This window comes from Microtus pennsylvanicus, chromosome 19 (genome assembly GCF_037038515.1).
Source record: "Microtus pennsylvanicus isolate mMicPen1 chromosome 19, mMicPen1.hap1, whole genome shotgun sequence".
NCBI lineage: Eukaryota > Metazoa > Chordata > Mammalia > Rodentia > Cricetidae > Microtus > Microtus pennsylvanicus.
In genome coordinates this window covers 35,449,488-35,593,666 of record NC_134597.1, presented here as the reverse complement: position 1 = coordinate 35,593,666, position 144,179 = coordinate 35,449,488, and the positions used below count along the sequence as shown (strand labels likewise).

Sequence of the window (144,179 nt, the reverse complement as noted above, 5' to 3'; positions counted from 1 at the left end):
AATTGAAGAAAACATCAGTTAGTGGAAAGATCTCCCATGATCTTGGGTATGTAGAATTAACATAGTAAAAATGGCAATCTTACCAAAAGCAATCTACAGATTCAGTGCAATGCCCATAAAAATCCCAGAAAAATTCTTCACAGACCTCGAAAAAATGGTCTTCAACTTCATATGGAAAAACAAAAAACCTAGGATAGCCAAAACAATTCTGTATAGTAAAGGAACTTCTGGAGGCATCACAATTCCTGACTTCAAACTCTACTACAGAGCTATAGTATTGAAAACAGCCTGGTATTGGCATAATAACAGACAGGAGGACAAATGGAACTGAATTGAATACCCCGATATTAATCTACATACTTATGAAGACCTGATTTTTGACAAAGAAGCAAAATATATAAAATGGAAAAAAAGAAAGCATATTTAACAAATGATGCTGACTTAACTGGATATCAACATGTCGAAGAATGAAAACAGACACATATCTATGCACAAAACTCAAGTCCAAATGGATCAAAGACCTCAACATAAAGCCAGCCACACTGAACCTCAAAGAAGAGAAAGTGGGAAGTACATTTGAACACATTGGTACAGGAGACCACTTCCTAAATATAACCCCAGCAGCACAGACACTGAGAGAAACAATTAATAGATGGGACCTCCTGAAACGGAAAAGTTTCTGCAAAGTGTCTGTAAAGCAAAGACACGGTCAACAAGACAAAATGGCAGCCTACAGAGTGGGAAAAGATCTTCACCAACCCCACATCAGACATAGGTCTGATCTCTAAAATAAACAAAGAACTCAAGAAATTGGTCATCAAAAGAACAAATAATCCAATAAAATAAATGGAGTACAGACCTAAACAGAGAATTCTCAACAGAGGAATCTAAAATGGCTGAAAAACACTTAAGGAAATTATCAATATCCTTAGTCATTAGAAAAATGCAAATTAAAACAACTCTGAGATCCATCTTATGCCTGTAAGAATGGTCAAGGTCAAAAACACTGATGACAACTTATTCGGGAGAGGATGTGGGGTAAAGGGAACATTCCTCCATTGCTGTGGGAGTGCAAATTGGCATAGTCCCTTTGGATGTCAGAGTGGTGATTTCTCAGAAAATTAAGAAACAACCTACCTCAAGACTCAGCAATGCCACTGTTGGGTATATATCCAAAGGATGCTCAATCATACCATAAGGACGTGTGTTCTACTATGTTCATAGCAGCATTGTTTGTCATAGCCAGAACTGAAAAGAATATGGTAATTTACACAATGGAGTACTACACAGCAGAGAAAAATAATGACATCTTAAAATTTGCAGGCAAATGGATGGAGCTAGAAAACATCATATTGAGTGAGGTAACCCAGACCCACAAAGACAATTATCATATGGACTTACTCGTAAGTGGTCTTTAGACATAAGGCAAAGAAAACCAGCCTACAATTCACAATTCCAGAGAACCTAGAGAACAATGAAGGCCCTAAGAGTGGCATACATGGATCTAATCTACATGGGAAGTAGAAAAAGACAACCATTGGAGAGGGTAGAAGGGGAGGGCTGAGGAAGGGAGGGGAACAGAGAAAAATGTATAGCTCAAAAAAAAATCTATGAAAAAAAATAACATGCATCCTCATCTCAGAGTTCATCAGGACAAACTAAGGTGATAGCATTGAGAACAGCAAGTATGGCAGGCCTTTGTAAAATACTTATTCACGTGGACAAAGGCAAAACAAAGAACGAATTGTATTAGGAATAAAGCACAATTTTGTTAATTTCTTAGGCTTTTTTAAACATTAGGCCCATGTAATCACTTCCTCATTCCTCTTCCTTTCCTATTTTCTTTAATTCTACCTTTTTCTCCCCTCTTTATTTTTTGTTAAACAGCTTTATTGCATTATAACTGAGATACAGTAAGCTGCACATTTTTAAATCATGTAATTTCTAAGTTTTGGCATGTGTATACATTTATGAAATTCTTACTGCCATGAAGACATTGACCATTTTTACCTTTCCCCAAAGTTCTCTTATAATCCTTTGTGATCATGCCCTTCACCCCTTCCTGCTCCCCATCCCCACATCAATCTGTTTTTATTTATTTGTGATAGTTTACTCTGCAGGCAAATTTCTTTTTTCTCTTTCTTTTTATTTATTCTAGGTGTCTTTTACATCATGTATCTTGATCCCATTCATTTCCTACCCCTTTGCATATGTCTTCTGCCTACACACATCTCCCCTAGAAAAATCCAAAATTTAAGACAAAAGGGGAAAAATGGCAAAAAAATCGAAAGTCTCATCATGGAAGCTGCAGTGTGACACAGTGAGTCGTGCAGTAAACTTTTGTCCATGTGTCTTTATTTGCAGATTTTCATTGCAAAGCGTCATTGATCTGGTTCTAGACCTCTGGTTTCTATTCCACTGTTGATATTCTGCCCTCACTAGGCCTCTTCTTGGGTATCCTGCGATTGCTCTGTGTTGTGGGAGATCCTGCAGCATTGAGTCCGTGGATCAAGTTCCTTTACATGCTTTAGCAGATCATAGATGGGATGAATGTTGTGGAAGGTCAAGTCATAACCCTGGTTCTGGGCCTGGGCGGCCACAGGGCAAAATTAGTCAGCTCTCCACTGCTGCCTGGTCCTCTCCGTTAGGGTGAGCTCTCCAACATTGCCTCAGCTAATTCACACTCTGCAGGAATGAGTGGAGCTGGTTCTCCTTCTTTCACGCCCTCAGGGTCTGCTTTCCCACACCTGCACTATTGGAGCCAGTTATCAGAGTCCGTTTATGTGTTACACCTGAGAGGCACAGCGGCCACTCTCTGAAGTGCTACAGCTGATGAGGGCCAGGGAAAGCTCTCCATCTCTTGTGACCCCATGCCAGCTCTTCCACGGGTCTCAGGCATTGATGGGCAAAGGCTGGGGGAGCATCTCTCTCTCTCTGCCCATGCTACCCCATGTCAGATAAGTAACGGGGACAGCTCTCCTTTGCTCACAACCTCAGTCCTGAGTCACCCTTACCTCTAACTGCCTGTCCAGCTCTGCTGTGCTTGTCTAGGCAAGGAATAGGACCCACTTTCTTGAGTCCTGCAACTGGTAAGAAGGGATCAGCTTTCTTGTCTGTTGCAGACTGTAAAAGGGCTAAGGGTAAGGGGATATCTCACCCCAATTCATACCACCCACCACATAGCAGACAAATAGTTGGGGGGCATACTTACAACTTTGGGGCTGGCTCACCCACACCCTTGCCAACAGGGTTGACTCTAGTATGTTCCCCAGGTGAGGTACAGGGCCTGCTCTCCCAAGTGCTGCAGCTGGTGTGGGGCAGGGCCTGATCTCCTACTCTTGTGACCTCAGGACTATTTCTCCCACCTGCTTCAGACATTAGTGAAAAGGATGGCAACTCTCCCCCCCCCCCCATGCTGCCACAGGACAGATTGGTGGTGGGGGACAGCTCCTCCTTGCTCTTTATTTTGGGACTGGCTCGCCCACACTACGGCCAGGTGGAGGACCTGTTCTCCTGAGTGTCTATGCAGGTAATTTCTATGCATTAAAATATCCATGATTCCAAATAACTTTTAGAAGCCAGAATCATTGTTTCATGCTGTCACAGCCAAGTGATAGAGTCTTGGAGGTTGAAGTGGGGTTGATTTTATGATCATGGTCTGTGAACGGAAATGGAAGTGATGAGAAGGTAAAGGAAGGGAGGAGAATAAAAAACAAGTGAGGGAACAGAAGGTGAAGAAGGGAGAAAGGAGGACAGGGGAAGAATCCAGTTGAGCAGAGGTTGAGCATGAAACTTCTATCACTGAGGTACATCCGAAGGTCTATCTGATATCTGACCAAAGGCCCCAGACAATCCTGCAATGAATTTGGGATGGCTGGCTCTTTTGACTTCTCTGGAATCTGGATGCATCTTCTGGGCTTTCACAGCTCTTGGTGAATGAGACCCATGGTATAATCTGTCTTATTAGGTGATATGACGTTGTTTGAGTCAGTGTTTTAGCTGAATGTTGAAAGGTAAGGGCTGGCAGCATCCTGCTGGTTCCAACTTATGTTTGGAAGGAACTTGTGCAGAATCTCTCAGTGTCCCCCACTTTCTGATCCCATTCACACTGTCCCAGCGAGTTCTTCGAACGTAATACTGAAGAAACAAACTGCTGCTATCCAATCTGGAACTTAAGTCTCCAGAACCAGAAGCTAAATACATCTTTTTTTCCCCTAGAACTCAATTGGTACAAGGACAATCATTGAGGTGATGGAGCTGCTGAACATTCCTAGGTGGTGTTAAAAACACTCGGGTGGAATATACTGTGTTGGAGTCATTGAGTCCTTTCTACCTCACGTACTGTTCTCAGTGATTGGGATGTCAGCACTCAGCTAATCTTTTAGTGGCAATCAAAAGGCAAAGTTAGTTGGTTACTTTAATGTGTGTAGTGTGTGTGTGTGTGTGTGTGTGTGTACTCTGGGCATGCTGAAGACAATGAACAAAAACAAAACAAAACAAAAACCAGAAAAACCTACTTTGTGGAAGTGACCTTAAGTCAAGACTTGAAGGACTGTTAGGAAACAAACCATGCACACTTTCTTAAGCAATGGTGCTATTACAGGGTAGCAAAGACTGCATTGTTTATAAACAATGAAAGATTTCTTTTAATGATTTTAGAAGTTCACATATCTAAGTTTGAGGTACCAGTGAATTCGGTGTCTGGTGAAGATGCACTTCCTGGTTCTCAGGCAGCCATCTCCTTGTGTCCTTGAGAATGTAAGATGCCTTTTACCAGGGGCACTCACCCTCTCCATAAGGTTTTCCCTTAGGACCTGTTCACCGCTAAAAGTCTCATCTCCTAAGAGTATCTCCTAAGGGATTAGGCTTTCAATGCGTTTTTGCTGTAGGCAAACATCAAGTCTAAGGCACAGAAAGGATGAAGGGAATATTATATAATAAGCCAGCAGCTTGCACAGCCTCATTGTCTGGAACCACAAAGAACTGGGAGAAGTTAGTTCTCTTTAGCCAAAGGGTTTGGAATTGGGAGCCGGAACAGGCAGACACATGTCATGTGATGAGATTTATGTCCCTGCTCAACTGACCTCAAGCTCACTGTGATTTTATAAACATTTTATTGAAGAGAGAAAATTGCATGAAGTTCTTAGAAGCACTTTCCGTGATATAGAACACATATAAGAATGGTTAGTAATTTACTCCTGTGATTAACTGTACAGCTGCAACTGTGTTTTACTATTTAGGAAGCACACATTGAGCTTGTTATGTTCCACACTATTCTTACTGCTTTCTAAGTATTAACTAGTTTAAAAACCCAGAGCTATCTGTCCGGTGCTCCAATGTGGGTCTCTGTCTCTGTCTCCTTTCATCTCCTGATGAATGTTAATATTCAGGAGGATGCCTATATGTTTTTCTTTGGGTTCTCCTTCTTATTTAGCTTCTCTAGGATCACTAATTATAGGCTCAATGTCCTTTATTTATGGCTAGAAACCAAATATGAGTGAGTACATCCCATGTTCCTCTTTTTAGGTCTGGCTTACCTCACTGAGGATAGTGTTTTCTATTTCCATCCATTTGCACGCAAAATTCAAGAAGTCCTAGCACGAGCAAGGAACTCAGGTCCGCGAGGGGTGCACCCACACACTGAGACAATTGGGATGTTCTATCGGGAACTCACCAAGGCCAGCTGGCCTGGGTCTGAAAAAGCCTGGGATAAAACCGGACTCACTGAACATAGCGGACAATGAGGACTACTGAGAACTCAAGAACAATAGCAATGGGTTTTTGATCCTACTGCACATACTGGCTTTGTGGGAGCCTAGGCTGTTTGGATGCTCCCCTTACTAGATCTGGATGGAGGTGGGTGGTCCTTGGACTTCCCACACGTCAGGGAACCCTGATTGCTCTTTGGGCTGATGAGGGAGGGGGACTTGATTGGGGGAGGGGGAGGGAAATGGGAGGCCGTGGCGGGGAAGTGACAGAAATCTTTAATAAATAAATAAAATAAAAAAAATAAAAACCCAGAGTTAGGCATATATATTTTCATAGTTTTATTTGCCATAAAAGGCACTCAGTGCATATGTCATTCAAAGGTTTTAGGAAGATAAACACAATTAGGCAGTTTACAGCCATTACCCTGATCCAATTCTAGAGCACTACTACAATTTCCCGAACTTACTCTGTGCTGGTTTGTATTCAGGCCCACTCCAGCCCAGCCTCAGCAAGCTGCTCTCAGCTTTCTGTCAGCATAGATTTTTTTCTTCTGCCACTTTGCATTCAGATGTTGACATCATCTATAGTCTTTTACATTTGACTTCTTTTGCTTATCCGGCATGCTCTTGAGGTACGGTCACATTGTAGCCTGTATCAGTGGTGTTTTACTCTCTATTGTCAAAAATGTCGTATGGATGTATCGATTTTTCTTATTATTAGTGCTTGGGCTGTTTCTAGATATGGGCCATTAGGACCAATGCTGCTGTAAATATTAGCCTCCAGCCTTCACGGGGACATACATTTGTATTTCTTCTGAATAGGTATCTAAAAATGGGATCACTAAGTCAAATGATAAGTGTGTTTAACTTTTTAAGAAACCAACAGACTTCTAAAACAATCATTCAGGTAATGTGGTGGTTTGAATGAGAATGGTTCCCATAAGCTTGTGTGTTTACCTGGTTCCCAGTTACCCGAACTATCTGGGAAGGAGAAGAGGTGTGGTCTATTGAAGGAGGTACATTAATGGGGCTTCAAAAGCCTCCCATCAAACCCACTGTGCTCGCTGTGCTTCCTGTTTGTGGTTCAAGGTGTGCGCTCGCTGCTGCTACAGCACCATGCCTACCTGCTTGCTGCCACGCTCCCGGCTATGATGTGTCTCTTTGCTCTGAAAAGCCTTCCTGTGGACCACAAGCCCCAGTAAATCCTTCCTTTTAGGGGTTGCTTCGGTCATGGTGTTTTATCATAGCAAAACAAAAACCCCCAAAACCAAACAAACAAGCACACCCCCCCCCACACGAATAAAACCAGTAGAGTCCGGTCACCCTATCATCTCTACTGTATTAGTGGAGAAGTTTGCACCTGAGCATATATCCTGTAGGTGTTAGAAATGGCAATTGCAGCTTTGCCATCCTGAACCTATGTCTGCAGACTCTGCACAGAACATTGGTGATGACTGTCTGCCTCTGAAGCTATTTGCAGTTTTCAAGAATAAACCTTGCCTATACCCTCTGTCTGAACTTAGTCTCAGGAATGTTAGAGAACATGTTGTTCAGTTCTGTCCGTGGGGAATGGACAGAATCCCTGTGATGTTATTTTTCATCTTTGCTTGCCAGGTGAATCCATAAGCAAATTACAGGATGCTGAAGCATTTTCATTTTTGTGCTCCTTCCGTGAGGAATGTGAAAAAGCCTTGCTAGTGTTTTCAGCTGCGATGTGTGAGCCCTCTAGTGAACAAATCCCTGTTCTTGGCCCAAGATCCATCTTCTTAGGATGAAATAGCATCCAAGCGTCTGGGTTAGCCTATGTGCCTGCTGGATTTCTTCCTAACACAGCAGCCGGTAGCTTGCAGTCAACATGCCAAGGATGATACGTAGGATGCCGAGGAGCTCAGGAGACCGATGTTCCCAGGACCCTTTGCCCCTGGCTGTTAACTCCTTCCTTCTGATTTTAAAGCTTGCTGTCATTGTCTGTGTCTGCTGCTGTCAAGACTTGATATGACCACCGTGCTCTGCGTTTTCACTTTGCGGGTTATAAAAGAACTCAGAGAGTCCCCTTCTCCTCATTCCGAGCTGAGCAGGAAGAAGTGTCATCAGGACTCTAGGTGAACACACACATGATGGGCGTGGCTTCTCTTAGGACTTAGAGAAGGCTGACCAGAGCAGAGGCTGTGAGGCTTTACAGCATTCTTGGAATTCTAGTACTGTATCCACAGGACCTGGTTGTCTTCTAGGTGATGCTGCTCTGGAAATAGAATTTGCTGAAAATTCTATGTCTGTAAGACATAGCTGTGATCCTGGCTTGTGTCCCAAATCGTAGGCCTCGATTCATGCCAGTCCGAAAATCCTTGTTTTCCAGACTGCTGTGAACCTCCAGCCTAGGCTCGATGTTCTTTTGTGATGTTGTGTTACCTGTGTATTCTCTTTTTATAGGCCTTACTATATTATAATGTGAGACTGGCTTCTCTCACACTATGTAGCCGAGCTTGGCTCCATCAAATTAGTAATTTGCTGCTGCTGCCTGAGTGATGGGATTCCATAGGTACTATCATGTCTGGCCCCCCCTTTTGGTTTTTTTAACAAGTACCTTATTGTTTTTCTTTTTTATTCTCAATCCTCTGTTTATATTATTATTGTAATAAAACTTGGCACTTTATAGCCAAGCACTTTAAAAAATTAGTTCTTTGGGAGTTTAGTACCTTCTGCTTGGATCAATTCATCCATCTCTCTCTAACTTTTCTCAGATCCACCCCCCTTTCTTCTCCACTTCACTCTGTGTCCTTAAGAAAGAGAAACAAATTTGCATTGCCTAAATATTCTCAGCTGTGTGGTCTTTCTTCCATTCATGGTCAATTTGCCGGGGGCTGTAATACACCCTTAGAGAAAACCACCTCACCTTCTCCCAGCACCTAAGAGTTGCCAGTAGCTTCACAGCAGGCAGACACTTTTTGATTACTTTATAGGAACTCAATTGTACCTTATGACAGTTCCGTTGAATGGTGTGTTGATAGCAGCTCTCATTTTCAAGTTAAAGAAACAGATTTAGGCCAAAGTTAAATATTTTTTTTCCCAAGGTGACAGAGCAAGGTGGGGGGAGTCAGGGCTTGAACTCAGGGGTGCTCTAGAAGTAAAGCCTTTAACTTCTGTGTTATCCTATCCTGGGTGCCAGTGTGTGTCTCCTTGATTCACAGACTGCTGTGCTCGATGCTAACCTTGGGCCTGAATATTACTGTCTTTAATGCATGGAGTCACTTTGCACAGGATGTGTTTTTCATGACCATAAATGGCATTACTGTACTCCAGGTCTCGGTTTTCCTCTCACGCCCTTCACTCAGTGCTGTCTGCACTGCTATCAACACACCAAGTTAATTGCTTCTGACTCCTATACACTTTACCCTAGCTATCCACCACGCCCCGTTGACCCATTCTCCCCATTGGGGAGGCTTCGACTCATTACATCAATGACATAAGATCTTATCTGCGTCCCTTACTCCAATGGTGCCAGCACTTCTTCAGGAAACTTCCCCAGGGGTGTATCTCTGGGTCAAAGAGCACGTGAGTACTTTATTCCCCAGATGTGTAAGGTCTACCCAGAATGACAGTGCAGTCTGGCGCCCCAGCCAGCAGCAGGAAGAGTCTGTCCCTTTCACATTCTCTTCTGAGTTTGGTAATTTTTTGGTGTTTTGAGGAATGTTGAATATTGTGTTAGTCTTCCAACCCCTTATTCATCGAGGATATTTTTGAAACCCCTAGTGGATCTTGGCAGCTAAAATTGGTACTGAACTTTATACATGCTGTTTTTCTTATGGAAAAGTGTATTTAAATATTTAATATTTAAACGTGGTCCAGTAAGACGTTAACAGCCATTAATGATGAAGTAAGAAGAGTTGTAACTGTGCTGTTATAAAAGTGACATGACTGTGGTTAGTCTCTCTGTCTCTCTCTCTCTCTCTCTCTCTCTCTCTCTCTCTCTCTCTCTCTCTCATCTTATGGTACAGCACTCACCTTCCTTCTGGTTGACTGTGGGTAACTGAAGCTGTAGAAGTTGAAGTTCTGGAGGCAGCTATGTACATAGAGGCAGCTAAATCTTATTTTTTTTTTTAAGACAGAGTTCCTCTGTGTACCAGTCAGTCTTGGTTGTTCTGGAACTCACTTTGTAGACCAGGCTGGCCTTGAACTCACAGAGATATGCCTGTCTCTGCCTCCCAAGTGCTTGGATTAAAGGCATGTGTCACCACTGCCTGGCTTATTATTGTTTTAATAGATACATTTTTGGCCATTAGTAAGCATGGATGCCCTTTCCATATACTCTTCCATTAGCTTCTCACTGCCTGCTGGTAGTGTGTGTGTGAGTGAGTACACACATGTGCATGTGCATTCCCTTGTACAGTCTAGCTGATTGTTGTGTGTGAGTACACACATGTGCATGTGCATTCCCTTGTACAGTCTAGCTGATTGTTGTGTGTGAGTGAGTACACACATGTGCATGTGCATTCCCTTGTACAGTCTAGCTGATTGTTGTGTGTGAGTGAGTATACACATGTGCATGTGCATTCCCTTGTACAGTCTAGCTGATTGTTGTGTGTGAGTGAGTACACACATGTGCATTCCCTTGTACAGTCTAGCTGATTGTTGTGTGTGAGTGAGTACACACATGTGCATGTGCATTCCCTTGTACAGTCTAGCTGATTGTCTCTTGCTTTATAGCCAGCGAACCTGGCTGTCACTCATGTCAAACTGAATGGAAATCCAGCTGCCTTGTGATTATTATGTTTAAAATTTTCTTTCATAAACTGCCCTAGGTCTTTGGCCATAAGGTTACTGTTATTATTTATTTGTTTTATAATTTTATTATTATTTTTATTTTTTTTTTGAGACAGAGTCATTTGTAACCATTCCTGGCTTCAAACTCACTATTCAGCTAAAGATGATCCTCCTGTCTCTGCTTCCCAAGTGCTGGTCTTACAGGTATGTGCCTCCAAGCCTGGTTTTACGCGGTGCTGGGGAGTGAGTCTGGTACCTTCTCCATGCTAACAAGCACTCTACCGACTGCGCTCTACCCTCAGGTTTGTTTTATAGCTTTAAATGCTTTCTCTAGGTTTCTTTATCCATTTGAACTTGCCGTTGAATGCAAAAAAAGCACGGGAGCCTGGTTTGTCTCTGCAAGCTGCCGCTTCTATGTGGAGTACCTTTAATAACCTACCACTTAAACAGCATTCTTTTTTTAATATTTATTTATTATGTATACAATATTCTGTCTGTGTGTATGCCTGCAGGCCAGAAGAGGGCACCAGACCTCATTACAGATGGTTGTGAGCCACCATGTGGTTGCTGGGATTTGAATTCAGGACCTCTAGAAGAGCAGACAATGCTCTTAACCTCTGAGCCATCTCTCCAGCCCCTTAGACAGCATTCTTATTTGTCGTGTTTCCACGGGAATGAATCTGCTTCTACTGTAAGTTTTTATGCTTACTCTGTACCCCAGTTTGCCTCAGTGTCTGGTAGAGTTATTTTGTCCTTCCTACCTTTACTTTTTATTTTAATTGAAATTTTTTTACCCTATATTCTGATCAGTTTCCCCTCCCCCAACTCTTTCCAGCTCCTCCCTACTTCCCCACTCCCCCAACCTCGTTCTCTTTCTTTCCCTTTAGAGAACAAACAAGTCCCAATTTAAAAAAGAAAAGAAGAGAAAAAACCCCAAGAAACATGCATCCACACAAAGAAAAACAATAATCCAAAAAACCATAAAATCTGGAACCATAATATATAAGCAAAAGGCCACCAAGACAAAAAGATACCTCAACAGAGAAATATGAAACCAAAAATATGTTCACAAAGACATTGCGTTCATTTCCTATTGGCCATCTATTGATGGGTATGAGGCCTTTAGTGTGGTTTGTATACCTGGTGAGACTCCGTTGGAAAAACCTCATTTTTTTCTTTGTTAGTGATCGTCATTTGGACATAACTTCTTGGTGAAGAAAGAACACTCACATACATTTTGCCGCTCAGCACAGGAGGAGGATTTGTTTATTTAATTTTCTTGTTTCTCTGTGATATTTGATTGCTTTTACCTCCTATGTCTGTGGGATGCCTGGCTTGTGTCTGGTACTATATCTGGTTCACACTATTGCTTGGTCAGTATCCATGAAAGTATTTGAATTGATTAAATTGATTAGTGATCTCTTTTCATTGATTAGGTGGGAAATGTGATAATGGAGGTCAGAATTGAAGACACCTTGTCTGAGAGAGAGAGAGAGAGAGAGAGAGAGAGAGAGAGAGAGAGAGAGAGAGAGAGAGAGAGAGAGAGAGAGCCTTGAAGTTGATCCCTTAAGGGATAGCTGTGGCTCTGGTTAGATCTTTTCTCACTAGTCATTCCCAATGGAGACTAGCTTTTCCGTGGCGCTTGAGAGATGGCCGCACACAAGGGCCAGTATCTCTGGTTTCTAGGAGAATTTCAAAAGAAAACACAAAAATTTTCATTAAAAAAAAAAGTTTATAGAGAGAAAAATAAACTCCGTCAATTTAGTGCATATATTTGAAATGCCGTTTGTTGAATGCTCACTTGGAAACATTTACAGGCAAGGTTTATGCTAAACAAATGACTTGGTCGCCATCTAGTGGCCCCACATCTAAAAGTCACCTTGTTAGGCGCTGTGCGAAAACTTCCTTAAAAGGAGTTATTGTCACCCTAAAGATAAGGAGACCACGTCTAAGTGAAGCTGAGTACCTTGTTAATACCACAAATATAAGGCTGTACTCAATAAATGTGCATCTCCAGAGTTTCTTTCTATTACTATGTTGCAAGGAAACTCCTCTTCCAAAGCCACCCTGCTGGAAGTTTGAATCTTGCCACGCTTGGCTCATTTCAATCTACACATCAAAGACTAATTTTGGATCCTAGCTCATTTTCATAGGAAGTAGAAAGTTACGTGAAGTCAGAGAACCTATAAAATTCTTTAGCTTTAGAAAACCAGGAAATATTTGAGAAGTTTAGTAACCTCCCTCAAAAACCTTTACAGGTCACTTCTGGCAAAATGTTTGATGGGAGCGGTAACAAAATGCCCAAGACTGACAGTTAAGGGAGAAGAGAATTATTTTTGGTGTATAATTTCAGCAACTTCTGTTGATGGTCACTTGATGCCGTCAGTGTGGGCCTGTGGTGTGGCAGAATGTTGGGGTTGAGAGGGACTGGAGAAGAGCTCCTCACTACATTGTGGTTACAAGGAGGGAGAATTAAGAGGGTGGAAGAGGAGTGTGGGAATGACCAGGATCCCCCATACCCTTCAGGAATGTAACTCCCTTTCCTAGGGACATACTGCTTCCAGCAAGGGTCCTCTGATCTGTTCAGCTGTGAATGCAGCAGTGCATTAATCCATCGATTGAGACCTCACGATCCAATAATCTCTCAATTCTGCCACGATCCAGGAATAAAGCTGCTAATACCTAAGCATTTTGGGGGGCACAGCAGACTCCAAACAACCTTTGTCAAGGCTGACTAGTGACTGTATATGGATGATGTGGTATCTCGTCTACTTTTTTGCACGACTTAAAATTTCCAAAATAAAAATTTTAAAGAGAGCCAACCCATCAAGCTGTTTAAGCGATTCTATTTGGTAGGGTGCCAAAGAAAGCATCCAGAGCCGTCAAGAAAAGACTGACCCAAGATGCAGCAAGAGGCTTTTTGTCCTAATGCCAATGGACACATCTATGGCCATCAGAACTCTCTGGAGGGTTTTAAGTAGGTGGGGGGAGTGTGTGGAAGCACGTGTGTGCATGTGCACATGAGTATGCATGGCTTCTGCTCACGAGTAAAGGCACTGGAATGAACAACACAGCAACACCGTTCTAGTTCCAAGGTCATTGTTGAAGGCTGTACTGCAGTGGTTTGGGTGGTGTCAGGGTGACCAGCTCTCTTGGTCAAGAGTTTTCTGATGAAGTCCCCTTGGTGTGGCTGCACTGTGCTAAGACTGAGGCCCTGGGTTAAGGCTGGGAGAATGAAAGATGACCTAGTCTGCCAAGGAGAAAGCGAATAATTGGCTTTGTTCAGAGGCTGCATGAGGTGGTGCAGAGGACAGTTCTTGATCATATAATCTCCTGTGCTTTCCGCTTGGACTTCGGGAGCTAATTCATTAATGTGTGGCTACTGATTTTCTACACTCTAGAGGGTTGCCCTGTTTTCTTACAAACACTTCAGAGACATGAAAAGTCATCTAAGACTTATTTCTTGTGACTAAACACTTTATAGTCTGTGCTTACCTTGGACTCATCTATTACTTGTTGATTTCCAAGGTGTTTTTCTGGGTCTTTGAATGCAATGACACACACTTTTTTTTTCACTGCCTATGCACGTATGGGATGTGTGGTGATACTCCCCTATGGAGCACGATAAGGAAGGAAGGGGCTTGTGTAGTTCTTGGTCTTTTCCAAGAGTCATATTGCCGCTCTTTTCCTTATGAACATTTCTGTTACACATAATCCCAGCTGCAATCGGGACCGCAATGTATCATCTACTAAATCATTTGAATAAACCAAAGCTTCATTTGCAGCCTTTGAGCTCTAAGCAGGGGATGCAAATAGCAGCTTTCCCTAGGGAGGATAGGGTGTAATACGACCCTTTTCTGATTTGCAGCATCATCTCTAATTTGAGTCTCTGAAGATGTTCAGCAGAAAATTCCCATTCCTTTCCGCCTCGATCTCTTCTAGCTGATTTACTGAGATCAAGAGATTTTCTCCATGCTCTCCCTTTCCCCTGGCAAAAGAGCAAAAGGGAGGAAGGCAAGCATTTAGAACACATTTACATATTTTGTAGGGTAGAAGTTTTAATTGTGGTCATTTGAGGCTTTATTTACATTCCTAATGCCACCCATGGTATACAGACTCACAGACTCTCCCCACCCCTCCTGCACAAATATATTTCCCAAATATAATCAGGTCAGCCTTCCCATCTCCATCAATTCACTCTTTTTTTTTTTTTTATTTTCAAGACAGGGTTTTTCCGTAACTTTTGGTTCCTGTCCTGGAACTAGCTCTTGTAGACCAGGCTGGCCTCGAACTCACAGAGATTCACCTGCCTCTGCTTCCCGAGTGCTGGGATTAAAGGCGTGTGCCACCACCGCCCGGCCATCAATTCACTCTTGTAGGAAGAAATTTTTGTTATCTTAATCTTTGAATTGCTGAATATATATACATATATATATATATATATATATATATATATATACACATACATATATATGTATATATTTATTTGAATGAATACATGTATCGGTCTTCATATGGCACTTTGTTGTGGGAATGCTATCTAGTATATTACACAGTTATCGTTACCTTTGAGTCTCACAGCAACCCTGGAAGTGGATATTATGATTATCTTTGTTTTCCAGATACAGAAACAGGCTCAGAGTGCTATCCATGGTCGCCAGAGCAGAAATCCAAATCTAGGCCTTGGCATCAGAGAGCATGCTTTCCTCACAGACCACAAGGTTTCTGGACCTTGCACATCATCATGTAATAAGCCAGCCTGTTACTTACACATGGAAAGAACACAAACAAAAGCTTTGCCGTGCAGGGTCAGACACAGGAATAGAAATGGACTGGCCGGAGATTCATCACAGTAGAGCTAGATGGCAGGGACGTGGCTATTTGAAAGTTGCACATAATGCCTTCAAATACTTCGAAAGAGACCGAAGCTGTTCTTATTTATTACTATCGAGTGAGTGGCATCAGAGTATCTTTCAAAGCACTAGGCCCTGGGTTGGCCCTTAACACCCTTCTCAGGGAAAACTGCAAAACTAGATGTTTTATTTTTACAAGGAACTGAAGGGTTATGCTTTTTAAAAGACAGTCTTACGTATTCTCTCCACGCTTTATATTTGCTATGTAGCTGAGGATGACCTAGAACTTCCGATTCTCCAGCTGGTTTGTCTTAAGTGATGGGGTCACAAGCATGGGCCACATGCCTGGCTTAAGTACTCTAGAGAGCTTGGGATGACTTTCTGGAGTTGGTTCTCTCCTCCCTCCATGTGGACCCCAGGAATTGATGAGACATCTAGCCAGTCTTTATTTCATTCCCCCCTCCCCTTTTCCCTCCCTTCTTCCATTCCACCCACCCTCCTTCCCTCCCTCCCTCCCTTCCTTCCTTGTTTTGTGGGGTATATGTGTTTCAACATAAGTATGTCACTGGGCATGTATGGAGGTCAGAGGACAGCTTGTGGGAGTTGGTTCTTTCTGTAGGACTTGAAAAGTTTAAAAAGGAATGGAAAACATCTTGGGAAATAGCAAGCAATAAAGTATTGGAAGAACTGGATGCCAGCGGTTGTTTCTTGTGCATTGATGATGTATAGTGGAATCTACCTGCCACACAGGGTCTACCACCGTGGCTTATGCGAAATACAAACTTTCTCTTCTCCTTCTCCTCATCTTTGTAAAGGCCAGGCACCAAGAATAGTTTTCATATTCTTGTATCTTCACCCTAAGACAGTGGGTCTCTCAGTAGCTTTGGTTGTCCTGGAATAGACCAGGCTAGTCTTAAATTCAGAAATCCACCTATCTGTGCCTCCCCAGTGCTGGGTTTAAAGGTACTACCATTCTTGGCAATTTTTTTTCATTCTTAATGGATAAACAAATTCAAGAGCAAGATAGTATTTCAATTTCACAACATTTGAAAAGAATCTGAAATTCAAATTTTAGTGTCCATAAATAAAATTGTTTTGGAGCATGGCCACACCCATTCTTTTAAACACTGTCTCCGACAGTGTTTTTTTTTTCTCCCACACAAAAGTCAAGTCCCTATGACAGAGACTTTTTGTGCCTCCCAAAAGTTAAAGCATCTACTCTCTGACTTTTGGCAGAAAAGCTTGATGACCTTGTTCTGATTAACACCAATCAGTTCCCATGCAGTTAAAGCAGGAACACTTGCTGCCTGGCAACCATTTCTCTTCTTGCCCAATGGAGATACAGGGGCTGAAAGCTTCAGGGCATCTGCTTTCCAGTTTTCACTTGCCACTCAAGTAGAGCAAACTACTACTGACCTTGGGGTCACATGCTGCCCCAAGTCTAAGTAGTGTCTGGGACCAGTGCTCTGTGTATCCACTGGGTCTGAGTGGGCTCTGGACATGGTGAGTCTAGAGGCAGATGTTATGATTTGTGAAGGCTAAAGATGCAGTCATGAGCCAATGCCTCACACAATGAAGAGCAAAGCCAGGACTTGGATAAGGATTCCTGCCAGTAGGGACTACATGAAACGGAGGTGCCACTGTCTATGAGGTCGCAGAAGCTGCCCTATCAACTTTCTAATTTGGGGGTCTTCTCTGCATCCTGGCTTACTGCTGAGTCACACCCAAATCCCGGGAACCACACATTCTTTTCTCTTTATATCAACTTTTAGAAAAAAGATTTATTACTTTTCTGTGTAAGAATGTTTGCCTGTGTAGATGTATGTGTACTGTGGGTGTGCCTGATGTTCAGAGAGACCAGAAGAGGGTTTCCCACCCCTGGGACTAGCGTTATAAAGGGTTGTGAGCCACCATGTGGTTTCTGAGAACTGAGCCTGGGTCCTCTGCAAAAGCAGTAATTGCTCTAGCTATTGAACCATCTCTCTCCAGTTCTTTGTATCACGTAAAAAACCCATTTTTTCTTTTTTTTCCTGATGCTCCTTGAGAGAGTGAGTATTCATAAAACATTATGCATATATGCATAAATAACATATGCATACATCACACATAAACATAAACAAAATATACATAAAATGTCTTTTACATATAAATGAAAGACTAACCAGAACATGATTTTCTCAAAGGAGGCTGTTGGTAGGTGAACGTACCTATGTAGAGCACTTTTGCTGTACCCACCTTTATCCATGAATTATCTTACTCAGAAACATTGCTTCAGGATGCTGTTGGAAGACCCTGGTTTTTGTGAAGTACTGAACCAGAGCTGTTGAAAGGAGCGTCCCTCAAACTGAGGCTGGCAGAGATTGACTTCAGCTCTTAGCAGCCTCTCCTTCTCTTCCACAGTCTTTCCTCTCCAAGTTCCTCTTCCCACATCATCCCTGCCCAGACCTGTTTGCTCTCATCCACAGGCTCCTGAACATGCCCATTTTCTTTTTATCAGTAGAAGCTTCTGCTACCTCTTCCCAGAGGACACAGGACATGAGCATTTCCCTGAATCTGTTTCCTCTCCTGCAGCCAGCAGCTCCTGGCCTAATTAGAAGAGGAGGCAGAGAGCCTTTTATCCAAGGACCCTAAACAAAGCACATGAAGGGAGTGAAGAATGAAGTTACCTGCAAATTCAAAGTCACAGGGAAGCCACAATGGAGCTTCTCAGTTTCCTTCCTGCTTCTTTAGGTGCCTGAAAACAAGGGGGTACCATTTCTTCAGAACATGCCCAGAGAGGGATTATTCATGTTAGCATCTTGTCAGGATTCATGGTGACGTACTATCAATTCCAAGTCAACTTCCTGATTCTTTTTTGATGTGTTAGTACATATATAGTAGATGTGCAACTTGTTGTGAGCATCTTCTACTTGGAAAAGGTTTTCCCCCTTTATTCCATAGAAATTGGAATGAAATCTAATTTATCTTTACTATAATAACAAATAAGAAGGCAACAGTCATGTAAATAAAAAGGTACTACTGAAGAAAAAAAAATCAAACAGTGAGTTTTTACAATTACCAGGTAACATATTTGGATAAGTGGAGATGTGTGTGTATGTGATTTGCTTTTCTCATTTGCTATTTCTAGGTGTAATGTACTCTGTCACATGAATCTGAGAAGCAAGGAGCGCAGAATTATTTGTCTTTGTTTTTGCTGTCAATCTCAGGTTTTATCTGGGAGCTCCCCAAGCTTCCTATGAACAGCAGTATTTTCTTTGTTTACCTCAGTAATTTTTATTTACAAAGTATGCAACAGAAGAGCTATTCAAGTTCTCACTTTGTAAACAATCCTTTGAAACAATGCTGCCAATGCCATCAGAAGAGTGGCAAGGAAGAGGAACACTTTCTTTCGCCACAGCCACTCCCATGTAACCCACCCTTTCCCCATTACTTTCTCCAAGGTAGCCTGGACTACATAAAACCTGGGGGTGGTCCCCCCCATTGCCAGTGAATTGGTTAATAAGCATAATAGACATTTTATCTGGCCTTTCAGCTCACTTGACACTTGCCCCTCCATTTTCTGTTTTCCTCTCTTCTTTCTTCATCCCCTCACATTTGGAAACATAAATCATCCAATTGACTGTATATGTTTTCATCTTCCACCTTCTACTTCACCTTTGAATCCAGAGAAACTCCTTGTGTTACTGCTCTTTACATACTCTCACTTTTCCATCTCCCTCTCTGGAAACTTCTGGAAGTTGGAGGCCACTCTATCACTCCACTAGTAAGAAGCATGGCCTCCACTGTGTCAAACCCAAAGCCTCCTTCTTCATGTTTCACTCCTTTAGGAAAACCTAACATCTTACATTTTATTAGCTGTGGTCAGCTGTTCTTTCCTATATTCCTTTCTCTGCCAGAATTCTGGTTTCCCCTCTCCCTTTGGGCCTGGATGCTATGCCTGATAGCAGTCCTCTTTGTACTCTGTGGGGTTATCAGGGCGTCAAATGTAGACTGGCTGACCAGATCCTTTTCCATCTAGACCAAGATATCTTCAAGGACCAAAGGGTGTTCAATAAATAATAGACAGCAAGCAATCAGAGCTTCTCCTGGCTAAACTGAGATCTTCCAAGGCTTAAGAATTTGTGGAGAGCAGAGAAGAGTTTGGGGCCAGAGATGAATAAATCTGTGTCAAGAAACTTTTTCTTTTAAATCAATCTTCATGTTGTTTAGTTACTTCTTAGATTCTCAGGTTAACCCAACTTCAAACTCAAGTAAGAATCCAGTTACCCTAAGAGTAGTTAGTGACAGAGCAGGTTTTGTGTGTGGGAAGAGTGAATGAGGAGGTCTGAGAGAGCAGGGCAGAACCGGTTGAGCCAGTTATAACACTCCCTGGGTTCCATTCACCACATCTACTTTTTCAAATAAAGGTGGACATGAAGTTGAAACCTTCTCCAGGCTCTTCTCAGTCCTGGATTTTTCAGGATCAGATGCACCGAATGACCAGCTGGGTAGGCAGTCATGATAAAGTTGCACAAACTATTCCAGAAGCTGTAGGCATCAATGATGTTTGACATGGAAACAAATAGAGCCAGTGCATTGATAATGTAGAGGATGAGAGCGTAGGTAGTTGACTTGATGGCACCCAAGTGAGCCTCCATGCTGGAGTCTCTGGATCCTGTGGTGCTGTTTTCCATGTGCAGGGTATGCCTCTTGAGTGAGGCAATCAGCAGAGTGGCTGCCAAGATGAACATGGTCAAAGGAATGAAGATCCCCACATAATATAAAAAAGCCAGGTTGACCACATTGGTCTCAGAGTAGTATTTCTTCTTCGTGGAGTTGGAGGAAGGAATGGGAACAGAATTGTTCACATACACATTGAAGACGTCTTTAGAGAAGAAGGAGCTCAAGCAAATGGAAACCAATACTGACAGACTCATGAGCTGAGGCATCAGCCCTATGATCTTCCGCTTCATCATGAGGAACAAAGGGTTAGTGAAGTTTGCAATTTTAAGGCAATAGAAGACATTGAGCCAGGCAGCAAACCAGAGGTTACAATAGCTCAGAAACACAGTGCTAGCTTTGAAGAATTTATACACGACATTTTGGTTATAAATGCTCCTGAAGAATAGACTAAAAGTTAGCCCTACCATTAGCCAAATCTGTAGCAAGAGCCTGGAAAAACTCAGCATCAACATAAGGTGGTCACCGGTGGGGAATCTTTTGCTCCTGACCCATTCGGTCCCATAGATGATGGTGATAAAGCCATTGCCAATGATACCAATGCTAGAGAATATTGTAGAGATCAAAAAAGTGAAATAGACTTTATACCTGGAAGAATTATTGTCAGTAGAATCTATGATTACTCTCGCCATTCTGTCTGACTCTGACCTTTAGATTCCTCACCGAGAAGTGATATCTGCTGCGTAATCCTTCCACAAGTCAGTGTTACGGCGATACTCCCTCTCTCAGCCGATAGTCATTTCCTATTTTTCTTCATTTGCTTGCCACATGACCACAGGTAAGAGGCTTGAAATGCAAATTATGAAAGGATTTGGTTACTGACTCTGATCCATTTCATAAATGCCCATTTGTTTGGAGGTTTCAGAAGCTTATTAAACAGAACGTACAATGAATGTCTAGCACAGCATCTCCACATCTTTCTTTCTTTCTTATTTATTTATTTATTTATATATTCAACAGAATCCCAACTTAGGAATCTCAGTGTCCCAGCTTTTTTTTTTAACCTATCTCACATGACTTGTGCTACTTGTTTATTATTTGTAAAAACATCCTGCTGTCTCATGTTGCCTTTCCTTGCTGCCCAGGCTAGCTTATGATTTTGTTGCTACTGCTGCCTAAACAGCAGGGATTATAGGCATGCACTGCTGTGCTCAGTCTTCTTGCTTTCTCTCCTATTGCCCATAATTTGCAAGAAATTTTAGTTTTGCAGTTATCATGTAAGCAAAGAACAAACTCATTTTAACCTATACATGAATATCTCTCACTTAGAATGACACGTCTTTTGTAAAGGCCTCAGACAGTACGCAGAAAAGGCAAAACAGGACGATGACACAGTCCTCCTCTGAGAGGATGGCTTTGTCTTCCTCTGGTCACTGTTCAGATGTAAGAGCATGAAAGAATTGTCCTGTGAGGACCAGCAGACTGCTTGGTGTGGCTCCATGTTCCTGGTCACCTGGTTCCCCAAGCAGCACCAGCACTCTTCATGCATCCAGAACAATTTTGTTTTTTTAGTTTGCATGGTTTCTTGATTGACTCTGATCAATGATTTTGTGCACCGAGTTTTATGTTAATCGGTTACAGCTGGAGTCATCAGAGAGGAGGGACCCTCAGTTGAGAAAATGCCTCCATAAGATCGGGTTGTAGGCAGCCCTGGAGAGATGGCTCAACCATGAAAGGCTAAGCTCATAACCAAAACTATAAGGTCAGGTTGTAGGTGAACCTATAGAGCATTTTCTTAATTAGAGATTGTGGGTGGTGCCATCTCTGGGCTGGTGGTCCTGGGTTCTACAAGAAAGCAGGCTGAGCAAGTCATATAGAACAAGGCAATAAGCAGCATTACCTCATGGCCTCTGCATCAGCTCCTGCCTTTAGTTTCTTGCCCTGCTTAAGTTCCTGACCTACTACTTTTGAAGATGGACGGTTATATGGAACTGTGAATGAAATGAAACCTGTCCTCTTCAACTTGCTTTTGGTCATGGTACTTCATCCTAGCAATAGTAACTTTAACTAAGACAGGTTGCTTGTTTTTAACAAGGACTATGCTTTTCAGTTGAACAGTAGATAGCCTACTTCTTATCCAGATTTGGTATCAGCTACCATTTGCTTATGAGCTTGTCCTATTATATGAAAAAAATGGTAAATCATCAATTTTCACAACCTCAAAATAATTTGATTTAAAATAAAGAAGTTAAAAGCTTATTACTATAAAACCGAGTTTTATTGCTGAACATGGTGGGATTTGCTTGTTATTTCAGCATTCAAGGTGCTGAAGCAAGAGGATAACAAGTTTGAGGATACATCGAGTTTCATACAGCAAGATTGTGTCTCAAACAGACAAAACAAAAATTAAACCTAGCCAAATTATATTGTGGTACTTGATTTTGTTTGTATAAAAATACTACTAGACAAAGATGACTAGACAAAATGGCTAAAGTATTCTTTAGAGAAAAAGAACTCCTAATTTCAACATAGAGACTTACACAGGAAAGCTCATAGCTGCTTTAGCCATCACAGGCAGGAATAGGAAATAGTATTCATTGACCAGTTTGACATTTTCTGTAAGAGACTCACTGGTTTTAGTTATTTCTCCCAGGAGAGGAGTGTAGTGAGTGTCAGCAGCTCTTACCTACATCTTTTTGTTTATTTTATCTGAACATACATAAGTTGGCGGTAAATAATACAATGTACAAACTTCTCACACGTAACTGTTGATTTCCATCTTTCTGGTACCATTTCTGTTGGTTTTCATTCACGCCTTTTTTTTACTCTTAAGATGTGAGAGCAGAAGGGCATGCTAGGCAGGATCTTCCTGCAACCACAGACTTGAGCAAGACGACAGTAGTTAGTGGTTCTGGGGATGGGTGCTCAGAATCTACACAGGCTGCAAGCCTAAGGTTGCCAAGGCCAAGTCACTCATCATTTTCTATTTGTAGTGGCGCCAACCCATTTTTTTTTAAATTGGAGAGCTAGATTAAAAGTGTAATGGCTTGAATGTAGTTTCTAAAGTTCATGTGTTGGAAACCTGATGCCCAAATGCAACACTGTTGAGAGATGGGATTTTTTTTAAAAAAATATCTTTTTATTCATTTTTAGAGGATGTCATGAATCTGTATGATGTAATTTGATCATGTCCATCCTGTTGAACTCATCCCAGTTGTCCCCAACACATTTCCCACTCAATTTCAATTTTTAATGACTTACTGAGTCCAACTAGTGCTATGTGAAAATATGGACATGAGTATAATCTCATCCTTTAGAGTGTGGACAACCTATCAAGGGCCACACAACCAAAGAAAGCTGACTTTCTATTCCCCAGCATCAACATTTCTTCAGCTGAGGCTGGGGCATTGTGGGCTCCCCTCTCATATATGCTGGAATTTCCAGTGACTTAAAATTGCGTATCTATCACAGTTGTTGTGAGAGTCTGGGTGCCAACCTTGGTGCTAGCTTGACTAGAAGACATTGTTTCCCAGCATTCCTACCCAACCTCCAACTCTTACAATCTTCCTACCCCCTCTTCCAAGATGTTGGAGGGTGGGTCTTGGAGAGGGGGTGTGATATACTTGTTTCTTCTAAGTCTGAACACTTGAGAGGGGATTATACAAGGTGATTAAATCATGGAGTTCTGTCCTCATGAGTAGATAGGTATTATTTCAAGCAATATGTTTATTATAGAATTGAGTCCATCCACTTCCTGCTTACTTTTTTCCCCGCCTTCTTCCATGGAAGGATGCAGCAAAAAGGTCTTTTCCAGATGAAGAATACCTGGACTTGCAATTCTCAGATTCTAAAACTTTAAGAAATAATTTTCTAGCTTGGCAGTGGGGGTGTACACCTTTAGTACCAGGATTTGGGAGGTAGAGGCAGATGGATCTCTAGGTTTGAGGCTAACCTAGTCTACAGAGAGAGTTCCAGGACAGCCAGGGTGACACAGAGAAACCTATCTCAAAAACCAAGCAAACAACAACAACAACAAATATTCTAATCTTAATAAACTACCCTACTTGTGGCATTCTATTATGATAGTATATAGTAGACCAAGCTAGGAGGCATCTGTACTTCAGAAAAGATTCCACAGTGAACTATGACTTTTAGGTTGAAATGTTTTTGTCAGATTTGGAAGAATATTTAATTAGGGGAAATATTTTTCTTTCCACCAACACACACACATATATATATAATGTCTTATTTTGTGTGTGGAAACTATTAGTATTTAATTAACTTCCCTGGGTGACTTCAAGCCACCAGGACACAGGTACCTCCAACGCTCTTTATCTTCAACTTGTCTGCTAAAAAATTTGACTTTCATGATGACAGGCTGCTTAGGAAATTTTCCTTCGTAGAACTTTGTAGTAGCCTGATGGCACAGCATCAATGATAGGAACAACTCCAGTAGTATTCTTTGCAGCCTTGACCCATGTCTGCTCACTGACCATTGTCTACAATTTACCCAGGTTGACAGTCAGGCAGAAGCTCTGGTTCCTCTTAAGTAGCAATGCCCCATACTAACTTTCCCAAGGTACCCTGGATGATATTTGTTGAAGTTGATCCTGTATTGATGCATGCCTTCAGTATTCCTAAGGCCTTCTGGGTGCTTTCCGTGTTTACCAATATGACCATGGCCATGGCTCATGTGGTTCCAGAGTTTCCAAGTCTTCCTGGATTGGAGAGGAAAGAACAAGAGGAGGAGGAAGAGGATGGAGGAGCTCCATGATAGAGACCTGTGCCCTGATCACCTCCTTAAGACTTCATGGGAGTGTCAAAGGCAGACAGGGCTGCAAAAACATTCCTTAGGAAAACTGCTAAACCCTCATAACACCCACAGAAAGAGTTGGAAATCCGTTGAAGAAACGGACGAATCCCAAAGGGATCAAGTGGTCATACCGGGAAGACTTAAAAAGTGATTTTGACAAAATGTCAACCACTCAGTTAAAGACAGTGGAAGGCTGTGAGATAGACTCCATCCCCTCTACTCTGCCACATGAATCGGACATCTAAGAAGTCTGGATTTCATCTCAGTGAGAGCAGGAAGGATAAGTGCTGAGAAAGTCCAGTAAGGACATGTATAATAAGGCTGGTATAACAAAACACTAAAATATAATTACCCCATGGGTCATGTCAACTCACATAAGGGGATTAACTCAACATGGACTCAGCTGAGTGCTGTTGATTTCCCCTTTGTAATCCCACAATGATATATTGATCACTTTTTATATTTTCTAATGAAAATCTTAACAGTTCAGTTTATTTTCATATTTGGTTGAAATCTTATCTTCCCCCTTTCTCTTACTTAGTCGTCGCGAAGACTCTGCCTGAGAGCAGCATGTGCTCTAACCACTAACATCTCCATAATCCTACCTCACATTCACCTTCCAATGCTGTCATAGTGGAAATCACATATTACCGTGAGGCTTGTAAGGGGCATTTAAACAAAGTAGTCTTTTATGCCCAGGATGTGACATAGACATTACTGCATGTCGAATTCCACTTCCTTCATCTGCTTATTCTCAGTCTTCCAAAAAACTGTCAGCTCAAAGGCTCATGCTCAGGAAACCTGTTACTGGTACATTGTCACTTCCCAGATTGGATGAGGACTCTAAGTCACTGTAATAGAGTGAAAAAGAAAAAGGACCCTCTAATGATATCTTAATCCCCCCAGCCTGTAGGTATTAAATTATATGGCAAAGGCTTTGCAGATGAGATTAAATTAATGTTTTTAAGATGAGAAGATTATCCTGGCTTATCCAGATGGTCTCTGTATGTAGTTGAATGTATCCCTCCTCTCTCTCCCCAAAACAGAGGGAACTGTGGTACTCCTCCACAGAGGAGAAGGCCAGGTGAAGAGAGAGAGAGAGAGCAGTCTTGGAGGTTCTGTTCTTAAAAATGGAGAGATATGAATACAAACCAATGCAGGCCAGCAGCTCCCAGACATCATAAGAGTCAAAAAAAAAAAAAAAGAAAAGAAAAGAAAAAAAAGGGGGCATATCCCAGTGCTGGTGATGTGAGACTTGTAGAAGCTAGAACTAAAAAAGAATAAATTTCTTCTTAAACCATCAAAACAAACAAACAAACAAACAAAACCAAGACAAAACTCTGTCTGCCTGTATTGGCTGGCATGGGATGGGCTCTCAAGACAGTCATCTTTCCCTCTTCAAGTCCCAGCTAGTATGGGAGGCAAGAGAGAGTGTCTCTTTATTTCATTGGCTGCTCTTATCTGCATGCTTTTCCGGGGTTGTTGCTTCCTTGGCCAACACCATCTAACTATGTAACCTTTCCGAATGTCAGGTGTGCATGTGTTGTGTGGCAACATGTGTTGAGTTCTTCAGGTGGCTTTGCTGTAAACTCTAGTCTGCTGCTGCTAACCCTTCTTTTTATGTAAATAGATTTACTCTTCTTTTCTTTTTTTTTTTTTTGTAAATAGATTTGGGAAGAAGCTTGCATTGGAATCAGGGCTGGTTGCAGAAGAGCTGGTGCTGAAGTCTTTTAATGAGCCCTCTAACTAGCATTTAGCTTTAGTCATTGGCTGCTTTCTTTTGACCTATCGTCTATCTTCCTCAGGTCTATCTAGTGGCACTGTCTGAATTTCCCAAAGAACTTGTGAGAAACATCCACGTCCCCATGCCACCTTAATGGATTTTGAATCTTTCTTCTGGAGAATAACAAGACACTGCAAGGCACTGGAGTTGGTGTCGAGCATGTTAAGACCCAACGCCCTTTAAGGAGACTTACCTTCATTTTTCATGTGGGTTTTAGAGTCAATTCTGAGATAACAGAAGCAATGACACTCTGTATGCTCTCTTTGTGGAAATAGCTCAGTGATTTTTGGGGTAAGACTAAAGAAGATGTATTCTTCTATCAGGTATAAGGAAATACGATTGAGGGGCTAAGGTATAGGAAATCATTGTACTATTTTACAATACAAAGATTTTTGATTTGTAGAGTCATATTCAAAATATAGTGTTAGCATAATTCTTAGATACATATTTCTATAAAAAGAAGGGAAAGAAAGCTAGACCCTAGAGGGGCATATGTTCCACTTTGTCCATTAGTATTTTATGTATGTGTTTGGCAAAGAATGTGATGGCAGAAAACAGTCTGGAAGCCATTATGATAAACCAAGAGACCGTAGGAACAAAGACCAGCAACATGGAAAAAATAGTGTGCTATTCAAATTTAATGAAGCGAAAAGACAATCGAAATGTCAGCAAGATTTTATCTCAGTTATTTATAAAACAAACAGTTATGTATCTAAGTGAAATATCTACCCATAGTATGAAATTCATCACAGATAACAAGTTGTGGAAGCGTCTGTTGCATGTAGTGGAAATCCTACAAAGGTATTAACATGCATAAATACACATGTGACCAGAAAAACTGTTGCTAACATGCTAAATGGCATTGCTATAGCCACACTACTTAAATATGGCTAAGAAATCAAAAGATAAATTATGTAAAATGTTTTGCTTTTATATATTATCCACATGAATATTTAAAATATGTTAATGCAATAATTAACTTTATTTCTTCATTATGGGTTGCGAATTTTTATGACTGGAAACATTTTTGAAGTAACTGGATACCGGGAAGCAGTTCAGAAATTAGATTTTTTGAAAAGAGGAAGCTTTCAAACAATTGAATATAGATTTGCGTGACTGTGTGACGCTGTTTCTGGGATGTATGGAGTTAATACTGGACTTGCAATGAAACTTGAGTTTTGTGTGGCAAGTTATGTAAGGACACAGGCTTTGCATATGCTCATTTGCATTATTCAACAGACATTGCTTTTTGCTAAAAGTTAAAAATGGAAGATGCCACAGACATTGCTCACCACTTGTACTAAGTCTCCTGGCCAAGCTGGAGACACAGACTTGACAATCAGTTACATAGCACAGAGTCCACTCACTGCACGTAGGGCAGGAGGCTCGGTCACAGCAGAACAAAAGGACTGCTGTTGATCCGTTGAAAGAAATAAACTTACGTCATCTGACTGGAAAATGTGCTTATGCTGGGCAGAGGAGATTGTTATCATACAATTGGTCTGTTGAGTAGACAAACCCTGTGAATGTTTCCCTCAAAGGCAACCACAGTGGTTATAAGGCACTATGTGGAGATGCAAGTGGCATTTACTTTCCTATTTCTTTTTTTAAAAGTGTGTGTGTGTGTGTGGTGTAGTTCTTAAGAATGTTATCAAGGGCATGAAGAAACCTGGTTTATTCTCTTCAAATGCTCATTGAGTTCAGATTTGCGGAGGCGTTCTCCTGGGGTTCGGTGAGCCACAAAATCATTGTACCTGTGCAGTGAAGCTAACTCCTGGCGTCACAGATGATGCAAGATTTAGTGCGGTGACATTTGAAGGCTGAGCACTTACAATCTGCTAAGGCTAACCGGCAACTTGACAAGATCCAGAACTTCCTAGGAGCCAAATCTGAGCATGTCTGTAAGAGAGTTTCTAGATTGGATTGACTGAGGCAGGAAAACCCTCTTAACTGTGGGAAGCTCTGTTCCATGGGTGGAGAAAGGTCCCTGAGTCCCAACCTTTGCTCTCTCTGCTCCCTGACTGTGGACCTAATGTGACCGGTGACCCCTGTCCACACTGCCTGGCCTTTCTTGCTTCAGTGCTCTGTCTTTCCCTTATGCCAAAGCTTAACGAAACTTGCCTTTCTTTACTTCTTCTTCTTCGTTTTTTTGGGATAAGGTTTCTCTGTAACTTTGGAGCCTGTCCTGGAACTAGTTCTTGTAGTCCAGGCTGGCCTCGAACTCACAGAGATCTGCCTGCCTCTGCCTCCCAAGTACTGGGATTAAAGGCGTGCGCCACCACCGCCTGGCTTGAAAACATGCCTTTTTAAGTTGGCTTGTCAGATACTTTATCACAATGGTAAGAAAAATAATTACTATGAAAATACTTTTTAAAAAATTATTTTTTAAATAATATTTTTATTTATTCTTTGAAACTTTTGTACATATCTTGATTGCATCACCTTCCATTCGCCGACTTGTTTTCCTCCTAATTTCAGATTTATTCATTTACTTTCCTTTGAGTTCTGTTATTGCTGCCCATATGTGCATGGGTGTGAGAGCCATCCACTGGCATATCGACAATAGCCAGAATCTAAAAGAAAAGTGACTCTCCTTCTTCTAGCAGCCATCAACTGTCAATAACTACTCAGCTAAGAATGAGACCAGGTAGCCCCTCCCAACATGTGCTTAAAATTAAGGCCCAGTAAATAGCTTCGGGAACAGTTCTTTTCCATTGTTAGACTACAAAGCACTAAATATGTAAAACTCTGCATTTGCCATTGTGAGTGGTTTCTAACAAGGCTGAATTCTGTGCTTGTATTGCAAGGTGACATATTTAACATGTAGTTTGGGCATCAAAGGAAAGTAAAAACTTTCTGGCTTTAAAACAAAAGGTAATGCATTGTGACAGAACTGTTAAAAATAAAATATATTTAGCTTTCTCTAAGTAATGGCCTTATAACAGCCATCATATGCACACACTTAAACAGGGTTTGGCAAGCTGAAGCGGTTATTCTCCAAGCATTAGTTTAGATTTTCTTATGCTAGCCATAGATCTTTATGTCTTTGGTTTCTGTAGATTCAGAAGTCTTCAGTGACCCCGTCAATGCGAGTCTGGCACCTTCAAGGAGTTATGTAAGACTTAGCACTTTTCACCACGAGATGGAGCTGATGAATGAAGTTTTCTCTAAGGGAGCAATTCCTTAGTTCATCCACTGGTGAGCAATCATGTTCTGTCTTTCTTAGTGGGAGCCTGGAGGAAATCCTTCTTCATTTTAGGCCATTGGCTAAGAGTTTTACCAATCCAATGTTTATAGGGAGATTTCTTATTTTTTGTTATCATGGTCAGGATTATATATTTTTTCAAGTATTATCTTTTTAAACTAAATGGCTATACTTATTTTTGAAAAGTAAATTGCAAGCGAAAATTCTGGCATTTGAAGTGAATTTCAGGCAACTGCAGAGTGTATTTCTAAATAAAGTAAGAATCAGAATAATAGAATAACGGCTTGTGAGAGCAGGTGTAACCCTGGAGTCCTCCATTTAGGGTGAATAAACCAAGCAACGAGTCGCCTAAGGCCATACACCCATTGAGCTCATGTTTGGAATATCAAGGAATGAGTTTTGACTGGTGTTTTCATATTAATATTTGATTTCTATTCAAATTCTCTGCTGCTTCTTTACTAATGGGTAGGTACTTGCCATACTCAGTTCCTTTTATTAATTCAGGAATTAGCTGTACAATTCACTTAGATAGATATCTGTACTTAGGTATACATGTACAAAATGACTTTGATTTCTCAGCAGAAATCAAGTCTTCTTCTTAACGTGAATATGGAATATTAAGTGAGATGTAACTGTCTTCATGAAAAGAAACATTAACTTTGTATGGGAATGGACACAGGGTAGGAGGGAGGAGAATGAGGGAATTTGGAAAAGACACATGCTAGGTAAAAAATGATATAATTTCAGTTGGCGACTCATATCTTTCAAAGTATTGATTTTCTATAAGAGTGTGACAGCTATGCCATGGGAAAAAGAATAGTGTTCATATTGGTGGAACAACCAAATACCAATGCCAAGTATTCTCTTTCATGCAAAATTAACAGAAATGGATTGAAGACTTAAACATGAGAAGGCTTACATATAAATTGTCTTAACTTTGGTTTATGGCGATGACAATGGTTTCTTAGAGACAAGACCTAAAGCACAAATAATCTAAGCAAAAATAAGTTAAATTTATTAAAAAACATGCCTTCTTTGCTTCAAAGGGCAATAAAAATGCACACGAAAATAAAAGAGTAGTCTGCAGAATGAAAGAAAATGTTTGCAAACTGTACAAGAGGCTTTTATATAAAGCTGTTATATAAAAACTTTTACTAATGAAAAATAAGAAAAACTCAACTGAAAACAAGCAAAGGATTTGGATTTTTCCCCCCAAAACAGAGAAATAGTAAAAGTGTTATCTGGAAAAAGAATGCCAGGTCTCCCTACCAATTGAGAAATGTACATAAACAAGAACCATACAACTCACATGGCTGTGTGTTGGTGACACACAGCACTTGGGAGGTAGAGGCATATAAATCTCTGAATGCACTACAGAGCCAGCATGCACTACAGAGCAATTTTCAGGACAGCTGGGGAGACACAGAGAAACCCCTTTCACAAAACAAAACAAATAAACAACCCCAAAGAGGTAAAGAAATAAAAACCAAACCAAACCAACCAACCAAACAACAACAAAATAAGGAGCTGTTATCCCACATTGTTATTATCCCATACCACTTAGGCTGGTAAAATGAAAAGTTAATACAAAGTGTTCGCAGCGATGTTATGAAACTGCTCGTGGGAGTGGCTACTTTGTGAAAGAATTTAACAGTTTCTGAAAAAGAAAAAAATAAGGAAGAAAAACAGGGTGAAGAATTAAAGGAAGAAAGTAGATACAGAGTTCTTTCTCTAGACTATATGGCCACTTCATAATGGTTTCTGGTGGTGGCATTATTTAAAAACTTGTGGTGAAGAAACGTTTTAGCAAGAAGGCAACACTTGGTACTTATTGAAGAAAGATTGAATAAAGCACCGGAGTCTGGATCTACTTCCTCCTCTCTCCTCTTCTGTGTATGTCCTTCCTCTGGTATATGCATCAGCGTGTGTATTTCCTACTCCAGTTCTGCACATTTCTGTGGAAGATACACTGAATGCAAACCTTGGCTCTCAACGTTTTCCTGAAAGTCGACAGGGAAAGCTCCAGTGTCCATCAGGGAAGGTATGCAACAGTTGCTAATCAGGAGCCTTGAGCTTCAACAGAGCTCCGAGTGGAATCCATGATGACGGGCAGACACATAACTAAAGATACAATCCTTACGGTTGTCTCTCACCTCCAATTGAGAAGACTCTTTGAAGGGATTCTGCGATAAGATGCTAACCAGTGGGTCTTTACAAGCCCCCCCCCTTTTTTTATTGAGAAAAGGAGAAAAAAAAACAAAAAAAAAACAAGTTTCCACCTCCTCCCAGCCTCCCATTTCTCTCCCCCTCCCCCCACTCCTTTTAACACATCCTTGGTTTTGGTTAGGTCATCCGCTCCTGTCTCCTCCCCATCCCACTGCTCCCATGCCTGGGTGAGCTCTTACCTTCAGTACCTCTCTCTCTCTCTTATCATTACATGTGTTCTACTGCCCCTCCGCTTAATTTTTCTTTTTAAGTTGGGTCCTGAGATAATAGGCTCCCAAAGGGCTTTTTATGTCCTCTTCCTTTAAGTGGAACCCTAAGTTTTAAGTGCTAGGACCCACTATCTTTCTCCTGTGTCTGGCCAGTTTCTGCAATATTTCTGTTACTTGTTGTTACTATTTTTTAAGTAAGCGCACAGGGTAAAGAATTTCGTTATGGCAGCTACAGACACACATGTTGTCTCGCTATGTTCTAATTTGTCCCCCTTTCCCAGATGGCCTCTCCTCTGGGCTGCTATTGCTGGTTCTATTCCTTCAGTCAAATAATCGCTCTCCCCATTCTGCTTTTCTATCCCATGTATTGCCTTTCCCTTTCTTCTTAAGACCTCTTCCTCCTCTCTCATAACCTGATTTCTGATTTCAGTACCTTCACACAGAGAAACACAGGCACAACAACATACACATCATTTCACTGTCTATGATATTTTAAAGGTATTCTTTGAAAACGTCTCTGATGTAACCAATGTATCTTGATCATATCCACCCCCCTGAGCTATCTGACAATTTCACGCCACTGTTTAAATTTTTCTTTAGTCATCCCTTGGGTCCAGTTGGTGCTGTCATGTGCACATGCATGTAAGACTGCCCACTGGGGCCTTGGTACCAAAGCAGTGATCAGACCCTGAAAGGAAAGTGACACACTCTCCCTCAGCTGCCATCAACTTCCAGTACTATCTCAGGTAGGGGTGGTAGAACTATGGGGAGCCCTCTCCATCCATGGTTGGATTTTCTATCTCCCTCTCTCATCTCTCTCCAGCTCCCCCTGAAAGCCTTTGTCTTCCAAACTAGCTCCTTCTTACTTACATGTCTTTAAATCTTTAAGGAGTTGAATTTTTAAACTAATCCGTTGAGGATGTCATGCAGTGTGTTTTGATCACCCTCACCTCCAACCCTTCCCTTTAACTCCTTCCAGATCTACCCATCACCTCCCTACCAACTCAACTTTATGTCCTCTTTTTTTTTTCTTAAAATCTAATATCCTATTGCCTTCCAGTTTGTGCTTTCTACTTCTGGTTGGGCCATCCACTGGAGCCCCACCCTTAAGAAAACTGACTCTCTTTCCCCGAAGTTGTCAACTTTCCATACCTCCTCAGTTAGGAGTGAGGGTTTCTGAGCCACTTCCCACTCCATACTGGACTGTTGACTGCCTTGATCTTGTGAAGTTCTTGTGCAAGCAGGCACAGCTGCTTGCTGTGGGTTTATGAGTGCGGCCATCCTGTCATGTAGGGAAGACACTGCTTTGTTCTGATCCTCCCTGGCTCTTATACTTCTGCCCCCTCTTCCACAGTGGTCCCTAGTCCACGGTGTGTGTGTGTGTGTGTGTGTGTGTGTGTGTGTGTGTGTGTGTGTTGACACAGACACAGATTCACATTTGTGGCTGAGCACTCCACAGTTAGTTACACTCTATACGCTGACCAATTGTGAATCTTTGCATTAGTCATTGCTCACAGCAAAGAGAACCTTCTTTAATCAAGGCAGAGAGCAGTACAAGCCTATGAGCGTAAACATATTTAGAAGGCGTTTGACAGCATGGCACCACATATGTAACGTTTGTCTTTCGTACTCTGATTTAGTTAGCTCAAAGTGATTTCCAGATCCATCGATTTTTCTACAAATGCCATGATTTCTTTACCTTTACAGCTGAAAAAATTTCCCTGTGTATGTGTACCACATTTTTCTATATCCACCCTACCTGCTGATGAACATGTACGCTGTGTCCTTTTCCCACTTATAGTAAATACTGAAACAATAAACATGGACGTGTAAGAATCTCTGTGAAGGACTGACTTAAGAGTCTTTTGATATATGTTGGTATAATGGTTGGCTAATAGGGTAGAGCCTGCCTTTTGATTCTGGAGAAATTCTGTACTAATTTCTGTAGCGACTGGAGAGTTTATGTCCCCATCAACAGTTTAAATGGTTCTTTATTCTTCACATACCCACCAGTATTTGTTATCATTTTTTTCTTATTGATAGGCATTCTGAATTGTGTGAGCATCAATATCAAAGCAACACTAATTTACATTTCTTTCATAAAAAAGTTGAACACTTTCTAAAATAGTTATTGACCATTTTTATTTCTTTATGTGAGAATTGTCTGTTCATTTTATCAGCTCATTTATAAGCTGCATGATTGTTGGTGATTTGCTTTCACAGTTTTTTACCCTATATTCTAGATACAATTCCCTATTTTATAATTAGTTGGCAAAGATTTTCTCCCTTCTTGTAGCTTTGTCTTTACGTTAATGATTGTTTCCTTTGCTAAGCCTTTTAATTTCATTTGGCAATTTTTGAAATTGTTTCTTGAGCTACTAGAGTTCTTTTTAGAAAGTCATCATTCAGGGCTGGAGAGATGGCTCAGCAGTTAAGAGCATTGCCTGCTCTTCCAAAGGTCCTGAGTTCAATTCCCAGCAACCACATGATGGCTCACAACCATCTGTAATGGGATCTGGTGCCCTTTTCTGGCCTGTAGGCATACACACAGACAGAATATTGTATACATAATAAATAAGTAAATAAATAAATATTTTTTTTTAAAAAAAGAAAAGAAAGTCACCATTCAGGCCTAAGTTGTGTCTTGAAATAATTTCTATGTCTTTTCCTAGAGAAGTTTCAAAACTCCAAGTCTTCCATTAAGGTCATTTCAAATTGATTTGAAACTGGGGGAGAGATACAGATTTAGATTATTTACTTTCTGGGATTGAAATAAAACACACCCTTTCATTTTTCTTGGCTTTTGGGGTTACTGATGAGAATTCTATGGTTATTCCTTGTGTCTGTCTGCCTTTGCAAGTGAGGTGTCATTTTCTCCTGACATTATACTCTTCTTTGTTTTCTATCTCTTTCTTTCCTTTTTATTATATATATTTATATTATTATATTTTCTTTTATTTATTATTATGTGTATATGAGGCATCCTGATTACTTTCTCTCCCACCCTTTTTTATCTGTTACCAGTCCTAATATTTCTCTCTTTCTCCCTACCTGTCCCTTTTCCAGAATCATAACTTCTGGTTTTGTTTTGTGATCCATCTGTGTGAACATGGAATAGTGACCATCCACTGGCTCTGGTAGGGCACTGTGGTGGCCATTCTAGGTTGTCCATTTGACTACAGCTGGACATTTGAACTGTGAAGATCCACTTTTAATCCTGATCTTTTGAGGTGGGAAGTCCACCTACAATCCGGACCACACCTTCTGCTGGCAGTCTAAGTAAAGCACATGGAAGAAGGAAGCATTTGCTCTTTGCATGCTTGTCCTCTCTCTAGCTGGCAAGTTCATTCGTCAACTGTATACTTCTTTGGTATTCCAGGATATACCAAAGACCAATTGAGGCATCCAGCCCATGGACTGAACAACTACTGGATTCTTGGGCTTTCTTGTGGTAGACAGTCATTGTTGGACTAATTGAGGCATCCAGCCCATGGACTGAACAACTACTGCATTCTTGGGCTTTCTTGTGGTAGACAGACATTGTTGGACTAATTGGACCACAGCCTGTAAGCAATTATAATATCCACCCCACCCCCAGATCCATTCTGTAAGTTCTGTTCCTCTAGAGAATTTTGCTTAACACTACATGCTTCTCTTCCCCATTTCTTGGAGAAAGAAATTCTTCTCTGTTTATGCTTTTTTGGGATTCTTGACACCTACTGCGTTGGGGTGTCTTTTCTTTCCGCAGAATTGGAAAGTTTTCTTGTATAATTTCATTGAAGAGGTTCCCTTTCCCATTATCATTTGCTTTGACCATATCCCAGAGCTCTTCTGCTTTTTTGTTTTCTTTCTTGATGTGTGAATATAATGTTTAACCACCCTGCCTTCCATCCCTATGCTCTCGCAAGTCTACTTGTGAGTATTTTCAGTTTGCTTTTTGGTTCGCTGAGTTTTTCATTTTCAATCTTTTTTTCCCCAAATCCTAACTTCCTTGTAGCTGTTTTCCTTCCATTTTGCTGACATTTTCATGGTTATTGTTGATTTTCTCATCCATTTTGATGAGATTTCCCACTATATTTTCCAGTTCTGGATCCTGAATTGAATTCAGTTTATAACGGGCCCCCAGGCCTGAGCTCAACTGATGCCATGTTGGAGGCACCATTCTGACCTTAAAATCCATTACAAAGGTCCCAACATTTGCCAAAACGGAAACAGAGACCTAATCAACCAAAGACTCAGTCCATAGTTTCAGGAAAGTCGCTAAATTTACTAACCTTGCTTTTTGGCTTCTGTAGTTCTGCTTCTTGATAATTGAAGTATGACAACTAGGATGTGGTTTCTGTGCATAAAAGACAAAGGGATATAAGGCTTGAGGTTACATGATTTGGGCAAGTTCCCCTTGCATCCTCTAGCTGGCAATACTTTCTTCTTGGCTTTAAGAGTCTCAGTTTAGTGTTTTCTGGTAGACTCACCTTAGAATAAACATCCTGTTTAAGGTCATCCATTGTTTTAAACAGGAAATTCTGAACCATTCATGTAGTAATTTACTTATTTCAACATGCCTGAGTTCAGCAGTTCCGCAGCTATTAGTCAGAGCAGTCATGCAGTCTTGCTTTTCCGTGTTCCTAGAGTTTCTGTGTTGTGACTGGGTTTCCTACTGCTTTGGGTCTTGTTTCCATTTATTGTGACTCTTCTTACTGAGGAAGCAACTCCTGAGGACTTAATCCCAGGACAACTCAGGGAGGAGAAAAAGGAACTACTGTGATAGCCCCACATCAAATTGTATAGGGATAAACTTAAGATGGCTTAAAGTCCCCTAACATCACTAATTACAAAAATAGAAAATATAAACACTGCTGTAGAGTGTGCTACAGAGTTATAAATTATTTATGAATGAGATGAAGGAAGGAAGAAAGGAGGAGAGAAATCGAGAACAAAGTTCAGGAAAAATAGCAAATGTTGAAAGGAGTGGAGATTAATTACTATGATGGAGGGAGGAAAAAAAAAACCGAGACGCCAGAAAGGAGTTCCAATAATGAACAAGTTCAAAAGCAGTTTTAGAAAGTTACATCAAAAGAAATAAAAATATTATAAAAGTGTATTTTAAAAAGATACATAGAGAAACTAAAAGGAGATGATGAAGCAATAAGAAAACCAGCAGGAAAAGAGCGGTGCAATGAAGATATACACAGTATCAGAGCACTGTATAGTGGATAAGGGAGTGGGGCATAGCATTTCCCAAAGCCAATACAATGAAAATGATGCTGAAGTTCAGGAAAAAGGAGAAAAGGAAGCATAGAAGACAAAAAGCAAATGATGGCACGTCCGAGTGTTTTCTTCCTGGATCTTCAGAAAATGGACAGCATCAATTATACATGTGGACTGATGAACTGAGCTCATGGATTCCTCATGGCTGAGGCTGGCAGCACTTGGGAGGTAGAGATAGGAGAAGCAGGAGTTTAAGGTCATCCTTGGCTCCATAATAAATTTAAGGCTACCCTGGGCTATGTAAGTAAGATACTCAAGAGAGAGAGGGTATCCTGCTGTCAAGAAATGAACTACCGTGGGGCCTTAAAACAAAGGACAAACACACATCAGGGCTCCTCAATTTAGCCTGCTACAGCTCCCAAATAAGCGAAGGTCCATGAAGGCCACTCTGGAGAGTAGAAGGACAAGGGGCTAATGAGTCAAACTGCAGATGGCGGGAAGCTTGTCTCAGGCAAAGAACTGTATAGAGACAGATAGGCCCATAGTCTGTGTCTAGGAGTAGCTCTCATTATCTGAGAATAGCTTGGAGTTTGATAGCTGTTAGCCTGAGAAGAGAAAATGAAGCCATGCCTAAAGCCACATCCATGTGTCATTCACAGCTACAGACCCTGAGAACTCTGATATCATAGCTGTGTACTGGATACTCAGGGCTGCATCTACGTGTAACATGATTAATACCCAGGGTGTCTTGAGAAGCGTAGATGGGTCCTCTGCCTGTAAAGATCTCATTTCACACAAGGAAAACACACTTGGGAGGTAGTCCAGGATGGAATGTTAGGAGGCTTGGAAGAGGAGAGAACCTGCCCAGACCACAGACTGCCGCTCCAAGTGCCGCCAACAGAGGCTTCTGTGTGTAGAATGCTACTTCTAGCCAACAATAGGTTCTCTCTTAAGATGGGGCCTGGTTGCTGCCCTTGGGATCATAAAGATGACTCGTCTGATTCTTAGTCACCTCTAGCCCATGTCCTGGAGGAATGCTCTCTCCTCAAACCCCAACACTGGACTTGAGGCTTGTGAGAGCTTGTCCTGAAGGAAGGTCTTCCCACTTCTCATGTGCTTTCTGAATGCAGTTTCTGGTCTGCCCTCCACTCCAACCAAGGAGCCTCATGCCTACAGTTCTGTTTGGCTCACTTCTTATTAGTACATCACCCATTCTTTTTCCTCCACACTTTAATGCTATTTTTTTCGATAGCTTCATGACTTTCTGAACCTCTTCTTTTTCTCTTATGGGAATAGAATCTATTTCTTTTTTAAATTTTGACTTTCTCCTTTACCATATCTTATGGAGAGAACTTCTCTTGTGCAAATTATAAAAAGTCAAAATGTTTTCAGACACTGCCAAATATCCACCGGGGAACCAAGTGCCCTGCTTGAGGAGCACTGCCTTGTTTTTGAGGGTGATATCCATATAGAAGTTGATGCTTTACTCGTCTGGTGAATCCTGAAGGAAGAGGTCCTCAGATGCCTGGGCAGCATAGGGGGCAGAATGAGTGTGACACCTTGACACGTGCGCGTGGCACTGTGCCGATCAGCTGGTATCATCTCCAGCAGCACACTAATTATTGCTTGTGATGAGCAGTACTTTCTAAATTGCAGGTATTTCATACCATAGCATGTCCTCAAAGTACAGTAACACAATGATATCTAGAAGTCCAAATTCTGAACTAGAGAATCATAGTCTTAAGAAATACTTATTTTATGCTTGCGTGTGTGTGTGTGTGTGTGTGTGTGTGTGTGTGTGTGTGTGTGCATGCTAGTGCCTATGGAAGATAGAAGAGGGTTGGAGTTACAGGCAATTGGGAGCCATCTAATGACATGGGTATTGGGAACAGCACTTTGGTCCTCTGTAAGCGCAACAAGTGTTTTTAAACACAGGACCATTTTTTCATCCCCCAAAAGAACCTAATTTTCATATAACCCTCCAGAAAAAAGAGAGAGGGAGGGATGGAGGAGAAAGAGGGAGGCAGGGAGGAGAGAGAGGGAGGGAGGGAGAAAGAGAGGAGAGAGACAGAGAGAGGGAGAGAGAGAGAGAGAGAGAGAGAGAGAGAGAGAGAGAGAGAGAGAGAGAGAGAAAGAAGGTTTTCTGAACGTGGACTGTTCTGGAATGTGTAGGTAATGCTTTATTCTCCAAATACCCACTGTAGAAGTTAATGAGGTTTAGCTCATTTTGAATTTCTGATCTCATGATGTCTCTATGTTCTAAATTCTGGTATGACACATGTGTTCGTCCATGCCCAGTTTTACATGGAGACTGAATCGAGGGCTTCTCCGTTCATACCAGCCAAACACTCTACCAACTGAGCTAAATCTTAAACTAGGTTCAGGTTGTTTTTTGACAGACTCGAATGGAGCTTCATGCTGAAGAGGATGGAGATTTACAAGAGCTCAAAGAGGTTTATTTCTTGCTTTAGTAAAGGTTTTTCAACCTTGGCAGCCCTAGAGTCTTGGTCCAGACAGTTCTTTGCTCTGGGGCTTCCCGTGTATTGCAGGGTGGTCAGCAGTAGCTTGGTGTGCACCCACTTGATGCTTCAAGCATTTCCCAAGTCCTGATTTCCTTGGACGTCCTCCTACATTAGAAATGCTCCATTAGGGGTGTCAAGCAGTGCTCATGCTCGAGGAATTCTGCTTTGGAGAAAGCTGCTCAATCAAAAGTGTTGCTGGGGGTCTGGAAAATCCATCAAGTATCACACAAGGGAGTAAGTGCATTAGTCTGCCTTGGCAGTTATAATAAAGTAACAGTGAGATTGGCAGAATAAAGCATTGCTAATTTATTATATCAGATCGTTTTGGACGTCAGGTTGCTGGCAGGGCTGTGTTCTCTTGGAGATCTCTCCAGAGAATCCCTTTGAGGCCCTTCCTGGCTTCCCAAGGCTGCCTGCACTCCTTAGTTTGGCTCTCAGCCAGCAGGGGCACCATCTGATCTTTGTATTGTCACATCTCCTATTGGATGCTGATCTTTCTGCCTCTCTCTACTTAAAAAACATTTTGGGTAATCTTAGGATACCTCCATGATCCAGGGCCGTTTTCTCATTGCACAGTTCTCTGTTTGATCACATCTGCAAACCCCTTCACCGGGTATGTGGACATAGTCACATGTGGCACAAATTAGCAGGTTGTCATCTTTGGGGACATTCTTTCCTCGACTGCAGTCAGTATTAAATAACCATGCTGTAGTTATGTATGTCCATGAGGATCTTCTTTTCTTCTCTACCCCACATCCTCAGAGGGACTGGTGTACTGGAGCAAGGAGAATAGGGAGAAGCAAACGCCACTCTAGTCTTTATTATTGCTGGAAGCAGAATGGAGTTCTATGGGTCTGGTCTAGCAGCAGAGAACGTTGGTAATGGTAAGGGTCATTAAAACAAAACAGGACTAAACTTTTCTAACCTGAAAATCATGCTGTCTAAATTCCTGACCTGTCTGAGAGCTATAGGCTCATGGCTGGAGAGAGGCATTCTTGAATAGAGAATCCTAGGCAATGGTGTAGAGAAAGTTACTCTTCGTAATACCCCATAGAATCTGGGTACTCCAATAAACCTGGAATGTGCTATTTTGGAGACAAAGGGGATTTCAAAGTTCTAACTGAACTGAACGTTTCTTCTTACAGAGTTGCAGGTTGTTGGGAGCTTGAAAGCTCCTGCCTTTCTCTATTTCCCCAGAAATACTGGGTATGTTTCTGTTATTTAGTTTTTTGAGAAAAGAGGTAAGTGGAAGGAAGAGGGAGTGGCAGAAGAATGAGAAGCCTGGACTAATGACTACCAGCCCGCTCAGGAAGGAAGAACAAGGAGACAGTATTTAAATCTATGCTGGCAGGAAATGCTGGGGCATATGGCTACTGAGGGGAAGGCGAACAGCCTGAATCTCTGTAGCTCAGAACCGAGCCTCCAAATGCTTCTCAGTGCATAAAGAGATGGCTTGCTTAGACTCTCAAGCTATAAACAGAAAATTTTTGTGGGTTTCTTGAGGACACCAACAGGATACAAGCCCAATATTGTCCCCTTATAGGAAAATCCTTTCTCCCCAACCTCATCCTGTCCTACTGAGACAGAGGGATACAATAGGGGAAGTTACCAACAGAAGCTAAAATAATGTATGGCAATCATTAGACTAAAACCAACTTGCCTGTGGTTTTTATTATATGTGATATATCCGTGTGTGAGCTTAAGTGTTTCAAAATGACCTTATTAACGGTTACTATTACTATTAACACCATTCTATGAACAGTTCTTACATGAAAAGTGAAGTGAGATGAGGTTCTTAGGGGGAGCAAAGAGAGTTAAGTAGGACTAACCTGAATCTAGTTCAGAAATAGCAACGGACCTTAAAGTGCCAGAGCAGGTGCACCACGGCTGTTGGATGAAGGCAGTGCTTCTGTTCTTACCTCTGGGGCACAGATTATCCGGCCAAGAAAGGGCATGGGTAGAAATAGCTTGTTCAGGTGTCCTGAAAGTCCCTAACTAAAGCTTGTGTCTGCCTTGCTCAGTGCACTCTTTCATTACTGTCTGCTTTGGAATATTAAACATTAGTTAAGCTCATTCCCCCAACTGTGTGTGAGATGTGTGCTTCCATGTGCCATAGTGTGCACAGGTGAGAAGACAACTTGATCTGTTCCCGCCGTGAGGTTTCTAATGATAGATCTCAGAACCTTTGCCCACTGAAGCCATCTTGCTGTCCCCTACTTTTACTATAAAAATCATCTTATTTTAAAAATTAGGATGTATCTACTGATGCTTCATGGAATAAATGGAGGAGGGGAAGAAGGAGGGGAAAATGTCAGGAAGGAAGAACGGAAGTTAAAAAGGAAAGGAGAGATGAAGGGAAGAGGGATGTTAGGAGGATAAGAGGTGGGGGAAGCAGGAGGGGACAGGACAGTTGAGACTGCGGGAAGACTGTCTGGTTTGTGACTAAGAAGGCAGGGAAGCTACTCTGGCCCTAGGTACCTTTCAGGGTTGTGGTGCAGGAACCCTGCCATTACTCCACCAGGGAGGGTAACCAGCCCTGTTGGCCACCATTTAGCTCAGGACCCTTGTAGTGTAGACTCTCTCTACCCCCAAATCTACCAATTAGTTTTCCTTGGGTATTGCAATTTTTATTTCTTTCCTGTCCTATGGCCTCTGTTCCCATCTCTCTTTGAGGGTGTGAGGTCTTCTTCTCAGCTCATGTTTGGTATCTTTAACTCTTTTTGCTCCATGGTTGCATGTTTGGCGGGAATGATGTGCTTTCTGTGTAGTGTGGTTCTCAAAATTGACCATCTTGCTCTCTCTTCATAAATGACTTGCATGGTGCTGTAAATGTGTCCATCATGAATGGGGTACTTTTGGACAGCTGTCATGGATATTAAAATGCAAAGTCTATCTATCATCTATCTATCTATCTATCTATCTATCTATCTATCTAGTGATAATCATCAACTAGCTACCATTTGTGTATATTCAGGTAGGTCTTGATAAATAATTATGAAAATAAAAAGGCCTAAAAATATTTGAAGGATTTGTTTTTCTTTTTAAAAAGAAATGCGAAAATTGGTGGAATCACTTGTGTCAACCTTAAAAGAAGTAGTAAATAAAAGTTGCAAAGGGAAAATTTTTGCTTTTATTTTATTTTTCAAAAGATTTATTTGGGTATGGCAGTACATGCCCTTAATCCAAGCACTTGGGAGGCAGAAGTAAGTAGATCTCCGTGAGTGCAAAGCCCACTTGGTCTACATCACAAGTTTCAGGTCGGCAAGGGCTGCACAGTGAGACCACATTTAAGAAAAGGGAAGGAAGGTATTTTAGTTTTAATTATGTATATGTATTTGGCTCTTTGTGGGTATGTACACAGGAGTGCAGGTGCCCATGGAGTCCAGAAGAAGGCCTCAGATGCTCTAGAGCAGGAGTTACAGCTAGTTTTGGGCAGGCTGATGTGGATGTTGGCTAATGAACTCAGATCCTTTGCAAGAGAAGCAAACGCTCTTAGTAGTAGAGCCGTTTCCTCAAGAAAGTGGTTCTAAAGGAAGCTGAAGCTATAGCTATCATGAAAGACCCTGATAGACTACAACTTAATTAATTTGTTACAGCAGCCTTATCACAAACACACTTTTTCACGGACATTTCCAGTACACTTGCCCAGCCATTTAGCTTTGGACCGATACCACTCTAACTACTAATCCACATGGTCAAGGATTATTATTACAAAAATGCCTAATAGCAGTCTCCTAACATCATTTTTGCTTTGAAAACTACCCTACCTCAATACCTTTGTCTATGTCTCTCTTTCTCTATGATGTACATGTTCCCAGTGCAGAACCCTGCTATTTCCAAAAGAGAACCAATTTGTGAAGCCTCTCCTCCCTCTTCCTCCTTTCCCCTCTCTGTCATTTGTTTGTGTTCTCAACACTGTTGATTTCTTCTCTATTGGTTTACTGTGACTTTTCGACCGCTGCAAACTTTATATTTCAGAATTGGATGGTGGTGGTGGTATAAGTTGGATGATCTTCAAAGGAGGCAATGCTATCTGCTAGATGTGACTTCCAGCCCAGGGGAGTGGTAGAGCTGGGCAGCTGATGAGAAGAAATAGAACAACGCAAGCACACGTCTTTCCTTTCTACCCATTTGATGGAAAGAGTTTGTAGTTTAGCAGAAAGGAAAACTTGAGGAGATATTACTCAGAAGTAGGATTATCCCACAAACCAGGTTTGTAGTTCTTTGAATTTCTCACTTTTGACTAAAATAAAGGAGTTGCCATTGATAAAATTAGAGACCAGCATGGGGTTAGGTTTGTGCGAACACTTTGCCCACCTTTCTGTTTGAATGGTGATGTAGCTTCATCCACCCCAACTTTCAGAGCACTGTCTTCTCTGTCACAGTTTGCAAGTCTTCCTCCACTCTAGCTCCTTACTGGTGCCTGGCGTCTGGTTTCAAGGAGACACTGATCTATTTGCAGCTCCTGGGGATCCAAAGTGCAGATGCAAATGGCATTTTCCTCAGGCGTGTTGGTAGCAATAGGATCAGTGTCTGATTTGCATCCTTAAAGCCTGTAGGTCCTTAGGAAAATACAATTTATTGGCAGTTTAATGGGGTTATTTTTCATCTCAGCCACAGAAGCCAACTTATAATAGTTCTTAGAACTCAAAGAGTCTTCAATTTCTAGGCAGAGAATAGTTAGAGGAGTGATTAATTTAGCAATTATTTTGGTCCCAATAAAAGAGCTCATGATAAGAGGCTTTCAGGGAGGTAAAGAGTAATTAAAGGTCAGGAGATAGGTATGACAGACACGAATTTGGAAGACACTGGATTGAGGGCACATGAGCACTTAGAGTGGAAAAGACTCCTCAGAGAGAGAGAGAGAGATGTCAGAGAGACAGGAAAAGGGTCTGGACCTACATGAGGCATTTTAACCACCCTGCAGTTCTCTGTTTAGTTTTAAACTTTCTTTTTATTTATTCTTAATGCCTTTCACATTATGTCTCCTGGTCCCACCCATCTCCCTCCTCCATCCCCAAGAATAAAGCAAAATGATATTTAAGAGAAAAAAAAGGAAAAAGAACAAAAAGGGGAGAAAAGGAAAATCTCATCCTGGAAGCTGCAGTGTGACACAGTGAGTCACGCAGTAAACCCCTTTATCCATACATTAACAAACTGTCTCATTTTAGCTTATCCTCAAATCTGGTATCAGTGGCAAGGTGTATCTCATCTTTTCTTATTGCTTCTCTGGCCCTTTTTGCTTCTCTTTATTCTCTAGCCCTTCATTTCACATGGTTTTATTCCAAATTCTAGTCCACTCGTCAAATGGATCCCTGTGCAGATGGATACACTAGGAAGGTTATCTGGATATCTAATGACTTCACGCATAATATTTTGAACCATGAGAACCTTCCATTTTTAGCCCAACAATGAGCTCCCACCAACTTGAGCTCTTAGGAAATTTTCTGTGAAGTTAAATTTTGCCAACAAGGATGAGAAATTGAGAACTGTCGCTTAATAACCACTTTGAAAAGTTGATAAATAATAGCAAAACAGAACATCATGGAACTAGCAGGTTTCCTAACAGGTGAGAAGGTCCATAAAATGAAAACAAAATAGCTTGTCATCCATAGGGTTTATATTGTAGTTCACAGATTCCCTTAAGTATGCCAGCATAGATGACCCAAAATCAAGATTTATGAAATATAAGATTACCCATGATAAAGCATTTTAACTAACAGAGAGAAAGAATCTGAAATAAAACAATAAGGTCTTACTTAATAGAAATCTGTAATGTTTTCTTTCCCTTTTCACTGAGATTCCATTGGAGACAAAAATATTCTGTGATCATGAAAAGAACAGACTGGAAAGTGAGCATTGGTAGAGGTGAAAGGTCTCTCTAGTGGCTAGCCTCTCTGGTTCTTTGATCTTCACCATTAACCCCTATATCTGACTCTGAGCCTTTTTTTTTTGTTTGTTTTTTTGAGACAGGGTTTCTTTGTAGCTTTATTGTTAAGACCAACTAGAATTTGAGCTACAAACCACCACTGCACACAGAACATCAGTGAACCATATCAAACACCACTGTCCACAGAACACCTGTGATACCATATCAAACACCACTGTCTACAGAAAATCAGTGATATTGATGTGGGATTCTCCTCTGTAGGCTATGAATATGTTTTATTGCCATTGGTTAATAAAGAAGCTGCTTTCTGCCAATGGCTTAACAGAATAGAGTCAGGCTAGAAAAGATATATTTATAGAGAGAGTAGGCAGAGTCAGAGAGATGCCATATAGTCCCTGGAGGAGAAAGGACAGCTGGAACTTTGGCGGTAAACCGTGAGCCTCGTGGTAAAATATAAACTAATAGAAATGGGTTAATTTAAGATGTAAGGGCTAGCTAGAAATATGCTTAAGCTTTTAACCAAACAGTATTGCAAAGAATATAGTTTCTGTGTGATTATTTTGGGTCTGGGTGGCAGGGAACAAATGAATAGCCTTTGCCTACATAATACTATATCAAACATCACTGTGTACAGAACATCAGTGGTACCGTATCAAGCACCATTGCACACAGAACACATTGGTGATACCATATCAACCACTACTGCACACAGTATACTGGTGGTATCATATCAGACACCACTGTATAAAGAACATCAGTGAAACCATATCAACCCCCAATGTGCACACAGAACATTGGTAGTACAATATCAACCATTCTTCTCTAGATAATTGAATGTATTTCTGATGAGGAACTGTTTGTTTGTTTGTGTGTGTGTGTGTGTGTGTGTGTGTGTATGTAAGTGTGCTGTGGGAAGTTCTTCTGTCTATGTGCTGCTTTTATTGGTTAATGAATAAAGAAGCTGTTTTTGGTCAATGGCTTAGCAGAATAGAGCTAGGTAGGAAAACTAAACTGAATGCTGGGAGAAAGAAGGTGGAGTCACAAGAAGCCATGTAGCTCCGCCAGAGACAGAAACGTTGGAACTTTACCTGGTAGGTTACAGTCACATGGTGATACACAGATTAATAGAAATGGGTTAGTTTAGGATATAAGAGCTAGCTAGCAATATGCTTAAACTATTGGCCAAACAGTATTGCAAATAATATAGTTTCTCTGTGATTATTTCGTGTCTGAGCAGCTGGGAACAAACTAACAGCCTTCTCCCTACACAAGTGCAGACATATGAGTCAAAGCTCTCTTTAGTATACTTTAGATTTCACACCCATATATCTAAAATATGAGCCAGTCACAGGAATGATTAGAGGTGACACTGAGCTCCCAATCAGCCTTCGTATTGAGGAGAGTGAACCACTGGGGAAATTACACCTCCTTACACAGGATGGCCTTTTGCTTTTCTTTAGTAATTAGCAATAAACAACCATCAGAAATAGAACAAATTAGACAGGTGAAAGAGAAAAAAATCAAGATAAATGTTAAAAATATGTGCTCCAGAAGAAATAAAGATCGAAGAGAAATACTTAGAACATACACTTATATCCTCAGAGAAAGCCGACAAGGTATTATTTAAAACATTATTTGAACTTATTAGTAAAATTCTTAAATATTTTAAGCAAACTTATTTAAAATAAAGAAGAAACAAATAGATTTTAAAGCAAGATTCAAAATTAATATGTGCTGATAATAAATATACAAGGAATTTGGGATGATTTCCTTTTACATAAAGCAAAATTAATGATGAAAAGGGTAAGAGAAAAGATGAAAGACACACTCTTTAATCCAGAAAGCCGTCAATCAGAGAAAAGCAGTTCAAGTGGTTACACTGGATGAAGAGGAGAAAGAGGAATTACTTTGTGAAAGTAGAAGAAAAACTTCAGATCTGAGAAAAATCATCGTCTGATTGATAGGTGCTAAACCACTCTCATGAATTTTAGATTGGGATATTCACGGCTAGTGGGCCGTGACTTGCTATTCTTTCTCTCGACTTAAAATCCTGTGAACTTTTTTTTTTTTAAACAACAATGTCCATGTGACCCAGTTTTTCCTGAAATGCCAATATGTATGAGGAGGGTTAGACACAGGACAAGAAGCCAGAAGGTTCATTAGTCTTAAAAGACTTCCTGGGGGACTCTCTACAGTTTTTTTAACTGAACATTTTATTAAAGTATTAGCAAGACATGCTATCTCAAAGGTAGGTAAAAAATATAACCCAGACATCCAGTGCAAGAACTTTCAGCAATGACAAATATGAATGAGGGTTATGTCTCATGTGTTGACACAGGAATGGGAAATGATGGCATGGAGGAAGTTCCTGGATGCTAGTAATGAGTAAATGGTGAGAGTGTGAGAGAATAATTGGATTTGACATTTACGTATTGAAATACCATTGACTTGAAAGTGTACACATCTAATGTATAAATCTTGATGAATTTAAAGATAAATATAATCTGTAAAATAATTAACATATACTTTGCCACAATTAGAACCATCTTCTCTGTAAACTTCTCAGTTCCCTCTGTTCTGGTGATTACACATATTTAATACTCACCCCTTTAACAAACTTTTGAACATACATCTAAGTAACATGTACCATTACACTGAAATAAACCACTTGATTTATTTTTCTAGAGTTGAGTCCTTCTGCCTTTTGACTGGTAGCCTTCAAATCTCTCTACTTAGCCTCTCAATGTTTCCATCTTGGCTTCCATCAGTTTGACCATTTTGCAATTTGTGATAGAAGTGGACTCATGTAATACTTATTTTTCTTTGTTTTTTAATTGAAAATAGATTTTTTTCTCACATATATATATATATATATATATATATATATATATATATATATATATCCCGATTACGCTTTTCTTGCCCTCTACTCCTCCCAGTTCCTCCGCATCTGCACTTTATGCTGGATGACCCTTTTTTTGTCCCTCATTAAAAAACAAGCACACTTATAAGGGATAATAATTAAATAACCGTATAATAAGATAAAACAAAGACTAACACATCAGACTTGGACAAAACAAGCAGAAAGAAGAGTCCAAGAGAAAGGCACAAGAAACAGAGACTCATTTGTTTGTAAACTCAGGAATCCCCAGAAACCACTAAGCTGAAGTTATAATATGCATACAAAGGAAGTACAGATTTTAAAAAAAGAAGAAAAATATTTAAATAAAATAAAAATAAACCAAAATATTAAAAAATGATAAGATAAAATGAGAGGTAAAGAACAGCCCTGATACAGCACTGCAAGACAAAGAATCTCCCAAGATTCCATGGAATTCATTTTCTGTTGGCCATCTGCCGCTAGGCATGTAGCCTACCCTTAACAGTAGTTTGTTTCTGAGTGAGACTCTCTTGGGAGGAATTAAATTTTTGTTTGCAAGTGATTATCAATTAGAGATGGCTTCTGGGTTAGTATTGTGTCTATTTCTCCTTTCAACTATAGGACCCCAGCCGGTGCAAACTTGAGCAGGCCCTGTGTGTGCCACCTCAGTCACTGTGAGTTCTTTATGTGCACTGATCATGTTGACATAGCAGGCCTTGTTTTCTGGTGTCCTTCACCACATCTGTCTCCTTACACTTTTTCTGACTCCTCTTCTGTGGGTTTCCCTGAGCCGTGATGTGAAGGGTTTGATGGAGATATCACATTTAGGCTTGAGTGTTCCAGTGTCTCCCTTACTCTCTGCATAATGTCTGGTTGAAGGTGTCTGTATTTGTCTCATCTGCTGCAGGGAAGCTTCTTTGATAATGGCTGAGTTAGGTGCTGATCTATGAAGACAGAAGAATGTCATTAAAAGTCCCCCCCCCCCTTTTTGGAATAGCAATGTCTACTTTTACCTTAGGTCCCCGGGCTATCTAATCTCAAGTTCTTAGTCACTCAAACATTGTTGGGTATGGGTTCCATTCTGTGGAGTGAGCCTTAAGTCAAATCAGATATTGCCTGTTGCCACCATCACATTGTCTTGCAGGCAGAACACCACTGTGGATGATAGAGTTTATGACTGGCTTGTTGCTTATGTTTCACTTGGATAGATCCTGGTGGATAATCATTTTGATATGTTCTTGGATTTGGTTTACAAGTATATTATTGAGAATTTTGCATCTCTGTTCATAAGGGGAATTGGTCTGTAATTCTCTTTTTTTGATGGGTCTTTATATGGTTTGGCCATCAGGGTGACTGTCCTCATCTAATGTTCCTTCTGTTCTGTTTTGTGCAATAACTTGCAGAGAACCGGCTTTAACTCTTTTTTGAAAGTTGATAGAATTCAGTGTTAAAACTATCTGGCCCTGGGCTTTTCTGGTTGAAAGACTTTTAATTATACTATTTCACTTGGGGTTATAGGTCTCTTTAAATTTCTTATCTGGTCTTCATTTAACTTTGGTAAGTGGTACCTGCAAATAAAATTATTCATTTATTTTAGATTTTCCAACTTGATGGAGTACAGGTTTTCAAAGTATATTTTTATGGTATTCTGGGTTTTCTAGTTTTATTAATCTGAATATTAATCAGTGTGTGAGAGTCAGCAAGTGATTTAAGCTGCAGTAGTGTTTCTTTTACAAACTTGGGTGCCCTTGCATTTGGTACATATAAGTTGAGAATGGAAATGTGTTCCTAGTGGATTTCCCTTTGATGAGTATGGGCTGTCTTTCCTCATCTCTTCTGATTTGCTTTGGTTTAAAGTCAATTTTGTCAGAAATTAAAATGGCTATACCAGCTGGCTTCTTAGGTCCGTTTGCTAGAAATATCTTTTACTCCATGTGATGGCTATTCCTGATGTTAAGGTGTGTTCATGGATGCAGCAGATGGATGGATTTTGTTTTCAAAGACATTCTGTTGGACTGTGTCTTTTTTTTTTATGAAAGAAGTTTTCTTTCATATGTTTTTTTCCTTTCTCTATTCCTGATCTTTTTTTGACATTTAAATGTTTTTTATTGCTTTTATTGAACTATATATTTCTCTCTGCTTCCCTCCCTTCTGCCCTCTCCCATGATCCTCATGCTCCCAATTTACTCAGGAGATCCTGTATTTTTCTACTTCCCATGTAGATTAAATCTTTAAATGTCTCTCTTAGGGTCCTCATTGTTGTCTAGGTTCTCTGAGATTGTGAATTGTCAGCTGGTTTTTCTTTGCTTTATGTCTAAAGAGTCATTTATGAGTGAGTATATATTATATTTGTCTTTCTGGGTCTGGGTTACCTCACTCAATATGATGTTTTCTAGAGCCATCCATTTGCCTACAAATTTCAAGATGCCATTATTTTTTCCACTGTGTAGTACTCCACTGTGTAAATGTACCACCTCTTCTTTATCCATTTTCAATCGAGGAACATTTAGGTTGTTTCTAGATTCTAGCTAGGACAAATAATGCTGCTATGAACATAGTTGAGCACTTGTCCTTGTGGTATGATTGAACACCCTTTGAGTATATACCCAAAAGTGGTATTGCTGGGTCTTAAGGTAGGTTGTTTCCTAATTTTCTGAGAAAGCGCCATACTGATTTCCAAAGCAGTAGTACTAGTTTGTGTTCCCATAAGCAATGGAGGAGTGTTCTCTTTACCTGACATCCTCCCCAGCATAAGCTGTGATCAGTGTTTTTGATCTTGGCCATTCTTACAGGTATAAGATGGAATCTCAGTGTTGTTTTGATTTGCATTTCTCTGATTGCTAAGAATGTTGAACATTTCCTTAAATGTCTTTCAGCCATTTTAGATTCATCTGTTGAGAGTTCTTTGTTTAGGTCTGTAACCCATTTTCTAATTGGATTATTTCTTCTTTTGATGATCAATTTCTTGAGTTCTTTGTATATTTTGTAGATAACCCTCAGTCTGATGTGTGATCAGTGAAAATCTTTTCCTATTCTTTAGACTGCTATTTTGTCTTGTTGACTATGTTGTTTGCTTTCAGAAGCTTCTCAGGTTCAGGAGGTCCCCTTTATGATTTGTTGCTCTCATTGTCTGTGCTGCTGGGGTTATATAGTTAGGAAGTGGTTTTCTATGTCAATGTGTTCAAGTGTACTTCCCACTTACTCTTCTATGAGGTTCAGTGTGATTGGTTTTAAATTGAGGTCTTTGATTCATTTGGACCAAGTTTTGTGCATGGCAATAGATATGCAACTATTTTCATTCTTCTACATGTTGATCCCGAGTTATGCTAGTATCATTTCTTGAATATACTTTTTTTTCCATTTGATATTTTTTGCTTCTTTGTCAAAAATAAGTTGTTCGTAGGTGTGTGGATTAATATCCGGGTCTTCAATTTGGTTCCATTGGACCTCCTGTCTGTTTTTATGTCAATACCAGGTTTTTTTCAGTACTGTAGCTCTATAATAGAGTTTGAAGCCAGGGATTGTGATGCCTTAAGAAGTTCCTTTATTATACAGGATTGTTTTGGCTATCCTGGATTCTTTGCTTTTCCATATGAAATTGAGTACTGTTCTGTAGTAGGAGGCTGCTTGTTTATTTCCCGGCCTCCCAGACTCCCAAAATAACCACACAGAAACTGTATTAATTAAATCACTGCTTGGTCTGTTAACTCTAACTTTTTATTGGATAGCTTTTACATCTTAATTTAACCCATTCCATTATTTTATATTTTACCATGAGTTTTGTGGCTGAACAGCAAGGTTCCAAGATGTCTGTTTCCATGGCTTCTCCCTGACTCTGCCTCCTTTCTTCCAGTATTCAGTTTAGTTTTCCCTGCCTAGCTCTACTCTACCCTATTTAGGGCTCAGGACAGTTTCTTTATTAACCAACAGCATTCACAGCTTACAGGGGGAATCCCACATCACTGTTCTTTCGAGGTTTGTGAAAATTTTGCTGGGACTTTGAAGGGCATTACATTGAATCTGTAGATTGCTTTTAGTAAGATTGCTATTTTTACTATGTTAATTCTACCTTCCTAGGAGCGTGAAAGATCTTTCCATTTTCTGGTGTATTCATCAATTTCTTTCTTCAAAGTTATTGTCATACAGGTCTTCCACTTGTTTGGTTTGAGTTTCTCCAAGATATTTTATGTTATTTGTGGCTATTGAGAAGGTTGATGTTTCTCTGATTTCTTTCTCAGCTCATTTATCATCTGTACAAAGGAGGGCTGATTTTTTCAAGTTATTCTTGTATCTTTCTACATTACTGAAGGTGTTTATGAGTTGTAGAAGTTTCTTGGTAGATCTTTTTGGGTCATTTATGTAAAACTATCATACCATCACCAAATAGTGAGAGTTTGACTTCTTCTTTCCTGATTTATATCCCCTTGATCTCTTTTTTTCTCTTATTGCTCTAGTTAGAACTTCAAGTACTGTATTGAATAAATATGGAGAGAGTGGAGAATCTTGTCTTGTTCCTGATTTCAGTGGGATTGCTTTAATTTTCACTCCATTTAGTTTGGTGTTGGCTATTGGCTTGCTGTATATTGTCTTTATTATGCTTAGGTATGTTCCTTATATCCTTGCTTTCTCCAAAACCTTTATCATGAAGGGATGTTGTGTTTTGTTGAATGCCTTTTCAGCATCTATGAGATGATCGTGTTTTTTTCCCAGTTTGTTTATTTGGTGGCTTATATTGACAGAGTTTTGTATGTTAGACTATGTCTTTTTATTGAGAAATTGAGGCCATTGATGTTGAGAGGTATCAATGACCAGTGTTTGTTTGCTTCCTGTTACTTTGTTTTTGTTGTTTTGATGGTGGCAATAGTGGTATATATTTGTGATTTTTTTGACCTTGGATTATTTACTGCTTGTGTTTTCTTGGCTGTGGTTAACCAGTTTATATTGGAGCTTTCCTTCTAGCACATTTTTAGGGCTGGATTTATAGATAGATAAGGCTTTTTCAAGGAAAGTATAATTCTCTCCATTTATTGTGATTGGAAATTTTGCTGGATATAGTAGTTTGGGCTGGGAATCTCTGGTCCCTTAGAGTTGTAGAACATCTTTCCAGACCTGCCTGGATTTTAGAGTTTTCATTGAGAAATTAGTTAGCTGGGGTCCTCTGAATATATCTGATTGTTATGTAGCTTAATGCTCTTGTGGTACTCCTAACAATGAGAATCTGCGCTCAGTCTTATTGTATCTTATTATCCCATGTTCTGTGGATATCCACGGAGGCTTTTTTTTAAAATAGGGAATCAACACAATGGAGCAGGTGTTGAATAGGGGTAGGGCAGAAGGGGGAGACACTGGGAGGTGTGGAGGGAGGGGAAGCTGTGGTCAGGATGTATGTATGAGAGAACGACAAAAGTTTGAGAGAAAGAGAGTGAATGAGAGAGAAATACAAAAGGTAGCTCTTACTCAATTGTCACTGACTCAAAACCTAATTTTCTATCACTTTCAATCATACCTTAAAATTATTTTTTATTTTAACTTTGTAATTATAAAATAATTTTCTCTTTATGTGATTATATAAGTGTTTGTGTATATGGGTAGACACTTACACAAATTAGTACAAATATGTCCTGTTCTAAATATGATTTAAAATTATTAATGAACATAACATACAATAAAACAATGTACCTAATTGTTAAAAAAAAGAGAAGTCAGGTGCTATTCTAAGAGGTCTGTTTTGATATGATTCTTGATCCTTTACCCTTGAAGCTCTTAATATTCTTTCTTTGCTCTGTACTTTCAGTGCTTTATCATGTGCTGAGAGTGCTTTTTTCTGGTTCAGTCTATTGGTGTTCTGTAGTCTTCTTGTACTTCTTCCTTAGGCTAGTGAGATTTTCTTCTATGATTTTATTGAAAATATTTTCTGTGCCTTTGACTTGGCTTTGTTCTCTTTTCTCTGTTCCCATTATTCTTAGATTTTGTCTTTTCATAGTGTCTCAAATGCTTTGTTCCAGAATTTTATTTTTTAGATTTAATATTTTGACTTAAGTATCCATTTCTTCTATGTCTTCAGTGCTGAGACTTTTTTCTTTCATTTCTTATATTCTGTTGATAGGCTTGCCTCTGAGGTTCCTGTTTAAATTCTTAAATTTTTATTTCCAGATTTCCCTTAGTTTATTTTTTTATTGATTATACTTCTACATTATAGTCTTTTCTCACCATTCCTTGTTTATGTTTTCATAGATTTCTTTAAAGGGTTTATTAATTTCCTCTTTAAGGACCTCTATCATATTTATAAAAGTCATTTTCATGTCTTTTTTTTAGGCTTCAATTATTTTCAATTCTCAGGGCCTACTGTGACAGGGTTGCTGGGAACTTGTGTACACATTTTGTCCTGGCTGTTATTGATTGTGGTTTTTTTTTTTTGGCTGGAGTCTGGGCATCTGGGAGAGACTGTAATGTTAGGTGCTGATACCTGGTTTTGTCTTTGTTTTGTTTGTTAATTTTTGTTACCCTCTCTGGTTGTTAGAAGAGTGTGGTTTCTGTGTGTTTCCCCATAGGAAATTATTCTGGAACCCTCATATGTAAGGACTCAGATGAAATGTGTGGCTAGGTATTGGGGACTAATACTTGGGAATAAAGAAGGACTGAGAGGTGCCTAAGGGAATTCACAGAAGGGAGGAAACAGGGTATCCCACCAGAATCTACCAGAATGGGGACAGAGAATGAGGAGAGTCTCTAGCAAGCGGTTTGCTACAGAGCTGGGGCTGGGAATGGGGGATTGGCCTTGGAAGAACTGAGGGAGAGCTGAATATCTGGAGTCAGTGTACATGCCTCCCTGACCAGAGTGTCCCGTGGGTTCCCAGGGAGTACCTGCTTGTGTTGGTGGTAGAAGAAAGCAGTGGATGTGAGCAGGACAGTTTGGAGGTGAAGATCTGTGTAATCCACTGGAGATGGGGTTAGAGAGGAAGGGGAGACTGCAGCAGATGTTCTGCTCCAGAGCTGGTGATGAGATTGCATCATTAGATTTGAGGCCTGGGTAGAAAGCTGAATATCTACTGTTTGCCTACCTGCTGACCTGGATAGAACAGGCGAAGGTTCCCAGGGAGTGCCTGCTGGAGATTGGGGTCTGGGATAAAGCAATGAGTCAGGTGAAGAAAGTTTGGAGGGGAAGATCTATACAATCCATTTGGGATGGGATGGGATGGGCAGTAAGTACAATGGCAGTTTCATCTACTGCAAAGCAGGAAATGAAACTCGGGGATTGAATTTGGGGGAGCAGAGGGAGAGGTGAAGATCTTCAGATGGCCTTCCTGCTTTGTTATATATAAATATTCAATTTTCTATTAGAACAGTATCTTGTAGGTTCATTTCATGTTGTCATAGATGGCAGGATTCCCTTTTATTAAGTTTTTGAGCAACCATTCTGCTATTTACATTTTTACCAGAATTATATGGTAATCACTTTCTCCATACCCTACCAATATTTTTCTTTCTTTTCTTTTTATTTTAAAAGAAACCCAACTTAAGAAATGATAACTTACTAAAATTTTGATTCGCATTTCTATGATGATCAATAGTCATGAGTACCTTTTCATATGCCTGATAGTTGTCTGTGTGTTTTCTTTAAAAAATGTGTATTTAAATATTTTGTTCATTTTTCAGTTTTGTTTTTGCTATTGAATTGCATGAGTTCCTTGTATATTTTAGATGTTAGCTACTTATCAGTAATATGGTTTACAAATATTTTCTTCCATTCACTGTTGGTGGATGCTGCTTGATTGTTCCCTGGCTACTCAGATGCAAAATAAACACACAGAAAATATATTATTTGCAATACTGTTTGACCAAGAGCTTAAGCGTCTTTCAAGCTAGCTCTTATATCTTAAATTAATCCATTTCTACTAATCCAATTATCACCACGTGGCTGTGGCTTACCAGGCAAAGTTCCAGTGTCCGTTTCTTTGGGTGGCTACGTGGATTCCCATTGACTCTGCCTCCCCCCCCCCCCCCCCCCGCAGCATTCAGTTTAGCTTTACCACCTAGCTCTATTCTGCTAAATCACTGGCTGAAACAGCTTTATTTATTAACCAATAAAAGCAGAACATATACAGAAGGACTTCCCACACCAATTCACCTGGGTTGTTCCCTTTGCTACTTTTGTTAGTGTGGAAGGTTCTAGTTGATGTAGTACTTACTATTTGCCTTTCTTCAGTTTTGCTGCCTGTAGTTTCCATATGCTTTCTCAAAGACCATTACCAGACCACTATTAAGATTTTTCCATGTTGTATTGTAGATGACATGTATTTAAGGCCCAATTTTTTAATATTTGTCTTCCATAAATTCTGAGCTAATTTTTAAATATATGGCATAAAATAAAGGTCTAGTTTCATTTATTTTCAGTGGATATGCAGCTTCTCAGCATTATTTGCTGAAGAGATTAGCCTTTGTCTAGTGTCTATTTTTGGTCCCACAGTACAAGGTCAGTTTTCTATAAACGTGTAGTAGACTTCTGGGATTTTCAGCCTATTTTGTTGACTGCTGTTATGATCTGAATATCCTTTTTCTTTGATTACTGTGATTTTGGAATAATAATTTTTGTAATGATTTTGTAGTAATTTTAATATCATGAAACATGCCACTTTTCCTTTTGTTTTCCTAGTATTGCTTTGACTAGTAGAGATTTCCCGTGGTAACATAGGGATTTAGGATTCTTTTCCTTTTTCTTTTTTGTGACCTGATTTTATTCTGTAGCCCAGCAGAGTTTTCGTTACTTTAGCTGCTAAATGCTAGGATCACAGAAGTGACCACCATACCCAACTTTCCTTTCTATTTTTGTAAAAATGCTATTGGGATTTTGATATGAACCATATTGAATCTGTAGATCACTTTGAGTAATGTGGGCATTTGGGCAAAATTAATTCTTTCAGTCCAAGGCACAGGTATTTTTTTTATTGTTTGTGTTCAGTGTTCCAAAGAAGAGATCAAAAGAGAAATCAGAAAATATCTTTAAACAAATGTAAACAGGCCCACAACAAAAGAGGGGAAGGGGACCTATTCATGAAAAGGATGAAGCAAAATGATCTCTACTTGTGAATGGCATGGATGGACCCCTAAATGTGTCACAACATGTGCTAGAACTAATAAGCAAATTTAACATACAAAAATCAGTAGTGTCTGTTTACTTCAACAATAAACTACTTGAAAAAATTAAAAAATAGACTTAACTACAACAGGATCAAAAATAATAAAATACTTAAACAAAGAGCTGGAAATTTTGTGTACTGAAACTATGAAAATGTATTTGTTTCTATCTTGGAGTTAGTCTTCTTTGATCCAGGATGGTGATATGTGGCACATGAGTGATGACTCTCAGGCATCTCCTGCTGGCTCTGCTCCTCTGTGTCCAGCTCCCATGGCTGCATTAGATGCTCTGTGCCCAGATCCCTATGGCTGCATAAAATGTTGCTCTGTTTGCCGGAGAATGATGCCCTCAGAAAAGGCTTTGTAAAGAATGTCTGCAAATTTTCTCAGCATCCAGCATATTATTCAAAATCTATTTCATTAAGATACAAGGAAGTGTGCCATTATTTTGAATACCAAATATGCTATTTCTTTAAACAACAAAATCCTCAGTGGGACTCAAATGACCATCAACAGTGTTTATTCAGCATTCATTTGGAAAGCTCATTTCCTTCCTGGAAGTCCAAAAAGAGTCAATGAAAAAAGTTTCCCCAACCTGATGGCTGTTAAGGATGGTGCCTGTCAGGAACATTGGCTGACACAGCTCAGGGTTCAGCTGTTTGGGGATGCTTATGTTTATGGATTATCCTATATATTGGTTCAGGAGATGGAGAGGGAATTTCATATTTTTCCTTAAAGGATGGCCTATATTCTGCGGTGTTTTCCATTCCAAGTCATGAACCTGACCTACAGGACCTGCCCTGAATAAAGTCATCCAAAGCATCTATGCTCACTGAAGAGTCCTAGGGCTGCTCTTATCTTTGGTTTGTTTTGTGTTTATCTCCTTTTAGAAGCCCATAAATAATGAAGTTCATAAAATGAGGCTTGTGGAAATAGCCACTTCATTGCCCTGAAAGGAAAAAGCAGTGTCTTTATTTCACGTAGCTCTTTGTATATAGAAATAGACAGTGGAATATTTTTATTTTTTTTTTTTTCTGCTGAATTTGTCTTGGGTCAATGTCTGGTGATTGGTGACTCAGCATCATTTGTTGCTCCTGATAAGCAACAACCAAAATGGCTAATTCATGTCAACCACTTACCATGAACACAATATCTTAGTTTCTGTTATAAACTGTCCTATGATATCTTTATTATTAACTCTATAATTTTATACTCAAGAGAACTAAATTTGAGAATGACAATCAGCACTTGCAGATAGTAACTTTAACACTTCTAACTTGAACTTGACTACTTTATCAATATTCTTACTAATTCTTTTTCTTGTAAACTCCATACTCTTCATTTTTATTGCTATTTTGTTGTTGCATTTTTATCATTCAATTTCTTTAGTAGACAATTCAATTTCTTCTTATTCTCATCTCTGCATGACTATCTAAATGCAGCACCACCTTTATTTTAGGACCAAGTAAAGTATTTATTTTAACTAATGACCAGCTGATGTATGAGGATATAATTTTATTATGTTTATAGAAACAAAAGAGACAGATAGCTAAAACTCACACTAATAGTGTTAGTGAATTAGAAACATCATGTTTGGTATCCAGAAGACAGAAGTCTCAAACAGGTTTTAGATGTACATGCAGCCACAGATAAACAGATTCTTTTCTAGTTGGAAACTTCAGTGTACACTCTCCAGTATGAAAAACTTTTACCTCAAGTTTTAAAAAAGCAGGAAAACAAGAAAACAGCTCCCTTAAGCCAATTTACAAAAGCAAGCATACAGAAGTGAGATATCAGGAAGTTCAAAGGGGAGAGACTCCACTGCATTCGGTGCCACCCAATATGACAAGAAGCTTCCCTGGAAGGCTGAAAACAGTATTGATCCACAGGAATACCCGTGAGTGTTTAAAGGCCATTTGACTACATGGCCACTTAGCTTCATGTAATCAACTCTAATGAAACTCAGTAGGTCACACTCACAAGACATGGAAGTAGGAAGGGGGGCTTATTGAGAAGAAGGATTTCAGTGAAAAGAGAGGGGGAATAAGAGAAGTTAATGGGGGTGAGAATGACTATAATTCATTATGTACATATAGGAAGCAATTAAAGAATTAAAATAGAAATAGAAAAAAAGAGGAATGTTTGGTGAGAAGATTGATGGAAATGCTTCTCTACCTATATTTGGCCTACATCCTGATAAGTTCACCATAAAGCAAAAATATTGTAATATATGCCTCCATAACCCTCAAAAGGTTGAAAAATTGTTGTCAGAGCCACTTTAAATTGGTTCCCACCTGTTAGTCTCTAGGTACAGTTTGTCCTTCTCCTTGGGAACCTGATATCCCTCTGCATTTGGCAAGCAGGTCCTAACATATACACAGGTGCAATGGTCTCTTTAAGAGACATGATCCCCTCACTCCTGATCTCTGCCTTCCCACTGAGGCAAGTCTGCCTCCCTCCCCACTTCTCTTTCTCGTCTCCCCCTCCCTCCCCCTCTGTCTCTCTGTCTCTGTGTCTCTCTCTTTCCCTCCCTCCCCTCCTCTCTTCTCAATAAACTCCACACCCATACTATGTCTACATGGCATATTCTGTCACTAGCCACAGTTTGGCCCCAACTCACTATAGGATGCTGCAAAGGTCTTTCTCCCACTGTATCATAGCGCCACCCTTGTCTGTAGTCCAGAGCACTCCATTAAAAGTGGAAAAGAGAAATTAATTTTACAACTTCCAAGTAGAGCGCCACATGTGTATTGACTGGCAAACTAAAGTCTTCACAGACAGGTTAGTAAAAAATGTGTTGCTGGGTGCTGTTTTGACTGTGGACGCCAAACTTCCTATGTTCAAATAATGTCCCAACTGCAGCAGGCAACTAGGGTGGTGGCTTGGTTGTAAGGAACAAGCATGTAAGCATGAGGACATGAGGATGTATGTAAAAAGACGAATGTGATAGCACACAGCTATAATGTTACATCTCTCTGTACTTGAGACCCTGAGTCAAATATTTCTGTTCATCATAAATCTCAATGTTAGTCACATTCTGCGACAGCATCATAGAAAAGACCATGGCCTTGGGGTTTAACAGCACATGTCATCATTTCCTGAGAAACACGTAATTCAAGCCAGCACACTGAGAGCACACCAAGAAGCACTGCTGCATCTGTAATACTAATTTCTGAATAGACAAGAAAAACATCCTTGCCGTTCTGATTTCTAAAATGGACTGAAGGTCAAACAATGACAGAAAGGCATAATGCAGTACAAATGCATCATGCGTCTCACAGACTCCATCTGATAAAGAAGTCATCTGCCGATATCTTTGCCACACTACTCCAGAATTTTGCACAGAAATATAAATACACTTCAAATATGTGTTCTGTGAAAGCAGAAATGCAAATGGAGTAACACAAGTCTCATTTTTTGTACTTAAGAATACAATAGAACTCTTTCAATCTATATACATGCAACTATTTCCTTTAAAAATACAAACTTGGGGTTTGCTGCTTGGCCTGATGACCTGAGTTTAATTCCCAGGATCTACTTGGTAGAAGGAGAGAATTAAGTCCTTCAAGTTGTCTTTTAACTTGCACATGCATGTCAGGGCATACTCACACACAGATAGCAAATAAATACAAAATTGAATTCCACAGTAATATTGTAGTTTGAATATGCAGGCTTTCTTACTTATTAAGAGCAAGACTTCAGTAAGATTTTTCTTGTGTGTACTTCAAGTTTCCACAAATTCATAAAGCCACATATCTAGAAAAAATGTTAGATGATGGTTTTTAGTTGAGGGATGCTCTTTGTATTGTCATCTTTGAGAGCTCTTTCTAAATTATTTAGCTTGAACTTTGGGGGTTGGACACAAATGCGTTTACAGATGTTAGAAAAGTCCCACATGGTTGAAAGATCATGATGAAGAGATTGAGAGGGAAGTGATCAGGAACTCAAATTTTAGAAGTTTCTGCTTTGGTAGCAACTCTGACTGCACATAAGAATCACCCTGAGTACTTAGAAAAACTTCTAGGTTAGAACACCAGATATTCTTAATTGATTGTCATGAAACACAAAGCCAGATTAGGTGTTTTTAAGTTAGCCTTAGGAATTCCAATGTGTAGGGCGTGTTAAGAGTCACTGTACTTACATAGAGGAAAGGGAAGTAGGCAGAGAGGGTTTAAAGACAAAAATAAGTTAAACATCACTAAGCACTAGAGAGAGTAATGATTTTCAGTCCCATACAGAGACTTTACAACTGAAGGGATCCCATTGAATATGATGAAAAAAGCTGGAGAAGAAGGAAAGATCTAAGAAAAGACACTGAGGGGCTGGTTGTCTATGTTGTGTGGACTCCTTGGGAGCTGATATCAGAATCTACTTTGTAAATACAGATGGATTTGGGACTGAAGCTGTTTCCAGGCTCTTCTTAATCCAGGGTTGTTCTGAATTAGTAAAATTGAATGGCCAGCTGGATAGGAAGGCAGAACAATTTTAAGCGCAACACTCCAGAAAAAACTGGCATTGACGACATTGGACATGTACACAAACAGAACAGCTGCATTTGAAATATAGAGAATGAGAAAGCAGCTGGTTTCCTTGATGGCCCTCATGTGAGACTCCCTGCTGGGGTCTCTGGAGCCAGTGGCACTATTTCTCATGTGCAGGGTATGTCTCCTGAGAGAGAAAATCAGCAGAGTGGTTGCTGCAGTGGACATGATTAGAGGAGGAAGGATTCCCAAACTTAATAAAGAAGCCACATTGACCACATTAGTCTCAATCATGTACATTGTGAGGTTGAAGATGTTGGAACTTTGTGAATTGTTGTTATACACAATGTAGGTGTCCTTGCAGAAGAACACGCTGAAGCTGAGTGAAATAAACACAGAGAGACACAGAAGCCAGGGCATTAATCCAGAAATTCTCCACTTTAGTTTAAGGAATAGGCGGTAAGAAAAATTGGCAATCTTTACACAGTGGAAGAAGCTAAGCAAAGCGGTGAACCAGAGGTCGCAATAATTTAAGAATACAAAACTTACTTTGGAGAAACAATAGGAAACACTGTCGTAAAAAGAATCTTTGAATATGAAGAACGTCGTTTCTACCAAGATGATGCTTTGGAAGCCTATTCTGAATATACTCAGGAGAAGCAGAATTCTAGTATTTATGGAAACTGCCTTTTTCTGAACCCATGGGACCACATTCACAGCCATGACGATCCCATTTGCAACGATACCAACGAGGCACTCTGTGGCTACAACTGTCAAAATTAAGATGGCAAATGGTGGCACCTCGTATATCCAGTAGTCGCTGGATTGAGCCATTCTGGGTGGTTTCCCTTTGGAGCCTGGAGGAAAATGTGTCCCTGACATTCAACAAGCAGGTCCTTGCCAACTCCCATGATTTATGTCATAGGAGGAAGAAGCTCATGTGCCATTCTCAAACACACTTAATTTGTTTATCCACGAATTCTTATCTGTAAATATGGAGATGCAAATGATGGAATTATTTGGTTTCAAGTGCTTTCCCTAGATTTGGACATGTGTATTTCCATTTGGTCAAGCCTTCCAGGGAAGCACTTGTATGGTTTCAATATTATAAACCACTAACATGGCTTTGGGAAGCCAGCTTTTGACATCTTCAGCTTAAGTACTTAATATAGTAAAACAAGTTACTATTTAATGAGTTTTCAATTGTGAACTCATGGAATTCAGAAATTAAATATCTCTATGTGAATATACATAGATCAGTTTGAAGTGTCTGAATTTGTTAAATGTGTATATAAGTACATATACATTCATACTATTTTAAATAGAGACTTCTTATTTTGTGCTAGATAAAGTCCAAACAATACACATGTACACACACACACACACACACACTACTTACACATTGCACATTTCTATTATATCCACTTTTTAGACAAGAAAAATTTGAGTCATGCGCACCTGTCCAAAGCGCACAGCTGAAGAGTATGAGATTTGGTATTCAAATAGAAGTCATTTAACTCCAGAGCCCATTCTTTTTCTTTCTTTCTTTCTTCTTCTTTTTTTTTTTAAAGTTTTGACTTGGCAGTGGTGGTGCACACCTTTAATCCCAGTACTTGGGAGGCACAGACAGGCAGATCTCTGAGTTTGAGGGTAACCTGGTCTACAGAGTGCTTTCCAGGACAGGCTCTGAAGCTACAGAGCAAACCTGTCTCAAAAAGGTTTTGATAATTTCATATAGCATATATAAATATATATATTTATATAGTTTCTACTCTCTCTCCAACTTCTCCAATGTGTTCTTCTTCTACACCCTCTTAAATTTTTGACCTCTTCTTTATCCAAGACCACACACGCGCGCGCACACACACACACACACACACACACACACACACACACACACTACCAAGTTCATTTAGTAATGTTCTTATGTACTTGTGCTTAGTGCTCACCAGTTAGGAATGATTAACCTGGATAACTTACCATTGGGTCATCCCTATAGAATTCAGCTCTCCAGTTCTTCTCTCAGAAACCATTAATTGTTTATAAATTTCATCTTCCATATGGTCATGTTAACTTGTGTCATCATACAGTTCTTCTCCCTCTCCTTCTTCTCCTCCTTCTCCTCTTCCTCCTCTTCCTCTTCTTCTTCCTCTTCTTTCTCTTCTTCCTCCTCTTCTTCTCCTCCTCCTCCTTTTCTTCCTCTTCCTTTTCTTCTTCCTTCTTCTCTTCTCCTTTTTGATATTTTGAGGCTGGATTTTGACATGTAGCCCAGGCTGTTGTAGAATTTACTCTGTACACCAGGCTAACCCTGAACTCAGATCTGCCAACCTCTGCCTTCCTAGTGTGGGGTATTAAAGGTATGCACAACCATGCCTGGCTTCATTATGCTATTCAAGTTCAGACAGCTATGTTGAGGTTTCACGGGTGCAGCTTTCCCACAAGGCACTATCTTCCAGCACATAATCACCTGGATCCTCTGACTCAGTCTCTCATCCCCTGGGATGAACCCTGATCCACAGGTATTGGGCTTATGCTATAGATGTATTAGTTGGGAAGCACACCCACCATAGTACATTCTTGCTCACTGTGCAGATTCTTCTGTGTGTGTCAGACATTAGGTGGATATGTGACTCAACTGTGTCATTTTCCTGGTAGTCTTTTATGATATCCTTAAAAGGAATAATTAGACGAAGACACATTTGCATTCATGAGTTCATTAAAATCTTGATAGCTGTTCCCCCACCCCATTTTGAAAGGTACTTGTTTGATGTCTATAAAGTTAAGGTTAATAATTTCTCTTATTTCTCTCAAGAAGACACTACTTTTAAAATGAGACTGCATTTTGAAAATATTTATTTCTCTCTCTTTGTGTCCCATATGTGTGCAGGAGCCCATGGAGAAAAGAAGGGGGGGGCTGAATGACCTGGTACTGTAGTTACAAGTGGTTGTGATCCAACTGACATGTGTCCTTGGGGTGAAACTGGGGTCCGCTGTTACAGATGGTTGTGATCCAACTGACAAGTGTCCTTGCCATGAAACTGGGGTCCGCTGTTACAGATGGTTGTGAACCAACTGACAAGTGTCCTTGCCATGAAACTGGGGTCCGCTGTTACAGATGGTTGTGAACCAACTGACAAGTGTCCTTGCCATGAAACTGGGGTCCACTGTTACAGATGATTGTGAACCAACTGACAAGTGTCCTTGGGGTGAAACTGGGGTCCGCTGTTACAGATGGTTGTGAACCAACTGACAAGTGTCCTTGCCATGAAACTGGGGTCCGCTGTTACAGATGGTTGTGAACCAACTGACAAGTGTCCTTGCCATGAAACTGGGGTCCACTGTTACAGATGGTTGTGAACCAACTGACAAGTGTCCTTGGGGTGAAACTGGGGTCCGCTGTTACAGATGGTTGTGAACCAACTGACAAGTGTCCTTGGGATGAAACTGGGGTCCGCTGTTACAGATGGTTGTGAACCAACTGACAAGTGTCCTTGCCATGAAACTGGGGTCCGCTGTTACAGATGGTTGTGAACCGTCTGACAAGTGTCCTTGCCATGAAACTGGGGTCCGCTGTTACAGATGGTTGTGAACCAACTGACACGTGTCCTTGCCATGAAACTGGGGTCCGCTGTTACAGATGGTTGTGAACCGTCTGACAAGTGTCCTTGGGGTGAAACTGGGGTCCACTGTTACAGATGGTTGTGAACCAACTGACACGTGTCCTTGCCATGAAACTGGGGTCCGCTGTTACAGATGGTTGTGAACCAACTGACAAGTGTCCTTGGGGTGAAACTGGGGTCCACTGTTACAGATGGTTGTGAACCAACTGACACGTGTCCTTGCCATGAAACTGGGGTCCGCTGTTACAGATGGTTGTGAACCAACTGACAAGTGTCCTTGGGGTGAAACTGGGGTCCACTGTTACAGATGGTTGTGAACCAACTGACAAGTGTCCTTGCCATGAAACTGGGGTCCGCTGTTACAGATGGTTGTGAACCAACTGACAAGTGTCCTTGGGGTGAAACTGGGGTCCGCTGTTACAGATGGTTGTGAACCAACTGACAAGTGTCCTTGGGATGAAACTGGGGTCCGCTGTTACAGATGGTTGTGAACCAACTGACAAGTGTCCTTGCCATGAAACTGGGGTCCGCTGTTACAGATGGTTGTGAACCGTCTGACAAGTGTCCTTGCCATGAAACTGGGGTCCGCTGTTACAGATGGTTGTGAACCAACTGACAAGTGTCCTTGCCATGAAACTGGGGTCCAGTGGGAGAGCAGTAGCACTCTTAACTCTTGAGCCCTCTCTCCAGCCTTAAGACAGAACTTCCCTTATGGAATAAATTACTGAGGTAACTCATTTCTTCAATTATATACGTATGATTACACTCATATACGCACACTTTCTGTTTTAAATAAAACAGTAGCAAAACAAGACTTGCTGGGAAAGTTCCACAGCTATTTTACAAGGCAGGCTAACAGCCTTAGTGCAAAAAGAAAGCCATATTCTTTGAAATTTGGAATGTTAAAATGAAAATAGGTGGAAATGAGTCAGGAAAGTCCAATATGTAAGCACAGGTCATACAGTGATAGACAGATTGTGTGCTCAAAGTGAGTTAACTTTGTGTCAATATGTGTTATCCTAAACAGGGATAAGAAATTAATTCTAATGGGATGTTAGTGGGTGAGAAGCTTACAAAAATCCTTGTAAGATTTGAGTTTTTCATTACTCAAGGCTTCTTTTTCAAATGACAAAAACCTTATAAAGTCTTTTTGGCCTAATTATTTTATATAAATTAAGTCATACTTAAACCCCTGCTATTAAAAAATTTTTTGAGGCAGAGTTTCTCTACATTAGCTTACTATGTAGATCAGGCTGGCCTCGAACCCACAGTGATCTGCCAGCCTCTGCTTCCCGAGTGCTGGAATTCATGACCAGTGCAACCATACCCAGTCTTTTCTTTCGTTTTTATTTTATGTGTGTGGATTTTCTGCCTGCATGTGCACACAGTGACCCTGGAAGCCAGAAGAGGGGCTTGTATCCACTGGGACTGGAGTTACTAAGTTGCCTTGTGGGTACTGAGAATCAAACCTGTGTCCTTTGGAAGAGCAACAAGGGGTTTTAACCACCTAACCATCTCTCGGTTAAACCTGTTCTGGAGTTCCGATGGTTCCCTCTGCTCTCTGATGGTTTCTGCCCTCTTGCACACTAAGTGACTTTCTCCTTTGCCTACTGATCCACACTTCCGAGTGAGTAGAGATGGTCATGATCTCTCAATCCAATGCTTTCCTCGTTTGTTTTCTTTATTTTTCTCTCATACACACTTTTTTACTAGCCCAATGCCCATATCTAGAATACAGGATATGGATACTTGATGGGTCAAGAAATGCCTACTGTGTGAGGGACCACAGATGTGAACCTGTTCCACCTTGACTAAAGGTCCCAGAGTTTGATCTTCATTTTGTTCTTCCAAAGTTGTTGACAACAGGTATGGCTACAAACCAAAGATACTTAGGCTGTGGTTAATTAGCATTTTGAGTATAGACGTGACTCCCTCCCCCTTGCTATTCCTGCTCCTTCAAAGGAGATTGGCAGGAGGTTCCAGAGAGTACCTGCCCAAGGATACCTGGTTTATTCCTTATATTATGTTAATGAAGTCTGTTGCCTCTTCCTCTTCCTTCCCCCTTTGGAGTGAGCTATTTAAGACATGTGAAACATAAATGTGGGCAATTCAGTGTTCACTGAGTTTCCCTCCCAATGCTGTTCTGTGTTTCTGTCATCTCTCATTTCTCTCAGTTTTTTTTTTTTTTTGCTTAATAATTCTAATCCGCATGCTCCTATCCTGGCACATATGAACTCCATTGAGGCTGGATCCCTACAGATGCTTCCCCAGCGAGGGGTTTAAGACACTAATAACCTACTCATAGACACTCTCTCTAATAAAGGACTTGAGAAGAAGCAACATGTGCATCTGTAGGCCTTTAGCCATATCCTGTGTGGGAACACGAACACTGAGGTGGAATGAGAACAAAATTCATTTTGTGTTGCTCTGAGTTTCAGATTCAAGATGGTGACAACTGGATACATCAAGCTGATAGCTATTTGGTTGAGAATTCAAGTACAATGGATAAATTGGAAAACCGATAATTGAGGGGAAACCAGAATTATCTTTTAGGATTATAATATATTTTAAGAAAGATATTAAAAAACTCAATTTATCAGGGTTTTATTTAGATTTTGCATTTATATATTCCGTGAGATTTATTTGTATTTACTATTTTTTTATTTATTCTTTGAAAACAGACATAGGCACAATATATCTTGATATTATCACCCCTATGCTTCTGCTTCCTCTTTCTCTAGGATTCTGTGAAGTTTCTTGTGTTGCATTTTTTTTGTGAAGTTATAATAACTTATAGAATCTGTTGAGCACCTTTCTTGTGCTTCTCTGAAATTGTTCAATTTTTTAAAAAATATATTTTCGCTTTTTTTTCTGTCCCTGGCTCATTGGGCTACCAGGTGCCCCTGTTTAGGTGCTGAGGAGTTCCATCTGGATGGGTCCTTTGCTCAAGAACAGTTCTCTGCTCCTACACTAAGACTACCCACCCAGAGCAGTGAGCGCCTGCATACAGGGTAGGCCTCAAGGTACTCTGCCAGGGAGCCCAGGCACCTTCAGCTTGTGCTGCAGGGTCTCCTGTGCTCCTCTGGATCCCAACCCCGTCCTGCCTGCCACATTCTTCCTTTTGTCCCCTGCTCATTGGGCTACAGGCATCCCTGTGTAGGTGCTGAGGAGTTCCATCTGGACTGGTGAGTGTGTGCTATCCAGGGGCGGATAGTCCCGGAAGAGAACACAAACCCTCCTCTCCCAGCTCCTGCTTGCTTTCTTTCTTTCTTTCTTTCTTTCTTTCTTTCTTTCTTTCTTTCTTTCTTTCTTTCTTTCTTTTTTTAAACTTTTTTTTATTGAGAAAATGAGAAAAAAAAACAAGTTTCCACCTCCTGCCAGCCTCCCATTTCCTCCCCCTCCTCCCACCCTTTTTCCCCTCCCCCCACTCCTTTCCCCCTCCCTCTCCAGTCCAAAGAGCAGTCAGGGTTCCCTGCCCTGTGGTAAGTCCTAGGTCCTCCCCCCTCCGTCCATATCTAGGAAGGTGAACATCCAAACTGGGTAGGCTCCCACAAAGCCAGCACATTACGTAGGATCTAAACCCCTTGTCATTGTCGTTGGCGTCTCATCAGGTCTCATTGTTCGCCATGTTCAGAGAGTCCAGTTTTATCCCATGCTTTTTCAGTCCCAGTCCAGCTGGCCTTGGTGAGCTCCCACTGGATCAGCTCCACTGTCTCAGTGGGTGGGTGCACTGCTCGTGGTCCTGACTTCCTTGCTCTTGTTCTCCCTCCTTCTGCTCCTCATTGGGACCTTGGGAGCTCAGTCCAGTGCTCCAGTGTGGGTCTCTGTCTCTATCTCCATCCATTGCCAGATGAAGGTTCTATGATGATATGCAAGATATTCGTCAGTATTGCTATAGGATAGGGTCATTTCAGGTTCCCTATCCCCAGCTGCCCAAAGAATTAACTGGGGACCTCGGCTTGGGCACCTGGGAGCCATTCTAGGTTCAAATCTCTTGCCAACCCTAAGGTGGCTCCCTTAACTAAGAATTGTGCTTCCGTGGCTGTCTTTCTTACACACGACCCAGCCCCCCAGGCCCACCCCCCAAGCCTGCCCTGCTGTCTGCTAGGTCTTTTGCTCAAGAACAGTTCTCTGCTCCTACACTAAGACTACCCACCCAGAGCAGTGAGTGCCTGCATACCAGGCAGGCCTCAAGGTGCCCTGCAAGGGAGCCTGGGCACCTTCAGCTTGTGCTGCAGGGTCTCCTGTGCTCCACTGGACCCCGCCCTGCCTGCCACGTTCTTCCTTTTGTCCCTGGCTCATTCGGCTACCAGGCATCCCTTTTAAGGTGCTGAGGAGTTCCGTCTGGACTGGTGAGTGTATGCTATCCAGGGGTGGATTGTACCGGAAGAGAGCACAAATCCCCTCCCCCAGCTCCTTCTGCAGGGCTGTCTTTCTTACACAGGACCCCACCCTCAAGCCTGCTTGCAAGGTCCTTTGCTCAGGAACAGTTTCCTGCTCCTACACTAAGGATACCTACTCAGAGCAGTGAGTGCCTGCCTATCGGTCAGGCCTCAAGAACCTTGGCAAGGGAGCCCGAGCACTTTCAGCTTGTGCTGCAGGGTCTCCTGTGTTCTACTCGACCCTGCCCTGTCCCCTCAAGTTCACCCTTTTATCCTCGGGTCATTGGACTACAAAGCGTCCATGTTTCAGTGCTGGGAACGGTTCCTGCTTCTACACTGAGGAGATACACCCAGAGAGTCAGTCACAGCAAAGACTGGACCAAGACACCAGGCCTCTCCTGGCTCCATTTGAAGGAAGAGATGGGAAGGCGCCAATGCAAGAATTCCTCTAACAACATGAAAGGCAACATGATATCACCAGAATCCAGGGATCCCGAAATAAGAAGATTTGTACACCCTACTCCAGAAGAATGAGAAGAAATCGGCTCAAAAGTGAATTATATGAAATGAATAGAGGATCTAAAACAGGAGGTGAAAAACTGCCATAAACAATTAGAGATTACAAACAAAAAGGTAGAGGAAGTGAATAAATCGCTCAAAGATAGCCAAGAAAACCAAGAGAAACAAGAAAAAGCAATCAAACAGGTAAGGGAAGCGGTTCAAGACTTGAAGAATGAAATGGAAGTAATGAAGAAAACAAAAACCGAGGGAAGGATGGAGATAGAAAATCTGGGTAAATGAACAGGAACTATAGAGACAAGTACTACTAACAGATTACAAGAGATAGAAGAAAGAATGTCAGACACTGAATATACCACAGAGAAAATAAACACACTGATCAAAGAAAACAACAAAACCAACAAAGTCTCATCACAAAACATTCAGGAAATCTGGGACACAATAAAAATACCAAACCTAAGAATAATAGGGGTAGAAGAAGGAGAAGAAGTACAGCTAACGGTCCAGAAAATATATTTAATAAAATTATAGAAGAAAACTTTCCCAACCTAAAGAAAGATATTCCTTTGAAGGTTCAAGAAGCATACAGAACATCGAATAGACTGGACCAAAAAAAAAAAAACCCATCTCCTCGCCATATAATAATCAAAACACAAAACATACAGAATAAAGAATATTAAGAGCTGCAAAGGAAAAAGTTCAAGTTACTTATAAAGGTAAATCTATCACACTTACACCTGTCTTCTCTATGGAAACCATGAAAGCCAGAAGGTCCTGGATAGATGTGCTGCAGAAACTAAGAGACCATGGATGCAAGCCTAGACTACTATACCCAGCCAAGCTTTCGTTCAATATAAATGGAGAAAACAGCTGTAAAAGTTCTTTGGTGGAGTTTTGGTGGTCGCTTATGTACACTATCATCATCTGCGAACAACGAAAGTTTAACTTCTTCCTTTCCAATTCGAATCCCCTTGATCCCATTATGTTGTCTTATTGCTATTGCTAGAACTTCCAGCACTATATTGAAGAGGTATGGTGAAAGTGGACAGCCTTGTCGTGTTCCTGAGTTAAGCGGGATGGCTTTGAGTTTCTCTCCGTTTAATTTGATGTTAGCTGTCGGTTTGCTGTATATAGCTTTTATTATATTTAGGTATGACCCTTGTATCCCTAATCTCTCCAAGACTTTTAACATAAATGGATGTTGAATTTTGTCAAATGCTTTTTCAGCATCTAATGAAATGATCATATGGTTTTTTTCTTTCAGTTTGTTTATATGCTGGATTACATTGATAGATTTTCGTATGTTGAACCAGCCCTGCATCTCAGGAATGAAGCCTACTTGATCATAATGTATAATTTTTCGGATGTGTTCTTGGATTCGGTTTGCCAGTATTTTGTTGAGGATTTTTGCGTCGATATTCATGAGTGAGATCGGCCTGTAATTCTCTTTCCTGGTTGAGTCTTTGCGTGGTTTTGGTATCAGAGTAACTGTAGCTTCATAAAAGGAATTTGGTAGTGACCCTTCTGTTTCTATATTGTGGAATACATTGAGGAGAATAGGAATTAGGTCTTCTTGGAAGTTCTGGTAGAATTCCGCATTGAACCCATCTGGCCCTGGGCTTTTTTTGGTAGGGAGGTTTTTGATAACAGCTTCTAATTCTTCGCGACTTACAGGTCTGTTTAGATTGTTCACCTGGTCCTGGCTTAATTTTGGTAAATGGTATTTATCTAAAAAAGTGTCCATTTCTTTTAGATTTTCCAGTTTAGTGGCATACAGGCTTTTGTAGTAAGATCTAATGACTCTCTGAATTTCCTCTGTGTTTGTGGTTATGTCCCCCTTTTCATTTCTGATCTTATTAATTTGTGTGTTCTCTCTCTGCCGTTTGATTAGTTTGGATAGGGGTTTATCAATCTTGTTGATTTTCTCCAGGAACCAGCTTTTTGTTTCATTGATTCTTTGGACTGTTTTCTGTGTTTCTATTTTGTTGATTTCAGCCCTCAGTTTGATTATTTCCAATCTTCTACTCCTCCTAGGTGAGTCTGCTTCTTTTTTTTCTAGAGCTTTCAGGTGGGCTGTTAAGTCTTCAATATGTGCTTTCTCTGTTTTCTTTAAGTGGGCACTTAGTGCGATGAACTTTCCTCTTAGCACTGTTTCATAGTGTCCCATAAGTTTGAGTATGTTGTTTCTTTATTTTCATTGAATTCAAGGAAGACTTTAATTTCTTTCTTTATTTCTTCCTTAATCCAGGTATGGTTCAGTAGTTGACTGTTCAGTTTCCATGAGTTTGTAGGCTTTCTGGGGGTAGCATTGTTGTTGAATTCTAACTTTAATCCATGGTGATCTGATAAGACGCAAGTGGTTACTAATATTTTTTTGTAACTGTGTAAGTTAGCTTTGCTACCGAGTATGTGGTCAATTTTCGAGAAGGTTCCATGAGCTGCAGAGAAGAAGGTATATTCTTTCCTGTTCGGGTGGAATAATCTATAGATGTCTGTTAAGTCCATTTGCTTCATTACCTCCATTAATTCTCTAATTTCTCTGTTAGGTTTCTGTTTGATTGACCTGTCCATTGGTGAGAGAGGAGTGTTGAAGTCTCCTACTATTAGTGTGTGTGGTTTGATGGCTGCCTTGAGTTTTAGTAATGTTTCTTTTACATACGTGGGTGCTTTTATATTAGGGGCATAGATATTCAGAATTGAGACTTCATCCTGATGAATTGTTCCTGTTATGAGTATAAAATGTCCCTCTCCATCTCTTCTGATTGATTTAAGTTTGAAGTCCACTTTGTTAGAAATTAGTATGGCCACACCTGCTTGTTTCTTAGGTCCATTTGCTTGATAGGCCTTTTCCCAGCCCTTTACTCTGAGTAGGTGCCTGTCTTTGTGGTTGAGGTGTGTTTCTTGTAGACAGCAGAATGTTGGATCCTGTTTTCGTATCCAATCCCTTAGTCTGTGCCTTTTTATAGGTGAGTTGAGCCCATTGACATTAAGTGATATTAATGACCAGTGGTTGTTAACTCCGGTCACTTTTTTAGTAGTGGGGTTTGTGTGTTTCCCTTCTTTGAGATGCGCTGGTGAAAGGTCTCTAGATGACTGAGTTATTGTGGGCATTGTTGGACTCCTTGGTTAGTGATTTTCCTTCTATAATTTTCTGTAAGGCTGGATTTGTGGCTACATATTGTTTAAATTTGTTTTTATCCTGGAAAATTTTGTTTTCTCCATTTATAGTGAACGAAAGCTTGGCTGGATATAGTAGTCTGGGCTTGCATCCATGATCTCTTAGTTTTTGCAGTACATCTATCCAGGACCTTCTGGCTTTCATGGTTTCCATAGAGAAGTCAGGTGTAAGTCTGATAGGTTTACCTTTATAAGTAACTTGGCCTTTTTCCTTTGCAGCTCTTAATATTCTTTCTTTATTCTGTATGCTTTGTGTTTTGATTATTATATGGCGAGGGGATGTTTTTTTTTATTTATCCAGCCTATTCATTAGATCTTACTACAAAAGCCTGTATGCTACAAAATTGGAAAATGTTAAGGAAATGGACACTTTTTAAGATAAGTACCATATACCAAAGTTAGAACAGGACCAGGTGAACAATCTAAATAGACCTGTTAGTCGCGAAGAATTAGAAATTGTTATAAAAAACCTCCCTACCAAAAAAAGCCCAGGTCCAGATGGTTTCAATGCAGAATTCTACCAGAACTTCCAAGAAGAGCTAATACCTATACTCCTTAATGTATTTCACAATATAGAAACAGAAGAGTCATTACCAAATTTCTTCTATGAAGCTACAGTTACTCTGATACCAAAACCACACAAAGACTCAACCAAGAAAGAGAATTACAGGCCAATCTTACTCATGAACAGCGATACGAAAATTCTCAATAAAATACTGGCAAACTGAATCCAAGAACACATTAGAAAAATTATCCATTATAATCAAGTAGGCTTCATCCCAGGGATGCAGGACTGGTTCAACATACGAAAATCTATCAATGTAATCCATCATGTAAATAAACTGAATGAAAAAACCATATGATCATTTCATTAGATGCTGAAAAAGCATTTGACAAAATTCAGTATCCCTTTATGATAAAAGTATTGGAGAGATTAGGGATACAAGGGTCATACCTAAATATAATAAAGGCAATATCCAGCAAGCCGACAGCTAACATCAAATTAAATGGAGAGAAGCTCAAAGCCATCCCACTAAAATCAGGAACACGACAAGGCTGTCCACTCTCTCCATATCTCTTCAATATAGTTCTTGAAGTTCTAGCAATAGCAATAAGACAACCTAAGGGGATCAAAGGAATTCAAATTTGTAAGGAAGAAATTAAACTTTCATTATTTGCAGATGATATGATAGTGTACATAAGCGACCCCAAAAACTCTACCAAAGAACTCCTACAGCTGATAAACACCTTTAGTAGCATGGCAGGATACAAAATCAATTCCAAAAAATCAGTTGCCGTCCTATACACAAAGGATAAGGAAGCAGAGAGGGAAATCAGAGAAGCATCACCTTTCACGATAGCCACAAATAGCATAAAATATCTTGGGGTAACTCTAACCAAGGAAGTGAAGGATCTATTTGACAAGAACTTTAAGTCTTTGAAGAAAGAAATTGAGGAGGATACCAGAATGTGGAAGGATCTCCCTTGCTCTTGGATTGGGAGGATCAACATAGTAAAAATGGCAATTCTACCAAGGGCAATTTATAGATTCAATGCAATCCCCATTAAAATCCCATCGAAATTCTTCACTGATCTTGAGAAAATATTAATCAACTTTATATGGAAAAACATAAAACCCAGGATAGCCAAAACAATCTTATACAATAAAGGAACTTCTGGAGGCATTACCATCCCTGACTTCAAACTCTATTACAGAGTTTCAGTATTGAAAACAGCTTGGTATTGGCATAAAAACAAAGAAGTCGACCAATGGAATCGTATAGAAGACCCGGATTTTAACCCACAAACCTATGAACACCTGATTTTTGATAAAGGAGCTAAAAGTATTCAATGGAAGAAAGAAAGCATCTTCAACAAATGGTGCTGGCACAACTGGTTGTAAACCTGTAGAAGAAGGAAAATTGATCCTTATCTATCGCCATGCACAAAACTCAAGTCCAAATGGATTAAAGACCTCAATATCAGTCAGAACACATTGAACCTGATAGAAGAGAAAGTGGGAAGTACCCTACAACAAATGGGCACAGGAGATCACTTCTTACGTATATCCTCAGCAGCCCAGACATTAAGGACAACATTGAATAAATGGGACCTCCTGAAACTGAGAAGCTTCGGTAAAGCAAAGGACACTGTCACTAAGACAAAAAGGCAACCCACTGACTGGGAGAAGATCTTCACCAACCCTGCAACTGACAAAGGTCTGATCTTCAAAATACACAGAGAAATCAAGAAACTAGATTTCAAAATGCTAATTAACCCAATTAAAAAAATGGGGCACTGAACTGAACAGAAAATTCTTAACAGAAGAAGTTCCAATGGCCAAAAGACACTTAAGGTCATGCTCAACCTTCTTGGCGATCAGGGAAATGCAAATTAAAACAACTTTGTGATACCATCTTACACCTGTCAGAATGGCTAAAATCAAAAACACCAATGATAGCCTTTGCTGGAGAGGTTGTGGAGTAAGGGGCACACTCATCCATTGCTGGTGGGAATGCAAACTTGTGCAACCACTTTGGAAATCAGTGTGGCGATTTCTCAGGAAATTCGGGATCAACCTACTCCAAGATCCAGTGATACCACTCTTGGAAATATACCCAAGAGATGTCCTTTCATATGACAAAAGCATTTGTACAACTATTTTCATAGCAGCATTATTTGTAATAGCCAGAACCTGGAAACAGCCTAGATGCCCTTCAATGGAAGAATGGATGAAGAAAGTGTGGAATATTTACATATTAGAGTACTACTCAGCGGTAAAAAACAATGAATTCACGAATTTTGCATGCAAATGGATTGAAATAGAAAACACTATCCTGAGTGAGGTGTCCCAGACCCAAAAAGATGAACATGGCATGTACTCACTCATAATTGGTTTCTAGCCATAAATAAAGACATTGAGCATATAATTTGTGATCTTAGAGAAGCTAAATAAGAAGGAGAACCCAAAGAAAAATATATAGTCATCCACCTGGATATGGAAAGTAGACAAGATTGCCGGGCCAAAACTTGGAACTTGGGCGTGAGGTGGCATGGGGCTAAGGGGAATTGCGGTGAGAAACGTGAGGAGGATTGGGGGAGCTTGGGGAAATGGAATGGAATGGGGGAATGGGATGGTTGGGACACGGGAGCAGAGAAATATATATCCTAATTAAGGGAACCATCTTAGGGTTGGCAAGTGACTTGACTCTAGAGGGGCTCGCAGGTATCCAGGGAGATGTCCCCAGATAGTACCTTGGGCAACTGAGGAGAGGGAACCTGAAATGACCCTACTGATGAATATCTTGCATATCACCTTAGAACCCTCATCTGGCGATGGATCGAGATGGAGACAGAGACCCAAATAGGAACACCGGACTGAGCTCTTAAGATCAAAATGAGGAGCAGAAGGAGGGAGAACATGAGCAAGCAAGTCAAGATCATGAGGGGTGCACCCACCCACTGTGACAGTGGAATTGATCTATTGGGAGCTCACCAAGGCCAGCGGGACTGGGACTGAATAAACATGGGATGAAACCGAACTTTCTGAACATGGCAGACAATGAAGGCTGATGAGAAGCCAAGGACAATGGCACTAGGTTTTTTTTTTTTTTTTTTTTTTTTGTTCTGTTTTGTGTTTTGTTTTTCGAGACAGGGTTTCTCTGTGGCTTTGGAGCCTGTCCTGGAACTAGCTCTGTAGACCAGGCTGGTCTCGAACTCACAAAGATCCGCCTGCCTCTGCCTCCCGAGTGCTAGGATTAAAGGCGTGCGCCACCATCGCCCGGCACTAGGTTTCGATCCCAATACATGAACTGGCTTTGTGGGAGCCTAGCCTGTTTGGATGCTCACCGTCCTGGACCTGGATAGAAGTGGGAGGACCTTGGACTTCCCGCAGGGCAGGGAATCTGGACTGCTCTTCATTCTTGAGAGGGAGGGGGAATAGAGTGGGGGGCAGAAAGAGAGGGGGAGAGGATGGGGGAGGGGCCAATGTGTGGGAGGAGGGGGAGGGAAATGGGAAATGGGGAGGAGGTGGGAACTTTTTTTTCTTCAACAACTAAAAAAAGAAAAAGAAAAAAAAAGAAAAAAATATATTTTCATGCAGATTCTGTAAACTTCACACAGGTGTTCTTTCCCTTTTAGAGGTGATAGTTGGTGAGAGACAGATGTTTGATATAAATTAAATTTTTTAATAGTGACTTGCATCTAAATTATTTACATTTCCAGACATAATCTTTTTTCATATAGGGTTTCAACTGTCTTTGGCAGAAAGTTACTCATATGAGTGTGGAATAAATCCCTGCTAGAGCTGCAACTAGTGCGAACTTTTGTTTCCTGATATTGTTTATTATTTGTTTCTTTCCCCATTGTTTTCGAATTAGACATTGGTACAGTTTTAGGGCTTTTCATTGTCTGTACAAATTTTATTTATCCTTATGTTTCTGATTTTATTTAATTTAAATGATACTTCTATCTTTATTCTTTAGTTGCATTTTGTCACTTTCAATTTTATTTTATTCATTTATTTTTCTGTTTTTATTGAGCTCCCTTTTCTTCCTCCCTCTCCCTTTCTACCCTGTCCCATGACTCCCATACTCCCCACTTACTCGGGAGATCTTGTCTTTTTCTCCTTCCTATATTGATCCATGTATGTCTCTCTTAGAGTCCTCTTTGTTGTCTAGTTTCTCTGAGGTTGTGGTCTGTAGGCTGTATTTTTTCTTTATGTCTAAAGTTACTTATGAGTGAGTACGTATTATATTTGTCTTTCTTGGTCTGGGTTACTTCACTCAATATATATTTTTTTTAGCTCTATCCTTTTGCCTTCAAATGTCAAGATTTCATCAATATTTTTTTTTTTTTTACCACTGTGCAGTATGCCATTGTGTAAATGTGCCACATTTTCTTTATCCATTCTTTGGTTTAGGGGCATCTAGGTATTTTCTGAGTTCTGGTTATTACAAATAATGTTGCTATGAACATAGTTGAACATGTTTTTGTAGTATGATTGAGCATCCTTTAGATAAATGCCCAAGAGTGGTATTGCTGGTTGATTGTCGGTTGTAGGTTGATTCCCAATTTTCTGAGAAACCTCCATACTGCTTTCCAGAGTGGTTGTACAAGTTTGTATTCATACCAACAAAGGGGGAGTGTTCCTCTTACCTTACAGCCTCTCCAGCATAAGAAGTCATCAGTGTTTTTTATTTTGGCCATTCTGACAGTTGTAAGATGGAATCTCAGAGTTTTTTTTTTTCTTTTTTGATTTGCATTTCTCTGATAGTCAAGGATGTTGAACATTTCCTTAACTGTCTTTCAGCCATTTTAGATTCAGCTGTTGAGAGTTTTCTGTTTAGGTCTGTGTTCCATCTTTTTATTGGATTTTTTGCTCTTTTGATGACTAATTTTTTGAGTTCTTTGTCTGATTTTGGAGATCAGACCTCTGTCTGATGTGGGGTTGGTGAAGATCTTTTCCCATTCTGTAGGTTGCAGTTTTGTCTTGTTGACTGTGTCCTTTGCAATGCAGAAGTTTCTCAGTTTCAGAAGATCCCATTTATTAATTGTTTCTCTCTGTGTCTGTGCTACTCGGGTTATATTTAGGAAATGGTCTCTTGTGCCAATGCGTCCAAGTGTATGTCCCACTTTCTGTCTATGAGGTTCAGTGCAATTGGTTTTATGTTGAGGTTTTTGATCTATTTGGATTTGAGATTTGTTCATGGTGACAGATATGGTTCTATTTGCATTCTTCTACATGTTGGTATCAAATTAGGCCAGCACCATTTGCTGAATATACTTTCTTTATTCTGTTTTATTTTTTTATCTTTTTTTTTGTCAAAAATCAGGTGTTCGTAGGTGTGTGGATTGATATCTGGGTCTTCAATTTGATTCTATTGGTCCTCCTGTCTGTTTTTATGCCAATAGCAGGCTGTTTTTATTACTGTAGCTCTGTAGTAGAGTTTGAAGTGAAGGATTGTGATGCCTCCAAAAGTTCCTTTATTATACAGAATTATTTTGGCTAATCTGTTTTTTTTTAATTTTTCTATATGAAGTTGGATATTGTTCTTTCAAGGCCTGTGAAGTATTTTGCTGAGATTTTGATGGGCATTGCATTGAATCTGTAGATTGCTTTTGGTAGGATTGCCATTTTTACTATGTTAATTCTACCTACCCAAGAGTTTGGTAGGTATTTCCGTTTTCTGGTGTCTTCTTCAATTTCTTTCTTCAAAGATTTAAAGTTCTTGTTATATGGGTCTTTCACTTATTTGGTTTGAGTTACTTCAAGATATTTTATGTTATTTGTGGCTATTGAGAAGGTTGATACTTTTCTGCTTTCTTTCTCAGCTCCTTCATCAACTTTATAAAGGAGGGCTACTGATTTTTTTGAGTTAATCTTGTATCCTGCCATGTTACTGTAGGTGTTTATGAGATGTAGGAGTTCCCTGGTAGAATTTTTTGGGTCACTCATGTATATTATAATATCATCAGGGAATAGTGAAAGTTTGACATCTTCTTTTCCAGTTTGTATCCCTTTGAACTCTTTTTGTTGTCTTATTGCTCTTGCAAGAACTTGGATAAAAGTTTGTCTATCTTGTTGATTTTCTCAAGGAACCAACTATTTGTCTCATTGATTCTTTGTATTATTTTCTTTGTTTATATTTTGTGGATTTTGGCTCTCAATTTGATTATTTCTTTCATCTAGTCCTCCTGGGTGAGATTGCTTCTTTTTGTTTTATAGCTTTCAGGTGTGGGATTTTTCACTAGTGTTGGATTTTTCAAGCTTCTGTATGTAGGCATTTAGTGCTATGTACTTTCCCCTAATCACTGCTTTCATTGTGTCTCATAAGTTTGGCTATGTTGTACAGTCATTTTTGTTGAATTTTAGAAAGTATTTAATTTCTTTCTTGACCCACTGGTGATTCAGGTGAGCATTGTTCAATTTCCATGTGTTTGTGGGCTTCCTGAAATTAGTGCTTCTGTTGAATTCTAACTTTAAGCCATGGTGATCTGATAAGATGCAAGGGGTTATTCCATTTTTTTGTATCTGTTGAGGTCTGTTTTGTTAATGAGCATGTAGTCAATTTTTGAGAAGGTTCTATGAGGTGCTGAGAAGAAGGTATTTTTTTTTATGTTTGGATGAAATGTTCTATAGATGTCTGTTAAGTCCACTTGATTCATAACATCTGTTAGTTTCCTTGTTTTTCTGTTAAGTTTCTGTCTTGCAGTCCTGTCCAGTGGTGAGAGTGGGGTGTTGAAGTCTTCCACTATTAATGTGTGGGGTTTAATGTGTGACTTAAGCTTTGGTAATGTTTCTTTTAAATATGAGGGTGCCCTTGTATTTGGGACATAAATGTTCAGAATTGACATATTCCCTTGATAGATTTTTTTCTGTGACAAACATGAAATGTGCTCCTTTGTCTTTTTTGCTTGGTTTTAGTTTGAAGTCTCTCTTGTTGGATATTACGATAGCTGCACTGGTTTGTTTCTTAGGTCCATTTGATTGAAAAATTTTCCAACCCTTTACTCTGAACTGATGTCTGTCTTTAAGGTTGAGGTATGTTTCTTGCAAGCAGCAGAAGGATGGATTGTTTTTGTATTCAATCTATTAGTCTGTGTCTTTTTATAGGTGAGTTGAGATCATTTATATTAAGAAATATTAATGACCAGTGATTGCTAGTTCCTGTCAGTTCAGTTTTTGTTGGTGGTGATGCTATTGTGAGTGGTTTTTCCTTCTTTGGAATTTGCTGTTGTGAGACCATCTATTGTCTGTGTTTTTGTGGATGTAGCTGACTTCCTCTGGTTGGAGTTTTCCTTCCAGGACTTTATGTAGGACTAGATTTGTGTCTAGGTATTATTTAAATCTGGTTCTGTTATGAAATATCTTGTTTTCTCTATTTATGGTGATTGAAAGTTTTGCTGAGTTTATAGTCTGGGCTGGCATGGCTGGCATCCATGGTTTCTTAATGTCTGCATAATGTTTGACCAGGACCTTCTGGATTTCATTGTTTCCACTGAAAATTCAGGTGTAATTCTGATAGGTCTGCCTTTATATGTTACTTGGCCTTTTTCCTTTGCAGCTCTTAATATTCTTACTTTATTTTGTATGTTTAGTGTTTTGATTATTATGTGGCGAGGGGACTTGCTCAAGTTTATGGTCAAGTTTATTTGGTGTTCTGTAAGCTTCTTGTATTTTCATATGCATGTTCTTCTTGAGGTTTCTGGGAAATTTTTCTTCTATGGTTTTTGTTGAATATATTTTCTTTGCCTTTGAGTTGACCTTCTCCTATCCCTATTATTTTTAAGTTTGGTCTTTTCATGGTGTTTCATATTTCCTTGATGTTTTGTGTTAGCCTTTGTTAGAGTTAAATTTTTCTTTGACCTATGCATCTATTTTTTCTATCATATCTTCAGCTTCTGAGAGTGTTTCTTTCATATCTTGTATTTTGCTGTTTATCCTTTCATTTGTAGTTCCTCATTGTTTATTCATACTTTCTATTTCCAGAATTCCCTTGGTTTGTGTTTTCTTTATTCCTCTATTTCAGTTTTCAAGTCTTGAGTCGTTTCTTTCACCTGTTTGATTGCATTTTCTTGGTTTCCTTTAAGGGATTTGCTGATTTCTTCCAAGTTCTTTTTGTCTTTCCTCCATTTCCATGAGTGAATTTTTCATTTTCTCTCTAAGGTCCTCAAATATTTTCCTAAAGTTATTTTTAAGGTCATTTTCTTCTGATTCATCTGTGTTCAAGACTTGCTGTTGTACAGCCACTAGTTTTTGGTGGTGTCTGTTGCTCTTTGTGTTTTGAGTGTGTTCTTACTTTGTGGTTTATCCACATTTTCCCCCAATTAGTGTAATTGGGGTTGTGTCTCTGATAATCACTTCTCCAGGTGCCACTGGGTTCAAGGCTCCGAGAATCGCTACTTGAGGTGGAGTTGGGCAACGATTCTGGTTGCTTGGTGTATTTTAAATTAAAACATAATTTTATTACTCCTCACTTCCCTTTCCTTCATCAGTCTCTCCGCACCATGTTTGCTCACTCTCAAATTGATAGCCTATTTTTCTTGGATTATTACTGCTATTTTTTATTTTTTTTAGTTGAAAACCTGATATAAAAATCTTATAAGTATATTCATTTAATCTGAGTCACATACCCCTCGTCCCTGTAAAATTAGCTGTGTATACTTGTTTTGTAATTTGTTTACAACTGCTTTGCCACTTGCTTTATAACTTCCCTTTCAGATTTTTTTGAACAAGCTAAATAATTGCATAGTCACACACTCTGTGTCAGTCACTCATGAGGGATATAGAAAGAAAGCATTCCTGTCTGTTTCTAAGACACACTAACGAAAGGTTTGACAGCTGCCTGGAGAATCTGCTGTGTGTTGAGTAAGTCTCTGGCTCAGCCTCAGCCTTTACTGACCCGGTTGACTAATGCCTGGGTGAGGAGCGCCAGACTAAGAGCTCGAGCCAGAGTGTCCAGAGCCCAGCCTAACTTTGGCCATAGATCAGTGAAGGTCAGTGACCACTTCAAGGCTGGAGGAGGCCACCTGGTAGGAGGAGCAGGGTCCCACAAACAGGCTAAAGAGTCAGAGACTCTCTGTTTTGGTTGTTGTAAACCCTTTCAGGCTTCCTAAGAGAGGGCACTGTTTTCATTCATTTCAAGATGAAAATGGTAACTGTAGAGCAAAGAATACTGAAGGGATCATTTTACCAAAAAATATCCAAGAGGGCATCATTAGCAATGACTGCACTATTGAATAAATAAAGTTTGGCTAAAAACTATGTGGGAAACTTCTACAAAGATTTATAAGAAATCAATTCCTGTGGCTAACTATTGGCCCTAAATACCTAAGTAAAGGCAATATTTCAGAGTTCTTGGCCCATGGGCATATCTGCAGGAGACGATACCAATTCTTGACTATTTCTGGAATATACATCCTATTGTGGGTCACATCATATCCTGAACTGTATAAGCAAAGAAAGCTAGCTGAGCATGTGCAACCTAGCAAGCAAGGGTGCTTTTGTTTTTTCTCTGCTCTTCATTGTGGACACGGTATGACTAGCTGCTTGAATTCCTGCCTTACCTTTCCCTCAATGGTGGATTGTTATCTGGAACTGTAGGCTGAGCAAATCCTTTCCTGTCCTAGGCTGCTCTCTGTCAAAAGTGTTTTATTACTGCAATAGAAATGAAAATAGAGTAATGCCTCAGGAACATCTGTAATATTTAAGAGTTGGAAGTCTTGTAAATCAGTTTTTAATAAATTATGCAGGGAAAGAACATATTATATTAAAAATATGAAAAATGAGTTAAATATTATTGCTAAACTTGGTGACACACACCTTTAAAACTAGCCCTTGGGGGACGGAGGGAGTGGATATTTGTGGATCCAGATCAGACTGGTCTGAATAGTTCCAGGCCAGGCAGGACTACATAGTGAGATCCTGTCCCCCAAAATAAATATTATTGTTTGGGGCATGAAACTAAATCAAGTTTTGAAAAGACTTACTTTATTTAAAGATGTTAAAACACACAAAGGTTTGTGTGTGTGTGTGTGTGTGTGTGTGTGTGCACATGAGCACACACAAGCACATATTGAAGCATGTTTGTGAAGATGACAGATCTCTCCTTCCATCACGTGGACCTGGGGACTGCACCAAGGCTCTCAGGCTCAACAGAAGCCCTTTTACTTGCTGAGCCATCTGACTGGCTCTCCATACTTTTATTGTTATAGAATTGAGATTGATAGTTTATGTTATAGAATTTTGGCATGCCATCCTACTTTTCTTGGACTGTTATTGTTTCCGTTTCCAAATCTTTTCTGAGTACATCTCTGAGAAGGTAAATGTGTTTCCTCACCTGATCAAAACTGTTGCTCTCTCTTCTCTGGTCTACACTAGATGGTCTAAGTGTAATTTCACTTTTTCATTTTTTTTTTGCATTTTCCATCACTTAATTTTATCGAATATTCCTTAAGCTACACTTACCACTTTTGTGTTTTGGGTGAATGAAATATTTTCTTCTTTCCCACTGTTTCACCAGTTTTCTTTTCTCTCATGTTGAATTCTAGAATTGGCTTTTGTTTATCCCCACACCTTCAGCTGACTTCTACCCTGGTGCTCTTTTATTTTCTTTCTTTTAAAAAATCCATTTTCCACATCAACCACAGTTCTGCAGCCCTCCCTTCCTCCCACTCCCGTTCCCACTTTCCTCCCATCCCCCACCCACTCCTCAGAGAGGGTAAGGCCTTCCATGGGGAGTCAACTAAGCCTGGCATACTGAGTAGGACCAAGTCCCTCCCCCCTACATCAAGGCTGAGCAAGTATCCCTCCATATATTTGGTGCTCTCATATCCAAATGCTGTTCTACTCTCCCCCTTTCCTCTAACTTCTATGTAATTGCATTTCGTCTCAGGGATGACTCTTTCAAAACCCTTCCAAAAGAAGTGGCACAGCATGGTACACAAACACAGTATCTTGGAACAAGTACATATTCTGATTCTCTTTTCTTTCCTCTGACCAGTGAACTACACGTTTAGCAATAAGCACTGAGAGCAGGACATCCATATTTAATCTCAGGAATTTGTTCATTTACTATCTAATGGGACAAAGGGCCTTTGAGGACGTGATTAAGAGAGTAACAGGTAAACAAATGAGATTTTTCTGTCTTTTCCGGTTGGGTGCTTCTGATAACACATGTCCTGAGGCAGCGAAAGCAGATAGGATGATGGGAAAGTGAGTAACAAGGAAGAAAAATGTCATCATGGAAAGATCTTCTGTTCTGTGTGAAGGTCTTCATTAGGCCTTTGTTACTTGTGGTTCTGAGGGGCACAGAACTGTGTGTAAGGGAACTGAAAAAAAAACTTGCCAGAAATCTGCACAAACTTGGGTCTACAGCCTCCAGAATGAATGCAGTCCACTGGGGTCTTGATCGTGACAGCACTTAAAATTTCTGATCACAGGACAGCAATGTATAATATCAGTGTTGGTAACATTTCCTCTTTTATTTTTGATTTGATTTATTTGAGCCTTGCAGACACACATGAATCTCAGCTTGAGGTTACCGAGTCCTATATTAATTAACTTTGAAGTAGGCATTGGTGCCCCTATATAGGATTTGGGTCTGGAGTCTTCATCTGGTCAGGGACACAACTGTAGCATTGTGACAGTAGGCATATCATGTCATTTGTTGTAAAGTTTGGCACTCACTCCATGATGCATGAAAATGTCGTTCTCGGTTTCATTTCCCACACATCTTGGTGTCTTGAACTCATTATTCCAAGGTATTATTTTTTTAAAAGTCATATAATGGAATAATACCTTGCTGTGGTGGTACATGGATATAAGCTCAGGAGGTTGAGACAAAGGTTTAGAGCTAGAGTGTCCATTGTAAGATCCTGCTTCAGAGCACAGATATGTAAGCAAGAAGTCTGTTTTGCACCATATAAAATCGGTGATGCGTGTCATAAGAACACCAGAGCTCTTCTTCCTTTCCTCATGACAGGGCTGCCCAGCTTCCATTTCCCACACAATTTTCATGTACTCTGAAACCTTCAGTTTCATTATTTCCGCTGTTCCCACCATCTGGTAACCTGGCAGCTTTATGGTGTTCTCGGGTTTGCTGATGAGCCAGGACACAGCGGTGGGAGGCAGTGGTACTGTTTGTGTTTTTGTGAACAGTTTGGGCTGGGGAGCATTAGCTATCTGTCATAAGGCACTGAGATAAGAGTGCACTTTGCCTCTTTCGTACATTCACTGTCTACTGCCCTTCACAAAAGAAGTATGAGTCCCATCACTATTGGATAAAAAAAGTGAGTTATATTTAAAAAAAACATTTATTTTACTCTTTGGGTTTATAATATAAATTACATCATTTTCCTCTTTCCTTTTCTACCTCCAGACCTCTTTCTTTTCTTTCAAATCCATAACCTTTCATTAATTTCTGCTTTATACATGTATGTGTATTCATATCCACACATATTTCTAAATACATAAACATGACCTGCTCAATCTGTATAATGTTACTTATATGAATATGCTTTCAGGGCTAAACATTTGATATTAGATGACTAATTCATTTGCTGTTTCCTGGAGAAGATTATTTCTCCCACTCTCAACATTCCTTAAGTTGAATGTAGATTTGTACAGGGTTGAGGTTTCATGGGCCTCCTGTCCACTTTAGTACATTTATTATTATCCTTGTTTGGCTCACATTTAGGCAGTCATTTTGGTGAGGTTCTATGGTTGTAGCTTCTGATTTTACCATGAGACAAAAATCTCAGCAAACTCACCAATCCTCTCACCCTTACGATCTTTCTACCATCTCTTCTGCAATGATTCCCCAATGATTTGGTTCAGGGGTTGTACTATAGATATATCTGTTGGGAATGGGATCCACAGCTATTCATTTTGATTGGCTATAGTTTTCATCTTCTGGAAGAGAAGTTTCCTTGATTAGGGGTGAGGATGATTATCTGTGAGTATAAGGATAAAAGTTTAGAATGTAGTTAGGGATTATGCTGGTTTAGTAATGTGGTGGTTGTAGGTTCTTCTCCTAGATCCTAGACTTCATTATCCCTGAGTGATTGGCTAGGTTTCCAGTACCAGGCATGATTCCCCTTTTCTTAAGGAGGTATGACTGCATCCTTAGGGTTATCATGCCATGCTGGTTATTGGTATGGCTCATAGATGTTATATTATGGCTGGGTAGGACTGTTGTTTACTTCCCTTGTTTGAAAGCCTCTTTAAGAACCATGAAAACTAATGCTGAAGAAAAAGGATTTCAGGTAAGTTCTAGTTCAGGGGCCTCTAGACCTTGGGTCTGAGCTGCATGGTGTCTTCAGAAATAGGGACTTATTTCCCACCTGGCGACTGGTGATCAGTAAAGGGTGATGTCAATAGCTTCTAATGTCTTAGGAGTCACTTAGACAACCTTGACCAACCACTCCAAAAAGTGTTTCCTATGCTTGGTGCTGGGATTTTGTTAGATGGCATTTGATTCTTAGATTAATTTTGGCTACCCAGGCTCATGTAGTCTATACCATGTGTGTGGTCATTCCATATGAATTTTAGTTTTTTTTCTGTTTCTATGAAGAATGAGATGGGTTCTTAAATTTCTAATCTGAGCATTGTCAGCTCAGATTAGAAAACTTCAATTGAACTAGACTTGTATGTTTAAACACAGATTTATGTGGATCACAATTCTTTGGTAGACAGTAATAGTATGAGTTTTCATGACTTTCAAAGACATCTTTACTCCTCTCTCCTTCAGTATTTATGTTCCCCCTTCTGAATTAGAGCTCTCCCTGTTCTTTCCATTTCCCCAATTAGATCACTTATACCCCGCTGTTCTCCTCTCTAATGCTGACAGTAGTACTCCTTTTTGCTTTCCTGGTTTCTGTAGTTACTTCAGGATGTGTACTCACATTCTAATATTTGGGCCTAGGAACCTCAGATGAGAAAATAACATGTAACATTTGCCTTTCTGTATTTGGGTTATCTAAGTTAATGTAATCCTTTCTAGTTCTATCCATTTTCCTGGAAAGTTCCTGATTTCATTTTTCCTTATAACTGAATAGTATTCCATAGTGTAGATGCATTACATTTTCTTTATCCATTGTTCAGCTGCAGGACATTTAGGTTGTTTCCACTTCCTAGGTGTCGTGCATAGAGCATCAGTTAACATGGCTTAGCAAGTTACTGACGAGTAGGGTTTCTGTTGCATAGGATGTTGAATCCTTTTGGCATATGCCAAGGATTGGTATAACTGGGTCATATTACAGATTTATATTCAGCTTTTTGAGAATTCTCCACACTGATTTCCAGAGTGGCTGGATCAGTTTGCAATCTCACTAACAGTGAATGAAGGGTCTTATTCCCCCATACTCCTTCCAGCATGTGCTGTTAGGTTGTTTCGCTGATCTTTCCCATTCTGACTGGAATAAGATGAAATCTCAATAATGTTTTGATTTGCATTTCCCTAATTATAAAGGATGGTGAATGTTTTTTTTGAGATATTTCTTAGCCATTTATTCTTATTCTTTTCTTTCTTTTTATTTAGAATTCTCATTTAGGTCTCAGGTCTATTTTCTGAATGGACTCCTCCTCTGTTGACTCTGACATCTGAGACTTATAAAAGTATATATGTGTACTCTGGGCATTAACCCCCTGTCATATGCAAAGGTTCTATTCCATTCTGCTTTATCCAGTTGATGTGATGTTCTGTTTACATGTGCAGAAGATTTTTTTTAGTTTTAAGTCCCACCTATGGTATTTATAATAATACAAATCACTGTTGTATGTGATATATGTATATGTGTGTCTGCATGTGTTTTATATGGTATATCCCATGTGTTTTTAATTTCTTCAGCATGTTTACATGAAGCCATGTTGAAATTGTCAAATGCCCTTTATATTATATAGCCAACTGGTATACTCTTCCCTGGAAAATACCATTTCTCCTGTTCTCAGCGTTCCTCATTTGCCTGTAGCTCTTTGCTTAGGTTAGAGGCCTTGTGTGCTTTCCCCATTCTCCATTAGCATGTCTATTGGTAAAATGCTTGTTTAAGTCATGTTTGGGCGGCCATGTTGATATAAATTCATGGATGAAGCTTCTGACATTTCTAGGAGACACAATCTGAAAACAAACTTGCTCCCTATGCTATTAAAAATCTTTGTGCTCTCCTTCGGTGATCTCTGAACCTTGGGTCCAGCAGTTCTGTTGTAGATGTATCAGTTTGGATTCTATACAAATGGTCAGCTCTGAAAACATGTACATACAAGTATGTATTATGTGGACAGAGTGGGTTTTATTAACGTATTGAGGAACACACACACACACACACAAACACACACACACACACAAACCACCACCGACTATGAATTTGAAAGAGATTAGGAGGTATGCGGGGGAAGACTTGGAGGGCAGAAAGGGAAGGGAGAAATGATATAATAACATTTTAAACTGAAAAAGAAATAAACTATTATCCTCAAAATGTCTTTTTCTCTACCTTTGGAGAAAAAAGCATGACTTCTGTCCTTTATTTATATTATTTATTGCATTTATTGATTTGTCTTATTGAATGAAATTAGCCTAGTTATGATGTATGATCTTTCTATATTCTTGAATTTAGTTTATAAGTGTTTTGTCAAGAATTTTTGTATCTGCATCTATCATGGGATTGGTTTTTGGCTTCCTTCTCTGGCTATATATTTATTTGGTTTTGGTGTCTGCCTAATACTCCTTCAAAAAGCAAATTTCATAGTGTTCCTTTTCTTTCCATCGTATAGAATGATTGGAAAGTATCTGTGTTATATTATCTTATAGAATGATTGGAAAGTATCTGTGATATATTATCTTATAGAATGATCGGAAAGTATCTGTGTTATATTATCTTAGACAGTTTTGTGGAGTTCAGCAGTGAATCCATCTACTCCTGATTTAAAAATGTTTTATGTGTTTGAGTTTTTTGCCTGCATATATGTGTGTGAGTCATATTTGTGTTCAAAATCTCCAGAAGAGGGCATTGTGTCACTGGGATTGGAGTTATGGACACTGTGAACCACCATCTGAGTGCTAGGTATTGACCCCACGTTCTGAGGAAGAGCAACAATTTCTCTTAAGCTGTTAGCCATCTTCAGCTCTTCCGGCTTTTCTTTGTAGGAAGACATTTACTTTTTGCTAAAATATTGCCATTATTAATTTATTTAAATTTTATAGATCCTCTCAGTTTAATAGATCATACCAGTTTAGAAATTTATCCAGGTGTTCTGACTTGTAGTATAACATTGCATAGTATTTTCTAGTGATTGGGTCCCGTAGAGGTATGTTGTAACACCTCCCTGTTCATTTCTAACTTTACTAATTTGTAACTTCGTTTTTTCTTTGTTTAGTTTGATGGGTTGTTTTCAGTATTGTCCATATATTGAAAGAACCATCTATTTGCTTATTTGATCTTATTTGTGGATTCATATTTGTTCTTATTTCTTATTCTATACTGGCTTTGCTTTGCCTTCTTATCTTTCTACAGGTGTCAGGTATATCACTCTGTGTTTTATCTGAGACCTCTCTGACTTTAATAAATATCCTTATTTAAATTTTGTGTGTGCATGAGTGTGTTTTTCTACACATATTTAAGTGCTTAGTCATATTAGTGTTTGTGGAGGTCAGAAGGGGACATCATATGTCCTGTAACTGGAGTTACAGACAGTTGTGAGCCACTGTGTGGATGCTGGGAACTGAAGCTTGGGTCCTCTGCAAGAGCAGCCAGTGCTTTAACTGCCAAGATATCTCTTCTTCCCTCGCTTTGACCTTTTAATACATTTACTTACAGCTATATCCATCCTTTCCACATCTGTCATGAATGTAACCTAAGGAATCTGATAGCTTGTGTTATAATTTTTATTTGATTGCTTGGATTAGAAAATACTTTTTCTCCAGTTTTTTTCAGTGATACTCACAATTGTAATTTTAGATCTCCAGTATTAGTGTAGGCTCTGTGTTTTCTTGGTTTCTAACTTAATCCACTCTAGTTTGGTAAGATATAAAGAATTATTCTAATAGTTTTGTATTCATGAAGTCTAGCTTTGTGTCCTCTACTGTGGTCCCTTTTATATGAAGTTCCATGAACCATTTAGGTGAACAAGTACTCTTCATATGTTAGATGGGATGTTTTGTAGATAGCTCTTGAAATAGTTGATATGTATATATATATATATTATAATTTAGCTCTGAAAATTATTTTCTACTAAAGTAAAAAATCTCAATTTAAAAGTGGGATATTAAAGTCTCTCACTATTATTGTTTTAGGATGTATGTGACATTTTATATCTTTAATGCTTTTGTTACTAAGCTGAATGCCCAAATTTAAGTGAATCAATATTTACTATAGTTATGTATTCCTAATGATTTGTTCTCTCTGTTAATATTCTGGAGGATGCCATTTTCTCTTGTGATTAGTTTTGTTTTCAATTCTGGTTTATTCAAAATGAGAATCATGAATCTAGATTACTTACAGCTTCTCTTTGCATGGTAAGTTGATTTCCATCCTTTGGTTTTCAGTTTTTGAATGTCTTTGCTACACAGGTGACTTTCTTGGAGACAATAGATTATTGAAACTTATTTTTTTAAATCCAATCAGTTGCTCAGCATATTTTACTTGGTGAGTTAATGTCATTTGCACTTAAAGTTATTTTGAAGAGATGTCTGCTCTTTCCCATGATTTTCTTGGTTGTTCTAATTGGTTGGACTATTGATAGTTCTTTTGAACCTTCCATGGTAATGCTGGGGTGAAGGCGTAAGTCACAAACAATCCCACACCAGTTTGGAATTATGATTAATAGAATAGTTATTTATTTAAGGGGGAAAAACTTACAGATCACTGTCCCAGACAACAGCCCTCTGCGCAGTCAGGAAGGGAGCCTAGTTGCTGGAAGCGGAGCTGGAAGCCAGAAAGGAAAGGAGGGAAGTGGACACTTTTTTTAAAGGGAGAGAGACCACACCCCAATGGCTGGTAACTCAGCTGTTATTGGCTGAAGGAGCCAAAGGAGCTCCCACAACTCTGGGGATCTTCTGGTTTGCCATGTTGACATGATTGGTTCTTTCCTGGCTGTCCTCTGATCATCTGCTTGAAATAAATGTATTCTTTTCTGTGTTTTCACTGGCAAGACTATCTTCTCTTTTCCCCATGTATGACATTCCTTTAAGAACTTTCTACAAATGGTAGTTTAGTTATCATGAATTGCTTTAGTTTCTCTGTCTTGAAATATTCTTATTTCTCTTGTCTATTTTAATTTGCTTGGTATGATAAAGCTGGTTGACAGTTATTTACCTTCACACTTGAAACACAGTTCTTTACATTTTCCTGTCCTGTACAGTTGCTGACAACAGATCTGATGTTGGTCTGATGTTTTTGCCCTTGTATTATAGCTGGCATGTTCTCTTTAATAATGCTTATTTTGTTTGTTTTATTTTTACTTTCAATCTGATTTACTGCCTTCTCTTGACTTTATATTCAAGACCAAAGCCAGCAACAGATATGATCACTTGAGAGCACTTTTGATGTTAGTTGCAGGAGAAGAAATTTGTGTACTACACTTTTACCTCTTAAAAGTACCAGAATTTCTAAAAGACATTGGATAAAATGTAGCTTAGATATGTTTTCTTTAGGTTTGAGGGTGTCAACAATTAATGATTAAGAGTGAAAGAAAAAGGGGTAAAAGTAGTAAATAAATAACAACAAGAAAATTGTATATGATAGAGAATTGAAAGGTAATAGGAAGAATATTATTTTTAGGTAAAGAGAAACATAACCGCTATGTATATATTTCAGATACAAGTTCAAACACATGAATAATTGAAGTAAAAATTAAATACTAATATTAACAAAATTAAAGTTTAAAATTAAGGTAAAAAGTAAAAATAATGAATACCTGGAAGGTAAAACAGAAGGAATTATGCCAATGGTCTATATTTCTTCCTAATTGCAAAGATGTAGTTTCTAATTTATCTTTAAAATTTTTTTTCCTTTTTAGTTGTGCCAGGAATTGATTTTTGGGCCTTCCAAATGCCAGGCAAACACTCTAACACTGAACCATTCCCCATTCCATAATTCATTTTTATTATGTACATACCACTCCCAAAGTTGCTAGTCTAAGAAATTCAAACAAGTTAGGTCAGTGCTTATTTCTAGAGGTTCAAGGGGAACCACTTTCCCCTGAAATTCCCCCTTCTCATTTCTCTATAGCTGACAGTTTGGGGGTAAATTATCAAGTCTGTCCTGAGCTTCCTGTTATTGATTGAGTTTCTAAGGTAGAGTGGAGATCCTATCTAGGGCAAGTTCTACCGTCAACTTCCTGTAGTCATATATATCATGTCCTGGTAGTGACCAGGATAACTGTGGGGAGGTTGTAAGTAAGAAGAAGTGGAGTGTGAATGTGAGGGCTGGTGGCTTGGGATCTGAGTGAGTTTGTGTATCACTCAGAGCCTCAGATTCCTATTTTCCAACATTGCTGTTAATTGTCAGTGCTACTGTATCAAGTTCTCTGTGTACTTCCTGTGACCTGGATCCTTTTCTCCCCCAGGCAATGGGGTCCTGCAGTGTATGACATATGTTTTGGAAGCATGGCTGTTAAGTAGCTCTGTGTCCTTGATAGAGAATATGTTGGCCTAGGAAACAGAGTGTTGAAGTGTCATATGTCATCATAACTTCCAATTGTGAGCATCCTGGAAGATCAGATATGTACATAAAGTATTTGACAGTAATGTTAGATTGTTGACAGAGATTTCTGTTGCTTCTAGTCCTGCAGCCATTCACTCCCAAAGAAACACACAGAGGCCTACATTAATTATAAACTAGTTTGCCTATTAGCTCAGGCTTCTTATTAACTCTTTCTTACATCTTAAATTAGTCCATAATTCTTGTCCATGTTAGCAACGTGGCTTGATACCTTTTATCAGTGAGGCATTCTCAACTTGCTTCCTCTGTGTCCGGGTCACTACTACAAACTGAGTTTTTCCTCTTCCCAGAATTCTCCTGTTCTGGTCGCCTACCTATATTTCCTGCCTGATTACTGGCCAGTCAGCATTTTATTAAACTAGTACAACTGTCAAACCATTACAGTGTACAAGAGCATTGTCCCACAGCATCAGACTGTTATCCAAAAGCTGTGCCAATTTATATACTTCCACCAGCTGTGCTTCGTGTTAACAGCATGCCTTTGTTTCACACTCACATTTGGAATTTTCCTTTTGGCAGCAAATTCAAAGACAGAATACACAATACACATTTGAACTTCCAAATGTGCCATGGGCTCTGAGTCATTTTCTGGCCAGTAGTGGAAAAGGAGAAAAGTACAGGTCAGCTCGTCAGAGTGACAGCTGGATGGAGCTGAACTGTGATGGTGGAATAACTTGAACCTTTTGTTAGTTCTGCTTTGAGATTTCAGTGTTACTCTGGGAAGAGTTGCTCATTCTGACTTTGGGCCTGCTCTCTTCTATGCCAAGTGGTGAGTCCCCAGTCCTGTCCTCAGTCACTAGGATTGTAATGTTTCTGATTATTATCATTTCTTGTGAATGCATTCTGGAAAACAGTGGTAAAGAAATCTTTGGTTATCTGGGCAGACATAGCAGTCATTTGGGGAAAAAGACAAAGTCCATTATGAAGTTGTAGAAGCCTATTTTTGCATGGCTAATTGAGCACAGAGTTCATTTCAGCCTCTTTTATTTTACTACAGGGATACATACAAGACAGGAACACTTCTCCCAGTGGGTATATTGGTCACCATGATTTGTGGGAGAACTTCCAAATTATGGTGTTAAAATGATTTCATGTGTAATAGTCCCTATGTATCCAGTTGTTGGAAATACGTTCTCCAGGTCAGGACATATGCCCTTAGCTGGCACAACTTCTGCCTTCCCTTGTATGACAGCATTTGATTCAGAAAGAAAATTGGATCTGTTAACTCATGAAGTCCACATGCTGCACCCCAATCCACCCTGGATTTAACATATCCTGATTCCATTTCCTACATTCAAGATCCAGTGGCTGTTTGAACTCTGTTCCCTTACTTTCATTTCCTTCTGCCCCTCATTTCCTTTCAATTTGATTTCTTCTTATTGTTCCATTCACTGTGCCCCTTTCTTCCTGCTACAGCATGGTTTCTTTTTCTCTTACTCTGATATGTCCTGATATTCATTGTTATCTGACCTTCATAGGCAGGTAGGAAATGTTCCCACTTACCAGAGACTTCAATGTTCTGGAACAATTTGGCTTTGGGACATATGCAAGTAGTTTATGTTGCTTGAGGATCAAGGTCCTTGATGTTTAGATTGTCCTCAGTACTGACTTTGACCTGAAGCAAAGGAAGTTAAAGGGGAAAGAGTTAAAGTGTGTCAATACAGAGAAGGCAGCCTGGAGTTGACCATGAAGCAAAATAAGCAATTTCCAGGATCCTATGTGCTTGGACTACCAAGTATTTCCTCTTAATTATCAGGATACACCTGATACTTAGCAAGTTCTCCATCCTTTATGTGTCAAATTCAACTTCAGCCCCCATTAAGTGTGAGAACTGATGCTTTCTCTGGGATGAATGACTAGAGTTTATAGACCCTACTACCCTACTCTCTGACTTTCGTGTTCTGGCTTTGTGACAGTTTCTTTCTTTTTTTTTTTAAATCTTTTTTTTTATTGAGAAAATGAGAAAAAAAAGTTTCCACCTTCTCCCAGCCTCCCATTTCCCTCCCCCTCCTCCCACCCTTCTCCCCCTCCTCCCACCCTTCTCCCCCTCCCCCCACTCCTTTCCCCCTCCCTCTCCAGTCCAAAGAGCAGTCAGGGTTCCCTGCCTTGTGGTAAGTCCTAGGTCCTCCCCCCTCCATCCATATCTAGGAAGGTGAACATCCAAACTGGCTAGGCTCCCACAAAGCCAGCACATTACGTAGGATCTAAACCCCTTGCCATTGTCGTTGGCGTCTCATCAGCTCTCATTGTTCGCCATGTTCAGAGAGTCCAGTTTTATTCCATGCTTTTTCAGTCACAGTCCAGCTGGCCTTGGTGAGCTCCCAATAGATCAGCTCCACTGTCTCAATGGGTGGGTGCACCCCTCGTGGTCCCGACTTCTTTGCTCTTGTTCTCCTTCCTTCTGATCCTCATTGGGACCTTGGGAGCTCAGTCCAGTGCTCCAGTGTGGGTCTCTGTCTCTATCCCATCCATCACCAGATGAAGGTTCTATGATGATATGCAAGATATTCGTCAGTATTGCTCTAGGATAGGGTCATTTCAGGTTCCCTATCCCCAGCTGCCCAAGGAATTAACTGGGGACCTCGGCTTGGGCACCTGGGAGCCATTCTAGGTTCAAATCTCTTGGCAACCCTAAGGTGGCTCCCTTAACTAAGAATTGTGCTTCCGTGCTCCCCTATCCAACCTTCCTTTATCCCAATCCTCCTTTTTCTCCAAATTCCCCCTTCCTCCCCTTCTCCCTTTTCTCTCCCCATCTCCCCTTACCCCCATCCCACCCCACCCCCAAGATCTCAATTTTCTCCCCGGCATTTTTGTCTACTTCCCATAGCCAAGAGGATAACTATATGTTTTTCCTTTGGTTCACCTTCTTACTTAGCTTCTTTAGGATCACCAATTGTAGGCTCCGTGTCCCTTATTTATGGCTAGAAACCAATTAAGAGTGAGTACATCCCATATTCATCTTTTTGGGTCTGGGTTACCTCACTCAGGATAGTGTTTTCTATTTCCATCCATTTGCATGCAAAATTCGAGATGTCATTGTTTTTTACCGCAGCATAGTACTCTAATGTGTAGATATTCCACACTTTCTTCATCCATTCTTCCATTGAAGGGCATCTAGGTTGTTTCCAGGTTCTGGCTATTACAAATAATACTGCTATGAACATAGTTGAACAAATGCTCTTGTCATATGATAGGGCATCTCTTGGGTATATTCCCAGGAGTGGTATTGCTGGGTCCAGGGGTAGGTTGATCCCAAATTTCCTGAGAAACCGAAACACTGATTTCCAAAGTGGCTGCACAAGATTGCATTCCCACCAGCAATGGATGAGGGTACCCCTTCCTCCACAGCCTCTCCAGCAAATGCTATCATTGGAGTTTTTTATTTTAGCCATTCTGACAGGTGTAAGATGATATCTCAAAGTTGTTTTGATTTGCATTTCCCTGATCGCTAAGGAGGTTGAGCATGACCTTAAGTGTCTTTTGGCCATTTGAACTTCCTCTGCTGAGAATTCTCTGTTCAGATCAGTGCCCCATTTTTTAATTGGGTTAATTAGCAACAGTGTGGTACTGGCATAAAAACAAAGAAGTCGACCAATGGAATCGTATAGAAGACCCGAATTTTAACCCACAAACCTATGAACACCTCATTTTTGATAAAGGAGGCAAAAGTATACAATGGAAGAAAGAAAGCATCTTCAACAAATGGTGTTGGCATAACTGGACGTCAACCTGTAGAAGAATGTAAATAGACCCATATCTATCACCATGCACAAAACTCAAGTCCAAATGGATTAAAGACCTCACTATCAGTCAGAACACACTGAACCTGATAGAAGAGAAAGTGGGAAGTACCCTACATCAGATGGGCACAGGAGATCGCTTCCTATGTGTAACCCCAACAGCTCAGACATTAAGGGCAACATTGAATAAATGGGACCTACTAAAACTGAGAAGCTTCTGTTAAGCAAAGGACACTGTCACCAAGACAAAAAGGCAACCTACTGACTGGGAAAAGATCTTCACCAACCCCACAACAGACAAAGGTCTGATCTCCAAAATATATAGAGAACTCAGGAAACTAGACTTTGTGACAGTTTCTGTCACACTGATTTTTCTTTCTCGCTCTGGGAGATGAAAGTACTGATACCTGGATCCCTTGCAGGAGGTCATGAATCTTTATGGTACTTTCTGAGTGAAAGTTACTGTTTTAGACTTAAAGATGTTCATTGCAAACCTAAAAACAATCTCAGCCCTAATGTACCTGGCACTGTACTGTAGTTAATATTTAGACATTGTTTTTTTTTTAAACCAAAAAATATAAAACTTTTACTCAATGATCAGACATAAGGAATGACTTCTACATGGGCTAAACTATCTACTGTGTTCAAAACTGAACAGAGAGACCATTAGGGTATCTTCCCAATACCAAATCAAAAAGCATCATATTTATTTGTGTAAATATCAGGAACTGTCATATTCTATTATAGCTTTTGGGATATTTAAAACTCTCTTTCTTTTCCATCATGATGTTTTATTTTATTTTTACAAAGATATACTTGAGCCAGGCGGTGGTGGCACACACCTTTAATCCCAGCACTCGGGAGGCAGAGGCAGAACTCTGTGGGTTTGAGGCCAGCCTGGTCTACAAGAACTAGTTCCAGGACCAGAACCAAAAGCTACAGAGAAACCCTGACTCGAAAATTCAAAAAAAAAAAAAGATATACTTGAATTTATTTTATGTGAGTGAGTGGGTGTGTGTGTCCAATGTCCACAAAGACCATCAGATGCAGTGGAACTTGAACGATGGAGAGCTGCAAGTCATCCTGTGTACTCTAATATAGCAGCAAGTGCTTTTATTCACTGAGCCATATCTCTAGCCCTCAAATGTTCTTTCTTTTTGTACCTCTTCTCTAAACAACCAGAGAGAAAGTTAAGGAACTGTTAAAGACAGTGGGCAGGAGGTGAAGAGTTTGAAACAATTAAAAAGAAAGTAGACCCAGGAATGTAGGTGGAAACAGTGTGTGTCTGTACTTATTGGGTATAAATAGGCCCTTACAATGGGGGGTGGTGCATGCTCAACTTATTCCTATATTTACTGCACGTACCAAAGCGTATTGATCGGTATCTTCTTGACTTCCCACCATTACTGCTTGATGTGGAGTCAGGCTTTGAGGTAGGGACATAAGACCAATAGTATTTCCTGTTCACTGCTGCTCAGCCATATTTATCTGTGTTTCATTGCCATTTTCCCTCTCCCAATTTATTTTCTTTCCTCCTAAATTTTAATCTTGTTTCCTTGGGAAGACCTTTAAGTTCATAGTTGAAGCTCATGCTCTCCTACCCTCTTCATGACACCATTATTTTGACTTTAGAATAGAATTGGTAACACATGCATTTCTAACCCAGTTTCTCTGGGTTTCAAAGCTTTTAAAATAGAAACACTAAATAGGGCAGCATTTAGCACAATATCAAAATCATTGAAATTTATTATAATACTTAATTTTTCATGTTAACTCTCAATTATTTACTTGCCACCATGCCTTTATCCACATTTTTTTAAACTGCAAGTTCTACTATAAATTTGCTTGTATTGGCTAAATTTAAACATTAACAATATAAAACATTTTATAAGCACAAATGTTATATAACCTATTTTATTGCATTGTAGCTGATGCTTCTGATGACTATCACCTGGCATTGGCATTTCTAAAACTGTTAAGGTCCATCCTTGCAACTGGCCTTTTTTGGGGACTCTAGTCTCTGTTGCTCCCTGTGTTTCCTTTATGTCTTTCACTTGTGTGACTCTTGAATTGTAAAGTTTAGCTGCCAGAGTAAGGTACATTCTTGTGTAAGAACATTGAGGTGCAGCTTTTCAATAAGGAACAACATAAAACAGTTTTAACATTACCTTCATCAAAAAGACATCTGAATTCTGGCTAATTCAAATCTAGTGCTCAGGAAAATTTACAAGTACAAAACTTACAATTACACCAGAAAATGTAGACTAACTTCAAAAAACAAACATCCATAATTTTCTCAAGAAATAGACGTAACCCTTTAGCAAGGCAAACAAGACTTTTAAAAATCAGAATTAATTTAATATGTTCAAACATTTAGCTATATATATATATATATATATACATACATACATACATACATATTAGTGTTTGTAGGTATGAGAAACCACAGAAAACATATTTTATGTCCTCTGGCCCTTTAACAATATTTTTAAATGACCTAAGAGTATTTATTTAGCATATCATAAATACAGAAGATCCTTCTATTTTTTTATTTTTTAAAAAAGAAAACAAACTTTTTCATTATATATACACCAATCCAACTTCCCACTCCCTTCCTTCTTCCCATTTCCTCCACATACCTCCCCCCACTACATCCTTATCCAATCCTCAGAGAGGGTAGGGCACATTGCTTTGGGGAATTCAAGGTCCTTCCTACTATATCTTGGCTGAGCAAGGTATCTATTCAAAGAGAATAGGTTCCCCCGAAGCCAGTACCAGCAGTAAAGGCAAATCTTGGTGCTACTTGTCAGTGGCCCCTCAGTCTGCCCCAGCCATATAACTGTCAACCACATTCAGTGGGACTACTTTGGTCCTATACTTACTTGTTCCTTCCCAGTCTGGCTGATGTTGGTGAGCTTCCATTAGCTCAGGTAGACTGATTCAGTGGTGTACCCGTTTTGGTCTTGACCTCTTTGCTCATATTCTCACTCCTCCCACTCTTCAACTGGATTTTGGGAGCTCAGTCCAGTGCCCTGATGTGGGTCTCTGTTTCTATGAGTTACTGGATGAAGGTTCTCTGGTGATATTTAAGATATTCATCACTGACTATAGGGAAAGGCCAGTTCAGGTACCTTCTTCTCTATTGCTATGTTACAACTTTTTTCATACCTTTTTTGATTTTCATATACCTTTTGCAATGTTTAGGTCTGGCATTTTCTGTCTTTGCTCCTCTGTTGTTGTTATTATTATTATTATTTTAACGGTCTACATTTTCTTGCTTTTTAGACAACACAAAAACCTTCATTAAAAACTTTTTGCCTTTTTTTCATTTTTTAGACAACATGAAAATTTTTATTAAAGTCTTTTTCTGTGATTTCTTTCAGCATTCCAGAACATTGCATAGATATAGCATTTAAGACTAAAACAGAATAAATAATCTATATTTTAATTAATAATAATTTATACCAACATTTTTAAAAAGATAATAATTATTTGTAACCCATTGGATCTAAATGACTAAAACCCATATTTTTCCCCCTGTGGAAACAAAAGCATAATTTTTCTGAACATAACGTATCTTTGACTTTTACTTTAAAATCAGTGCTTCCCAAAGTGTACAGGTTGGAATAATTTCACATTTTAATTTAAGCAGTATCAGAACAGAAAAGGGTTAAGAAGGGAAACTGCAGGCCAGCAGAAGAGACCTTGGTTGTTATCGCAATGAATAAAAACTTGGCATAGAAGGAAAAGAGGGGAGAAGCTCTGGTGGGCAGAGAGTGTGTCCTTGGCTGTCAGTATTTTTGAAAAACATAATACCCCCCCCACTATTTCAGATTCTCTGTTTTACATTCATGCACTTTATCAACTGCAAGCAGCCAATTCCCTGCTGACTGTGTGCAGGTCTCCCTCTCCGTCAGATGCATGTGTGGATGCATGACCCTCAAGATGCAGAAACAGGGCTTTGTGGGTGGGAGGTGGAGGAGGCTTCCCCGTGTCTCACCACCATTCTTCTGCTTGCCTGTGCCAGCCTCTCTTAGCTGCTCTGCTCCTCTTCCTTCTGAAGAGGCATCCCTCTGCCTCTTTCTTTGCCCTACATTCAAGCTCTTCCCTTCTCTCAACAAAATTTACACATGGTTGGGGTATAGGGAAATTTCAAAACAGTGGTTAATCAGGTATTTACAAGGATGCTTGAAGCAAGTAGATGTTGTTTGGACACCCTGGTGGGTCACTGACCAGGAGAGGCACAGTTTCTTGGGAATGTTTATGACTTTGATACGCTGTATTCACCACCCTCGTTAGGTTCTGTCTAAAATGCAGTTCTTTTTCAAAATGGAGTTTATTGTACTCTTTCACATTGAAATCCAGGACTCAAGTGCTCTTGTAGTCAGAGACAGCACCAGGGCCCAGTGCTTGGAGGCTATTTCTAGGCAATACATATATCCAACAGTATGAAGTAAAGCAGGGTCAGAATAAAACATCACAGTTCTGGTGAGTGTGGGGACCTGGGCTGGCAAAGCAACATTTCTTTGTTTCCAGTCAGCATTCCACAGTGGAGATTTATGAATTTACAGTTCACCTTGGTGAAACCCTTTTAACTTTTCCTTATACAATTATCTAAAATTCGTCAAAGCTCTCTTCCTACCAAAAGTTGAAGTAGCAGAAGGATTTGAAACCCCAAGATCAACTGGTGTAACTGGATGTCAACCTGTAGGAGAATGAAAATAGATCCATATCTATTGCCATGCACAAAACTCAAGTCCAAATGGATTAAAGACTTCTATATAAATCCAACCACACTTAACCTGATAGAAGAGAAAGTGGGAAGTAGTCTTCAATGCATGGGCACAGGAGACCACTTCCTAAATACAACTCCAGTAGCACAGACAATAAGAGCAACAATGAAAAAAAAAAAGGGACCTCCTGAAACTGAGACACAGTTTTAAAGAAAAGGACACAGTCCATAAGACAAAAAGGCAGCCTACTGAATGGTGAAAGATCTTCATTCAACACCACATCACACAAAGGACTGATATCCAAAACATATAAATAACTCAAGAAATTGGACATTAAAATTCTAAATAACCCAATTAAAAAAATGGTGTACTGAACTAAACAGAGAATTCTCAACAGAAGAATTTTAAATGTCCAAAAGATACTTAAGGACATGTTCAACTTCCTTAGATATCAGGGAAATGCAAATCAAAACAACTTTGAGATACCATCTTACACCTGCCAGAATGGCTAAGATAAAAAACACCAATGGTAGTTTATGCTGGAGGGTTGTGGAGTAAGGGGAACACTCATCCATTGCTGGTGGGAATGAAAACTTGTACAACCACTTTAGAAATCAGTATGGTGATTTTTCCGAAATAATGGGAACCAACCTACCTCAGGATCCAGCAATACCACTCTTGGGCATATACCCAAAAGATGCTCAATCATACTACAAAAGCATTTGTTCAACTATGTTCATAGCAGCATTATTTGTATTACCTAGAACCTGGAAACAACCTAGATGCCCCTCAACAGAAGAATGTATATAGGAAGTGTGGTACATTTACACATTAGAGTACCACTCAGTTGTACAAAACAATGGTATCTTGAATTTTGCATGCAAATGGATGGAATTAGAAAACACTGTCATAAGTGAGGTAACCCCGACCCCCCAAAACGAATATGGTATGTACTCACTTATAAGTAGATACTAGCTATAAGCAAAGGACATTGAGCCTATAGTTCACGATTCTAGAGAAGATAAGTAATAAGGTAAACCCAAAGAAAAACACCTGGAAATTGGAAAAAGACAAGATCGCCTGACAAAATTTGGGAGTATGGGGGCAGGTGGTAGAAGGAAAGGGAGAAGGGGAGGGTTAAGGAGAATTTGAGAGAGTGAGATAGTCAAGATGGAGGAAGGATAAATATGAGAGCAAGGAAAAAGATATCTTGACTGAGGGAGCCATGGTAGAGTTAGCAAGAAACCTGGCTCTAGAAAAATTCCCAGGAATCCACAAGGATGACCCTAGATAATACCCTAAGCAATAGAGGAGAGGATGCCTGAACTGGCCTTGCCCTGTAGTCAGACTGATGATTATCTTAAATATCACCATAGAACCTTTGTCCAACAACAGATGGAAACAGAGGCAGAGACCCACATTGGAGCACTGGACTGAGCTCCCAAGATCCAGTTGAAGAGTGGAAGGACTGAGTATGAGCACGGAAGTCAAGACCATGAGGGGTTCACCCACTGAGACAGTTTGCCTGAGCTAATGGGAGCTCACCAACTTCAACTGGACTGGGAGTGAACGAGCATGGGATCAAATTAGTCCCTCTGAATGTGGTTGATAGTTGGGGCAGACTGAGGGGCCACTGACAGTGGCACTGGGATTTTACTCTACTGCATGTACTGGCTTTTTGGGGTCCTATGCTCTTTGGATGTATACCTTGTTCAACCTAGATGTAGTAGGGAGGGCCTTGCAGTTTCCACAGGGCAGGGTGTCTTGCCCTCTCTTAAGATTGGAGGGGGAAAGGGTGGGAGGGTGAGTGGAGGGAGTGGGAGGAGGGAGGAGTGGGACTTTGGATTGGTATTTTTTTTTAAAGTAATAAAATAAAATAAGGTAATAAAAAAGAAATCTATGAAAACCCAAATGAAAGGAAGAGAAAAATGAATAAAGCAGCATAACACATGAATGTGTAAAAAGAATCAATAAAGACAACCCCAAATTAAGGGAAAAAAGAAAACCCAGTAGTGTCCTAATTCTATTATGTGGATCAACCCAGCTTATAGTAACAGTGATTCATCTCAATATTTTCCTTTAGTTCACTGTTCTTTAAGCCTGAGATAGGGAGCACCAAAAGTTCTAGGTGATGAAAGTTTGATTCTCAACTCAGATCCTCTTGACGTTGTTCCCTTTGTTGTCCAGTACTCTGCCTTTCTTACAGAAATGTCCCTTGGCAGGTAAAATTCCCATCTAAACCTTAATGGATTCATCACCATTTGGTAGCGTCTCCTTTTGCACATGATTCTGGGTACAACTAATGGACTCTGATTTCCCCCTGTAGCTAAAGGCTTCCCTCTTGTCAACAGTCTTAGAACATGGTAGTGCATACCACCTTTAAAGCCTAGCACTTAGGAGGCAAGTGGATCTTTGTGAGTTCAAGGACAGCGTGGTTTAAAAATAAGTTCCAGGACAGCCAGAGATGTTACAGAGAAACCATGTTTGAACAACCCACGGAAAGTCTTAGAACACTTTGTATACCATTTTCCCCTTTAGGAATTAGAATCTGATATTTAATTCCCTTTATGGTCATATACTTAGGGGACAGAATTATCACATGAGGAAACTTGGGTAAAGGAACAGGTATAGAAGAGGGGTATATGATCAAGTTTCTGTACTTTTTCTTTTGTTTAAACAAACCTACTCCAGTTGTAGTCAACAGAGTCATGCATATTACAGTTGATTGTTGTGGGAGCTGCGGGCCTCTTCCCACAGCCCGGCTCCTGGCTGCCTGCTAGCTTTACCCGAAATAACAACACACAAACTGTATTCTTTTAAACACTGCTTGGTCCATTAGGTCTAGCCTCTTAATGGCTAATTCTCGCACCTGGACTCGCCCATTTCTAATAATGTGTGTAGCACCTCAAGGTGAGCTTACCGGGAAGATTCTAGCCTATGTCCATCCTGGGTAGGAGCTTCATTGTGTCTGCCCCAGAGAGGAAAGCTATCAAGTCTGAGCTCACTTCCTCTTCCTCCCAGCATTCTGTTCTGTTTACTCCACCCACCAATGTTTTAACCTATGAGGCCAAGCAGTTTCTTTATTAATTAACCAATGACCTTCCTTCATCAGTTGATGAAGACGTTGGCCTTTACATTACAATTTAGATGATTGTTCTGTGGGTAATTGATTAGTTTTGTTTTTGTTATTTGAGTCAAGATATCCACTCTGTCAAAAGGGGAGTCTTGAAAGTGCATCCATTTGCATCTACACACCAGGTTTAAAATCAGAGAGGAATTATATCATATCCATAGCTTATCCTCAGAACACAGGCAAGGCTAACTCTACACACCAGGTTTAAAATCAGAGAGGAATTATACCCTATCCATAGCTTATCCTCAGAACACAGGCAAGGCTAACATTTCTGCCCATATGTCTCATGTTGATGTTTATGATAAACCTAGGCAGAAAAGTCAGTTTGCACAGAAATGTTTGTTACTTAGTCATTTGGTATCAGGAATAGGCTTGCAATGTTACATGCTGCCTAAGAGTTTAGAAAAGTGAAACTCAGCCACAAATAGTGAGCGAGAATCCAATATGTGTTCCCACCAAGTAGGAACATAGCTCTAGGAAGGTGGTATGGAAAAGGGGTTCCTTACCAAATGATCCGGCCATGGGCAGTCTCCAGAATTAAGCACACAATCAGGAAACGCATAACAGCCCTGGGCTGGTAGAGAACTTGAAGAGAAGACATGCTGCAAGAGTTGAGACTCCTGAGTCTTGACCATCTGGAGCCTAGATCTCTCCTTTTTACAGCAGGAACACAATGAAACAAATGGGCAGCTCCATTTGTCACATGTCAGGATCCCTTCCGTTGTGACCTTGTTTACTCTTCTGTAGCAAAGGTCAGTCTTGGTCCCTCCAGAACAAATAACCCTGCCCTTTTCCTTTGTTTCTTTTCACTTCTCCCTTTTTCTCTATCTCCTGTCTTTGTCTCTTTTTCTCTGCCCTCTGTCCCTGTTGAGCAAATAAACCTTATTTATTCTGAGAACTTGGTCTTTGAGTTCTAAGGGGTGCTTTTTCTTCCACACATTAGATTTGTAGGGATTGTATTCCAGAAACTTCCAGGAGAGGTCTTGTCATTTTAGTTCTCCACTTCTCACACATCAGTTACTGCTCAGCCTGCTCTCTCCATAGGTGGGGAGCTCAGGTGTGGAGAAAGATGTCAGGATTACTATTCAAAGGGAATTTTTGCTTACCTCCATTGAGGTATAAAATGATATACAAGCTGAAGAAACTCTTGGAGAGTTAGAGTAACTAGGGAACACATATATTTGCCAACCTACCATTGAAATAGGAAAATCTTGGTACCCTGTGTAGACGGCAAATTGATGTCCAAGACTGTATGTGTTACATAAGCTAAGAATTCAGAGTGTCAGCTATTCCTGGATTCTCCTTGAAATAGAATGCTGAAGTGTCAATATCTCAAGTTTATGTATGGTTTAAGATGGCATCTGCTGCATCAAGTTTTTATTTTATGTACTGTCTATGGATTGAGGAGGGCTGCTGTCATATACCAGGTGCCATGCATCCCTACATTTCATTTTTAATATATACTCATTAAAAGAACTACCTCATTTTCCTTACATTCATTGATTACTTAAGATTTTCTAAGTCTTCTTTATCTTTTGTTTAACTTTGATGTTTGTCAACTTTGTTTAATTTTTCAAAGAAATTTTTCTTGTAATGATTCTGTGTAGTTATTAAAGTTTCTATTACATCAAGTTCAGGAAAATGAGAAGAAAGAAGACTTGGGCCTGTAGATCATTCTTCAGTGGCAAGATCTTGGGAAAAAGGATCAAGAGATCAAAAGATAAACAGGATAGAAAGTAGAAAATTAAAGAAAGTTTGAGATTGGGAGGTCTTGCAAAAGATTTGTCTTATTGTAATGTTTTTAAGAAATACAGCCATATTTTATAGTATTCTGGGGAAAACATAGGAAGACGCTAACAAAAAGCTAATCAAATAACGTTGCAAAAGGGAACACAGGGTATCTCATGATCCAATGTTGCATGAGGGGACACAGGGTATCTAAATAGCATCACAGACTGAGCACACAGCAGCCTTGAGACTGATAATCATTGCCTCCTACAGTGGCAGCTGGGTTCTCTGCATCTTTCTCTATATACATATAGTCCTCAGGGAAAAGTTCCTAAAGACCAGGCTCTAGGCTCTTTTGGTCTCTGTCAAGCATGTTCTTGGTCTTTAAAAGGAATTATATTCCTTTTCCATACATGAAGTCCTCAGGGCAAGCTCAGTTGATCATGCCAAGCTTTGAAAAGAGGATAAGATAAGGTAACTGTGGAGTGAAACAGTCAAAAAATACATGTATGGAAAACCCTGGCATCTTATTCAACCTCAGTAACTCTTCTTCACCAACAACTAATAATAGTTGAGCCTCTTTGGTTGTTTCAGTAGGTATGGCTCCCATACTGTCATGTGGTTTAATGCTTGGCCCATAGGTAGTGGCACTAGTAGGAGCTGTGGCCTTGCTGGAAGATGTGTATTACTGTGTGGGTAGGCTCTGATCATTATATGCTTAAAGTATGCCCAGTGTAACACAGGGTCCTTCTGCTGCCTGTAGATCAAGATGAAGCATCTCTTAGCTCCTTTTCCAATACCACCTCTATCTGCATGCTGCCGTGCTTCTTGCTGTAATGATAACAGATTAAACTTCTGAAACTGTCAGCCAGTCAAAATGAAATATTTTTCTTCATAAGAATTTCTGTGGTCATGGAGTCTCTCTTTTACAGCAATAAAAACTCTAACTAAGACAGTCTCTAAACCTCTCAGTGTAGAACAAGGAAGTGAATGTGAGACAATTAGTGGCCATTTTGGGGGTAGTAAAGAGGCTTAATAAGTAAAGTCTCCCTACAATATGTGCAAAAATGAAGGTAGTACAAATGAAACCACCAATTAATGGGGGAGACAGAGCCTCAAATGACCATCTCTTGATGAGCATCTCTTGGGTATGTGCCCAAGAGTGGTATTGCTGGATCCTGAGGTATATTGATTCCCAATTTTCTGAGAAATTGTCATACTGATTTCCAAAGTGGTTGTACAAGAGTGCCTTTCCACGAGCAATGAATGAGTGTTCCCCTTACTCCACATCTTCTCCAGCATAAGCTATCATTAGTGTTTTTGATCTTGGCCATTCTGACAGGTGTAAGATGATATCTCAGAGTTGTTTTAATTTGCATTTTCCCTGCTAGTTAAGGAAGTTGAAAAAATCTTAAGTATCTTTTGGCCATTTGAAATTCTATTTTTGAGAATTCTTTGTTTAGTTCTGTACCCCATTTTTAAATTGGGTTATTTAGAATTATAATGTATAATTTCTTGAGTTCTTTATATGTTTTGGAGATCAGTCCTTTGTGTGATGTGGTGTTGGATGTAGATCTTTTACCATTCAGTAGGCTGCCTTTTTTGTCTTATTGACTGTATCCTTTGCTTTACAGAAGCTTCTCAGTTTCTGGAGGTTCCATTTATTTATTGTTGCTCTCAGTGTTTGTGCTACTGGGGTTATATATAAAAGGTGGTGTCCTGTCCCCCTACATTGAAGACTACTTCCCACTTTCTCTTCTATCAGGTTCAGTGTGGTCATATTTATAAGGAGGTCTTTAATTCATTTGAACTTGAGTTTTGTGCATGGGGAATAAATATGGATCTGTTTTCATTCTTCTACAAGTTGACATCCACTTATGACAGCACCATTTGATGAAGATGCTTTCTTTTTTCCATTGTATAATTTTAGCTTCTTTTTCAAAAATCAGGTGTTCATAGGTGTGTGGATTAATGTCTGGGTCTTCAGTTCAATTCCATTGGTCAACCTGTCTGTTTTTATGCCAATACCTAGTTGTTTTTATTACTGTAGCTCTGTAATAGAGTTTGATGTCAGGCATAGTGATTTCTGGAAGTCCTTTTATTGTACAGGATTGGTTTGGATATCCTGGGCTTTTTTTGTATTTGCATATGAAGTTGATTATTGTTCTTTCAATAGCTGTGAAAATTGTGTTGTGATTTTGTTGGGGGATTACATTGAATCTATAGATTGCTTTTGGTAAGATTGCCATTTTTACCATGTTGAATCTTCATATCCAAGAGCATGGGAGATCTTTCCATTTTCTTGTATCTTCTTCAGTTTCTTTCTTCAAAGACTTAAAGTTCTTGTCAAACAGGTCTTTCACTTCTTTGGCTAGTGTTACCCCAAGATACTTTATGTTTTTTTGTGGTTATTGTGAAAAGTGATGTTCCTCTGATTTCCTTCTCAGCTTCTTTATCCTTTGTGTATAGGAGAGTACTGATTTTTTTTTTGAGTTGATCTTGTATCCTGCCACATCACTGAAGATATTTAACAGCTGTTAAGAGTTCTCTGATAGAGCTTTTGGGGTCACTTATATATACTATCTTATCATCTGCAAATAACAAAAGTTTGACTTCTTTCTTTCCAATTTGAATCACTTTGATATCCTTTTGTTGTTTTATTGCTATTACTAAAACTTCAAGAACTATGTTGAAGAGATATGGAGAGAGTGGTCAGCCATGTCTTGTTCCTGATTTTAGTGGAATCACTTTGAGTTTCTCTTCATATAATTTTATGTTAGCTGTCAGCTTGCTGTATATTGCTTTTTATTATATTTAGATATGTTCCTTGTATCTCTGATCTCTCCAAGACCTTTATCATGAAGGGGTGTTGGATTTTGTTAAATGTTTGTCAGCATCTAATGAAATGATTTATGGTTTTTTCTTTCAGTTTATTTATATGATGGATTACATTGATAGATTTTTGATGTTGAACCAGCCCTGATTCTCTGGAATGAAGCTGACTTGATCATTGTTGATGTTTTTTTGAATGTGTTCTTGGATTTGGTTTGCCAGTATTTTATTGAGAATTTTTGCATATATGCTCATAAGTGAGACTGGTATGTAATTCTCTTTCTTGGTTGAGTCTTTCTGTAGTTTTGGTATCAGGGTAACTGTAGCTTCATAAAAAGAGTTTGGCTAAGTCTCTTCTGTTTTTATTATGTGGAAAACTTCGAGGAGTATAGGTATTAGCTCTTCTTGGAAGTTCTGGTAAAATTCTGCACTAAAACCATCTGGCCCCGGGCTTTTTTGGGTTGGTAGTTTTTGATGACAGCTTCTATTTCCTTGTGACTTATAGGTCTACTTAAATTGCCCACCTGGTCTTGATTTAATTTTGGTATATATTATCTATCTCAAAATTGTCCATTTTTTTAATTTTCCAATTTTGTGGAGTACAGGTTTTTATAGTAAGACCTAATGATTCTGTGAATTTTCTCAGCGTTTATTGTTTTTTCCCTCTTTTCATTTCTGATTTTGTTAATTTGGAAATTCTCTCTCTGCCTTTTGGTTAATTTGGATAGAGCTTTGTCTATTTTGTTAATTTTTCTCAAAGAACCAACTCTTTGTTTCATTGATTCTTTGTATTGTTTTCTTTGGTTCTCTTTTGTTGATTTCACCTCTCAATTTGATTATTTCCTGTCTTCTACTCCTCCTGGGTGAGTCTGCTTCTTTTCGTTCTAGAGCTTTCAGGTGTGCTGTTAAGTCACTAATGTGAGCTTTCTCTGTTTTCTTTACGTGGGCACCTAGTATTATGAACTTTCCTCTTAGCACAGCTTTCATAGTGTCCCGTTGGTTTGGATATGTTGTGCCTTCATTTTTGTTGAATTAAAGGAAGACTTTAATTATTTTCTTTATTTCCCCTTTGACCCAGGGGTGGTTCAGTTGTTGACTGTTCAATTTCTATGAGTTTGTAGGCTTTCTGTGTATTGTTGTTAAATTCTAACTTTAATTCCTGGTGATATAAGACACAGGGGGCTACTCCAATTTTTTTGTATCTATGGAGTTTTGCTTTGTCACTGAGTACATGATTAATTTTAGAGAAGGTGCCATGAGATGCTGAGAAGAAGGTATATTCTTTTGTGTTTGGGTGGAATGTTCTATAGATGTCTGTTAAGTCCATTTGATTCAATACATCTGTTAGTTCTCTTATTTCTCTGTTAAATTTCTGTCTGGTTGACCTGTCCATTGGCAAGAGTAGAGTGTTGAAGTCTCCTATTATTATTGTTTGGCATTTGATGTGCGATTTAGGTTTTAGTAATGTTTCTTTTACATATATGGGTGCTCTTGTATTGGGGCATAGATGTCGAGGATTAAGACTTCATCTTGATGAATTGTTCTTCTTATGAGTATAAAATGTCCTTCTCTATCTTCTCTGATTGATTTTAGTTGAAATCTTTTTTGTTACATATTAGGATAGCCACACCCACTTGTTTCTTAGGTCCATTTGATTGGAAAACCTTTCTCCAACCATTTACTCTGAGGTATTGTCTGTCTTTGGGGTTGAGGTGTGTTTCTTATAAAAAGCAGAAGGCTGGATCCTATTTTCGTGTCCATTTTCTTAGCCTGTGTTTTTTTATAGGTGAATTGAGTCCATTGATATTAAGTGATATTAATTACCAGTGGTTGTTAACTCTGATTATTTTTTGGTAGTAGTGTTTGTTTGTCTCCCTTTTTTTGGGTTATAATGGTGGGGTGTTATCAGATGCTTCTGTTTTTGTGGGTGTTGTTAGTTTCCTTCAGGTGGGGTTTTTCTTCTAGTACTTTATGTAAGGTTTGGTTTGTTGGTATATATTTTTTAAATTTGTTTTTGTCATGGATTATCTTGTTTTCTCCATCCATGGTGAATGATAGCTTTGCTGGGTATAGTAGTCTGGGCTTGCATCTGTGGTCTCTTAGTGTCTGCAGCACATCTATCCAGGACCTTCCGACTTTCATGGTTTCCATTGAGAAGCTGGGTGTAATTCTGATAGGTTTACCTTTATATTTTACTTGACCTTTTCCCTTTGCAGCTCTTAATATTCTTTCTTTATTCTGTATGATTTGTGTTTTGATTATTATATGGTGAGGGGATTTTTTTTTGATACAGTCGATTTGATGTTCTGTAAGCTTCTTGTACCGTCATAGGGATATACTTCTTTAGGTTGAGAAAGTTTTCTTCTACAATTTTGTTGAGTATATTTTCTGTGCTTTTAAGCTGGAGTTCTTCTCCTTCTTCTACCCCTATTATTCTTAGGTTTGGTCTTTTCATAGTGTCCCAGATTTCCTAAATGTTTTGTGTTAAAAATTTGTTGGATTTAATGTTTTCTTTGACCAATGAGTCTATTTCCTCTATAATATTTTCAGCACCTGAGAGTCTTTCTTCTATCTCTTGTATTCTGTTGGTTATACTTGTCTCTGTAGTTCCTGTTCATATACCCAGATTTTCCATATCCAGAATTCCCTTCATTTGGGTTTTCTTTTTAACTTTATTTCAGTCTTCAAGTCCATAACTGTTTCCTTCACCTGTTTGATTGTATTTTCTTAGGTTTCTTTGAGGGATTTATTAAATTTCTTCCAATTTTTTTTGTCTTCTCTTCCATTTATTTTAGAGAGTTATTCATTTCCTCTTTAAAAGTCTTCATCATTTTCATAAACTTACATTTAACTTTGTTTTCTTCTACTTTTTCTGGGTTAGGATGATCAATTCTTTGTGTTGTGGAACCGCTGGGTTCTGGTGTTGCTTTTTAGGGTTTTGGAGGAATTTTTGCATTGGTCCCTACTCATCTCTTCCTTCAAATGAGGCCAGCAGTGTCTTTGCATCTTAGTCTAGTCCTTTCTGTGGCTGTCTGAGTATCTTGGAGTTTTTCTTGGTCTGCTCTGTACTATCAATATCTGTCTCATAAAGCTTTTGAGGTTTCTACACACCTGCTCTCTTGGTCTTCTCTGGTGGTTTGCTGTCTTGGTGCTCCCTCTTAATTCCCTCAGTGTTTTAGCAAGCTCTTGGTCCCCTCAATATTATAGCAAGCTCTCAGTTCTTAGGCAGGGTGTGGCTAGTAGCTTGGGGGCATCCAGTGAATGGGTTTGGGTTTGGGGGGAGCCTAGTTGCAGGAAACTTTTTGTTTGCTGGCTAGAAAGGCTGAGGGAATTGGGAAAGGGACCCTGGTTTTGTCCCACTTGGGAGGTCCTAGAGAGTGGGTAGGATATTTGGTTGTGTGGTTGTTCACTCACCTCTTAAGTTCCCTCAGTATTGGAGCAAGCTGAGTTTCAGTGTTCCACCAAGGTTGCTGAGGGATAGGCGGGTTGGGGGTGGTGGTGGTGTAGCTAGTAGTTTAGATGTTGGCTGGATGCTTTGGAGAGGAGCTTAGCTGCAGGAAACTCCTTGCTTGCTGTCTAAAAAGTCAAGGGAGTTGGGGAAGGTCCCCTGGGTTTTGTCCCACAGGGGAAGTTCTAGAGAGTGGTGCATCTGGCCCCGTGACTGTTCACTAACCCCTTAAGTACCCTCAGTATTGGAGCAAGCTGTGTTTCACAGATCTACTGATTTCAGGAGAATCCTATTTTTTTTTTTAGTGATCTATTTATACTGAAAATTGTAGTTTAGAAACCCCAAGTATCTGTGTAGGTTTTGTGTTTTCTCTTGATGATTTTAACTTTATTCCACTGTAGTTTGATAAGATACAAGTAATTATTCTAATAGTTTTGTAATCATGAAGTCTAGCTTTGTGTCCTGTACTATGGTTGATTTTATACAAAGTTCTAGGTACCATTTAGATGGACACATAATTTTTATATGTTAGATGCTATGTTTTATACATATCTCTTAAAATAGTTGATGTTTGGTATAATTAAGCCCTGAAATTTATTTTCAGTTAAAGTAAAAAAAACACAATTCAATTTAAAAGTGGGATATTCAAGTCTCTTACCATTATTGTTTCAGGATGGATGTAACATTTTATGCCTTTAATGCTTTTGTTATTAAACTGAGAGTCCTGGTGTACAGTGAATCAGTATATAGTGTAGTTATGTTTTCTTAGTGAAGATGCCATTATCTCTGATCATTAATTTTGCATTGAATTCCGATTCATCAAGAATGAGAATCATGACTTCAGTTTACTTACGGCTTCTCTTTGCTTGGTAGGACGATTTCCATCCATTTATTTTCAGTTTTTGGATGTCTTTGCAACACAGGTGTGTTTCTTGGAGACAATAGATCATTGAAACTTATTGTCTAATCCAATCCACTACATAACATCTTTTCCTTGACAAATTAATGCCATTTGCATTTAAAGTTATAATGACGAGATGTCTCCTCTTTCCCATGATTGTCTAGATGTTCTGATTGGTTGGATTATTGGTAGTTCTTTTGAACCTTCCTTGGTAATGTTTGGCAATTCTGGTTTTCCGTGTTGACATGGTCGAGTCTTTCATGGCTGTCCTCTGATCATCTGTTCCTCTCTTGATATGTACTTTTTCCTGTGTTCTCACTGGTGAGACTGTCTTCTTTTTTTTTCTCGTATATGGCATTTTTTAAAAGAACTTTCTTCAATGTTAATTTAGTTATCATGAATGGCTTTAACTTCTATTTATTTTGAAATATTCTTATTTCTCTATATATTTTAATTTTCTTTGTATAATAAAGTCAGTGGACAGTTACTTATCTTCACTCTTGAAATTAGAAACTTCATGTTTTCCTTACTTTTAGGGTCATTGATAACAGATCTGAAGTTATTCCGATTTTTCTGACTCTATTACAGTTGGCATTTTTTTCTCATTTTAACAATTCTTTTGTTTGTTTGTTTTATTTTACTTTGAATCTGATATACTATCTTCTCTTCAATTTATATTCTAGAGCAAAACGAGTAGCAGACACAATTGTTTAAAAACAGTTCTGTTGTTAGTTGAAGGAGAAGCGTACTACACTTTTGTCTGTTACAAATTTCAGAAACTCTGAAGTGCTTGTTGAATAAAATGTGTTTATATATGTTTTTCTTAGGTCTAGTTTCATCAATAATTATTAAAGTTAGGAGGAAATTAAATAGAGGTAAAGTAAAAAATAATAGAGGTAAAGTAAAGAAAGAATAACAAGAAATGTGTATGTGATAAAGATATAAAAATTAATATAAAGTATATTATTTTTAGATAAAGTAACGAGAAACATATATGTCTTTTTCATTCATATGTAAGTCAAACAGCTCTATAATTAAAACAAAATTAAACACTAATAATAATGAAATAAAAAATTTTTAAAAAGGTAAAAATAAAAAAGATCCATAATGTGAAATAAGATATTTCATCCATAATCTGGATGTTTCTGTCCACTGGGAGCTATTTTTTCTACTTCAGCTTAAGAATAATTTATTTCCCTTTTTTTGCACTGGTGATTGAATTTAGGTCCTCCCAAACGCCAGACAACCACTCCTCCACAGCACTATATCCCTAACCTATATTTCCTTTTTTGTTATGTATATATAACTTCTTAAAGGTGTTGGGGAAGTAGTCTAAAAATTCAAGCAAGTTAGGGCAATGGTTTTTTTTTTGAGGTTTATTTACAGAAGATCAATTTGCACTGAAATTCCTCTTTCTCATTTCCCTATAGCTGACAGTTTGGGGGTAGATTAGCAAGCCTGCGCTGAGCTTTTTTTGATTGACTGAGTCTCTGAGGTAGAGTGGAGCTCCTATCTGCCCATATTGTCCTTTTGTCATTGTCTGTACTTAGGTTACAAAGTTCTACTTCCATTTTCCTGTGGTTATAGATCTTTATCTCTTCTCATCTATCTATCTATCTATCTATCTATCTATCTATCTATCTATCTATCTATCTATCTATCTATCTATCTATCTTTCATGGTTTCCTGGCAGTCATGAGGTTGGGTATGAGGGGGATATGGGATGGCGGAGAAAGGAGAAAGTGGTGTGTGAATGTGAGAAAGTGGATAAGGATCTGGGTGGGTTTGTGCATGTTTCAGCTATAGACTCCCTTTCCCCAATATTGCTTATGTTTGTTTCCACTCTCAGTGCTACTATATCAAGTTCTCTGTGTACTTTCTGTGACCTGGATCCCTTTCTCCCCTAGGCAATGGCTGAAGGAAAGGGAATAAGGGTTCTGGAATGTGTGACATATATTTTGGAAGCATGGCTGTTAAGCAGCACTGTGTCGTTGAGAGAGAATTTGTTGGCCCAGGAAACAGAGTGTGAGTGTGGAAGTGCCATCTGTCATCATCACTTCCAAATGTGAGCATCCTGGAAGGTTAGGTATATAAAGTATTTGACAGTAATGGTAGACTGTTATACCAAAGCTTTGCCAATTTATATTCTCCCCCCCAGTTGTGCTTCATGTTTCTGATATGCCTTTGTTTCACACTCACATTTGCCATTGTTCAGCTCCTCAAATTTTATTTTTTGCAGGAAAGTCAAAGTCACAATTCACAAAATGCCTGGGCTTCCAAAGGCACCATGAGGTCGGAGTCTTTTTCTGGCCAGTAGTGGAAAAGGAGAAAAGTACAGGTCAGCTCGTCAGAGTGACAGCTGGATGGAGCTGAACTGTGATGGTGGAATAACTTGAACCTTTTGTTAGTTCTGCTTTGAGATTGCAGTGTTGCTCTGGGAAGAGTTGCTCATTCTGACTTTGGGCCTGCTCTCTTTATGCCAAGTGGTGAGTCCCCGTATTTTCCTTACTCACTAGGATTTGAACGCTTATTACATCATTGTGTGTGTGTGTGTGTCCTGGGATAACAGTGTTAAAGAAACCTTTGACTATTTGGGCAGATAGAACAGTCATTTTTGGAAGAAAGATACAGATAGTTCAATGTGAAGTTGCAGAAGTTTATTTTTACATAGCTGTTTGAACACAGAGTTCATTTCACCTTCTTTTTTTTTTTTACTGCATATATACACACAAGAAAGGAAGTTTGGTGACCATGATCAATGAAAGACCTTCCAGTTTACGGTTTTACATGGATTTCTTGAATAATATTCCCCTGGTAGGTGGTTACTCGGTGTATTCTCTCACCTTCAGGACATATGCCCTTAGCTGGCACAACTTCTGCCCTTGCTTGTAGGAAAGTGCTTTCTACAGAAAGAAAAGCAGATCTGTTAGCTCATGAACTCCACATAGCTTCCTCCCCACCCCTCCCCGGTTTTAACATACTGTGATTCCATTTCCTTCACTCAAGGTACAGTAGCTGTTTGAACTCCCTTCCCTTAGTTTCGGCTCTTTCTGTCCTCTCATATCCTGTCAACTTGGTATTTCGTCAGTATTACATCCATTTTCCCCTTTTCTGCCTGCTGTCACATTGATTCTTTTATTTATTTATTTTTGAATACTCTGATACATTCTGACCTTCAGTACTCTCTGACCTTCGTGAGCAGGGCGGAAATGTTCCCACTTACCAGAGACTTGTATTTTCCAGAAGAAGTCGTCTGTGGTACATATGCAAGACGTGTATGTTGCATGAGTACTAAGGTACGTGATGTATGAATTGTCCTTAGTACTGGCTCTTACCTGAAGCAAAGTGAGTGGGGGAAGGGTTAAAGAGTGTCAAAACAGAGACGGCAGCGTGAGGTTGACCACGAAGCAAAATAAGCATTGCCAGGGCAGTGTATGCATGGACTACCAAGTGTTTCTTCTTCGCTATCAGGATATGCTTGAGACTTAGCAAGTTCTCTGTTGTTTATGTGTCAAGTTCAACTTTAGCCCCTACTGAGTGTAAGAAAGAAAGCTACTGATGTTTTCTCTGGCATAGTGAATGACTGAAGTTTAAACGTGTTTGTACACATTGTCTATTGCATTTTCCATCTAATGGAGTGGAACTGTGTGTGAGTGACTGTGTGTGTGTGTGTATGTGTGTGTGTGTGTGTGTGTGTGTGTGTGTGTGTGTGTGTGTGTGTGATTGAGTGCATATATCTGGGTTTTGTTTAGCTCATCAGCTGGTTTAGGGTAGGTTTATTAAGACCTTTATTTTAAAAATAAGAGGGCCAAAGACTATTGTTGCATTGTGTTGAGGGCATTAGTTCTTTTTCACCTGCCTGAGGCTGAAGATCTCTAAATCCTAGTCAAAGAAAATGGTGCAAACCTCCCCAGAAACAAGAGGTGTTAAAGCAGGAGGCACAGGTTCTCTACTCTTGTGTATGACAAAGACTGGCAAACAAATGGAGTTTATAATCTCAGCTCTCTGACTTTGGTGTTCCGGTTTTGTGACAGAGTTCCTGCCACACTGATTTTTCTTTCTATCACTGGGAAATGATAGTACCGATACCTGGATTCCTTGCATGAGGTCATGAATCTTTGTACTATCTTAATGAAGGATACCGTTTTTAACTTAAAATAACGTGTTCATTGCACAAAGAGAAAATGTCCCAGGTTGAAAATTCTTGTCTGACTACATTAGATTTCTTTTTTCTTTCATCCAAAAGATATAAAACTTTTAATCAATGGTCATATAAAATGAATGACTTCTTGTACTTGACTTAATCCATCTGCTGTGCTCAAACTAAGTAGAGACAATCAGCATATTTGCCCAATTCCACATCAAATAGCATTTCTAGCACTTATTTTTTAATCCGGGTAACTACCAGGGACTTTTACCCTGTATTTCTATTATGGGTTTTGGCATAACTAAAAGTTTCCTTTCTCTTTTTGAAATAATTTTTAGTTAAGTTTTTTTTAAAAAAATTACATACATATATTGTGTGTGTATATGTGTGTGTTGTGTGAGCATATGTGAATGTGGTGTGTGTGTGTGTCTGGTGTTCACAAACACACAAAGCCATGGTGTTAGATGCCCTAGAACAAGACCCATCTGGGGTCCTCCAAAAAAGCAGCAAGTGCTCTTAACCACTGAACCATATCCCCTGCCCTTGAACTTTCATTTTGTTTGAACATTTTCAAAAAGACCAAGGAGAATGTTAAGGAATTGTTAAAGACAGTGAGAAGAAGGTGAACATTTTGGAACAATTGAAGAAAAAAGTAAACACAAGAATGAAGGTGGAGACATTGTGTGTCTGTGCATATTGGGTGTAAATAGTCCCTCACCCTGAAGGACAGCAGAGTCACCGTTCTCCTATAGTTCCCCTTCCTTCCAAAGTATATTGATCTGCATCTTCTTGACTCTCCACCATTGCTGTATGATGTGGAGTCAGGGGAGAGAGGAGGTAGGGACATAAGACCAATAGTGCTTCCTGTTCACTGCCAGTCCTATTTGTCTTTGTCTCACTGTGATTTTCCTTGAATTTTAGGTTTCCAATTGTTTTTCCTTTTTCCTAAATTTTCCTCTTGTTTCATTGTGAAAGACCTTTATCCCACAGCTACAATTCCCCACTCACCAATCTCATTCACCACCTTATTACTTTACTTTAGGAATTTCTAACACATACATTTCTAACACAATCTCTCTGAGTTTCAAATCCACATATACAGACACATTCATAGGGCAGCATTTAGCACAATACTAGCTCACAGAAACTCCTTTACTATATAATACTTTTTTGTGGTAACTCTCAATTATTCACTTACCGCCATACATTTATTTTCATTGTTTGTAACTGAGAGTTTCACTTCAAATTGATTTGCATTGTTCATTGGAGAAATTTTCATGTTTAGTGAAAGTAGATTGCGCCTGTAAGAGCAGAAAATGTAGAAACAAAGAATCACATTAAAGTCCAATACTCTGTTGTCCTTTTATGGACAGGCAGAGAGAGCCTGCAGGACAAACTGCTTAGGAGACGCCTGTAAAGCTTAACGCTTTACTCTGTAAGGCTTCTCTGTATCTGACTTTTCTCAAAGTATTCCATGTTTCTAGCCAACACACATATCTAACAGGATGAGATGAATGGAGGCCAGAAAAAAAAGTCACTATCCTTGACATCCTCTTGAATGTGGATGCCAGGTCTGGCCAAGCCTCTTTCTCTTTGTCATCCTAATTATCATCCCATGGTGGAACTTTACAATTCCACAGTTTACCTCAGTGCTCTCATGTTTCCCTTTTCTTTATACAATTGTCTAAACCTCCCCAAATCTCTCTACCTTCCAAAAGCTGAAGTAGCAGAAGGATTTGAAACTTTCAGGTTCTCCTTATTCAATCTTGTAGATCAACCCAGCTTCATAGTAACAATTGATGTACCTCACCATTTTCCTCCGACTTGCTGCTGCTTAGGTGTGAAGTAGGGAGCAGGTACAGTTCTAGCTGATGAAATTTCAATTTGCAACTCAAATGCCCTTGGCCTCATTTCCTATGTTGCCCAGTGCTCTGCATTCCTTAGAAGGGAAATATCACTACCTAAACCAACACTGATTCATTACCATCTGGTAGAGTCTTTTTTCACATATGATTCTGTGTACTGTTAGTGGATTCTGATTCCTTTCTGTAATTAAAGGCTTCCTCTTGTCAAAAGAGTTAGGAGCCTTTGTATACATTTTCTCCTTATAGGAATTAGAATCTGGTACTTCTTTCCCCTTCGGTCACAGAGTTAGATAATATAGAAACCTTGTGGTAGTATAGAAGGTGTATAACCGGTATATAAGAGTGGTATACAATCAAGTTTCTGCAGCGTTTTATTTTGTTTAAACAAACTTGATTCAGTTGTGGTCCAAAACACCCTGCATATTGGAGTTGATGAAGATGTTGACTTTTACTGTACAATTTAGATAATTGTTCTGTGAGTAATTGATTCGTTTTGTTTTTGTTGTTATTTGAGTCAAGACATCCACTCTGTCACCAGGGGAGTCTTGAAAGTGCATTCCTTTGTATCTATATACCAGGTTTAAAATTAGAGATGAAATATACACTATCCATAGCTTATCCCCAAAATACAGTCAAGGTTCACCTCTCTGCTGATACTTCTCATGGTGATTAAATTGAGTAGACTGTAAACCTAGGCAGAAAAATCAGTTTGAACAGAAACTTTTGTTACCTAGTCATTTGGTATCAGGAATAGGCGTGTGAAGGTACAAAATGCTTCAGAGTTTAGAAAAGTGAAACTCAGCTACAAATAGTGAGTGAGAATCCAATATGTGTCCCCAGCAAGTAGGAACATAGCTCTAGGAAGGTGGTATGGAAAAAGGGGTTCCTTACCAAATGATCCGGCCATGGGCAGTCTCCAGAATTAAGCACACAATCAGGAAATGCATAACAGCCCTGGGCTGGTAGAGAACTTGAAGAGAAGGCATGCTGCAAGAGTAGACACTCCTGAGTCTTGACCATCTGGAGCCTAGATCTCTCCTTTTATTTACAGCAGGAACACAATGAAACAAATGGGCAGGCCCACCCAGCTAAATTTGTCACATGTCGGGATCCCTTCCATTGTGACCTTGTTTATTCTTCTGTAGCAAAGGTCAGTATTCAGTTGGAACATCAAATTAGATTGTAGTGAATAAGATATGAGTTTTTTTCTGCCTGTATGTGAATAGAATGTTCTTAGATTAAGAAGATGGATCCAGTTCCATTTTCTCTAAATAAGATTTGTTCTTTTTTATCCTTTGCTTTCTAACCCGCTCTTAATATGAAAATATGGAAATTTAAATCATTTCTTTTTGTCTCTGGAATACCATAAAATTTCACCTCCCTTGTGACTCAGAGAACTCCAACTAAAAAGTTTTCCATAGTTGAGCTATGACTCAGAAGTTTATTATTCTTAATTCCCCTTACTTGTGACCTTAGGTCTAGGGAACTATGCCCAAATTCTTTAAATGATTGTTTATAAATGCTTGTTTACATTTAAAAGGGGATATGCTATAGAGATTTGCATTGGTAAGGATCTTGGTTTATTGATACAAATTTAAGGTCAGTTTTGTTATATGTATATTTCTGCTCTTGATTAAGGTATTGTTTGTGCGTCTCATTTAGAAATGTAATGTATAATTTAGAATTACAGGTTAATAGATAATCATCTATAATAGTCAATCTTATAGTCATGTTAGTTATGTTTTCTAGATATATAGAGATATATTTCAGTTAGATAGGTATTCTACAAATCTTTCAGAGACCTTCAAAATGTTTTAAGAATTTAGACTTTTCATGATAATGACACACATCTGCTCTGGCAGCACCAATGTACTTCAAGAGGAGGATGGATATCAAAGAAGCTCTTTTGGAGTTTGTTAGCCATTTAGGGAAGTCACTGCTTTGCATAGAATGCTTAATGTTATACATTATATACTGGACCACAGAACTGAAAAAAAAAAGAATACTAAAGCTGCCTAAAGAAGGTAAGTCAGTCCTTCAGGGTCTCTGCTTCATGAAAGAGTCTACCAGACATTCTGTAGGACATACAAAAAAGTGACTGACAAACTGTCAATATAGGCAAAACCTGTCTTTTAAATTTCCTGCTAATTGGAAAAGTCTGCCATGCACTATGGGCCTGTAGACTAAAGGCGGATGCCCCAACGGTAGAGAACTCTGGGTGACTGTCCAGGCAGCAAGATGTCTCTGTCAATTTTACAGTTTTAAAACTTGCTTACTACGTACGTCCTGTAACTTAAGTAAAATCATATCCTTGTGGGGTAAAATATGTAGTTATAGTTTTCCTTAGTTATGATAAAGCATAAAGTAGATATAAATATTGTAACTATAATTCTTGCTTAACACATGTTTTGTTATATGTAATTTTACTAAGTTAAACTTAAGAAATTTCCTTTTTATTTAAACAGAAAAGGGAAAATGGTATGAGAAGACCTTCTGTCTATGTGTTGCTTTTATTGGTTAATGAATAAAGAAACTGCCTTGGCCTGTGATAGGGCAGAGTAGAGCTAGGTGGGGAAAACTAAACTGAATGCTGGGAGAAAAAAAAGGCAGAGTCATGAGATACCATGTAGCCACCAGAAGGGAAAGAAGTGAGCTGCCAACTGGAACCTTGCAGATAGGCCACAGCTTCATTGTAAAATATAAAATAATGGAAATGGGTTAATTCTAGATGTAAGGGATAGGGAGCAATATGCTCAAGCTATTTGGCAAAGAGTATTACAAATAATATAGTTTCTGAGTGATTATTTTGGGTCTGGGTAGCCAAAAACAAACAAGCGGTCTTCTCCAAACACTGTAGGATATGATAAGTCTTCCCTTGCATACAGAGAGAATTTCTTAAAAATTCAAGGCATAAATTTATGAAGAAGTCACATGTGAATAGGTGGTACAGATTTATTTGATATAATTTTAACTATATCACCAGAGAGCAGAACACCAGAAGTCTTGTGTGCCTGTTGAAGGGACTCTGGATAGCTGGAACATGGTGAGCATGGCTCTGGTAGGCCTTGTCCTTGTCTCCAATTCCCTCTCCTTGTTAAAAACCATTAGATTACACTCCTGAAGTACCAAGGTTTATTCCCTTATTGGATTCTTTCTCCTCCTGAGGACGATTACCAACATACAGCTATCAAAGTATTGAATCCAGAAATGAAAAGTTTCCTTTGGCTCACCAAATTAACTTTAACAGTTAAAATTAAACATCTCATTATAATGTGAGGTTTTGTATGTACTTTATAAGCTGCTATTTTCCTATATGCCACATTTGTCTCCTCTCTATCTGGAGGCAGTCTTGGTCCCTCCAGGAAAAATAACCCTGTCCCTTTCTTTTGTTCTTTTTCACTTCCCCATTGTTCTCTATCTCCTGTCTTTGTCTCTTTTTCACTGCCCTCTGTCGCTGTTGGGCAAATAAACCTTATTTGTTCTGAGAATTTGGTCTTGGGATTCTAAGGGGTCCTTTTTCTTCCACACATTAGATTTGTAGGGATTGTAATCCAGAAACTTCCAGGAGAGGTCTTGTCATTCTAGTCCTCCACTTCTCACACATCAGTTACTGCTCAGCCTGCTCTCTCCATAGGTGAGGAGCTCAGGTGTGGAGAAAGATGCCAGGATTCATTTTCAAAGGGAATTTTGCTTACCTCCTTTAAGGTGTAAGATGACAAGCAAGCTGAAGAAACTCTTGGAGAGTTAGAGTTACTAGGAAATACATATATGTGCCCACTTACCATTGAAATAGGAAAATCTTGGTACCCTGTGTAGATGGCAAGGTGATGTCCAAGCCTGTATGTGTTAGATAAGCTCAGAATTCAGAGTGTCAGCTATTCCTGGATTCTCCTTGAAATAGAATGCTGAAGTGTCAAGATCTCAAGTTTATGTATGGTTTAAGATGGCATCTGCTGCATCAAGTTTTTATTTTATGTGCTGTCTATGGATTGAGGAGGGCTACTGTCAAACACCAGGTGCCATATGGCCCTAGATTTCATTTTTAATATAAACTTATTAAATGAACTATCTCACTTTGCTTACATTCATTGATTACTTAATATTTTTTGAACCTTCCTTATCTTTTGTTTAAATTGGATGTTTGTCAACCTTGGTTTATGTTTCAAAGAATTGTTTTTTATTGCAATGATTCTTTGTAATTATTAAAGTTTCTATTGCATTAAGTTCAGGAAAATGAGGAGAAAGATGACCTGGATTGGCAGATCATTCTTCCAGGATCCTGGGAGAAAAGACCAAGCGATCAGAAGATAAACAGGAGAAGTTAGAAACTAAAAGAAAGTTTGAGATTAGGAGTTCTTGCAAAAGATTTGTCTTATTGTAATGTTATTAAGAAGTACAGCCTCTTATATAGTATTTCTGAGGGGAAATGAGGAAGAAGTTAACAAAAAGCTAATCAAATAATGTTGCACAAGGAAACACAGGGTATCTCAAGATCCAGTGTTGTACAAGGGAACACAGGGTATATAAGATTATCTCTGACTGAGCACACAGCAGCCTTGAGACTGATAAGCATTGCCCCCTACAGTGGCAGCTGGGTTCTTGGGATCTCTCTATATACATCTGGGCTTTAGAGAATAGTTCCCAAAGAACTGGCCCCAGGCTATTATTGGCTTTGCTAACCATGTTCTTGTTTTTGCAAAGGAATTATATTCCTTTTCCATACATGAAGGCCTCTGGGCAAGACTCAGTTGATCACACCAGGCTTTGAAGGGAGAATAAGATAAGGTACTGTGGAGTGAAGCATAGTTAAATAATATTACATGTATGGAAAAGCCTGGCATCTTATTCAAACTCAGTAACTCTTCTTAACCAACAACAAATAATAGTTTAGCCTCTTTTTGGTTTGAGTAGATATGGCTCCCATACTTTCATGTTGTTGACTGCTTGGCCCATAGTTAGTGGCACTAATAGGAGCTGTGGCCTTGCTGGAAGATGTGTATCGTTGTGTGGGTACGCTCTGATCATTATATGATTAATATGCCCAGTGTAAGACACAGTGTCCTTCTGCTGCCTACAGATCAAGCTGAAGAATCTCTTAGTTCCTTTTCCAATACTGCCTCTGCCTGCATGCTGCCACACTTCTTGCTATAATGATAATGGATTAAACTTCTGAAACTGTCAGCCAGTCCCAGTGAAATGTTTTTTTTAATAAGAATTTCTGACCAGGAGAGCCATCATTGGGTTGAGTTTGGGACCCACGGCAGCAGCCAGGGACAGGGAACTCAGACTTTCCTCATCCTCCCTATACTTCTGGGCTTCCTGCTGGGCCTATACTCCCAGCATACTGCCTCTCTCTTCCTACCCCACCCAGCTTTCATCCAGAACCCTCCTCCCTTTCTGCCTCCCTTCCATCTTGGGGCGCTGGGGCCGAATCTTGAGGGCAACCTAGCGGGTGGGAGCTCCTTTGTTTCAATAGCCTGCCTGCAGCAAGCAAGGTAGGCACTTTGTTTACAAGCTACCCAACCAGCACAGAGATCTCATCTCGGCACCAGGAGAGACATCACTCGAGCACCAGGAGAGCCATCACTGGGGAGTGACATCACTGGGAAGGTACATCAGTAGGCAAAGAGACCTGATCCTGTAAAAGAAGATACATAGGGAAGCATTCGGAGGAAGAGATGGGCAAGCGCCAATGCAAGAATTCACCTAACAATCTGAAGAACAACATGAAACCACCAGAACCCAGCGACCTCGCAACAGGAGGACAGGAACACCTTAATCAAGAAGAAGTAGAAAAAATTGACTTTATGAAAGTGATTGACGCCCTTAAACAGCATGTAAAATATGCCCTTATAGAGATGGATGAGAAGTATAACAGAAAGTTGGAAGAACTGAATAAATTAGTGAATGATACCCTAGGAAACCAAGGAAAAAAATCAAACAGATAATGGAAACAGTTCAAGACTTGTAAACTGAAATGGAGTCAAAGAAGAAAACACAAACAGAGGACCAGCTGGACATGGAAAATCTAGGTAAACAAATAGAGACTACAGAAACAAACATAACCAGCAGAATACAAGAGATAGAAGAAAGAATCTCAGATTCTGAAGATAACATAGAGAAAATAAATGCACTGATCAAAGAAAACAGCAAGTCCAACAAACTCTCATCACAAAACATTCAGAAAATATGGGACACAATAAAAAGACCAAACCTAAGAATAATTGGAGTAGAAGAAGTACAGCTCAACGATCCAGAAAATATATTTAATAAAATTATAGAAGAAAACTTTCCCAACCTAAAGAGAGATATACCTATGAAGGTTCAAGAAGCACACAGAACATTGAATAGACTGGATCAAAAAAAATCCCCTCATCATATAATAATCAAAACACAAAATACACAGAATAAAAAAAGAATATTAAGAGCCGCAAGGGGAAAAGGCCAAGTTACTTATAAAGGTAAACCTATCAGACTTACACCTGACTTCTCTATGGAAAACATGAAAGCCAGAAGGTCCTGGATAGATGTACTGCAAAAACTAAGAGACCATGGATGCAAGCCCAGACTATTATACCCAGCCAAGCTTTCGTTCAATATAAATGGAGAAAACAAAATTTTCCAGGATAAAAACAATTTTAAACAATATGTAGCCAAAAATCCAGTCTTACAGAAAGTAATAGAAGGAAAATCACTAACCAAGGAGTCCAACAATGACCACAATAACTCAGACATCTAGAGACCCTTCACCAGCGCAACTCAAAGAAGAGGAACACACAAACTCTACTACTAAAGAAGTGACCGGAGTTAACAACCATCTGTCATTGATATCACTTAATGTCAATGGACTCAACTCACCTATAAAGAGGCACAGGTTAAGAGATTGGATACGAAAACAGGATCCAACATTCTGCTGTTTACAAGAAACACACCTCAATCACAAAGACAGGCACCTACTCAGAGAAAAGGGCTGGGAAAATGTCTATCAAGCAAATGGACCTAAGAAACAAGCAGGTGTGGCCATACTAATTTCTAACAAAGTTGACTTCAAACTTAAATCAATCAGAAGAGATGGAGAGGGACATTTTATACTCATAACAGGAACAATTCATCAGGACAAAGTCTCAATCCTGAATATCTATGCCCCTAATATAAAAGCACCCACGTACTTAAAAGAAACATTACTAAAACTCAAGGCAGCCATCAAACCGCACACACTGAGCAAGGAAGTCAGGACCACGGGGGGTGCACCCACCCACTGAGACAGTGGGGCTGATCTATTGGGAGCTCACCAAGGCCAGCTGGACTGGGACTGAAAAAGCATGGGATAAAACCAGACTCTCTGAACATGGTGAGCAATGAGGGCTGATGAGATGCCAAGGACAATGGCATGGTGTTTTGATCCTACTTCATGTTCTGGCTTTGTGGGAGCCTAGCCAGTTTGGATGTTCACCTTCTTAGACATGGACGGAGGGGGGAGGACTTTGGACTTTCCACAGGGCAGGGAACCCTGACTGCTCTTTGGACTGGAGAGGGAGGGGGAGAGGAGTGGGGGGAGGGAGAAGGGTGGGAGGAGCGGGAGGGAAATGGGAGGCTGGGAGGAGTCAGAAACTTTTTTTTTCTCTTTCTCTCTTTTTTTTTTTTTTGTTTTTGTTTTTGTTTTTCGAGACAGGGTTTCTCTGTGGCTTTGGAGCCTGTCCTGGAACTAGCTCTGTAGACCAGGCTGGTCTCGAACTCACAGAGATCCGCCTGCCTCTGCCTCCCGAGTGCTGGGATTAAAGGCGTGCACCACCACCGCCCGGCTCTCTTTCTCAATAAAAAAAAATTAAAAAAAGAATATGATTAAAAAAATAAAGAATTTCTGTGGTCATGGAGTCTCTCTCTTCACAACAATAGAAACCCTAACATATCAGTGCAGAACAAGGGAGGGAATGTGGGTAAAGATAGTTAAATTAATGGCCGTTTTAGGGGGAGTAAAGAGACTTGATACAGTAGAGTTTTCCTACAATATGTGCAAAAATGAAGGTATTAATTAAACAACCAATTAATGGGGGAGACAGACCCTCAAATGACCATCTCTTATTACCAAATAAATCTTCCATTGTCAGGACTGGATTATAGTTAATTGAGTCATTGGCCCAAGTTGTTACATGAGAATCCCCAAACAACCCAAGCTTTTGCTGAGACTATAATTTATTCTACACAAACTGACATCAAAGGCCCATTGCTAAAGACAACACTTCACATAATTCATTTAACATGGAGAAATTGAGTGGGTGTCTACAGAGAAACTTCATCCCTGCATTCGAGTGTCTTTGGTGCAGAAAGGTACTTTGCAGTCTACCAAAGGAGAAATGTAAACACCAACCCATACAAAATATGCTAGTGTAATGGTGACACCAAGATTATGGGTGTAACCAATTGATAGCTGATATAACTTTAATTCTCACTTCACCACATGGATCCCTTTCCTGGAACTGTTTAGGTGACCAAGAACCTGAGACCAGATAGCCCGGAGACCTAGGGTAAGACCAACTACTACTGTTCTACAAAAAAGAAAAACAAGATAAAAAAGTAAAACCAATTGTAATAATAAAATGACTACCAATGACACCGTGTTTCACTCATACATCAGTACTGTGCTCAGCGTTTATCTGAGAACTTACATTTTAAACGTTGTATTTATATCTTGCTACTTTGCTTAAAGTATTTATTAGTTCTAAGTTTTGGGGTGTTATTTAGAGTCTTTTAAGTTTACAATGTGTTGTCAAAATAATTATTTTTTTCCTTCTTTGTTTCGTTTTTTTTCCTTATTGCTCTACTGAAAAATTTGAGTTTAATATTGAATAAGAGTGGAGAAAATAGGTACCTGTGATATTCTGGAGTTTAGATGATGGGCTTCTAGGTTCCAGTTTATGATAATGTTGACTATAGGTTTCTTCTTTATTACATTGAGTTGCGTTCCTATTATTTCTAATTCTTTCAAAGCTTTTTATTATAAATACATATTGTACTGTTTTGAAGGAATTGTTTCTTTTTAGTTTTTCGAGACAGAGTTTCTCTGTAGCTTTGGAACCTGTCCTCGCACTAGCTCTTGTAGACCAGGCTGGCCTAGAACTCACAGAGATCCACCTGCCTCTGCCTCCCGAGTGCTGGGATTAAAGGCGTGCGCCACCACCGCCCGGCATTGAAGGAATTTTTGAAATCTACTGAGATGGCTATGAAGTATCTGTTCTCATATCTTTTTACATAGTAATTATTTCTTTTTAACATATTTTGAACCACCTCTCTTGTATGTGCTTATATAGATATGCATGCATGTTTATATATGTTTATATACGGTATATTCCATATGTTTGCTGTTTCTTTGGGATTTTTACATGAATTCATGTTGAACTATGTCAAATGCCCTTTGTATTATAAAGCCAATTAGTATACTCTTCCCTGGGAAAAACCATTTCTCCTTTTCTCAGCATTCCTCATTTGCTTGTAGCTCAGCATTTGCCTGTAGGTCAGAGGCCAGTGTACTTTCCCCATTCCACATTAGCACATTGTCTTAGGGTTTCTAATGCTGTGAAGAGACACCATGACCGTAGAAACTCTTTTTTCCTTTCTGTTGAGCTCTATGTTTTTCTCTGTTCCCCTCCCTGCCTCTCCCGTCCCCCATTAAACACTCCCCCAAGGTCCCCATGCTCCCAATTTACTCAGGAGATCTTGTCTTTTTCTACTTCCCATGTAGATTAGATCTATGTAAGTCTCTCTTAGTGTCTTCATTGTTGTCCAAGTTCTCTGGGATTGTGATTTGTAGGCTGGATTTCTTTGCTTAATGTTTAGAAACCACCTTTGAATGAGTACATGTGATAATTGTCTTTCTGTGTCTGGGTTACCTCAAAACAATGTTTTCTAGCACCATCCATTTTCCTGAAAAATTCAAGATGTCGTTACTTTTTTCCTGTGTATACTTGATTGTGTAAATGTACCACATTTTCCTTATCCATTCTTCAAAGATTTAAAGTTCCTGTCATACAAGTCTCCCCACTTGTTTGGTTAGAGTTACTCTGAGATATTTTATGCTATTTGTGGCTATTGTGAAGGGTGTTGATTCTCTGATTTCTTCCCCAGCCCTTTTATAATCTGTATTCAGGAGGGCTACTGATTTTTTTGAACAAATCTTGTATCCTGCTACATTACTGAAAATGTTTATGATTTGTAGATGTGCCTTGGTAGAATTTTTGGGGTGTCTTATGTAAAGTATCATATTATCAGTAAACAGTGAGAGGTTGACTTCTTCTTTTCCAGTTTCTATCCCCTTGATCTCCTTTTGGTGTCTTATTGCTCTAGCTAGGACCTCAAGAACTATATTGAATAGATATGGAGAGAGTTGACAAGTATTTTTGTATTAATGTTCATGAATGAGATTGGTCTGTAATTCTGTTTCTTAGTAATGTCTTTCTATAGTTTGGGTATCAGAGTGATTGTAGCCTCATAAAAAGAGTTTAGCAATGTTCCTTCTGCTTCTATTGTGTGGAATAATCTGGGAAGCATTGGTATTAGTTCTTCTTTCAAAGTCTTGTAGAATTCTGAGCTGAAACCATCCGGTCCTGGGCTTTTTTTGGTTGAGAGACTTTTGATGACTGTTTCTATTTCTTCAGCAGTGATAGGTCTGTTTAATTTGCTTATCTGGTCTTGATTTAATTTTGGTAAGTGATATTTATCCAGAAAGTTGTCTATTTCCTTTAAGTTTTCCAATTTTGTGGAGTACAGGTTATCAAAATATGACCTGATGATTCTCTGTATTTCCTCCGTGTCTGTTGTTATGTCCCCATTTTCATTTCTGAGCTTATTAATTCAGATATTCTTTCTCTGCTTTTTGGTTAGTTTGCATAAAGGTTTTTCTATTTTGTTGATTTACTCAAAGATCCAACTTTTTGTCCCATTGATTTTTTGTATTGTTTTCTTTGTTTCCATTTTGTTATTTCAGCTTTCACTTTGATTATTTTCTGCTGTCTAGTTCTCTTGGGTGAGTTTGCTTCTTTTTGTTCTAAAATTTTCAAATGTTCTGTTACTTCACTAGTGTGGGATTGTTTTCAGCTTCTTTATGCATTTAGTTCTATATACTTTTCTCTCACCACTGCTTTCATTGTGCCACATAAATTTGGGTATTTTGTGTTCACTTTCATTGAATTTTAGGAAGTCTTTAATTTCTCCCTTTATTTCTTCCTTCCTTCATTGATGATTCAGGTGAGCATTGTTTAATTTCCATGTGTTTGTGGGTTTTTTGGAATTAGTATTGTTGTTTACTTGTAGTTTTAAACCATGGTGATCTGATAAGGTACATTGGGTTGTTCCAATTTTTTGTATTTGTTGAGGTTTGTTTTGTTACCAAGTATGTGGTCAATTTTTGAGAAGGTTCCATAAGGTGCTGAGAAGAAGGTATATTTTCTGTTCGGATGGATTATTCTATAGATGTCTGTTAAGTCCATTTCAGTCATAACATCTGTTAGTTTTCTTATTTCTCTGTTCATTTTTTGTCTGACCGACCTGTTCAGTGGTGGGAGTGGAATGTTGAAGTCTCCCACTATTAGCGTGTCGGGTTTAATGTACGATTTAAGCTTTAGAAGTGTTTCCTGTGACAAGTGCCCTTGTGTCTGGGACATGGATGTTCAGTACTGAATTTCCTCTTAATGATTTTTCCTGTGACTAATATGAAATAACCTTCTTTGTCTCTTTTGACTGATTTTAGCTTGAAGTCTATTTTGTTAGATATTAGGATAGCTACACCTGTTTGTTTCTTAGGTCCATTTGATTGGTATATTTTTTTCCAACCCTTTACTCTTAGACAGTGTCTCTCTTTGAGGTTGGGGTGTGTTTCTTGTATGCAGAAAAAGGATGGATTCTGTTTTCATATCCAATCTGTTAGCCTGTGCCTTTTTATAGGTGAGTTGAGTCCATTTACATTAAGGGATATTAATGACCTGTTATTTCTATCTCCTGTTAATTTAGTTTTCATTATTGGTGATGTTAATTTGTGCGTTCTTTGGGATTTCCAGCTATGAAACCATCAATTCTCTGTGTTTTTGTTGGTATAGCCAATTTCCTTGGGTTAGAGTTTTCCTTCTAGCATTTTGTGTAGGGCTGGGTTTGTGGCTAGATATTGGTTAAATCTGGTTTTGTCTTGGCATATGTTGTTTTATTCTTCTATAGTGATTAAAAATTTTGCTAGGTATAGTAGTCTGGACTGGTATCCATGGTCTCTTAATGTCTACATAACACTTGACCATGATTTTCAGGCTTTCATTGTCTCCAATGAAAATCTGGTGTAATTCTGATAGGTCCACCTTTATATATTACTTGGCCTTTTTCATTTGTAGTTCTTAATATTCTTTCTTTACTCTGTATGTTTAGTGTTATAATTATTATGAGGCATGGGGACTTGGTTTTTTTTTTTGATCCAGTCTATTTGGTGTTCTGTAAGCTTCTCATATCTTCTTCATAGGCATATCTTTCTTTAGGTAGGGTAAGTTTTCTTCTATGATTTTGTTAAATATATTTTCTGTGCTTTTGAGTTGAACTTCTACTTCTTCCATACCTATTATTGTTAGGTTTGGTCTTTTCATGGTGTTCCATATTTTCTGGATATTTTAGGTTAAGCTTTTGTTATATTTAATGTTTTCTTTGACTGATGAGTCTATTTCCTCTATTGTATCTTCAGTGAGATTCTCTCTTCCATCTCTTTTATTCTGCTGTTCCTGCTGTGTTTTTGGTTCCTGATCACATTCTCATGATTTTTGCTTCTATAATTTCCTCGGCTTATGCTTTCTTTATTGTCTCTATTTCAGTTTCCAAATCTTGATTAGTTTCTTTCATATGTTTGATTGCTTTTTCTTTGTTTTCTTTAAGGGATTTGCTGAAGCTTTCAATTTTTTATTTTTTATTTTCCTCTATTTCTTTGAGGGAATTTCTCATTTCCTCTTTAAGAGTTTCAAACATTCTCCTGAATTTATTTTTAGGTTATTTTTTCCTGCTTCATCTATATTTGGTTGTTCAAGTCTTGCTGTTGTAGGGTATTTAGGTTTTACTGGGTTTGTGTTGCTCTTTGAGGTGTTGCATGCGTTCTTACCTTTTCTACTCATCTTTTCCTGTAATAGGTGTGATTGGGGCTTTCTGTGATTCTGTTTATTAATCTTCTAGGTGTCAGTGAATCCAAAGCTCAGATGGTTGTTCATCATAGTACAGTCAGTGCCATGGTTCTAGTTACCCCTTAGTCACTCCATGTTCCTGGAGATTGCTCAGTGCTCCCGGGCTTTGCTCCACTCCAAGGAGCGTCTCAAGCCTGTTTTAGCCTAGGTTGTTGGCTCAGACCTGTTTCTCTAAATGCCCCTGGTCTAGTCCATTTCTGCAGAGGTCTCTAACTTGGGATTGGTCCTGTAAAGGACTCTGGCTCTGGTCTCCTCTCTTGGGGTTCCCAGGCTTGGGTATTCCCAGACCTGTATAAGACCTGGCTCAGGCTTACTCCCTCAGAGGTCCCGGACTCACACTTGGGCTGCCTATTCCCTTGGAGGTTCCAGATTCATGCCTAGACCCGCAAATGTCCTGGCTCAGGTCTAGTTTCTGGGAGGTTCTAGACTCCTGCCCAGACCCATAGGGGTCCTGTCTGAGGTCTACTCTCTTGAAGGTCCCAGATTCAAGGCTGGACCTTCAGCAGTCTCTGTCTCTGGTTCACTTGCTCAGAAGTTGCTCCCTGTACCTATTCCTATGGAGTTCTTGTCTCAGGTCTGCTCACCCCTAGGTCATTGGGTGTCTTTCTCCCCTAGGCAATAGCTAAGAGGGAAAAGGAATAAGGGTCCTGGAATGTGTGACATATATTTTGGAAGCATGGCTATTAAGCAGCACTGTGTCGTTGAGAGAGAATTTGTTGGCCCAGGAAACAGAGTGTGAGTGTGGAAGTGCCATCTGTCATCATCACTTCCAAATGTGAGCATCCTGGAAGGTTAGGTATATAAAGTATTTGACAGTAATGGTAGACTGTTATACCAAAGCTTTGCCAATTTATATTCTCCCCCCCCCCCAGTTGTGCTTCATGTTTCTGATATGCCTTTGTTTCACACTCACATTTGCCATTGTTCAGCTCCTCAAATTTTATTTTTTGCAGGAAAGTCAAAGTCACAATTCACAAAATGCCTGGGCTTCCAAAGGCACCATGAGGTCGGAGTCTTTTTCTGGCCAGTAGTGGAAAAGGAGAAAAGTACAGGTCAGCTCGTCAGAGTGACAGCTGGATGGAGCTGAACTGTGATGGTGGAATAACTTGAACCTTTTGTTAGTTCTGCTTTGAGATTGCAGTGTTGCTCTGGGAAGAGTTGCTCATTCTGACTTTGGGCCTGCTCTCTTTATGCCAAGTGGTGAGACCCAGTATTTTCCTTACTCACTAGGATTTGAACGCTTATTACATCATTGTGTGTGTGTGTGTGTGTGTGTCCTGGGATAACAGTGTTAAAGAAACCTTTGACTATTTGGGCAGATAGAACAGTCATTTTTGGAAGAAAGATACAGATAGTTCAATGCGAAGTTGCAGAAGTTTATTTTTACATAGCTGTTTGAACAGAGTTCATTTCACCTTTTTTTTTTTGTTGTTGTTGTTTTTTCTCCAGAGATACATACAAGAAAGGACCACTTTTCCCACAGAGAAGTTTGGTGATGGTGATCTGATGGAAGAAGGTCATTGGCTAATAAAGAAACTGCCTTAGCCCATTTGATAGGCCAGTCTTTAGGTGGGTGGAGAAAACAGAACAGAGTGGTGGGAGGAAGAAGAAGTGAGCTCAGACGCCATGCAGCTCTCTCCAGGGCAGACACAATGCAGCCAGCCGCCAGGTCAGACATGCTGAATCTTTCCTGGTAAGCCCAGCTCGTGGTGCTACATAGATTATTAGAAATGGGTTAGATCAATATGTAAGAGTTAGCCAATAAGAGGCTGGAACTAATGGGCCAAGTAGTGTTTAAAAGAATACAGTTTCAGTGTAATTATTTCGGAAAGAGCTAGCCGGGCGGTGGGAAGCGGCCCCCTGCACCTACTACAACAGTGATCTATGGAAGACCTTCCAGTTTATGGTGTTACAAGGATTTCATGAGTAACAGTCTTCATGTAGGTGGTTACTGGGTATGTTTTCTCACCATCAGGACATATACCCTTAGCTGACACAACTTCTGCTTTCACTTGTAGGAAATTTTTTGCTACAGAAAGAAAAGCAGATCTTTTAGCTCATGAACTCCACATAGCTTCATCCCTACCCCTCCCCGGTTTTAACATACTGTGATTCCATTTCCTTCACTCAAGGTACAGTAGCTGTTTGAACTCCCTTCCCTTAGTTTCGGCTCTTTCTGTCCTCTCATATCCTGTCAAGGTGGCATCTGGTCAGTATTACGTGCATTTTCCCTTTTCTGCCTGCTGTCACATTGATTCTTTTATTTATTTATTTTTGAATACTCTGATAGATCCTGACCTCCACCACTCTCTGACCTTCGTGAGAAGGGAGGAAATGTTCCCACTTACCAGAGCCTTGGATTTCCCAGAAGAAGTTGTTTGTGGCACATATGCAAGCTGTGTATGTTGCATGAGCACTGAGGTACTTGATGTTTGCATTGTCCTCAGTGCTGACTTTGGCCTGAAGCAAAGCGAGTGGGGGAAGAGTTAAAGAGTGTCAATATAGAGACAGCAACCTGGGGTTGACCATGAAACAACATAAGCAATTCCCAGGGCAGTAACTGCTTGGACTACCAAGTAGTTCCTTTTAACTGTCAGGATATACCTGATGCTTAGCAAGTTCTCTGTTATTTATGAGTCAAATTCAGCTTTAGCCCCTATTGAGTCTAATAAGGAAAAACCTGGTGTTTTCTCTGGCATAGGGAATGGCTGGAGTTTAAGTGTTTTGACAAGTTGCCCTATATCTTGGTGACTGTGTCCTTTGCTTTACAGAATCTTTTCATTTTTAGAAGGTCCCATTTATTGTTTCTCTCAGTGTCTGGGCTAACTGGGGTTATATTTAGGAAGTGGTCTCCTGTGGCAAGGCATTCAGGTGTACTTCCCACTTTCTCTGTATGAGGTTCAGTGTGGTTGGCTTTATGTTAAAGTCTTTGATCCATTTGGACTTGAGTTTTTGCATAGTGATAGATATGGATCTATTTTCATTCTTCTCTATGGTGATATCTAGTTATCACATGTACTCACTCAAAACTGGATTTTAGACATAAAGCAAAGAAAACCAGCTTAGAATTCACAATCTCAGAGAATCTAGACAACAAAGAGGACTCTAAGAGAGGCATACATGGACCTAATCTACATGGGATGTAGAAAAAACAAGATCTCCTGAGTAAAATGGGAGCAAGAGTACCATGAGAAAGAGTTGAAGGGAAGAGAGGGGAAGGGAGGGAAGCATAGAAAAATGTAGAGCTCAATAAAAATCAATAGAAGAAGAAAACCTTAAAAAACAAACAAGTTATCATATATTACATTTCCCATATAAGAGAGTAAAACTGTGCATGCATGCATGCATGCGTGTGTGTGTGTGTGTGTGTGTGTATGTGTGTTTGAGTGCATGTGTCTGGGTATGTTTGACTCATCAGCTGGTTTAGTGTTGGATTACTAAGCCCTTTATTTTAGAAATGTGAGGGTTGAAGAATATTGCTGCATCATACACAGGGCATTAGTTCCCTTGCACTTGCTCCGAGGCGGAAGATCTCTAAATTAGAGTCAAAGAGAATGAATGGTGCAAACCTCTCCAGAAGCAAGAAGGGTTAAAGCAGGAAGCACAAGTTGTCTACTCTGGTGTGGTGATCTGACTATGACAAAGACTGGCAAACAAATGGAGTCCATAACCCCAGCTCTCTGACTTTTGTGTTCTGGCTTTGTGACAGAGTTCCTGTCACACTGATTTTTCTTTCTGTCACTGGAAGATGAAAGTACCAATACCTGGATCCCTTGCATGAGATCATGAAACTTTGTACTTTCTGAGTGAAAGATACCGTTTTTGACTTAAAGTAACATGTTTATTGCACAAAGAGAAACTGTGCCAGCTAAAAAAATCCTTGTCTTACTGTTATTTAGATTTAGTTTTTCTTTCATCCAAAAGATATAAAACTTTTAATCAATGGTCATATAAAATGAATAACTTCTTGTACTTGACTTAAGCCATCTGCTGTGCTCAAAACTAAGTAGAGACAATCAGCATATCTGCCCAATTCCAGATCAAATAGCATTTTTAGCATTTATTTTTAGTCTGGGTAAACACCAGGTACTTTTACCCTGTATTTCTAATATGGAGTTTGGTATAATTAAAAAATTCCCCCTTTTTTATAATGATTTTTTATTTTAATTTTTAAAAAAGTTTACATATATATATTTTGTGGTTTGTGTGTGTGTGTGTGAGTATGTGTGCATATGTGTGTGTCCAGTGTCCACAAACACCAGAAGATGCCCTAAAACAAGACCCATCTGGGGTCCTCCAAAAAAGCAGCAAGTGCTCTTAACCACTGAACCATATCCCCTGCCCTTGAACTTTCATTTTGTTTGAACATTTTCAAAAAGACCAACGAGAATGTTAAGGAATTGTTTAGGATAGTGAGAAGGAGGTGAACAATTTGGAACAATTGAAGGAAAAAGTAGACCCAAGAATGAAGGTGGAGACATTGTGTGTCTGTGCATATTGGGTGTAAATATTCCCTCACCCTGAAGGACAGCAGAGTCACCGTTCTCCTATAGTTCCCCTTCCTTCCAAAGTATATTGATCTGCATCTTCTTGACTCTCCACCATTGCTGCATGATGTGGAGTCAGGGGAGAGAGGAGGTAGGGCCATAAGACCAATAGTGTTTCCTGTTCACTGCCACTCCTATTTGTCTTTGTCTCATTGTGATTTTCCTTGAATTTTAGGTTTCCAATTGTTTTTCTTTCCTCTTAAACGTTCTTCTTGTTTCATCGTGAAAGACCTTTATCCACAGCTACAATTCCCCACTCACCAACGTCATTCACTACCTTATTACTTTACTTTAGGAATTTCTTACACATACATTTCTAACACCAGCTCTCTGAGTTTCAAATCCACATATACAGAAACATTCAAAGGGCAGGATTTAGCACAATATTAGCTCACAGAAACTCCTTTACTATATAATACTTTTTTGTGGTAACTCTCAATTATTCACTTACCGCCATACATTTATTTTCATTGTTTGTAATTGTCAGTTTCACTTCAAATTGATTTGCATTGTTCATTGGAGAAATTTTCATGTTTAGTGAAAGTAGATTGCGTCTGTAAGAGCAGAAAATGTAGAAACAAAGAATCACATTAAAGTCCAATACTCTGTTGTCCTTTTATGGACAGGCAGAGAGAGCCTGCAGGACAAACTGCGAGACGCCTGTAAAGCTTAACACTTTACTCTGGAAGGAATCTTTGCATCTGACTTTTCTCAAAGTATTCCATGTTTCTAGCCAACACACGTATCTAACAGGATGAGGTGAATGAAAGCCAGAATAAAAAAACAAGTCACAGTCCTTGACACCCTCTTGAATTGGAGACTGAGGCTGGAGACCCAAATTGGAGCACCCGACTGAGCTCTTAATATCCAAATGAGGAGCAGAAGGAGCAAGAACATGAGCAAGGAAGTCAGGACCACTAAGGGTACACCCACCCACTGTGACAGTCAATCTGATCTATTGGGAGCTCACCAAGGCCAGCAGGACTGGGACTGAATAAGCATGGGATGAAACCGGACTTTCTGAACATGGCGGACAATGAAGGCTGATGAGAAGCCAAGGACATGGCACTAGGTTTTGATCCTAATACATGAACTGGCTTTGTGGGAGCCTAGCCTGTTTGGATGCTCACCTTCCTGGTCCTGGATAGAAGTGGGAGGACCTTGGACTTCCCGCAGGGCAGGGAATCTGGACTGCTCTTCATTCTAGAGAGGGAGGGGGAATGGAGTGGGGGAAGGGGGAGAGGGGGAGGAGAGGGGAAGGGACGATGTGTGCGAGGAGGGGGAGGGAAATGGCAAATAAAAAATTAATAAAAAAAGAAAATATAATATAGATATGATAAGATAAAAAGGTAAGTTATTGAATCTTTTTTTTAAACGTAACTACTAGTATTAAATGTTTTACATTGGAATGGACTTGTGTATTGTATACACACTTTATTTATTGAGATTACTTTTGTTTGAATATACTGTATATACATTTCTATACTTTTTAAGGTATTGTACTTATGATTTTATTTAACCAATATAGTGCAAATTTCTAGTTCTTGAAAATTATTATTATCAACTGTTTAGGATAATAAGGAAATGCAGGTTAGTAGTTAACCACCTATTATAATAAAAACTTTTAGCCACATTTGGTATGTTTTCAAGGTCAAACAAAGGAAATTTTAAACAGACAGGTCATCTTCAAACACTTCAGAGATCTGAAGAAAAGGGCATTTTAATGACAATGGTTCTTTTTTCTTTTTTTATGACAATAAGATATGTCTGTTCCTGGCAGCACTTATCTACTTCAGAAAAGATGAAGAGCATCAAAGAAATTTCACATGGAGATTGCTTCTTTGTGGCAAAAGTAAGCCACTGGGCAAGACAGTATCCTTGCCTCAACTGCTGACAGTATACTGTCCTAAAGGGACAAGCAGACACAAAAGAGAGTGAATGAGAAACCTTTTCTAGACAAGGTGGGACAGTCCTTTAAAAACCCTGCTTCACAGAAAAGTTTTTCAGATACTCTAGGCATGTAGAATAGAGATGGATGCTCCAAGAAACTCTGGATGATTGTCTAGAAATCCAGCTGTTTCTGTCATTTTCCACATTTTTGGAAATCACTTGCTTGCACTTCTTGATTACTCAGTTAATACTATTTCCTTCTTGGGTCTCTGAGGAAGTTAAAGAATAGTTATAGTTATAATTATAGTTTTTCTTATTTAATTGATGCAGAAAGGAAGTTATGATAGAAAGAAAATTAGGTACAACACTTTGGACTTACCAAGATAGATATGGAGTATTTTTTTCTGAATTTGTCAAATGCAAATGGACTAGACATTTTTGATGTATTTATTGCCTGTATATATTGTATATATGTACTTATTGTATATAGTTTTTCTTTATTTTATTTTTACTAAAAATTTCCACCTCTTCCCCTCCTCCCATGTCCCTCCCCTTTCCCCCTCCCCCTATTTCTCCAGTCCCAAAAGCACTCAGGGTTCCCTGCCTTGTGGGAAGTCCAAGGTCCTCCCCCCTCCATCCAGGTCTAAGAAGGTGAGCATCCAGACTAGGCTCTCACAAAGCCAGTACATGCAGTAGAATCAAAACACAGTACCATTGTTCTTGGCTTCTCAGTCAGCCCTCATTGTCAGCCATGTTCAGAGAGTCCTGTTTGATCACATGCTCCATCAGTCCCAGTAGAGCTGGCCTTGGTGAGCTCCCATTAGATCAGCCCCACCGTCTTAGTGGGTGGGCGTACCCTTCGCGGTCCTGACTTCCTTGCTTGTGTTTTCCCTCCTTCTGCTCCTCATTTGGACCTTGGGAGCTCAGTCAAGTACTCCAATGTGGGTCTCTGTCTCTATCTCCATCCATCGCCAGATGAAGGTTCTATGGTGATATACAAGATATTCATCAGTGTGGTTATAGGATAGGGCCAGTTCAGGTGCCCTCTCCTCAGCTGCCCAAGGAATAAGCTGGGGACATCTCCTTGGACACCTGCAAGCTCCTCTAGAGTCAAGTGTCTTGCCAACCCTAAAATGGCTTCCTTAATTAAGATATATACTTCCCTGTTCCCATATCTACCCTTCCTCCATCCTAACTGTCCCATTCTTCCAAGCTTCCCCCATCCTCCCCTACTCACTTTTCTCTCCCCATCTCCTCTTAACCCCCCCCCCAAGCTCCCAATTTTTGCCTGGAAATCTTGCCTCCTTCCAATATCCAGGAGGCTAACTATATGTTTTCTTTGGGTTCACCTACTTATTTAGCTTCTCTAGAATCACGAATAGTAGGCTCAATGTCCTTTATTTATGGCTAGAATCCACTTATGAGTGAGTACATACCATATTCATCTTTTTGGGTCTGTGTTACCTCACTCAGGATAGTGTTTTCTATTTCCATCTATTTGCTTGCAAAATTCAAGATGTCATTGTTTTTTACCACTGAGTAGTACTCTAATGTGTATATATTCCACACTTTCTTTATCCATTCTTCCATTGAGGGGCATCTAGGTTGTTTCTAGGTTCTGGCTATTACAAATAATGCTTCTATGAACATAGCCTTCTATTTTATTTTAGACAATAAATGGGAAATGTAGTGACGTTGCATTTGTATTTTAACAAATAAAACTTGTCTGAAGAACAGAATGCAAAACAGCCACAATAGTCAGCCATACAGACCAGTCAGTGGTGGTACACACCTTTAATCCCAGCAGCCACAGTTAGCCATAGAGGTTGGGCAGTGGTGGTGCATGCTTTTCATCCTAGTACTTGAGAGGAATATAAGGTGGGATAAGACAATAACTCACTCTCTTTCTGTCTGAAGATTTCATGGAGGTAAGAGTTCTCTAATGACTTGGCTGCTTTGCTTCTTTGATCTTTAGGTTGTTCCCCAATATCTGTCTCTGGGTTTTTATTATTCATGCTGTAATAAAGTGCTGAGGTGATAGGACCTAGAAATTAAGATGGCATCTGCTCATTATCTTTTTTATTTTATCGGTGTTGTCTATGAATTGGAAAGGGCTACTCTCAAAGAACAGATGCCCTGCAATCCTATTTTTAAAATATGAACTCATTAAATGAACTACCTTACTTCCCTTACATTTATTACTTAAGAAATTTTTGAGTCTTCTTTATCTTTTGTTTAACTTGGCTGCTTGTCAAACTTGTTTAAGTTTTCAAAGAATTTTTTTTTATTTTATTGATTCCTTGTAATTGTAAAAGTTTCTACTCCATTAAGTTCAGTAAAATGGGAGAAAGAAAAATAACCTGGACCAGCAGGTCATTCTTCAGTGGCAGGGTCCTTGGAAAGAGGACCAGGAGATCAAAAGATAAAGTAGATTGAAGACAGAGATGATAAGAAAGTTGGGATCAGGATGTCTTGTAAAAGCTATGTCTTTTACCAAGCAATCTTATTAAGAAGTAAACCGTCTTATACAGTATGTCTGCAGGGAGAAATGGGAAGAAGTCAGCACGAAGCTGATCAAATAATGGTGCAAATGGGAACACAGGGTATCTCAAGAGCGTCACAGACTTAGCACACAGCAGTGAGACTGATAAACATAGCCCCCTACACTGGGTAGAGTTGGGTTCTTAGGATCTTTATGTTTTCATCAGGGTCTCAGGGAAAAATTCCCAAAGCCCTGGCCCCAGGCCATTATTTGGCTCTGCCAAGCATATTCCTGATTTAGGAAAGGATTTATATTCCTTTTCTATAGCTCAAGGCCTCAGGGTAAGCCTCAGTTGATCAGGACAGCTTTTAACAGAGGATAACAGAAGGCAACTGAGGAGGGGAAACATTATCATATAATGTTACATCTATGGATACCTGGGCACACCATTTAAACTCAGAAACTATTTTTCATCAAAGAATTATAATAGTTTAGCTTCTAAATGTATCTGTGCAGGAGGAGGGAAGGATTATTGGGAGAGATGGTTAATATTAATGACCATTTTATGGGTAGTAAAGAAACAATAGAGTAGAAGATCCCTAAAATATATACAAAAATTAAGGCAGTACAAATGAAACCACCAATTAATGGGGAGACAGAACCCCAAATGGCCATCTCTTTTTTTCCAAATAAACCTTCCATGACTGGGATTGGCTTACAGGTGATTGAATTATTGGCCCACGTTGTTCCAACAGGACTCCCCAAACAACCCAGGTACTTGCTGAGACTGTAAGTTGTTTTACACAATTTGACAGCAAAGCCCCATTGCTAAAGACAACCCGTATACACTCATTTATAGTGAAGAAATAGAGCTGGTGTCTAAACAGAAACTTCATCACTACATACTAGTGCCTTTGTTACAGGAAGTTACTCTACAGGCAACCAAAGGAGAAAGTAAACACCAATCTAGTCACAAACCATTTGTTTCATAATGGCATCCAGCAGACCAAATATGTTAGTTTATTGGTGACACAAAAAAAACTGTGGGAGTACCCAGTCAAAATCTGGTTTGACTTATGTCCCACTTCACCAGATAGAACCCATTCCCGACACTGCTTAAGTGACAAAAAACCCGAGGCCAGATAGTTCAGGGACCTGGGGTAAAACCAAGAATGGATGTTCTAAAAAACAGAAAATAAAGCAAAATAATATATAATGTGCCAATAAAATGACTGTTCTGTTACACTCATTTATCATCCACAATCAGAGAAGCTTACATATGAGA

The 144,179-nt window shown here is 39.5% G+C and overlaps 3 protein-coding genes and 1 pseudogene across 3 annotated transcripts; all 4 read right to left on the bottom strand.

Moving 5' to 3' along the window:
• Window positions 1–19,710: 19,710 nt before the first annotated feature.
• Tas2r40 (taste 2 receptor member 40) lies at window positions 19,711–20,673 on the bottom strand. Its single transcript, XM_075953836.1, has one exon. It carries the CDS (start codon window positions 20,671–20,673, stop codon window positions 19,711–19,713), a length of 963 nt encoding a protein of 320 aa, XP_075809951.1.
• Window positions 20,674–24,277: 3,604 nt separating this feature from the next.
• On the bottom strand, window positions 24,278–36,379 carry LOC142838265 (large ribosomal subunit protein uL15 pseudogene; annotated as a pseudogene).
• A 25,835-nt stretch (window positions 36,380–62,214) lies between these two features.
• On the bottom strand, window positions 62,215–63,168 carry LOC142838438 (taste receptor type 2 member 39-like). Its single transcript, XM_075953904.1, has one exon. It carries the CDS (start codon window positions 63,166–63,168, stop codon window positions 62,215–62,217), a length of 954 nt encoding a protein of 317 aa, XP_075810019.1.
• Window positions 63,169–95,319: 32,151 nt separating this feature from the next.
• Window positions 95,320–121,762, bottom strand: LOC142838385 (prolactin-inducible protein homolog). The gene is made up of 4 exons (XM_075953776.1): window positions 121,668–121,762; window positions 120,110–120,212; window positions 117,988–118,099; window positions 95,320–95,447 (listed from the first exon to the last, which is right to left on the bottom strand). The coding sequence occupies exons 1-4, from the start codon at window positions 121,760–121,762 to the stop codon at window positions 95,320–95,322; spliced, it is 438 nt and encodes a 145-aa protein (XP_075809891.1).
• Window positions 121,763–144,179: the final 22,417 nt, after the last annotated feature.

What these genes read in the sequence shown, in the direction of transcription:
- Tas2r40 (XM_075953836.1), bottom strand. Translation starts at nt 20,673, where the DNA reads ATGGCGAGAGTAATCATAGATTCTACTGACAATAATTCTTCCAGGTAT.
- LOC142838438 (XM_075953904.1), bottom strand. Translation starts at nt 63,168, where the DNA reads ATGGCTCAATCCAGCGACTACTGGATATACGAGGTGCCACCATTTGCC.
- LOC142838385 (XM_075953776.1), bottom strand. Translation starts at nt 121,762, where the DNA reads ATGCCTTCTCTTCAAGTTCTCTACCAGCCCAGGGCTGTTATGCATTTC. An exon ending in ATGAAAATAAATGTATGGCG is followed by an intron (nt 118,100 to 120,109) that starts GTAAGTGAATAA and finishes ACTTTGCTTCAG; the next exon opens with GTAAGAGCCAGTACTAAGGA. An exon ending in CTGGAAAATACAAGTCTCTG is followed by an intron (nt 95,448 to 117,987) that starts GTAAGTGGGAAC and finishes TTCTTTCTGAAT; the next exon opens with CAAATGCTGTCATACAAGGG.